This window comes from Myiozetetes cayanensis, unplaced genomic scaffold (genome assembly GCF_022539395.1).
Source record: "Myiozetetes cayanensis isolate MyiCay16 unplaced genomic scaffold, myiCay2020 scf9, whole genome shotgun sequence".
NCBI lineage: Eukaryota > Metazoa > Chordata > Aves > Passeriformes > Tyrannidae > Myiozetetes > Myiozetetes cayanensis.
In genome coordinates, this window is record NW_026088185.1 from 13,465,115 (window position 1) to 13,587,191 (window position 122,077).

Here is a 122,077-nt window from a genome sequence, read left to right on the forward strand (position 1 = left end):
TATATCTGCTCTTCTTGACAGTTATAGATATAGCTCAGGGGAAGGAAAGACACTTTGAATAAAAATACCTATATATAGAGAAAGGCTTTGTCCTTGTGTCTCCAAGGTCTTACCTAGTTAGGATCCATGAAGAAGCATTCCACTGGATAACAGAGGCACTCCTACCCAGCTCTGGCTGCTATTGGAAAGGGGCCGGCTTAACCAGAGGTCCGGTCTTTTGACTAGCTGATACCAACAGTTCATACTTACACCACTGCAAGGTTTTGTTGCTTCCTCTGCAATGACTTGGCCAGAAATCCAAAAGCAAACGTAAAAAAGGCATACAGATTAAATCTACTTTAATATGACTACTGGTTGAGTTAGAAAAGGCACCCGAGATAGGCATGTGGTTAAGAACGTGGAAGGTAAAAAAAAATGGATGTAAAATTCCTTGGCTGAGTCAACATGGTGCCAGCACAGTTCTCCTTAAGACCCTTGCTCAGAACTTCACTACTGGCACTTTTAAACCCTTGTTTTGCTTCCTCTTAGCTTCTCTTAGACACCGTTATCCAGGCTTCCTCCTTCGGTGAGGTTACCAGTTCATATTTTGTCTCCATGACTTGTCCTTTCACAGGGTGGAGATACAGTTTCCTTACCAGGACACTCAGAAGGACTGTAGTCACCATATAGGCAAACCTGAGGGAAGAATTGGGAGAAAAGAATAAAAACCCTGCTATGATGTACATGTGCCAAAGGACAACAGCTAGCTTGGACAGGTTGTTCCAGCAGTAATAGGAAGATGCTGAAAGCACCTCCCCTGCTGTCTGCCAGAGAGACTCCCAAAGACCCCCTTCACTATGCTCACCTCAGCTCAGGGCACTCCTGGCTTCCTGAAAAACCCAGCAAGGACAGGTTTTTCATGGCTGATTCCTCATTGAATCTCTCTGGGTCAAACCTATAAAAAACAAAACACACTAAGGCTTTCTGCTCAGGCACAGCATCCCTTCCCCATAAACATGGGCACACATGAGTAAGAAGCTAGCAACAAAATACTGAATCTCACTAATTTGCTCTCTTTAAATCATGCTGCGTAATTCCACACAAATATATGAAGCCAATTGTGCATCCGCTCCATTAATGTTCCCAGCTGGTCAGCTTTGTCCCATCTTGGTCAAAATGCTGATAAACTCCGTTAATGCGAGACAGGGCTGGGACTAACATGCATTACCCCTCAGCAGTGGGTATTTAGCTTGAGTACACAGCTGAGCTAATGCTGCTACCTGCCCTCTATTCCCCTCCAGGGCACACACAGTCTCATTTGCCTCCCTCCCTCTCTCCCTCTGAGTCCCTTCCTTCTTCACTTCCAAAAATATTTCCCATTCTTCCTTGCCCCTCACCCTTCTCCTCAAGCATCTGGTGTGTGTATGTGTATGTGCTGGGGGAGGGAAGCCAGTGACTCATTCAAGTGAGAAAAGTAGTTTCCAGCTTTAGGATGGTAGAGGCTGTAAGAAAACTATTATCCAGGGCTGGCATGAGTTAAAACAAGGGAGACTAACAACATATAATTCAATTTAAATATTACAAAAAACCCCACCTCTAAACATAGAATTTGATGGGTAGATGGAAGACAGTTCTTTCCCTTTCTGCTAAACTTTTCTGCTTAATTCTTCAAGCCTTCATTTCCCTGCCTAAACATCCAAGCTCTGCTTCTAACAAAGTGAAAGGGCATGTGGGTGCTGACCCTCAGGAAAAGCAGCATCAAACTTACATTCCTCCTAAAGTGGCAAATTACAGATATTGTAATAGGAGAGAATATGCAGCTGCCTAGCAAAAAAATAGGGAGGGCAAACAGCTGTGCACAGTGTTTTTGTACAGTAGGTAGGTGAAAGCATCACACAGAGCTGATCTCCTGTCTCTGTCACAGAAATGCACATCTACTTCAGGCTCAACCCCAGCCTTCCTGGAATAAACACACACTGCTTACAGCAGTCCTCACTGTCTCTCCCACGAGGCCTCAGCAAACCTAAACACATTCATGTCCTATGCTAGTAGGCAATGCCAGCCAAGGTGCTTGTAGAGTGGTGCATCACTGCCTGAGCCTTTTTTAAGAGCTACACTTACAGGACCAGACAAATGCTCTTCTAAAGGCTCTGTTCTTTCTCCTAAATCTCATCTGTCTTTTCTCTCTGTCTAGAGTAACTGACCCACATTTTTTCCCAGCCCAAGTGAAGTAACTCAGATGCACATTAATATTTGCCACCTGGAGGCCCCAGGAAGCTACAGCAATTTTTTTCCTTAACCTCCAAAACACTGGCCTGGATCCAGTTCTGTTTTCACAGACAGAAATAATGAGACAGCATTTCCCTTCCCCCTGAAAAAACAAAACTTCAGACTGACATTTCCTCTCTTGTATCATTGTTTCATGATGACAAGCAGTGATTCCAAAGCCATTCAAGTCACTGTTTCACATAAAAGCTTTAACAGAATTTACCAGCATTTTCCAGGGAAGCTCTTTGTGTGTGCACAAAAAAAGTTTTTATTAAACTCTAACACACGCACAGGCAGACTGGAGCATGGGAGGATCATGACTTTAATTGCCCCAAAAGCATATCCATGGAGAAAAACAACCCAAAACCTTAATAAACTGATTTTCTAACAGACTCGCTTTCATCTCCAAAATCTGCTTAAGGCAGGCCCTGCAGCCTAAAAGGCTGTGCTTTAAGATCTAATTTAAAAAAGGAAAGGAATTAGTTGCAATAAGTCGATTCTACATACTTGTATGGTGATGGCCAAGATGAACTATCCTGCAGCATCACACCAAGAGCATAAAGCACAAGTGTCTGCAAAGAAAATTACAACATTTATGTCAAAGCAGAAAGAAATGCACAATTAAAGACACCTCTGGACAGCTCTGCTGGATGGTGATTATTTTGTAGACTACTCATATTTAGGTGGATTAAGAAGACAATTACACTATATTCATCTACAGATTTCCATAATCCATGCCCAGATGTTAGGATTTCAACTTCTAAGAATCATGCTGTGACTGTTAGTGGTTACAGAGGGTCTGACCCCATTTCTCTGCTCTTGCTGGCATGTAGGAATGGGGTACTTTATTCTCTGCAGTGGAAGGTGATGCGATGACTGATACGATCAGGCCTGAAACAATGTTCTTTCATGCACAACTCAGCCCCTAAGCCCCTTCAAAAGATTATTCATCCCTGGTGGACCCAGAACTGGAAGCAAATCTGCTCAACAAGAGACTATGAATTTCCAGAGCCTCTCCTGCAGAGGGACTGCAGGCAAACTTTGAGCTAAACTGTACTTTCAGATGACAAAACAGCTACTCAGGTTGAACAGTGTCAGAAGAAACAGTCTTCACCCCTAGCAGCCTCACCCCTAGTCAGGAAAAAGAGGAGACAGCAAACTCCCCTACAGGAAAGGAGTGGCCTAGTGCTCCCAGCAGGGCCCTACCTCTTTGGGGATAGTGTGTTGGTCGACTCTGCCCTCCAGCTCCTGCAGCTGTGCAGCAATGGGAGTCAGCTTTGCTGTTCGCACCGTCTCACACAGGACTTGCCGACAGTATCTGCAACCAGTAACACTCGGTTAGTTTAACCCTCCCAGAGAAGCTTGTCCACATCTTTGTGGCAGCAAGGAGAGCTGAGTCACCTGCTGCATTTGGAGGCACTTCATTTTTTTTCCAGCCAGGAGTCCCAGCTTTCCAAGAAGCACTAAATCCCATTAACAGCTTTTATGGAAGGTTACTGAAATCTCTTTGAGATTTTAAACCAAACCAAAACTGCTAAAAAGCATAGACACACCAGCCCTTTTCCTGGATCTCTCACCCATATAAGAAGCAGCAGGAAACCCACACACCTCTAACACTAGTCCAAAAACCAAAATGGACCCAGTTAAGCCAACAGATTCACAAAAAATAAAGGCACACTGTTGACCAGTCATCATCCTGTAGTCCTCTGAAAAGAAGATTGGTCCTTGTTTTCTCTCTAAAGACGTCTAACATGAATCCAACCAGGAAAATGACTGATTACTTCTACTTTTGGAAAACTAGAACAGAAACCAAACAAGACAGTTAAGCAAACAAATTTTGGCCTGGCAGTCGGGGTACTGATTCTGTGCTTTCCTCTACCAATGAACCTAAAGGGTTTTCAAAAGACACTCTGAAATGAGCACCTTGGCCCCTGTGTCTGGAGTCCTACAGCAGATTCTCTCTGTGTTGCAAGTCATCCTGTGGTTTGATCACTTCCAGAAAAAAAAAAAAGGGAGTAGCTTTTGGATGCTTTCTCCTGGCCCAGAGTAGACTAGGCATCAGGTTCCATGTGAAACCCCTGGCCCACACCAAATGACACAGCCTTGGTCTGCAGTTCCTCCTATAGGACCCACCTGAGCTGCTCAATTTTCTCAAGTGTAATTGGTCCCTTCCCCAGAACACGGTCCACCTCCCTGTAGAGATTCTGCTGGACATCTTCTGAGGTTGTCAGGAAATAGACTGCCCAGGTACACACTGGGGAAGAAATCAAGACAAGAATGGACCGAGAATATTCAATCCTTTACAAGCTGCATTCAGTTTTCTTACTTCCTGTATTTTCAGCATTACTTTTTGACCTAAAAAAGGGTGACTTCTGTTCACAGCAGGCTGTGCTGATTCTCTGTTCAGTGGCAGCAAAAGAGACTGAACTCCTGTGTAGTACGAGACCCTGCAAGCTAAAACTCTCTTTCTGATGCTGTGAGGAGCTTAGGGATCTGTGCAGGAGACAAAGTCATTCAGTCTCACAGCTCTGGCAAAGGGACCATACAGACCAACAAGTCCTGGGGAATCAGCGTTATTAGACCAACCATGGAAACGAAAGGCTGGTTTGTCCAAAGCATCAGAAAATTCCCTTATTTGGGGGCTTCCCCAGCACAGCTCAGGCAAGTGCTTCAGCCAGCCAACGCCTGGGGCCCCTGACAAGGAACTCTCTGCAGCAGGTTGGCCAGCACTTGTCTCCGCTACATCTATTTTATGAAGTACTCAAGGTATCTTCAATAGCAGAAAGAAAAAGAAACCTTGCATAAGAAGTAAGTGTGTAGGATGTAAAGCTACAAAGAAATGTTTCTAGCACTCAGAAATGTCTGTTTGTGAGAACTATCTGGAATCCATGTGTATTCAAGCCCCTTAAAATGACAGTCTTCCTAGAGTACTTGGAGAGGATATTCCCTGAGGAAGAGTATTATTATAGTTGCCTAATTTATTTTCCACATTGTTTAACACCTAGATGCACCTTAGAGGTTTTCTTTGGAGTCCCAGCCCCATTGGCTGAGACACAGGGCCAGATAACCACCCCCCGATCATAAGGTATTTTACATCGCTTCAATTTGTATTTTCATTTGTATCTTTTTGCCATAATCTTTGCACAAATCCCTGAGTACTCCTTTAAACATCCTCCATACATGAAACATACCCATCCTCCAGAAATTCAAAGTGACCAGGCAGATTCCAACATTCTCCTATAATTTCTTTCCCATGTGCCAGAACCTATTTTACTATGTGAACTTTGTGGGTTATACATTTTGGTGCTTTTTCATCAAATGGAGCATCAGTTCTCTGGGGTTAAGAGTGCAAGCAAAAAAGCAATGGGAAGAAATTCTGAGGTTCACCAAAAGACTGCAAAGACTGTCAAACACAGCTTGGTTTCAGTTCAATAGCTGTGAGGCTGTGTCAAGAGCCTGATGGAAAAATAAGCTTCTTCTGTATGTTTGTAGTTCAGGAGAAAGAGAATGATGAATACAATTTTTCATTAGCCCAGGATAAGTCTCATGTCCTCACACAGAGTTTTAGGCAGCTGAGTGTAGGGATGGGAAGTTAACTACAGTCTGTACTTACAGTTAGCAGTGATTATGCATCCTGCCAGGGAGAAAATCATTGTATCTTCCAGAATCTAGGAAACAAAATCTACTTCAGAGAATGAACACTGTAAGACTGTAAAGCTAAAAAAGAAGTGGCACGTTCTCCACTCAAGCACATGAAATCCCTTTAGTGCAAAGAGCAGGATATAAATCTAGAAGACATGGACTGAACTCTCTATAGAACTTCCACAGGAATTGCACATGAGACATGCTTAATATTAACATACTTCTGGTTTATAAAAATAGCTATGAAGCAGTGGCAAGGAAAGCTACCAAAATCTAATGCAATTAAACATTGTAGGAGTGGAAAAAAGAACTAGAAATGCTGCTTTAGTGAAGAATCTGAGCTAAGATGCAAAAACTTACATAAATCAAAGGCTACAATGTAATAACTTGCCCTTTTATCAAAACTCCATTACTGTGTAATGACATAACAGCTGCACAGACCTGCTGGTCACTCAGGCTCCCTTGCAGCAAGGTGTCTACAAACACATGCCTGTTGAATGATCTGCCTCGGCGCTCTTTTGTAACTTTCCTTAAGATGGATTCCATCTCCACCAGAGCTTTGGAACAAAAAAGAAATGTTTATTTTAAAATCTGGTCATACTGGTGCTGCAGAGAAGCAAATCCTTCTCTTCAAGCAGATTTTCAGACCAGCTGTCCCTGCTGGGCTCAGTTACAGAAGCAGCCTCTGTTACATGTTACTGTCAATTCGGAAGGCAGCATCTCCAATTTAGTTGAAAATGTAGGAATCAAATAGCACAGGTTGCCTGTAAAAAGCCATCCTTACAGGTATAACCAAGATGTGCACTCTGTGAGCTGAAATCACTTAAGGGGAAGTCAAATTAGAGTGTTGAACCATCAGAGAACATGTTTAATCAGCCTCCATAAAAACACATATGAGCCACATAACACTGGTTACCTGACCTGGAGGGCTACAATTACTACAGTTCCACAGCACCTCCAGTCACTGATGGTGCCCCTTTTGCCAGAGGTTCTACAGGCATGGAGCAAGAGGATGGCTCTGTGCTGAAGAGTCTGCATAGGCAGAGAGAGGGAGGTGGGGAAAATGTGGGAGGGTTTTGTCACAAAGAGTCCACACCTCTGAAGTTGTCTGAGTGCCCAACTCCTGGTGACTGTTGTGAGAACCAGGGGGAGTTAAGGACCTAGATGCCATTGGCTGCCTGATTTAAATGACCATCTGAAGACTATCCAAGAAAAGGATAGTCTCCATGAAGGAGAACATGGATTTGAAACTCCATTTACCAAGGCCCAGTTCAGCCCCTTTGTCTTAGAACTACCCTTCTTTCATCCTCTCTGCATAGGAAGGCCAGCAACACTTAACACCAAGCCTCACTGTCTGGTGTATGTGAAATTGTGTCCTAATGCATCATCATCCCACATCTCAGGAACGGAGTGACCACGGGAGGAATCCATTTCAATGGGGCAGTAGTTGTCCTCAGGTTCTGAAACCCACAGAACCAGCAGTATAAGCAAGGAAACACTGAGTCTGGAGGATTTACAAGCAAATCCTTAGTTCCAGATCTAAGCTACTTTTGTTTAATATCTTATTAATACTGAAAGGGTTTAATTATTAAGAACAAAAAAGACAGGACAACCAAAAAATAAAATAACTTACTATAAAATAAAGGAGAAACAAAAGTACTGCCATAACAGACCTGAAAATCATGTTACCTTGTAAGAGCACATGAGAGGCTGTCCCATGGAACGTATCCCTCATAGCAGCACCTCTGTACTTGTGTCATCCAGCCTGTGAGTGACTGTCTGGCAGCACATTCCCCAAAAGATGCATCATATGGATGCCCACACAGGCCAAATCAAGCGGCTCCATCTCTCTCCACCTAGCACAGTTGCTTGCCTCCAAGGGAGGTCAAAAGTGGACACTAAGGAACAGAAGAGGAAGGGAGCAAGCATGCCCTGATACTTCAACTCTATCACTCTTCAGACTGGACAGACCCTAGAACTAGGCCTGGAACTAGAGTTGTAGTCCTACAGACTTCTCAAGTAATGGCAGGCTTGTCACTCAACTCCAAAACAATGATCTTATGTGAGAGTAAGCACAACACATCTGGTAGCTTATGGCATGATGACCAACTCTGAAGAAACGCCAAGACAGCTGGGCAAATTAAGTGGTTCCATAGACCAGATAACTCCTAAGTTATTAATCAGAGTGGGAAGAAACCGTGACTTCGGGAGGAACCTACCATCTTCATAGTGCTTCTTCCTAGTCATGTTTTTGTCAAGAGACCCATCCAAGAAACCTTTCCCAATCTCTGACCAGATCTGAAATGACAGAGAGAACAGTACCATCATTCACCACAGGCTGAGACTGCTGGGACTATTCCATTCTTCCCTACTCAGGAAAATGAAAACACCAAATAAAATTAAGACTTCCCGTGAATATGGAACTGGTCTCCTCTTTAGGACACCACATCCCATTTCAGATACTATGTCTATTATAGCTTAAATTAAGTGGAAATGAAACAACTGTAATCACAACAGTAGGGGAAAAAGGCATGGGAATCTGAAACGGGAGATGGAACTGTTTCTTTCCTGCCCTACCACCAGCAGATTTAACATCCTCACATGTGGATACAGCTTGAGATCTCAGATTTTCTCTTCTCCACAATGTCACAGAGCATTCAGAAGATCTTCAAAAAGAAGTTCCACTGGCACTTCAAAGAGAGTTTAACTGACTTAGGTACCAAAAATCTCCCAACTGCCATTGGCTCCAGGTTTCTGATAGCCATGGATCCTTTAGAAACACTTCAGACTAATGACAGCGGGACCAGCAGTAGGATCTTCCTAACTGTTTTAGCTTGAGACAGTTAAGGCAGAGCCCTTAAAGTCTCAGCCATAGCTTGTACTAAACTGCACACAGACACAAGCTCTGTGCTCTTATTTTGGAAATACATAATAGGAGATTTCCTGGCTCTTCGTGACACTTACTGCATCATGGTGCCTGCGGAATCGGATGACTTCTCGGTCATCTTCAAAGCTGCTGCCCATCGCTGTCTGTGTGACAGACTTCATGGCAAAGCCCAGCATGTGCTGGCAGAGCGGCACATGTTGTGCCTCGGGCAGGGAGAGCCATTTGGCTAGCAGCTCTTCTGACAGCTTGAGAGGGAATGAACCATTAGTTAGAAGTAATATCAGCAGTCTATTTACCAAACATCCCCTGGAGACATTCCCACCCTAAGGCAGTTCCTAAGGCAGACCACACTTTCATGGCTATGGCATGAAGCTACACCCTTTTCAGGTTTTCTTTCCATTGTTAACCTAAACAGTAACATTTTAGCCTCCAATCTTCTGCCTCTTTCAAGGTTTTCTCCCAACAAGGCAGCCCTACCCTCCTCTGTTGTTCACTCTGTCACAAAACAAACCTTAAACCCTTTAACACTAATAGCTCCAGATTGGGAAAACACATCATGTTCTGGCTGCTGGACTAAATCAACAGAACAGTTCTTCACCTGTTTGTGGTCCCAATAGCTGGTTCCTTGCTCCTTCCTCCTGTCCTGTGAAAATGTATCTAGAATCCAGGTGCTGCAGTATCTTTAACTGCATCTGGTATGTTGGCATGAAAAATAACCAAGCTCAGCCCTTCCCCCTGACCCACTGGAGCTAAGAGAAACCAAATATTCACACTGTGCTTGAATAGGTAGAGGCTGTTTGCTGTCTTAGATGCTTACAGTTCCAGCACTAATTGAAATGCAGTGATCATTCTCACTAAACTTTCCCCTGTGAGCCACACAGGGCTTCTCTGCTGTACAAAGGCAGTGACGCACCTTCTGGATGAGAGCAATGTTACTTTGCAAGGACTTGGTCACACCATTTTCATACAGTTTTCTCCTCATGTGGCTCTCTCCTGTATCCCCATTCAGGCTGGACTGGTACCTCAAGAGGGACTTCAGCATTGTCTCAAAGGGATCCACTGAAAGCAAATAGAGGAAACACCATTCAAAAGTCACACTACACAGGGCTGATGAAAAAAGCAACCTCTTTAACTGGGTGCTGCTACTTCTGGGCAGTGAGCAAGGCACAGCTCCTTCCCCTAGGAACAGTCTCTTTGGGGTGCTGAGCTTCTCTTGCTCAGTGTGGGCTGGGACCTCATCAGGTCTCTTTTCTGGGGCAGGGTGCCATCCTGTGATCAGCTCTCCCAGCAGAGCTTGCCTGCTGGCTCTGCCAAGTAACCCTTTCAGTAACAATGCCTTCAGAGCTTGTTCCCAGTTTGCCAGTTCCCAGGTGGCTGTGCCATTGACTTGGTGACAAGATTGAGTACGGCACGGTCCTTCTCCTTCTCCAGCCTGGCCTGCAGCCCCTTTAGCACATTACTCCTTCACACCTGGTGTGCCCTTCTGCCATGATCAAGGCTAAGCACTCAGGAATATCAGCTCACATGAGAGATGTAGCCAGAGGCTGCTCTCTGCACTCCTTCCCTTGCTTCACAGCCCCAGCAACCTTACTTGATATCCTACTCTCCTTGCATGATTTCTCTTGCAAGCGCCAAGTTCCCTGCTGATGAGTTCTTCCCAAACCAGCACCTACCTCTCTGCCAGGGCTGCCTCCAGCAGAGAAGCTCTGAAGCTCTTACAGAAAACAGTACCCCAGTAAGCTATAGATGATTGCTTTCTACTGCTAATTGTCTTCTTTCCATCTTTCTTCCACACAGACACTTGCAACAGTGTACAAACTAGACAAAAACACATAACTTCCATATCCATGACTCACTTCAGTTAGATTTTTAACTCTGCATTTCACTACCAGGGACCTCTATTTAATATATTTGCTAAAGTATATTAGGTGTCAATGCAAAACGGTGCAAAAAAGCATGGCATGTTTTTCCCTTTCTGTAAACCTTTCAGTGGGTCTTGCAGAACTGGCAGAATCTTTAAGGAACTATTTGGAAGCAGCAATCAGGGTTTTCAGGAGGGAAAATCACACTCTGTTATTTCTCCCAGATGGAGAGTGAAACCTCTGAGGCATCAGAAAACACTGAGGCTGGGCAAGACACATATGACTCTACCAGCTGTGGATGTATCTAGGATTCCCTGCAGAGATCATTATGCCACTAGAAAAACACACAAGAAGAGATAATTCCACCTGCACAGGACTTACTACCTAATGGCATAAAAGCAGCTAACAAGGCCAGAGGCGTGAATATGGTAATCTTTCCTAAATGTTTTTCTCTCACATCTTTTCCCTTTCAATGTTTTTAAGCTCTGGATCTCACCCTCTTTCCCACTTAGAATTACAAGGAGTATGAGCATGTGTCTTTTGGCACAGCAGATGGTACCTGTGGCTCTCCACGTGGAGCAGGCTGTTATGTGACTCTAGCTGCTGCTGACAATTCCTCCTCCAAGCTACTTTGTCATGGAGTGGCTGCTGCTATTCATGCCACAGTTCCCTGCTGACTGGCCTTAGCAGAGCTTGGCACAATACTGGGTAGCCAGAAAGACACACGGCAGGTGGTAAAGCCCACACAGCAAATCCAGAAAGCAGAAGCATCTAGAGAAGCCAGAGGATGCTTAACACCAACACCTGCTGGGACTGCAAAGTTTTCCTGGTGCATATGAGAGCAAGGTGCTGGATCAGCCAAGGGCTCCATTCTTAACTCCCCTTGTCCCTAGTCCAAATTGGCAGTCCCACACCACTGATATACTCACTGCTGTGCTCTCAGGGCTGCAGCACCCAGGCTGCCCTTTGCTGAGGGCTGGCTCTGCACCATTTGGGAAATGGCCATTTCTCCACAGCTGCAGGAGGCCAGTGACTCCACAAGGCACAAACTGCCTCTGAAGAGAGCTCTGTTCTGCCAGCACTTTCACAGACTTCTTCCTTTGTCCTTGTCTTGAAAGTATCTCCAGGGTTACATTTTCAGTGCTCTTAGTGAAACACATCAAAATTTCGATTGATCCATTCATTTATAAGGAAATCTCCTCCCTCATCCCAAGAACCTCAGAGTGGTCCTGGACACCACTTCAAGTAACTATGGAGAAAAGATCTAACTGGACAGTCAAGCCAGATGCCAAGCAGAACTGGACATCAGAGATGGAAAGGACCTTTGAAGCCACACAGTACAAATGGTTCCAGAACAGCAGTGAAGCTGTCCTTCTCAGACAGGTCAGGACCCATAGTTCCATCTCCAGCATTCAGTGTGCTTCAGATTCATTGTCCCCACTCAAAATGCAACATCGACTCATGGGAGTTTTCCAAGTGGGTCTCTGAATGCTCCTGGCAATCTTGCATTAGTCCACCCTCTTCACATCCACACTCTTTGCAGGCCTGGACTGCTTCCCCAGAGCCACTCAGGGGAATCACCAGTATCAGCAGCAAAGTTTTACTTCCTTTGAATTCTCCTGGCAAATTAATCACAACCAAGTTTTAAGAGGCCATGAAAACACACCAATTTCAAACACTATTTCAAGCATAAGGGAAAAAGTCTCCTGACATTGGAAACATTAATAAGCATGAATGCAATTAGTTCAACTTCAAGGCTCTGATCTGAGATGCACTATCTGCACCTCTCTCTTTCTGTCTCCAAGAAGTTTGGTCATAACTGTGACACACACGTGAGCCCTGGCCTCAGCCACCCCAGCAGACTAAGGAAGAGTCAGATGGCAAGGGTGTTCCAGTGCGGCTGAAGAGTCAGGAGTTGGATATAACACAGTCCACTGTGGGCTGTCTCCTGTCCCACAGCACTGCCTGCACAGAACAGATACAGGTGAGACCATGTCTCCAACAAAACTGCAAGCTACCCAGAACCAGTTCATGGCTTAGAACTACCACAACCCCTATTCCCACTCTGCAAGAAATGGTACAGGAAGGGTTTTGCTACAGCTACTCAGCTATGTTTGTTTATACCTCAACACTTCAGGAAATACAATTAGTAAAAATCATCACCTCTAATAAAATTTGAGCACTTCTGATAAGCACCCATGCTAAAAAGAAAAAACTGATACAACTAATATTGCTGCTTTTTCAGGTCTGAGATTATGAGAACCCTCCTTCTCAAGCCTGCTGCTGCTGCCTTTATGAGGACCCCCCATAAACTCTTCCTTCTGCTGGGCTGAACATACTTTCCCTGGCTTCTCCTGCACGACTGGCTTCCCACTTCTCTGAGAACACTGGCAGCCTTTATTTGCACTTGTTTTATTCAACATCATGCTGGAGTACAGAGGTTAGAGCCACACGCAGGATTCCACGTCTGGCTCACATTGATCTTGTGCAACAGTCTAGATGTTTTCCTCTCTTTACAGAAAACACATGACTCAATGTACCCTTTCCTTTTTCATCCATGGCCATGCGATGATTGAACTGAGGGCAACTGATGGAGCCTGCTTTTTCCCTTCCCCTTCTTGTTCCTGCTACCCCAGCTCTCAGGGATAACCATCTCACTCTGCTTCCCTGCGGTGACAGAGGATTACCACATAATGCCATCAGGACAGGATGCTAACGTTAAAAGGGAGTACATCACCTCATTTTACCAAGACAATCCACCTTTCCTTCCTTGATCATTTCTCTTATGCCATTTTGATGACCCACATAGCGTCCAAGCAAATTCTGAACTGAAACCCTAACAGAAACACAGTTCTATCACTTTCCTTGTCTAGAAGTCTAATTATCAAGGTACAACATACATCCTATTCATCCTCATGCTTGAAAATATATGTTTAGCCCTTGGCATAGCAGGATGCTGGGCTAGTCTGTAGCTGCCTGGGTCACTTAATTTCCTGCATGTAAGTCCAGGTGCTGTATTTATCTTTCTTTGGTATTCAGAGACTCCCAAATTCAGAACACTTCTGAGAATTTGCCTGCTCAGGGGCCTGTCATCACTTCTCTGAGCTTTGAGAAAGTGACTGTCTGCTTAATTTCCCCCAAACACACTTGAGAACATCTAGATCTTTCAGGGTGGTTTCCCACCTTCTGGAGTGTCATCCTTATCCACTGTGTCTTGCTGATCCTCGTTAACTCCCACTCCTTTCCCAGATTGTAACCATATTTTTTTTGAGTCTGTCATGCAACTGTATATGAAGCTTACCCATCCTGACCCCAGCATAACATCATCTGAGATATCTGCCTGTGCCTAAAGACAGCCTACAGGATCAGGTCAGAGGTGTGCACCCAGCACCTCATTCAACCTTTTAAGATAAAAACCACAAAAGCAAGAGGTTAAACCCAAACATCAACTGAGTTAACTCACTGACTGTGATCACCTTAGGAAGCAAAACACCCACCTAAGAGACTTACACCATAAATGAAAATACCCTCCCAGGACTAAGATGATCAACCAGCACCACCAACCACCTGCAAGACTGGAAGATCACTAAAAGGTTTTCAGCACAAAATTCTACACACCAAAGAAAAAAAAGAAAAGTTAAAAAACTTCTTCCAATAATAGTTTAAAAAACCTCTACGCTGAACTACACAATGCAGTTATTGTGAACTAGCCCACTTGTTTTCAGACTTAATTTAGCAAAGTTTCCCCTCTTGTATTTCAAAGTGCCTTTAAAAGGTGTGCCAAGGGGCTACAGGATCTTCACCTTGCTCTCTTAAGTGACTAATGAGCATGATACTTTCCATAAACATTTGCCTATAGAGAGATGGTAAAAGACAAAAGTGCACTGATTTCTTGATGGCCATTGGACAGCAGCAACTCTTGGTCACTGATATTCAAGTCCAGTAAGCAGGAGCAAAGCCATACCTGAACCACCTTGTCAACTGCTAACATACTCTCATTTTCTTTCAACTTAGAATGAAACCTCAACTTCCTTTGACATAGAATGCCCAGCAAGGCCAGAACAAATGGACTCCAAGACAATGCAAAGGGCACTTACGCAAACGGTTGGGGTTAATATGTTGTTTCAGGAGATCAATGGAGCCGAGGCTGACAACAAGACGCCTTCCAAACCAGAAAGAGACCAGTGGGCCATATTTCTCATGAAGGTTCACCAGAAACTCATGTAAACTGCTGCTGGCAATGATATCTGGCAGATTGCCATCCCTGAGGAACAGAGAGGATATCTGGTTATGAACAGCATCCTCTGCCAATGCTGAACTTGATCAATGTGGAAATGGAAGTGACTTACTTTTCATCAGTTGGAGCCAGCCCAGGGATACCTGATGCTTGCCTAGATGCCTAGAGTAAAAGGAAATGCATCAATCTATAGGAACTTCAGATTTTAAACAAGCCCCACAGCTTTTCAGCAAGAAAAACGGATTTTTCACACACATACTGCTGCACTACTTAGAAACATTAAACAAAAGCTGGATATGCTGTATCTGCAGGCCTCAGACCTGCTAAGCCGATAAACTGCAAGCGTGTGCCTGGTCCCACAGGCTAAACCAGGATTATTCATCTGGTTAGATGAAAGATGTCTGTGTAAAGATTTAAAAGGTCAGGTTTGCAGTGTGGGATCTTACACACAGATTTTGCCCTGGAGAACTGGAAAACTGCACAGTGAGCAGACAACGCCTTTGTTAAGCGGGATTCACTCCCGGAGCGCGGAAAGCAGGAGCAGAGCCGCAGGGTGCGGTGCCCCGGGAACGCCCCGCACGGCAGGGAAAGCTCCGATGGCCTTGCCACGTCCCCGCGGGGTACGGGCACGGGGTACCGCCCAAGCCCGGGGCCGTGGGATGTGGGATGGAGCCGGGGCCGGCTGGGCCGCTCGCTCCCCGCCCGCTGCACCAGGGGCCAGGCCGTGCGCCCCCCGCCCCGCCGCCGGCAGCATTACCGGGTACAGGTAGAGCACGGCGCCCACCAGGATGAGCAGGAAAGTGACGGCGAAGATGGCGAAGTCCAGCATGGCCGGGCCGGGGCGGCGGGAGCGGCAGCGCCTCAGCCCCACCCCGGGTCTGCCGGCGGGGCAGGAAGGGGCGGACCGGGCTGGGCTGGGCTGGGCACGGAGCACTGCTCGGCTCGGCTCGGGCGGCATGGGGGGCCCGCGGCGCCTGCTGCTGGTGTCTAACTCCACCCTGCACGGAGGGGGGTACCTGGGCCACTGCCAGCAGCACATCCAGAGCTTCCTCGGGCAGTAAGCGCTGTGGGGGCTGCGGGAGCCCTCCCGGACCCCGCCCCGGTCGCGCCGACCGCTCTCTCCCCTCTTTTCTGCCAGGAAGGTGAAGCGGGTGCTGTTCATTCCCTACGCCCTGCACGACCGCGACGCCTACGCCCGGACCGCCAGGGAGAAGTTTGAGAGCCTGGGTAAGGCCGGCCCGGCTGCTGCGGACACGCCAGCCGTGTGCGGGACTCCCGCAGCCGCGGCCGGGTGCGGGGATGGGGCGCTGGGACCCCCGGGCCGCCCGCGCTGCGGGGTCGGTGCTGCTGGGCACGAACGGGCGCGGCGCTGCAGAGGGGCTGGCTCGGCTGCTGCGTTCCAATGGGTCAGCAATGGAAGCGAGAGCAGCGGGACCGTCTCCAGACTTCTGCCTAGAAGTAGATCCTTTAGAGGCCTCCAGAAGAAATCCTGCTGCTAACACTTCTACCCACTTCAGGGAGGAATATTTTATTCCTAAATACTAAGTTCAATCACATGAGGGAACATTTCTTGCCGTATATGCTCAAGGCGTGCAACCACTGGTGTGAAGACCATTATTGTAAAAACTTCAACCAGCCAGATAGTTCCTCAATGAACAGCAAGATAGTTTTGCTTGGAGCAAAGATCTTTGCAGAGCAGCCTACAGCAACATCCCCACACAATATCTATCACTGTTGAGGATAACTTTGGACCTGTTATTGTAGTAATAATTGGTACTCGCTTCCCTAGGCAGCACACTTTGCTCTTTGACTTGCAGAAAGGTTGCTGCTCTCAAATGTCCATGTTCTTCTAACTCACCTGACACTTCTTGTACTCAGTGAACCCCAACAAGGCAAATCTGTGAAAGCTACACATTTTAACAGAAACAAGACTCAGATTAGATATTTGCACAAGTAATGATAGACCAATGATGGCACATCTTATCAGACTTCAGCACAGCCAAGTTCAAGACTGACAGCTTTTTCCTTATTTTCTAGTTACCTGGTAATGTTGTGTCTCAGCCTGCACCTGCTGAGTGAAACACTCTGCTCTTAGACGCTGAACACATATATCCACAAAACAAACATTTCCTTTGGTACAGCTGGATGCAGAAGCTCTGCACTAATGTAGGACATACACTCTGTTTTATGTTGTAGAGTTCTCTGAAATTTCCCTCATTGTCTGGCAAAAAATTTGGCTTAGGGTGGGGGGCAGGGGGTGGGCAGGGAGAGACTGAACATACCACATTCTTCCATCAGATTGAAGTGGCAGAGGCAAATACTTTTTCATTTAAGGTTATGGGCTGGACAGCATTCACGAATCTTGTGATCCAGTGGAAGCTGTAAGGAAATCTGAAGCAATATTTATTGGTAAGTTTTACTTCTCGCTTCCCATTGATGGTTTATGTAGGGCACTTGAATAGTCCTGCAATAGACCAACAATTAAAAAGTTGGGCCTAGAAATTATTAGAAACTACAGAAAACAGTACTTTAATTGGGAGACTGAAGACCCTAAATTTAGTGGTAGGCAGGGAAGTACGAGAGATTTATTAATGGATCTTCCCTTAGTTTCAAATTATTAATTTGAACAGTACTTCAATGTAAAAGCATGATCATCACAGCTGTATCATCACTTTATCAAACCTAAGAAGATCTATTCCAAATACCATGCTCCTGGGTATTAGAAAAGAGCTAAACAGCCAGTGTCAGCCTTACAAGAAGGACTAAGGGTATGAGCCCATAGCCCGCCCAATAACCGTTCTTGCAAAGCTTCTGGTTTTACTGCTGCTCAAAGCAGGATAGTACCATGAATAGAGCACAGAACTCATTGAGCCTGCCAGGTTTGTAAAGGCTTCAATTAAAACTGGTGGTGAAACATGTTAAGTAAGCTGGACTTTCTTTCTGCAGGAGGTGGGAACACATTCCGTCTTCTGAAAGCTCTTTACGACAACAGTCTGATACATGAGATCAGGAAAAGAGTTCTTGAGGTAAAACTACAGGACTCTGGGCAAATCTGAATGGCAGGATTTAATGCATAAGCTCTTGTTTAGACAAATCCAAGTTGATTCTACATCTTTGTTTCTAATATACTTGAAAAGTTGAGCCATCTCAGGCAATCTGATGAACTCAAAACTGTGGCCATATAAAACTGTCATTAAGTCATTGAAATGACTAAGGTCAGCAGTCTGCCTTTCTAGAACAGTTTCCTAGATGTAGGACTGCAAGACCTTGAGATGTACAATGCTGTGAATCTTAGAAATAAGTCCCTCAACTTGAAATATCAATGAGGAGCAGTGCAGGATTTAGTCTATGTCAGTTTGAGATGTCTACTTTGTGTCTTTTTGAAGATATAGATGTGTTCATGTTATAGCTTGTCTGCTAATAAACTAAAGATAAAGTTGGATCCACACATGCCTTTTAGACAGTGTTCTGTTGATGCTGAAAATTACATTGCATTACTTTGCATATCTCCCTGGATTTGAGAGATGGGAGTGCCATTGAGCCCTGCTCAGCAGCCGCATTCCGGCTTGTGAATCTTGTAAGGCACAGTAAAGATACACCATCTCTGGAGGAGAACAGAAGAAAGGTGTTCCACTAGCAATGTGGAACTGTAAATTACTTTAGGCAGATTTATGTAAGCCCAGCTGCCAAGAAGAAAGGTTAGCTAGGCTTGTCTTAACATATAGAAATGTAATGCTTGCTGTGGGCAGAAAATCTGGAAAGTGTTCAAATATCAGTGAAGCCTGGATAACTATTTGGTTATATTAGCACCAATTCTCTCAAGATAGGTTATTTTTACAAATTTTTATTACCTGTGAACTTGCACACTTCAGTGGCATTCTTCCATGTATAGCTTAGTGCTCAGTACTAATACCGAAACAGCGCTAAGCTGGTCACGGAACTGCTAAGCTGATGCTGTGATAACATTACATTAACTTCAGATAGACTACTCTCTTTAGAAACTAGTTAAAAGCTAGGTCAGGTAAATCCTGTGACTGCAGTGTAGACAAGTCTCACCTCTCTCAATAGTGAAGTCCAGTATATGCACTGACAACCTTCTAAATTCTCTCTTGTGATGGGGTCGCAGAGCTGTGAGTACAGGACGTGCAGCAGCTAATTCTCTGACACAGATAAACTAATGTCCGCCTCAGAACCTCAATTCTTATTCTTCTGCTCTTCACCTGTAAAGTTAGCAGTGAGATTAGCTAAATGAACTAAGTCTGATCTGACTGATGAGTCTCTGATGATTGATAGAAAATGCTATAAAATGGAGTTCCTAGTTGTGATACAGCATACTAATCATTGCTTTTGTCTTGCAGGATGGGATTCCTTACATGGGATCCAGTGCGGGAACTAACGTTGCTACCATCAGCATCAACACCACCAATGACATGCCAATTGTTTATCCACCTTCCCTGCAGGCCCTAGGTTTAGTTCCTTTTAATATTAACCCCCACTACCTGGACCCAGATGTTAAAAGCACTCACATGGGTGTAAGTAAAGCAAGCCAGAGCTAACACAGTAACCAGGGTGCGAGATGTAACCATAGCCTGCCTTTGTGAGGCCTTACAAAGCTACAGAATATCAAACAGCTGCTCCCTAGAAAAACTGGAAATGCCAGTGAGGCAGTAACACTTTACTTCCTTCTAAAACTTTTCTTTGCGTGGGAAGAGAAGTTGGCAACAGTATTACTGAGGGGGAACGAAGTGCTTTTCACAAACAGAACCTTTGCAATGCCTGAAATACTGTGGCGTGATACCTGGCATGGAGTGGGGAAATTAAAAAAGAAAAACCTAAAATGTTAAGATGCAATGCACTGTGGTTCTGGAGGGTCTGAAGGAACCATCAGAAGAGGGAGATCTTGAGACAGCAGGCAGTCTGTGGTGTAAGAAAATGCCTAGGTACTGGTGTCCTTGCAGGGAGCACACCCTCCAATGTCCAGTCCTGCGCAGGCACACGCACTAATACAGCTGAAAGAAAAACACTTAAGCCATCAAGCACAAAGAGACACGTATGGAGGAGCTGCTTTTTGAATAGCACGTCAGCTACTTCCTCAGAGAACAGTTTTTGTGGTGCATCTTTTATCAACCCCAGTACTTTCCTCCTTGTAATCAAAATTTCATGGTTAGAGGAAGCATTAAGACTTAGGGAACAATGTAGAGAGTGCGGACATGGGTGTGCTTTTAGAGTTTAGCTGAAGTTGTAGGTATTCATTTAATCAGCCAGTATTAGATAAGCAGGCAGTCTTCTCCCTATAAATAACTTTTGCTATTTTTCTGAGAGGAGGCTGGAAGCTCTGTGCTGTACCAAGTCCCTGCTGTGTTCCTGTGTTTTCTTACCCATAAATCCTTCTGGTTTGATTTCTTTAACTACTGTTGCTCAGTTCAGCAGCAAACCTCAGGAAACATGGTAGAAGGAAAATTCTTCAATGTAATACCTACTTGAAGACAAGCAAATATTTAATATCACTGGAAATCGATGATTCACTACCCTTTTTCATGAAGGTGGCACCTCAGGTATCTGCTTCCCCAACTTTTCCCAGTGCACACAGAGATAGTAATAAAAAAACAACAAACAAAGAAACAAACAAAAAGGATTAATTGAGTGGAAATACGTTTTAAGGCTTTTCTGGTTTGAGATTGTGTGAGTTCTGTCTGATCAACCTGCTGTAAATTGCCACTGGAGATGAAGGATAAAATACATATCGGTTAGAGTCAATCTGCCACTCCATTCTGCTTGAGGAGAAGTGCCTGCTTTGTTTAATGTTATGAAATTGCTTGGTGTCATGCTCCTTGGATAACTCCAAGTCCTAACTTACGGCCTGGGAAGCTAAATCTACAATCGTTATTGCAGGAGACAAGAGAGGAAAGAATCCGCCAATACCATGAAGAACCAAACACCCCTCCAGTTCTGGTGAGTAGCAGTTCTCAGTCAGGAAGCTCATGGCTGTAGCATGATATAAACACTTTAAATGCATTCATGCCAGCCTTCAGTGTGGGTTCCCCTGCCTGACAAGCCTTACAGAGCAGGGGCGTGGAAGGCTAATTATATTCTTGCTAAGAGCTTCAACCTTGGGTTTTGCTTGCTTGCAGAAAATGGGTTAGAGTAAATGAAATGCATACTGCATGTTATGTTGCTAAACACTGTATTTCAGGCAGCTCTGATCTTCCCAGTCACTATCCACCAGTCATATATTGTACACTGGGGTAGTGTGCATGCAGATGGTACAATACCTTCATCTTTTTGCAGATGTTCTTAACTGTAATCTCTAATACAGTTTCAGAATTTGTACATTCAGTGGAATATATGTCATTTCATTATGTTTGTCTAGGGAAGTGGGACCTCTGTGTTTCCTGTCCCTGTGCTTGATCGTGGAGTAAAAAGTTTGTGCTCTAAGAAACCCAGGTGGCTTGTTGCTTGGCCCAAACTGGATATAAGAATGGTGGGGTAGTAGAAGTAACTGAGGGAAAAAACACACTTTCCTCTTCTCCTTAATGGGTTCTCCTTTAAAAGTGAAAACTGAAATAAACAAGAAAATCAGCTTCTAAAACAAGATAACTCACCAAATTTTGTCTTTGCATCTTTGTAAGGTAAGCGAGGAAGTGTGGGGTGTAGTGATGGTGAGATGCACTAAGACTGGCCTGTTTGTGACAAGCATTCTACCCTCTCAAATAGCTTGAAAATCATGTTAAATGTTTCTACCTACATTAGGGCTTGCGGGAAGGTGCGATGCTGCTAGTGGAAGGAGACAAAGCCACGCTGCAAGGAGTGACAGGAGCACGTCTGTTTTTGAGGTAAATGCTTCATTTGAATGATCATCCTTCAGACAGAAAGGAAGAGAAGCTTCTGTTAGGCTCCTGGCACATGCTGCCTGTCCCCCACATCAGAAGTTACTTAATCCCTTGGTTCCATTTTTCTTTGGGGAAAACATGAGTAGTTTTATGTTCCAAAGGAGCAGACACTATGACAACACTCTAAAGGAAGTCTAACTCACACAGTAAGTGCTATGGCATTACATCCATTGATGCTTATGGTTCCTAATTCTAGTTACCCTTCACAGAAAGAGTCCCTGAAGTCAGCTCTGTTATTGAAGTCAGGGGAACGCCAGTTTGGTCCTAATGCATGGAACTCCAGAACAAGGAAACCCATGTCTTTATTCATGTGAACATTAGGAATGTTCAAGTCTAATATGTATGTGCTATAATGCAGGCAAGGGAGTCCAAACTCTGCTTGTTAAGAATAAGTGTGCCTGGTTCTATCCCCAGTAACAGATGGAAGCACAGTAGTCCCAGCTCTTGTTAAAGCTCACAGCATGGTCTGTCTTGTTTACAGGGGTAAGAAACCAACTGAACACGAGCCTGGAACAGATTTCAGTTTCCTCCTGACTGACAGTAATCCCCTGAATCTGTAGCCTTCCATTTCCTGCAGCAAAAGTTACTGTATGGAGAAGACAATGAGGAGGAAGGAAAGAGATGCTTCTAAGTCCCTGGGTGGGTGGGAAACCTTATCTTTATTTTTAAATATGTATAGTGGGCTTTTATCCTCACCCTGATTCATGTCCCGGACATCTCCTTCCCAGCAAAAAGACATTTTTTATTGCAATACTTGAGTAATCAGAGCTATTTGAAGTCTGAAAGGGCCTGTACATTCATGTATCCAGTTTGATTCCTTCCCCACAGAAAAAAAAGTTAAGCAATTAAGACAGGATACCGAGTCAGCTGTTCCTGCTGCATAGCTTTACCTGCTAAATGAAAGAATTGTTCCTTCAGTGTACTTCCACACTTCATTTTTGTGCTATTAATAAATGGAGAAGTTATGCATTCAATTACTTTTATTTGCTTCAGACTCATGTTAAATATATACAATGCCAATTATGTACAAAAGTGTGCATGTTAAAAATTGTCAGGTTACAAACTTGCAAATCCTAGAAAAGTGCAAAATTTTAAAACATCTTCCACCATGCTGTACAGGAAAAAAATCCATCATTAGCCAATATACACACTCTTAAAACAAACTGATCAAAACAAAATAAGACATACAGGATACGCTTAAAGCACCCAGAGGGAAAAAGATATTGCACAGAAGACTGACAGCAAGTTCATTACAGTGCCTGAAGGCTCAATTTTGAAAGTGGCTATTTCCAACACTCCTCAGACCTAACATTAACTCTATAGAAAGGCATTTTTTTGGCATTTAAAAATCCATTTGTAATCACATAATTGCACAATCTGTAAGAATTATCAGAAGATATGGTTAACTGTTGCTGTAAGGCCTTTGCTTCCACTCCCTCATTAGCTTTAGTAAAAATTCATCAAGCAAACTGAGTAGCATCACAGTTTCCATCAAAACACTGACCAAAGGGAGGTAAGTCTTACATGTACCATTTCTCTAATCTTACATTAAGATGCTCGTGCATAGTAAAGGTTTGAATCAGAATACTTATTGCAAGTTTTTCTTCAATTCTTTTTTTCCCCTCATGGCTTTCTTTAGGCAACAGCTCACAGCTGTGCATGAGTAAAGCAGTACTGTCAGGTGCAAGACTTAAATTTATTTTAAAATGTTATTTCAAGGCAAAAAATACGGCTCCCTTGAGAGGAAAATACTGACTCGATAGGAAGCTAAATAAACAAGTGGCCTCTTAGGTTCAGTTAGATCTATGATGTATATGGCTGGAAGTTTTATTTTCTAATCTCAAAACATCTTAGCAGCTTTAAACCATAATCTACACTGATAATCTTGCTTCTGGGACAGAAGACATATTATGAAATTGTAGCTGTGCTGAGTATAACCACAGACAAAGTCTGGAAATACCTGCCAAATTTTCCAAGTCTAATGAACAAAACTAGGGATAACCCGACAACTGAAGGAATTCTACTGAAAAGAAGCGAAACATATCTGGACCATTTAGGTAAATGGCTACTAAAAGAAAGACATACCAGTCTTCTTCCACAGATGCACAGCAAAAAGGTGAATTAAAACCAAACAAAGGGCAGTTCCTCCCATGGGGGGTGTTCAAGACTGCAGTAAGGTCAATGGCGCTCAACTGAAACTGTAGAGCATGTTATGGTGCCACTCAGAGGCGTTTCTGCATTCAGGCATCTGATGACTATAATAGTGAAGAAGGGGACAATAGCATTTTATCATTTTTTAAGTTTTTTTTTAATTGCAGTAGCTTTTTAGAAAACCCTTGTGTTAACAAGGGTAATTAGTAATAAGATTGGCTCCTTGGGATAGAGGCAAAGACATTGCAAACACTTCAGTTGACTCTAACACTGGCATACACTGAGCCCACATGCATGAGATTCCACAAAAACTTACTCTCCCCAAAAGGAGACTACTAACGAGTGTCATTTTTACAACTGAAACTGACATAGCTTTTAAGGCAAAAAGCATAAAAAGATGTAGAAGCACATGCTTGAATTTCCACCCAGTTAAATACAACCCTATGTAATGCTTTATTATTACAGTATTAGATCAGGCCTTAGGTTCACATTAGGAGATGCATTTATATGTGTGTGCTTTTTTTTTTTTAAATTCTTTGAAAGGAAGAAAAGGAAAATAGTCACAGCACTTAAGCTCGGCATTTAACGTAGCCAGCAAGGTGCCTTTAGCAGTGGAAGACAGGAATGCTTTCAGGTGACAACACAGAGCATGTGTCTACACACACTCTCAATGTAGGAGCAGAAGGACATCAACATTTCTACACCCCTTCTAGCTCTAAAGCTCTCTACCACCCAATAATCTGTATATAGTTACACGTTTTCCGCTAAGTACATGTACACAGTAAAAGCTTTGTGCAGCATTTGACTTATATTTTCTAATGGTTTTGTTAATTAAGATTGGGAAAGACCTGCAGAGGAAACAGGGAGGAGGGAGACATGATTTAGGGAAGTGAGGTATACAGCTCCCATTGACTAAGGCAAGAGTTAAAGGAACTACCTAATATTGTGCACTAAAGATAAAAATAAATTTATCATTCCTGCAGGACTATCTTAAACCAGACCAATGTTACTAGTCCCATATAGAATTTTTCCAGTGCAGAAACTTAGTTCTTTGCATTCATTTAAAGGACAGAGAAATACAACTCTCAAGAGGATCCTTATAAAACAGCCAATTGACCAGGCTATTTAAAGCCTGTGAAGACTTAGATAAATCTATTTTGTGATAATATTCATGATCTAAAATATACCAGAGGGGCAAAAAAGCTTCTTTATATCAATGTTGCAGATTAGCAAAATAATTGTAATGTGGGTATAAGTTGATTTGGGTTTTTTGGGGGGAGAAGTTGTGGGTGTTTTGTTGCTTTGGGTTATTTTTCTTTTTTTTTTTTTTTTTTTTTTTAAATTTTTAAATCAAACAGGCTTCCTAAGCCCTAATTTCCACAACATGTATTAACTATCAGGAGAAATAAGGTTAGTTTAAGATTGGTATTATTATATTGTGCTGGTAAGGTACATGGATGATAGAGGACATGGTTTCTAGATATCCTGTGAGCAATTAATAGATAACAATTACATTGATACAGAAAAACTTGCATAAGTCAAATGCTAACTTGAAGAGCAAGAACTTAATTCTCTGTATGCTTATATAGTACAAAATCAGCAAAGACTAGATGGGATTCTTCACTATATATAAAAAGACAACTAAAAATACTACCAAGAATTCTAAATAAATCGGTAAAGAGAAGTTCAGCAAACATTTTACTTGAAATAAAGGAGACATGTCTTCTAAAAATACCCTTTGGTATCCAAGCTCAAAACTGCCATGGAGAAGTTACTCAATACTGCTAACTACTTGATCTCATTTATGTACAGGTGTGAAAAGTGTGTCAGTTTTCAGTTGCTTTTAGATATATATATTTACACTCCTACTTACTCGTCTTCAAAGGTAAGCACATCTTAATCATTGATAAATAATTCGAGTTTCTCCAAAAATTAAAAATAACATCACCAAGAAGATGGTGACAAATGTAGTGCTATGAAATAAATGTCACTTAAGACTTTTTTACTCTAAATTCTTAATTGGAATTCTCTCATCTCACAGCTTTACTTTTTACAGTTAAATAAAACTTTGTTCAAAACCAAAGAATAATCCTATTTTACCAATACTACATGAAAAACAAAACGGGATCCTAAACTTTAATGACTTGAAGAAACTGAAGAACTATGGAAGTCAGTTCACTAATTCACAGTGCACTGTGTAACAGACTGCAAATCAACCGATCTAAACAACTGATCAGAAAAATTATATTCTATTTTTTAAAAATTATTTTCTAAGTTTTATACAAATAAGTTAAAACCAAAAGAAACAACATGCCAGCTAACGCTCACACTTACGACTTTTATCATTTATTTAAAGCTGGTTTTAGATAAAGGCAAAGTGCAGACCTTCAAACCTATGGAGGTCTCTCCAGGAGGCCTCTGGCACCGACACCAAGCGTGTGATGGTGTGCACCTCCCATCCCTCAAGGACCAGAGAAGAGATCAAAAGGCAATGGATGTTGCAATTCTTCCTGGAGCATAAAGCAGCTCAGCTCACCTGTCCCCCTCCTCACTCTGCAGCTGCTGCTTTGTGCTGAGCCTCGAGTTTGAGAGCCCAAGAACTGTCCACATTGAAACCTGTCCCAGGTATTTGTGAAGATCACCCAATGCTTGTGATGCACTGCAATGATGGTATTGAAACGTCAAAGGTCTTCATCATAAACTATTTCCTCCCCAATTACTGCAACATATTTTACTTAAACTGACACACTGTATTCAGTATTCTTTAATATTAAACTACTAAAAATGTTCATTAAACTATTGTATAAACATACCTAACCCACAGTAGGATGTTTTCCAACCCTTATGCAAACCTCTCTATGCAAGTGCCAAAAAGAAAACTATGCTCTCACCAAACACTAGGAAAGACCCATCTCCACCATTTTTCCACTTCATTCTGCTAGCCCAAAACATCATAATTTCCTGACCCCTTCCCCTGCAAATAAACACTTAGCCTCATATATGCATTTAAACACAACATATATGCATACTTAAAAAACCCATCATCTCAGTGCCTCAACTGAGTTTTTTCAATTTCCCATAACACAGAAAAATGTCACATTCTGAGCTGAAAGTCCTCTAAACTACTCCCTAAAGAGCTCCCCTGAAATCCCTTCTTCATGAAATTATAATGGACAAACATACTTCACATTCTCATGTACAAACTTAATACTTCCATAGTATCCTCTGTATTCTTACTGGATAGGTAACTGATTAAACATAGTATTTTTCACTTCTCTTATTGCTTATTTGAAAATATGGCATGTGGGTTTATTTTTTTTTTTTTTTTTTACCTACAGGGAGTATGAAAAGAAACCACATCACTCTACTTTTGGAAATGTAATCCTCTCTTGGCAAGTGACTCAGGAATATTTCTTACTTCCTCCTAACTTTCCCGACAATCCAGTCTGTCACAGTGATAGAATATCGCAACTATGCATAGACCCACTTGTTCACTAGTCTGATTTATTCTTTCATTTACAAAAGTTAAGAAAAAAGCAACACAACTTTCTTTACACAGTACACTAATCAGTCATTAAGAGGGATTTTTTTTTTCCAGTAAAGAAATTGAGGAGGAGAAACGAGTTTTAATGAGACTAATAGAAATTGTGAAGATTATCCTTTAGCAGGGTAAGGAGGTATTACTATTTCTACAAAGTTAATAAATATTGTGCTTAAAGTTAGTGAAATGAGATTATACATTATGCAGTTCTCAGGTAGTTCAACAACTCCCCAGCCACAGGGAATATCTGATAACATTTATAAGAGATACAACACACATCCATTTCAATAAATAAATAAAAAATAACAAGAAAAGTGATGGTAGAGGGAAGAAAGGGGTAGCCAAAAGGGAACATACTATCTAACAATCACCTATAGTTCAGCCTTGTATCTATACTCCCCTTATCCCGTGGCATTTTCTCTTTCAATAGACATACATACATGAATATACATATATATACATACACACATATATACACATACACACACCTTCACACACTGATCCAAAAATTCGATTTTTCCCTCAGCACCAGGCTTTTCTAACAGTATGGGGTTATCATTTAAATCAGTAACATTATAAAAATGTCAGAATGATAGGAAAAGGCACACCCTTCTATCATCATGTATTGGTAAACCAAGAAAAAAATTAAAAAAAAAATCAGTAATGCTTTCTCCAAAACATAGCATCCAATTGGATACAGCACACATAAGGATCTAGTATTTTCTTTTATCAGGTCTTAAATGCATCTTCGAAGTGTTCATGTGTTTTTCCCTGCTTGTTTTTACAGGAAAATAATATGGCTAACAACTGGTTTGGGGAACACCAAGCCAAGAAACAAACAGGTGCTATTTTTAATTAAATTGTGCTGCAATGTTGCATAATGATTCTGCAGTGGAAATTTATCTTCTGTTTGCAGGAGTTGCCTTACTAATGAAGCAGATTGATCTTGGACCACTATAAGATAATGATTCTTCCCCTGTATTTCTACAAGATATTAAATATAGCATGGGATTTCTTGGTGTGTATCTTAGTCTACTTGACAATATAAATAATTTTCAGCAGCAAGTATTTCCTACCTCCTTCAGCTCCTTCACCAGCTTCAACTTCTTTTAAATTATTCATGTCTGTACTTTAAACAATTTCTGATAATCAAGTAGTGCAACACAGATGTTCCTTGCAGAACAGCCTAAAACTGGAACTACACAAAAGAAGACAGCAATAGCCATTTACATGAACAAATTGCAATAAAATGTTCACTGGGCTAAAAAACATATCGAGAAGGTCATAACTGTCAGTTATCCCAATTCTGAATCCAACCATTGCAACTGCCAGAATTTTAATTTACTGGGGAATAACAATGCTGTCAAAGCAAAGCCAAATACCTTTGTGATCAAGGAGCATCTGGCCCTACTCAGCTTTAAATCAAATGCTACTTATCTTAAATTCAATTAGTAAGCTTGGGTTTGGAAACTTGAGGGTTTTTTTTTCCCCCTCCCAAAACACAGTTTTAGCAGCTGCTGAGAGGGATTCTGCTGTGACCAAGTCAACACAGTTAGGGAAAAATATGCAAGCAAGCTAACTTGCACAAATACATGTGCTTACTACTGTACCTCTAACATAGGTTCTTCGTCAATAGACTTAAGAATCGAGCCCCTGATTACATATTTATACATTTAAAGTGACAAAAAGCTTAAACATGTTTCTGGAATCCGTGAGAGAAGGTAGAAGCAGCAATCACTTGGAATCTTGAGTGTTATATTCAGTCTCTCCTGATGAAATCTGGCTGAGCCGTTTGCTTGATCCCCACAGCTTTCGGGAAAGCTGACCTGAGCGCATCTGTTTAAAAGTAATTCAGAGAAACAAAAGGAGGGGGAAGGGATAAGGTGGATAAATTAAAAAGGAATTCAGACACTGATTCTGGTGAAATGCAGACACTACAATGTACTGCATAAACAAAACTATACCAACAAAAATTGTTTGAAAACAAACCAAAAGTAACACTTAGGGATGATTCTCAGGACTGACAAAAAACAACACACAGAACACTAACCACAGTCTTCTCTGATTTCGAACAGCTAAAGGGATATTGCCAAGTAATGTGTACTTCTATGCTTAACCTACTTCAAATGGCCTAGAAACTGTGTTTAGATTGCTATTTTGATAGGAAGGGAAAAAAGAAGTGGATGTCAAGCAAGAATGAATCAAATTAGAAGAAAGGATATTTTATTTTAGAGATTTCAAATAGAAATTGCTAGAAGTGAAAAAGAAAAGATAACTAAGATGCGAGACAGTGATGACAGAATGAAGGAAAAAGAGAAAGGTTGTCTCCTGGTGTCAAATTTATAGTCTTCCAAAGGTCCTGTGTGAAGTGTTCAGAGTAAAATTTAAACCAGAAATAAGTCACACTGAGTACTCCATAAATTAAGACAGATAACAAGTAACCAGAAGCCATACTAAATCCAGCATCTGGTAGGTCTGCAATCTGACAACAATTTGTAAGAAACTATTTTACTCCTAAAGTACAAGGTCAATGACTGGCCAGTAGTGTTCAGCCTGGCAGCTGATTAGGTTATGCAATTCCTTGCAGTTCAGTAAACAAGATGCATGCCTTAACAACACAGGTCAGGGAACAGTTCCCCCCAGTTACTACTACAAATTTAACAAGCTTAAGAACTGTATCATTACAGCAGCAGTGTTCTAGAAAAGGCACAGTGCTGACCAGGATTAACACTAACAGGTGATAATTGCCCAAACTTCTGGAACATCCAAACCAGCTAAGTAATTGTTAAAAATACAAAAAACCGTTTATTATACTTCATACTAAATACTGCCAATGAGAAACACTAAAGGCCAATCTTAACACCAAGCAGCATTTCCCTTTATGCACATTAGAGAAGGTCAGTCCTAAGGATCCAGTTCTCTGTCCTAAGGATCAGTATCACCACTGAAAGCCAGAACTACAACACTGTCTTCTGTATACAGATACAAGTCTAGTAATTAATTCCTTCCAAATGAAAAATAACTCACTCAACAAATAAACACCCCACATACATACACTTTTCAAATATATTGATTGATGCCATTATAGAAAACTAGAAAATCTGGGACATAATGTCGTTCCTTATATTTTTGTGTTTAAAAAAAAAAATCTATTTACATGGATATTAAACTTGAAGATCATCTTAATTATAAACAGAAAATCCTGAAAAAGAATCATTGGAAAGCCTCTACAGTCATAAAAGGAATTCAGTCTTTGAAACAACACTTTCTGCATAGTTAGAAAAATAGATATGATTAAGAACTGAAAATAAGAAAACAAAAAGCCTTCAGTCTAATGATAGACACAAATTTCAGCCTACAAAAGATCTTTCTATGGAATAGGAAGCTTAGAAATGACAGTGACTTTAAAACTGCTGTTACAAACATATGTTTAACCACATCATAATCAGCTCTTTGTCAATTCTACAATAGGATAAAAGTTGTTCAACTGCAAGTCAGTGAAAACCAACCCCACCGCATCTGCTGCAAGCAAAATCAGACTACCATTGTGTGAAGCCTATTTCCAGTATTAAACTATGTATCTCCTAGTTAAACATATTGAAATGCTGACAAATAAGTTCTCTTTTTTCATATTTAAAATATAAAATTAAATTAAGACACTTTTCTCGCATGTACTAAAGGTCATGCAAAAGTGATAATCACATTTTCAAATAAATACATTGCAGAACAACAGAGATCGAGTTATAAAGAGAAGCAGGTTTAAGCTAACTCAAGTACTTTGAAAGTCATGACAAGAAGTACTTAAAGCAAAACCTATGTTTTGCACAAGAAAAACTGGGCATGTCTTTTTGACAGATGGATGCTCTGTATTTGCTATTGCATATGCAGTACCAACAAGTTTATATTCACCATATGGAGCACTGAGCATACTGGGAACCTACAGAAGTGACTCTCTGTGCATTGCAATTAGAGACTTTTAACAGAAAGAAGTAATATTTTTTCCCCCCAATGTCAGTCAATGCATATTAAAAGGTATCTGACAGAAACCATGAAAATAAACAAAGTAGCTTGCTCTCTTTTTTTCCAACTTTCTTCTGGAAAATTATTTCATCAAGAAGTGGCTGACAATACTATCCCATTCAGAAAAGATTAGCTATTATGACTTTGCTTATTCAGATGTGAGTGATAAAGTCTGGAAGTTAGTCCAGCTGAGCTTCCCATCTGCGATCCCTATATACCTCTGATTCTTAATGAGAACTTTCAGTAGAGCAGTCTCAACAGTTATTTGTTTCCCACTGAAAACTGAAACTTGCTCTTAAATTTACCCTGCCATAGAGGAGACCTCTTGCTCAACTGGAAAGCAGAAATAAGTGAACTTCCCACTGTTCGGTAGAAAAAGTTCTTGATGGTAGGTTTTACCTCTGCTGGCTTGCCAACACCAACGATAATCAACTTGCCGTCCTCCAAGCCAACAAGGATGTGGCTGTACTCTTTGGTGACAGAAATGCAGTGAATTGGCAGTCGCATGGCTAAGGGGGAGATGCTCAGACTCAGGCTGAAATGAACCAAAAAACCACAGAGAGAAAGTACATCATGTATTTGTTTGCACATACTGCAAAGAATCACACTGCAGTTAAAATGGCTGTCCACAGGATGCACTAGAAAACAGTTTCTCCAGGATCCAGTTTGCAATTTCCATTAAACTCCTATGGAACAATGTAATCATATCCCACAACAGAGCCACAATAACAAGTAAAGGCATTGCTGGGTAAGTCAGTAAGCTAAGACTATTCCACTGAAATACAGTAACATTAGTACCACAGCTGCCCAAGTGACAAAGATCACTCCTGTTCTGAGAAATAATAGAGCTCCACAGAGAGTAGCATAGAACTCAGTGCAGAACTACATGAGACTTGATCCTGCAGTTGCTGAGCTCCCTGTCACTAATCAGGGGAAAATCACAGTTTGCAAATGTCAGACACAGCTCCTCCTGAATTCTGTCAGTTCTAGGTGTCTAATTGGGATAAATGTCTGGAAAGAAAGAGGTCTGTTAAAACCTCTCATTTTCACAGGAATTGCCCATAGCACCACGCAAAGTCCATATCATACAGTCATTTTTCAATAAGCCCTGTATCTGTACCTCAATAACAAACTACTGACGGTGGTACATTACCTGTAGAGATCCCGTATAGAGAGAAATCCCTGTAAGCTTCCCATCACGATATACTCGCCAGTCACACACATATCTGACACTTCCTCCTTCAGAGTCTCAGAACCCAGATACTTTCCATTGACAGAGTAGAGATGTAATGCATTCTTATCCTGAATAGATTAAAAATAAGTATGTCACAGAGGACTGACAGGATAAAGAGTGTAGTATTTGTATCTTCAGCTCACTAACAGGAGCAAACTTGGGCAATAACCCACAAACAATGCTGAAAACAGTCTCCTTGTTGAATGATACAAGAGTAGCGATTCAACACTCAATGAGTAGGGATGCAACGTCCTGTAGGGAAATTTCTGAAGTTACCTCTTGATGTAACATCTTGCCTATCCATTTAATCAATTCCAAACCCAGAAATGGATTTAATAGACAGGTCCCTATTTTATAAGGATTTTTCTTAAGGAAGAAGAAATGAAGACAGCACTCATCTTCAGCCTTGCTACCACCCTCCTCCCTCCCTTCCCTTCCCAAAATGAAAAGCAGAAGGAAACAAGTATATTTCTAGAGCGCTAGATCTAAAAGCATTTTCTGGACAAGGCAACAAATTCTTGATTCAAAAACTAACAAAAGTGTCTTAAGTTCTTCCAGCCTGACAATACCTTGGGTCTCTTCTCTTCCTATCTTCCCAATGTAGCTATGTAAAAAAAATTTGTCTTCCAAGAAATTTCCTATGCTCCTAGAAATCACAACAGCTTTACCCTTTATTAAAGTAACTACACAGTTCCTCCACAGGCAGAATAAGCTACACGATGAACCTTATAGCTATGTCTCCAATCCAAAACTAAGAAACTGTAGTCACTGTGCATCTTGCACACAGGACTTACTGCTCCCCTTATAAGCCTCTGTTTCTGTGCACAGTGGAACTTGTTTCCCCCAGTTTTCCAGTTCAAAGCAGCTTTCCCAGGTAGATTTGTTAGCCTATGCTTGAGCATCTTTCTTGCACGTGTTCGGAGATGTTCGTGAAACTCACAGGAGCACAATATGCCTGTGATTTATCTTTTAATCAAATTTCATTGAAACTGGCTAGAAAAAGTTCAAAAATATGGAAACAGACACTGTGCTCAAAAGATCTTTCCCTTAGGAAAATAAATTAGATGTATTTACAATTAAAGTCTTCAGTGACAGAAACAAAGGCATTCCATGAACCTGAGTACCTTAAGAGTAGTCTTTCCTTCTACGCTGGTGTGGACAACTATATGTCCTTCCCAGGACACAGCCAGATTGGGAACAGTCAGCAGGAGAGAACTCTCACAAGGTGGTCGCAAAGTCCTCACGTACTGACCTTTCCGAATGGTGCGGACAATAACAGTGCCATCCTGCAGCAACCACATGGAGGCAAACTGTTACTCAGCAGGTAAATTACCACAACACTCACAGAGAGGATACAGGGAATATTTTGAAACAACTTAAATCCTTAATGGGAGAAACGGATGAAGAAGCCTCCCCCTCAACACCATGCACCACAGGCAAATGAAAAAAACAAATGCAAGCAGGGCAAGAGGGAAAGGGCAGGCAGCAAATCAGCCATTTCATGCGTCACATTTACGAGCAGGCATTATGTGCACTACAGAGTTCAGCAGCCTGCCAGTGTAGTAGAGTAATGGGCAGACCATGAGTAAGCTGCACAGGGTTAACAGAGCAGGGCAGAAACTGTCCCAGAATTATTGCTATGAGAAGCTTAAAATCTCCAAGGAAGTCCACACGTGTTAAAGTTCATCTGCACAAAGTAACACCACATAATAGGTGAGGTCTATGCTGTGTACAGCAGTTTGAAACAGCCCAATGTAAGCAGGCAGCAAAGAAGATGGCACATATCTTCTTAATGTGCAAGGCTGAAGAAAAAAATTATGCAATAGTGACACTTTTTGTATTTTTCTTAATCAACTTCAAGTGTGCTCTATGGTTTGATTAAAGAGGTAAAAAAGGGAAAAGAAGGAAGATGCTTACCCTGGATCCTGACACTGCCATGTCGAGTTCAGTGCTGATGCCAACACTCGAAACTTCATCAGTATGCCCATAAAGGATCTGTAATGGCTTAGGTGCCAGGCCTACAGGCACTCCTCCCTGAGAGTAACAAAAAGTGCAATGACACATTCTCTTGCAGCTGAGGACAAACAAAAAATGAATTTCTGGTATCTTCAGTTGTGAGAGGTGTGTATTTGGCATAGGCCAAAACCAAAGGCATAAGTCACCCATTCCAATTTCAATTTACTGTCTTTTATGTCAGCAGCCCTATTTACTGAAATAACTAGAATGAACAAACATGCAGTTACTGTGTGGGTGTGAGAGAAAGAGTGTTACTTAGCTGTCTTGTTTCTATCCCTTCAGGTGTCCAGGAGTGCAAGGACCACAGTGAGCAGTCCTAACAGGAGTTGTTCACCCACCCATCCACACATTTATTCTTTGCCTGTGTAGCTGGGCTTGTGCAGTTGTTACAGTTTACCCTGGAATCAAGCACTATCTTCACAGCTAAGCTTAAAGAAGCTGAAGGCTATTTTGCTTAAAATAACAGTAACCCTTTAATTTTTTAAGGCAAAGTAAGGAAATAATCCTTCTCAGTGACCACCAGTAGTGTGATATGCAAAGGAAATCTTGCAATAATGCTCATTAAGAATAGTAATTTTCCCACATAACTGCAGGGTATCACAACTTTTCTTCCAGCGCATGTACTGTCAGCACTCACAGACACTCTCAAACTAATTCTAAGGCAAGACCTGTACTTAGAGAGAAGGTACAGTAAATAGATCTACAGAGAACTATTTGTTCTCATTTCTGTGATAAAAATTTGACTGCCAACCAAGCCCTGAAAGCCTGAAGCATGCAGGAATACAGAACAAGTGTCAAAATGCAGGGCTGGGAAAGGTGACAGTGCAGAGAAGACAGGTAGAATGGAGCTGCCAGTATGCAGTCCACTGCTGCCACTCTGTAAAGACCAAGATAAAACTCTCACAAGAAGAATTTTTAACACACAAAACAGAATAAAAAATACATTAAAATCTTAAGAAAAAGTAATTCTAAACAAAGATAATCTCTAGAGGATGACTGTCTAACTCACACAAACTAAAAAATTTCCAACATTTATCCCCTCTTGAGACAAAAAAACACTGGTATGAGCACTAAGGTCTCACTTCTTTTTGACCATGCACCGTTAATACGAAGTACTCTTGGAAGAATTGTAAATAGTCCCACGATAAAGACATCTTCCACAAAAACACATGTAGTTATGCACCACTCTGCTGCTTTAATGTGCTGACTTCAGTTCAATGATAAGAACAAGGTGACCTGACCAAAACCTACTGGCCAAAACATGACAGCTCCCCTCTGGCAGTTAATTCTACTTGTATATCTGGAATGCAGCAATCAGAAATGAATACTTTAAATGCATAACATTGGAAATGGCTTCACATTTTTAGTGTAAGTACACATCTGGATCACACAACCACCTTCATTGTGTGAAAGCACAAGACCAATATTAAAGAACTCTCAAGTGCCAGTGTAAATGCAGGTAAACAGACTAGTTCCTACTGTAGTCATCAATACTCTCCAAAGAGAAAAGGTAGTGCTAAAATACAACCACTGGAGTGAACAACTGCCTAGAAATGTAAAATTCTTATTTTCCTACCATGAAAAAGATCTAAGAAATCTTTAAAAGAGCCTCTAAAATAGTGTTCTTCAGCTATACAGCAACTAACACGGATAGTTTTTCAAACAGAAAAGACAATGGGAGTAATATTAGTAAGCTAATCAATTTTAGTGGACTATCTTCCCTCAAACCCAAAAGGAAATCAACAAAATATCATAGAAAAACAGAGAAGGACAAAAATACATTCAGAAACTGCTTCTCAGAGTACACCTACGTAACATACCTGCTGAACTATTTGCCATATCATACAGGTAGTATCTCTGGAGCCTGAAATTAAATGAACTCCACAGTAGTCTATTGCCAAGCAGGTCACAATATCTAGATAAAGGAAAGAAAACAGGAAGTTATCACATGGGTATTTAAGACTAATTTCCCACAGACCGATGATGTAGATACAATTTGTCAATAACATATCCTGATTTGCATCAGCATGAAATCCTCTGCTGTGATAGGTGCTAATGAGACTCTTTTAAACAATGAAGTTGTGGTACAGCCAAGTGTACCAACCTGACCTATTCAGCTTTGGTATCTAAAAAATAGCAGGCAAGTCTTATTTTGAAACTGCATTAAACCACCACTCCAGGGGCTAAAAAGCCATGCTCAAGTATTTATGTATAATCATGGTTCAAGCATTCTTTCACTCTGATGCTGCCATTCCTTTATAATTGCTACCCTTGTTTGCCCAAGCCTATAATTCTTTCCAAGACCACCAAATAACAAGCTACACACATAAACCCTTTTTATTTCACAATACAAAGAGTTACTGACCCATGTGCCTGATGTGCTGTCCGATCAGCTTGCCCTTCGTAAGAGATGTCACCCTGATGCTGTTGTCCCAGTGTCCTCCACTGAAGAGCAGCTTTGCATCATGGGACACTGCAAACAGCTTTGAGGTGATCTCCAGCCCTGGTGCAAAAGGACCACTCATGCTGCGTTGGGTTCTGCAGGCAAATGATGGGCAGTTAGGAGTAACCTTAGTTCAAATCCATGTATTTTGCACTTCCTCTGTCCTTGAAAATCCATTACAAATTCCATCTACAGAAGAAGTTATACCTATGGCAAAACTCTCACTGCCACCAGCAGAGTGGAAGCAAGTTACATTAGATATTTTCAGTCTTTTATGCAATTTGATAACTCATGTCCTTACCAAGTATTGTAACATCAAAGAGAAAAAGGAATATTCTAAAACCAAAAAACCCAAACCACCAGATATACTTGCACTGTTGTGTAAGAATGTATGAAGACTGCCCATCTTGGATTCCAAGATGAGTTTTTATAACTGATAATTAGAAAAAAAATTGGAAGTAGCTCTAAGAACAAAGAAGTTTGAAACTACATATAACTCTTTACTAGAATGCTGTTACAGATTAGGTGTAGTATTAATGAACATCAGAAGATGAACTCCTAGCTGAAAACTCAGACAATGGAAACAGAACAATCCACTGATGGTTGAACAATTGCTGTATTCCATTAGTTTAGATGTACTCATCTGCACCCCTCTTCATAATTTGCTTACTTGGGATTCGTCACTGTGGTGTCTCTGATGAACGTAAAATAGTTGGAGATATTTTTGTCATAAGGTAGCCAACCATGAGTTCCAATAATGCAGTTCAGACTTGCTGTTACCTATAAAAGGTTGATTTAAAAAAAAAAAATGGTGAAAGCAAGAGGTGTATTTTCTAGTTGCTTTCGTGGTAGTAGAGCTTGCACAAAATCCAGTAGAGGATTCTTGAAAATCTACCACGAAGGAAAAATCACATGTGACTCTCCCCCAACAAACAAACAAGTAAAAACTCCAGCTCAGATGAGTTAATCCACATGTGGTACATAGTACCAAGTTAGAATAGTGTATGTTCTAGACAGGTCAGAGAAGCTGGGGTGGAGGGACAGGTAGGAGACAAAAGGAAAAACCTCACTTGGCCAACCCCTCTCAAACATTTAATTACAATCCCGTCATTTAGTTTAAGCTGCTGTTTCTTCTCTTCTTTTAATAGTAATCATCAGCAGTTAATACATTAACAAAGCAAGTTTTAAGAACATTATACTACAGTTCCATTTCTGAGGAAGTAACAAAAGAATCTAAATATGCAAGGTATTTGCATCAGATATTTATAAAAACCACAATGATAATTTTAGATGTGTTCAAATTCCAAATAACATTATGCATGTATCACATTAAGCCAGGACAATAGTTATGACCTACAAAATAGGAATACTGGAAAAGAATATTCCTTCCTGCAAAACATAACATTATTGCACTGGGGCCAATATCTAGGCCATATATATACACAGATGTAAATACAAAACCACTGTCCTCATTATTTGGTCATCTGCCATAGTACCAGAACCTGTATTAGTGCAAAAGTAAGTTTTAGCAACAGTGCAGGTCTTTGGAGTGTGTGTGCAACACACATGGTGTGTTATATATATGGGTTGGAAAGCAATGGTAAATATAATGACACCATTAATCACTCAATCCTGTAGTTTTAAATCTGAGCCGCATTGCACTAGGAAATTGGTTGCTACATGGAAGTGGGCAATTTACAATATGCCTTGCTACAATTTACAGTCATATCTCATCAACTCTTAAAATGTCATTCAAGAAATCAGCCTCACTTCTCCTTCGGAAAAAAAATGTTTAACTTGTAGCTGGCATTCATTACAGATTAAAGGAACATATTTGAACAGGAACAGTTAGGAAGTGTTTCTCTATACGTTGTATGGAAAACAAACAAACAAACAAAAAAACCCACCCATTTGACTGTCTGCAGTATAATAACAGTACTGACACATGCAACTCACCAAGATCTCTGGGCTTCCCTGAGAAATAAAGGAACGTGACTGATTCCTGGGAACAACAGCTTTGACAATAGGCACACCATCACTAATTCCCTAAAAGAAAAGACATGGTTTTGATCTGACTATATCCAAGAGCAAAAGGACAAACTTAGAAACTGTGAAGAGTCAGACTCAAAGCCTCTGGATTCTGTGTCAGACCTGTCCAGTACTCTAAGGCACTGCTACACACACATTCAGTTGATGTAGGTATGCTTTGTCCCAAACACTGGAAATGAAACTCTGGCTCTGCCCCAGATCACTGAGTTCAGCTACCAAGTTCAGTGAGTCCTCTGACACCACCAATGACGTCCTGAGCTTTCTTGGCGTGGTGATTAATTTAATATTTAAACAACACCCACACAAGCACCCAGCAGATACACATTTAGGGCATTAAACCTCTATGAAGCTAACCAAAAAGACAGAGCTCATTTTATACACATTGCATTGTAAAATATTTTCTTTACATAGGAAGAAAGTTTATTTTCATCTAGGTTGTGACCTTTAGAGTACATCAACTAGACTTGAAACAATTTCAAGTATCACATCTACCTCTATGAAGAATGACTTCAGTTCAGTGAGGTGTTGGAAGAGATTCAGAGTAGAGGTATCACTTTTAGTTAGTCTTTGCACTACCTCTTCTGCTGACAGCCTTTGTGGATGCGGTTCCTAGGAAGCAATATTTGAAGGAGTGACAAATTAGACTAATTTATTAATTTGTTCAATACACCAGATACTCAAAATCTTAATGGGAAAAACGGTCTTTTACGTACCTAATTTCCCTTCTTTAAGTAAATTTATTTTGACAATGGGTTCTTTACAAATGTTAATGTGACTTAATATTCCTAAAATTACAAGCAATTATCTTACAAACCATTATATTTTGAGAAGTCCTTTGTAACTCAGTTGTATTTTAACCACAAAGGTCTGGTTGAGTGGGAACAAGAAAAGCATTACCTTCAACAGCTGACAGGGAGTTTGCCCAAAATTGTTTATCATCCCTTCTAAAGCTTTCCTTTCTTTTTCATCTGTCAAAGCATCCAAATCCACAGCCCCTGTGTCACAACCAGAATAATAAAGAGTAGAAAGATGGAAAAAGAACACATTTCAGACAACTCATTGATAACCAATATGGTCAACTAATGTTCCAAAACTTAAATTTATTTGCAGCATTATCACCCTTTACCCCAGAAAAGCCATTTAAAATACAAGTGTATCTCTAAGTACAAGAATTCCAGGTTTTTTTCTAATGAATTTAATATATTTCAGGTAAGCAACAAATAGCACAGAAAAGCCACCCAAAATTTAGCTTTGAAATTAACAGATTAACATTTGTCTTCAATACTACTTCTTTATAAGGAACTTGCCTTAACTCCTAAACCACAAGAAACCTCTTCCCATCAATGCTTTTAAGCAAGCAAATAAGAAACTAACAAAAAACACCAATAACTCTTATAAAAAAAAAAAAAAAAAAAAAAGACAAGGAACTGTAACAGCCCTCCTTTAAAAAAAACTGTACTGGTTATCTGATGGTAAATTACAAGTTATGCTGCCATATTTCACCTCTAAATCTGTTGCCTTATCGTATGCTACTGCATGGTACACTCACAAATCTAATACTTTGCTGTCTAATGCTGAAAACTCCCAAGTCTGATGACAATGACAAGAGAGCACACTGCTTTGTACCTTCATAAGTACAATAATAGAAGACATTAAGCGCCTCCACTGCAGCTGGTCCCCTCTGCTTGTAGCCAAAAATCAAATCTATCCATTCATGAAGATGAGCAGAAACATACTCAGATTCCTAGAAGGAAAAGATGCTCTTGTAAGAATAAAAGAAGTACTGCTCCTGTTTTGAAGTATTTACTGTTTCCTGTGGAGGAGATTTAATTACTAAACTAAGAGTATTCACACATTAGGTATTTATCAGTATAGGGCAGAAATATATGAATGTTCATGTGTGTTATGGGCAGTAGGTGCCAGGGTAAGAGGGAAAATTAACACAGTCATGCAGCAGATCTGCACTACTGAGATGCAGCTTTGCAAGGGAAGGTAACCTGTTAGCTTCCCAATACCATACCCAATAACCTTTAAATAGCAAGGGAAGCCTAATCACCTAAAATCACCTCTTTCTGCATTTTATCTCCTAGGGCAGCAAATGCCCAAATGATTAGTGCCTAAAATGCCCGAAAGATTAAATGCTCTTCTGAGGATTTTACCAACATACACAGTGCTTTTAACAGGATGTTGTAATGATACTTTTAATGTCGAATGCAACCACAAGACTGGTTTGAATGTTTTCCCAGTCATTTTACATTTAAGCCACAGTAACAATGTGCAGATGTACTTTCTTTACAATTACAGCACACAAAACATCATCTTACCAAAGCCTTCCTGTGTTTATAAATGAAGTCTTCTGGAGAGTGGGCCCATTTGGGGAGAACAACATCATTTACCATCTCTTTTGATATTTGAAGCTGGCCTAAGTTAAAACCTAGTGAATAATTCAGAGAATTTTAGGAGTTACTACAAAATATTTCCAATATCTTGATTTCTCAATAAAGATTAAAAATTGTTCTTTTCTCAATATAAGGGAAGAATATTGAAAAATTCTTAGTGTAAATCTCCAATAACCCTATCACTGACATAGGAGGTTAAGTTCTGCTCTGAATTTAAAATTTTAAATGATATAGGATAACAAAAATCTGAAGTATCTAAGTGATTCTGAAACTGAAGTCCTACCCATAAAAGTAGCATTCATCTTTTACACACTCATCTGTCAATGTATCTGCATTTGCTTTACTAGGATTAAGAGTCCAAAACATTTCAATGAGGTTATTCATAAGAAGGAAGTTACTTACAGGTTTAAGTGCTTATAAAATCAAGGCTTTCAAGAAGTCTTAAATCCTACCAGCTATCATTGAAATAACTCTAAATACTTAAATGACTTGAAAGTGGGACTTGGGTGTTTCCAATTTTCCTAATTTAGAATTCTAGTAGATTGTACCTCGCAGACCAAATTAGCAGCAGCACAGAGAAATTTATTTTTATACGTAAGTAGAGAAACAATTCTTTATACAATAAGTGTGAATTAAAAATGGCTAGGAGCCTCATGTCAGAATGCAGAATGTTGTCTTTTCAATCAGCATCCTGTATGAGTGAAACAGCCTTTCCCCCCCACTTCTTCTCATGGGTGCTGAAACCTTACATGGCTCTGGAATCAGCTGACATCATACTGCACTGGAATATTAGAGTGACAAGCAGAAAAAATGCTGGTTGCCTAGAACAAGTAAAAGACCCGAAATGTTTGAAGATGTCCCTACTCTATCACCCAACAAACCTAGTAAAAAGAATACTAATTAATCTCTATTAACTTTTGCTGACTACTTAATCAATATTAGCTATTACTAAATTTTTCAAACACCCAAATAACAATCCCTGATACTTTATATCAGGTAAACAACACTATTCTTAACCATTCTTAAGCCCCTAGTTTGAATTTTAAACATTTAGGCTACTGCTTAACACAACTGGTGTCTTCACTAAACAGTTTGGACCTGGAATGATGATTAATATCTACAATCAAACTATAAAGTTTAAGTAGGAAGTGTTCCACAGCATTCACAAGTGGTTTTAACAATTCTTTTCTGAAGAATACAAGAACAGTTTTCTGTGAGAATATTCTGAGCAGTCAGTTTACCATTTTGATTCTCCAGGAACTCTGGAAAGTAGAAGAACTCTGGAATAAGTTCCTTGACATCATTGGGGTTGTCCATGAGCGCCTGCCAGGTAGCAGGAATAGAGTGGAATTGCCTGTCAGCACAGTCAAATCTGTGGATCAGAAAACTCAGGTTAGACTTAGGTCATTCCCTCAGTAAAATGACAAGGAAGAAACAGAAAGGTGCTGCTTATTTGCCCACAGCATACCTGCCACTCTGCAGTTGGATATGCAGTGTTGTGAAAGGTTCTACCCGAATGAGGTAATGCATGACACCAGCAGCATTTGAGTAATGTGTCCCATAGTGAAATTTGTCAATCATCCCAAGAGGATCCTCAAAATTCTCATATCTAAAAAAAAAAAAAAAATCTTTATAAATACAACTGAGCTCTACAGTTGATTTACACATGGATTATATTTATTATAGGCAAAGATTCAAAAGAAATGATCACAGCAATCTATAACAGAAGAATATATTGGGTTCTATCAAACATGAGGATCCCAAATCTGACTTAGAAAGTCCCTAATCAAAACGCTGAATTATAAAAACATAGACCAGATGAAGCCTTTGCATACTGTTACATTCTTCCCTAGGCATTTGCTATCAGCTGTCAGAATCTAGAGAAAGGACAAACAGGACTGATTCAGCATAACTTGATACAACAGACCACAAAGCCCCATATCACTAAGCTGAATATTTACTATTGAAGATACTTGTGACGATTTCCTGAAAGATTTTAGAAATGTGTGTGTCACTGTGTCAGGATGCAGAAGAAAGATTTATTTAATACTCATGCCCATTTCCAAACTCACTCTACCATGCCACCATCTGGCTGATATATTCCTCAGCATCACAAGGCTAGTAAGAGAAATGATAGTTAAACATACTGCTAGAGAACCAATTTCATTACAGTCATGATAGAGCCTAATAATTCAAAGAAAATTCTCCGGGTTCCAAGTTTTCAAAAAGATTTTGGAAGATACCTGACTGCAGTCTGGAATGATACCACACTCAAGACCCACCCTAGCAAAAAGGGAAACATCACAACACTGATGTGTGGGTGTAAGTACCTGTTATTCCTACCCATACAGGACTTATCAAAAGTCATCAAGATATATTTTATTTTTAAAGACAATTATCTATGCTTGAAAAAAAAAGCAGTTTTCAACCTGCTGGACCATTAAATTTATTCTACAGCCTTTTGTTCTTTTATCTTGACATCTGAGAAACAACTGAAGATTTATAACAGTAAGTTTTGTCCTTTCACTGCCATATAACTGAGTGCCATATAAAATAATCTGAACGCAGCAGGAAAAACAAATCAACCACCTTTGCAAATGCATCTGTGATGTTATAAAACCAGCCTTAAAAATTTTCCTGTCATAACAATAACTATGTTAATTAGCTTGCAGGCTCAGTAAAGACAGAGAAATATAACCGAGTCTTCAAATACGTACTTGTCTTTCACAGTCTTAGCATTCTTTTCATTTACCACACCTATGGGTTTGGATAGATCCCTAAAGACTGCAGGATTATTCAGGTCCAGTTCTTCTGAAGTGTAGTCTCGTAAAATCCAGGGAAACTAACAAAAAAATCAAGATCAAATTGAGATTAAAACTACAACTTTTGAACCAGAAAAAAATACATAGCTTTGGCAAAAATTTAAGAATTAACTTTTTAAATTACCACAGGATATTGAGCAAGGTCATTGTAAGTTCGTCCTGCCATTGTGTTCAACTGAATAAGGTAGTCAAAGTTGGATATTTCTCTATTCACCCATTTCTGAAAGATAAAGAAAGATAAAATGGAATTCACTCTAACAAAGATACCACTAATGCAAATTACATGTCCTGTCAGTATCTATCTGTCAGAGGACAGTACTGGCAAGTGAAAGGCACAAGACTACAGAAATGGTATGGAAGTCCAGATTCAATTCTCATAATAACATTTACTTTCCCTGTGATTCAGTGATTGTGCTACCTATATTTCATTGAAATCAGGTCTCTGATTGATGACAATACTGTCTTGAATACAGGGTAGCAGACGACTAGGAGCCTCAGAATAAAAAGGGAAATGAAAACCAGAAATGAACGAAACAAAAAGAAGGCAGGTAAATGAGTACTGAGAAAAAGAGGAAAAGAACTTTGAAGTTCATTAGAATTCTAAGGTGAAAATTTATTTATAAATTGTTCTCCCAATGGTTAATGGTACAGGAATTTGTAATCTAAATTGTCCTTGCACCTTTGCTTCACTATTATATTTTAAACCAAGGAACAAACATAGCTGTGTTCAGAAGGGCTCAATATTTGTCTGTAGTGGAGATGGAGACATTTCATTGGACATGATAATTTTTCTATGTAAATATATAACATGATAGCTTTTATCATTAGGAAAACAAATAAAACCCAAAGTGCTTCCAATATTTTAATGCTATTTGTAAAGCTTCCTCCCTCAGAGAAAACAATAATTGTGGCATAAAGAGATGGAAAATAAAAATACATTTACTACATTGAAAAATGTATCCATGTTTATGGTAATACAGACATTTTGACATTTTCCTTTTTTACTAATATTACTAATTCCCGCTTAATCTTCATGTGGGTTCTGTTGAAAGCTCCATCATGAAAAGGTAGCAGGGAAACCTATTTGCACATCTAGTGAAGGAAGTTCCAAAATGTGCACTCAAGATCATAGACTAAAAACAGAAGCAAGGCTGCTACATGTTCTCCATTCATGTTGGAATGCCCACCAATCACATCAACAGAGCCTGACTCTGTGGATTTACCTGACTGTAAACACAAAACACAACAATTCTAAGAATATGCATGTGCAAGTTAAGGGGCCAGACTGAGGGTACAGAAGTTGGCAGCTGCCATCTAAACGCTGGAGGATTCCTTAAAACATAGAGGAATGCTCTAGACAATTTATGCTAAAGTCTTGTACCTGCATCAGTCCCGAAGCTTTAAAAAGTTCCTGTGGAGATCTGGTCCCAGAAATATTTGGAGAACGCAGTGACAATATTCGACTGTATACTTTGTTTCGTACCTGTTAGAAAACAGCATTAATAAAAAGAATATTCTGGAGATCAAAGTTGACAATTAAGTAACTTATCTGCTAATTAAAATGTGAAATAACCAGAGCACAATTACACTTTCAAACACTTTGACCTCTTGTTGCCTACAATGTTTGGACATGCATGGATGTGACATGCTTCACACCAAAACACACAACATTTTATAAGAGCTGCTCAAAGTGATCTACTAGAATGTAACTGACCCTAAGTTCTGATATTTGTCTTAGTCCCATACACAAAGGATCACTGACATTGCCCAAACGGGAAAAACCCTTCAGTAATCCTAAACCATGGAATAGAGAAACAGCAGTAATTTAAAATATTGTGCTATAACAGGTGGTCTCCTTTGTTTTGTAATTAACTTGCTCAATATTAATAAAAGGTGGGCTTTAAGACATTTAGATTACCACTAACGTAATTTTAGTTCAATAATTGTTCTGTATGATAACAAGAGAGAGAGGGAAAAGAACAATCTTGTTCTATCCATCTTTGTACAGTTAATCAGTTTCTAGATGCCAGAGTGAGGTTTTCCATAATGGCTATATAAAGCAAACCTTTTGCTAATAGTCTTACAGTGTTATGAAAGACACCAAGCTCAAATACAATCAGTGAACTTAAACTTGATCCTTGTGTTAATTACATAAATCCAGGACATTCAGGAAGCCCATACCTCCTTATTGAAGTTGAGGAAGTAGTTGGTTTGGTCTGTAAGGAAGATCTCCAAAGCTGACCTCCTCAGGTTGTACCGACGCAAATGTATCTCTCGAATTTGAGAAAGGTGCCATTTGAAATCAAAACCTACCCCTAGGAAGAACACTTCTATTATTAACTCGGAATATACGTAAAAACCTTTTCAGATAGACATAGGGCAGTACCACTTCCAATCATCCCAGAGCTATTCCTGGAAAAGGTAAATTTTATACCTGGCTTGATTAACCATTTTTCTAAGAAAATACTAACTTCAGCTATTGTTGTGCTGAAAGAAAGGAAGCAAGAAATATCTGATGGAGTGTAGAATTTGTTTCTGCTTTCTGATTAAAAACACATTATAAATATATTCTGTTGACAAATATATTTTGTTGACAAAAAGTATGAACCAAATGTCTTTGCTTTTTTGAACAGGTTCAAATAGAAGTTTTTATGTTTAAGTTTCCCCAAAGGCAGACATTTTAGTTTGGAAAATTTTACTATTATTGGTCAAACATTTCACTTCATTGTTTTCACGCTCAACTGTGTCTAACATACATACATATATATGTTCTATATTTAATGTGTATATTCTCTTTAAGGTCACTAGATGATTAATGCTTACATACCACTACTTTTTAATCAATTCATGAGTGAAACATTATTTGTCAGGGAGAACAGAGAGGTGTACTTTATGGAGAAAACGAGAGATAATAACTATTTCTTAGTCAGTAATTTTTTACTATAAAATTAAAAATAAATTTAAAAATTTATAGAAGCAAATTTTTTTTTAAGAAATACTAGGAATAGTGAATCACTTTAAGAGTTTTTAAGCAAGTATTGTTCCAGATTCTTGATTCTGAAGGGATGAGCCAGTTCCTGATCATCAAATGCAATATGAAAGTACAGAAAAACTTGTCTCTACAATTAGTTTGACACTCATTCTCTAAAGATCAAACTCAGTCTACTAAAAGCAGAATCTGAACTGCACTGAAGAGGATATATTGATCATGCTTACCTTCCTCTTTTTCAATGCTACCATCAAAGAAATAGATGTGCTGTGTAGTGATCTCCAGCCTGCCAGGTATCACATCAATTACTGTAATGAGTTCACAGTCTTCAGACAATATTAGCTTTTCTTTCTGACTTTCCTCATCCTTGTCATCCCTGCAAAAATACCACGAAGTGTTACAGGGTTGTATAGATTATACAGTTGTTTGGTTACTTAGTAAGACTACAGTGCAGAAAAGAATCAAATTTGAGTGGCATTAAAAGTACAACATAAATGATTAGATAAAGCTACTTTCATCAGCAGTCTTGGTTCTTTCAGACCCTACCACAAACATTTCATAGATCACTCTTCAGGTTTAATATTTCAGCCTCAGGTACAATGGACTTAAACATCTTTGAAGTATGAAAATGTCAGGCTGCATTTCCCTTACTTAGTTGTTAGGTGCTTAAATTCTCTGGCCCAGAGCACAGCTGAGTTCCAGTTCACATGTCCAAAGTTATCTTCCAAGTTATTTTGCTACAGTCTATAGCAAGCATTTAGTAGACTTTGAAGTACAAGAAGATCAGTATCACTGAAAGAATCACATCTCTACTGGACTTCAACAGCACAGACACACAGAGATGCATGCACATCACCACATGTCCAGGTACGGAAAAAAACCATTTGCTATCCTCCCTCAACCCCCCTTTCCTCCGCATTCCTTTTTTGTTACAGTCACACAAATATCATGAAGGAAGCACAGGAGGCCTTCTCTCTGGAATGCTCAAATTCACCATATTCCCTAGCAGATTACTGTCAACCAACCAAACGTTCACACTCTGCAACTGATGGTAGAGTGAATGGCCACAGCAACTATGGACAAGAGCCAGTTCAAGTCTGGTCTATGTCCTTATAGGCAGACTGCCTCTTGAGAACTACAGCCAATGTACACAGAAAAGCCTCAGCAATTCTGCAGCTTCAGCCTCAGCTCAACCATGAGCAGTAAATCACTGATAGATCCTCACAAACCTCTGCTCTGCCTTCTTTTCCCTGAGGCTTTTCATTGCCGACAAAGATAAATCCAACAGCAACTTTTCTGCTGATCAAAACTGCCCTAGATTGGATTGTTAAGGTCAGACAGAGAGAAGCTCTGTATACTCACTAATTCCCAAATTTGTTTCTTGTTATTTATTCCTACCACAGAAACAAATTTTGACTGTTCTAGTCTGCTCTACTTACAAATTGGAACTGGCTGCTGTGTCTTCATCTGGTAGTTCAAGAACATCGTCTTCCAAGTCACTCACTTTGACCTGCTTCACCACCTCCAGGAGCAGAGACTCACTAGAGGGCTGTGTCTGGTGCACACCTATCATAAATAGACATTACAGCTCAGAACATTTTTTGCTACAGTACTTCTGGAAGTCTAAACTACTAAGTATCTTCTATGGTTGAATGTTGGTTTTAACCAAGTAAGAAGCAAATAGACTTCTTAAATATTTTTGGGGTTAGGTAGAAAACTAAAACAGTCCTTGAACTACACTGAAATACATACTGAATTGTAACAGTAGAAAGGCATGTCTAAACACCTAAGAAAAATTTAAATTGAATTCTGATGGGGACATTTCCAAGAAAATATGTTGCAATATTCTTTCAGACACTGTTAAAGCATGCAGATTTAATGGAAATACACTGCATTTATTTTTTGCTTATGTGGGCTTACAGGAAAGAGTGTTATTTATTTTTGTTTCGTTTAAGCTTTGATATCCAATGCACCCAGCTTCAGAGTTACAGCACTGACTCAGCTGTTTGGCATACTTCTGAATAAAAGAGCTTCATATCCCCACATTTTAGTCATAAACACTAAAAGGTTTTGAACAAATGCTGCCTGTTTACTCTGGTCTGATTGCTTCTTTTTCTTAAAAAAATAATCTTATACAAGAAAGTTTTTTGTTTTAAAATAAGTAGTCACAAGAGTTATTTTCTTTTGTTATTGCACAATAAAAACACACTTCAATGAAAAAGGGGAAATTAATTCTAATCAGTAGGAAGATGCTGTTTCAGGTCAAAACAGCACTATTATAGTTATTACTAAGGATGAAATAAAGAAAAATCAAGACTTAAGTATCTAGCATAAACTTCTTATTAAATACAAAGAGGAAAGTGTGTATCTTTCTTTGGTAAAGACAAATGAAATAGCAAATACAACTTTACCTAAATTATCTCTCAGGTCACTAGCATCTTGATGAGAGTTGAAGTTGTAATTCTGCACTAGTTTTAATCTCATACGTGAAAAGTTTTCCACGTTTGAAAGTTTCCAGTGAATAGGACGCTGTTTCCTAGGAAGACAAGAATATTCATAAAAACAGTTAAAATAAATCAAAGACTTAAATGAATTAACTGATTAAAAAGAACATGTATTTAGAAAAATACTGGTCATCCACTTGAACATTGTAAAACCTAAAATTAAAATGTAGTTTATTGCTTTTATTTTGTATTGCAGCTCCAATCATCAATCTTTACTTTGCAAGCAGTATTTATTTTCATAGATTCAACAGAGTTGGAAGAGGTGTTCAAGATCATGTAGTCCAACCACCAATCTGACACCACCATAATCACCCCTAAACTATAATCAAAAGTGCCACATCCAGATGCCTCTTCAACACTTTCAGAGTGAAGTGTGACCCTGGGGATGCACTACGGTGACTTCATCACTTCCCTGGCCAATGCCTAACCACTCTTTCAGTGAAAGATTTTTTTTCTAATATCTAATCTGACCCTTCCCTGACCCAACCTGAGGCCATGACACCTGAGATAAAGCAGAAGAAGCCAAACTGCACCTCAACTACAACCTCCTTTCAGGGAGCTCCAGAGAGGATTGAGGTCCCCCCTGAGCCTCCTCTTCTCCAGGCTAAACACCCTCAGCTCACCCAGCTGCTCCTCATAAGCCACCTTTTCTAGACCCTTCACCAACATTGTTGCTTTTCTTTGGACCACACTCCAGCACCTCCATGTCCTTTTTGAAGTAAGGGGCCCAGAACCAGACACAGCCCTGAAGGTGTCACCTCACCAGTGCTGAGTACAGGGGGACAATCACTTCCCTGGTCCTGCTGCCCACTCTGTTGCTGATACAGGCCAGGATGCCATTGGCCTTGGCCACCTGGGCCATGTTTAGCTGTCAACCAGCACCCTCAAGTCCTTTTCTGCCAAGCAGCTCTCAAAACACTCTTCCCCCAGGCCTGTGGTGCTTCTGTGACCTGGGGTTGTTGTGACCAAAGGGCAGGACCCAGCACTTCATCTTGTTGAACCTCGTGCAGTTGTCCTCAGCTCACTGATCCAGCCTACCCAGAGCCCTTCACAGAACCTTCCTGCCCTTCAGCAGATCGACACTCCCACTTATCTTGGTGTCATCTGTGAACTTACTGAGGGAGCAGTCAACCCTTTGTCCAAATCATTGATAAAGATGTTAAACTGGACCAGCCTTGTTTAACAGTATTTTCTACTGAAATACATCAAATTGTTTACACTTTCAGCTAACGACTAAAAAAAAAAAAAAACAACTTTTATCCAGAACTTGCCCAAAATCTAAACCATGCAAATTGTACTCTTCAATTGAAATTACTTCCGTGCATAAAAACTCAAAAGTTTTCATTTGTCACTTGGCAAGAAAATCTAGTATCCAGGTAACCAGCTCAGCACAACACTTCAGGCTTTGCATTATGATAATTAAATGCAGAAAACATTATAGAAGATCCATTCAGTATTCACTTCACATCTCACAGGCAATCTGATGTGGTTCTAACTATGTGAAACAGTCACGTGAGCAAATTCCTTGTAAGCATCATATCCAGAACTTCACTCTTACCTTTCAGACCAAGGACCACGTTCAGAGAACAAGTAAAGCTGGGCTGCTCTCCACTGCCTCAGGGTAGCTGTGTGTTGGTTACTAAGCTGCTTTAGCATACTGTTGTACCGCAGATTTTCCTGTCGAGCCTTTCTGCTGAATGGTTCCACAAAGTGTTCCTGAAAGACCATTCAAAATAACCTAGCACTGAAGCAACTCTGACCTTTGAAAACACAGTTTTGTGTCTTCCAAGAATTCCCATAAAATAAGAAGAAATAAAAAAAGTTTAGCGGTAAAAAAATTCTGAAATTTTAAGTTAATGCTTAGGAGAGAAATTTTAAAAAGCTTACTACTGGAAGAAATAGTGCCAGACTTTGATTTAAAGATGTGAAGAAAGCTTTATCAATGCTGAAACCATATGGAAGTAATTTTCATTGTCAGAAAAGTGGTCAGTATCTGAAATCCTACTGTAATAGATAGGATTTTTCTTTAAATTCTAGTATGTGATTCATATTGTATTTTTCCATTATCTACTTGAATAAAACAGACTTATTACAAGCTCCTTTATCAAGAAAACAGAAAACAAGAGATGTAACTTCACTATAATATTTCCTTGTAATTACCAGTTAATTCTTATGCTGAAACTGAGTCTGGACCTTATATGATAAGGTCAGATTAGAAGCAATTTTTCCACACATTAAATAGGAACTGTTCACTGTTTGAAATGTTTTAATTGCATTGAAGTAGGGTTAAGGGGAAAAAAAAAAATCAAACAACTGACTCAGTTCATAATGGAGAACAGGTTTTAACAATTCAGTACTCATATCAGAGTAAAAGAAGATGCAGCTTATAACTGAGCATAATTCTAGGTTGCTGTACTACAAGAAAGGCCTAAGGCACTGAAAAAACCTTGCTTAAGAGATAAGACTCTTAAATAGAGAGCAGAATTAAAAAGAATATCCTAGAAGTGTATATAGTCACACTTCCAATAAAATCTTAAAACAATTAATCTGTCCACAATCGCTTGAATTGGATCATCCTGGAATTCATTTTATCCATCTTTTAGAAGGCAACTCTTGAGACAGGTTCTTCTTAAGAGAACCTTGCACTCACTCAAAACCTTACCTGAAATTTAAGCTTACTTTCTCCTCTTTCCCGGTCTCGCTTGTGCATGTTCACCATAAATGCTTCATAACAAACTTTCCAATAAAGTGCCATCTGCTCATTATCATGCCTGAATGAGTTCTCTTCATATTGCTTCATATTTGGAATAATCTGGTTCCACCAAAGCAGAACAAAGAGCACACCATGATTTCTGAGTTGGTTCTTCTGCTTTCACAGTTAAAAAGAGGGGAGAAATGATAAAAGAATCTACTACTTACGTATTTGTCAATATAAACTTGCCACTCATCAGAGCTGCAGTATTCTTGAAAGTCCTCAAAGAAAGAAGGGCTGCCATTGGTAGGAGGCAATGAAGGAAGATGCAGGTTCATGAAAAGAAGCTCATAAATCTTGGATACCAATGTCCGAACAAGGGGAATCAGAAATGAGTACGTTTCTGTCTTCTCTTCAATTGATCTACTCAGAATGCCTTCCAGCTTCCCCAGGAGGTAGCATGCCTCAGGCTGGCTCTCAATTACTTTGGTCTGAAGGAGGGTGTTTAGTTTGGCTGCTGCCATAGCACAGACCTACAAAAAAAAAAAAAAAAAATACAACAACAAAAAATGAACTCAATCTTCAAAATAATACTTTTGAATACTCTGTCTTTTTACTGTCACTAGTGCCTACATAGTTCCAACTTCGGGCAGCTTGCCCTCTACTTCTTTGTCATGTGCCAGAGGTGCACACACTGACAAGACTGTAGAATAAACTTTCAAATAGTAAGAGACAGTAAAATATCTTCCCTATAGAAGGATAAAGGACTGTTGCCAGTCTCCTCCTGCTATGAGCAGCTCTCCCCACAACAGTTACATCAAACATGCCCTTAAAACTCAGTACCTCTTGCAGGAACATGGAACAAACCTGTAAGTTATCCTGTGCAATGAATCCAAGGAGCAACTGGACTTGCACCTGTGAAAGCCTAATTGCTTCTAGGCCAGCAGAGTACCAGACTGACAGGCTATCCATGAGAGTTACTAGTTCTTCCAAGAGCTATTGCAAAATCAGAAGATACATACAAAATTAAAATTAATAAAACACATTGTAATAAAATAAACAATAACCGCTCCACCTAGAGACAGTAATTTCAAAGACCTGAAGAAAAGCCTATGTTCACACTTCTAACTTAACCAAACTCAGAAAATTATCCCAGAACACTGCAGTTAAACCAGTAATTTCAAGAAATTCCTGACTTCAAAAATCCATCTAGCCCAGTATGTTAACTCAAGTATTTCCCTGAATAATGCCCAAATCAGCATATAGTATGTATGTTTATTATCTTTCCTATAATTTAATTCCAGTAAATGCCAATTTCTTAGAAAATTTATAGACTCCACTCTAGGAGGCACTTCTTTCTGAATTTAGACACCAGAAGGGATACAAACCTTGTGAAATGAAGTTATTCACAAGGCAAATGGCAGGGTTCACTATCCACGCATGTTTGCTTAAAACTAATGCATCTTGATACATTCTCTAATAAATTACTCAAAAGTAAAATCATTCTGATTGAAAGTTATCCTGTTTAGGATATGATGGGCTTTAAATTCTCCCCAGGCACAATGGGAGATCGTTTATGAAAGTATTGTAATTTTCAATTTGGAGTTGGCAAGAAACACAACTCTTGATTGCTCCAAAGTTCAGATCTCATTTCTAATGAGGTTTCACAACAGAGGGCAATGCTTTTACCAAGAAGAGAATTTTTTTAAATGAGCAATTTAAAGCTTTAAGATTAAGTTATGCTTACTCATAAGCAGGCATTTTGGAGAACAGCTTAGGAATTACTGTGTTGATGAGTATCATTACACCTTTTCTTTTTTCCCACAAAATGTAGCCTTAAAAAGCATTTTTGTGAGGATTTATCATGATATAATGATGCTTTGCATATAGCATCTCTCCCCTTTTGCATAGAAAAATGGAAAAGCAATGACAACTCAGACTGGGGAGGAAGCAAGACAAGTGCCCAAGATTACACAGATGCTGAGACAAATTATGGGTGTTGAAATTTCAATATAGGTCAAACCCCAGAAGTGACATTTCTCAGCCTGCAGCTGAGAGCAGAGTTTTGGTTGGTCTTTTATTCAGGACACATGATGAGTGTGGTGCAAATCTGCTTAGGCTACAACTGATACTGTTTTATTAGCTTCTACATTTTCCAAGTATTTCTCCAGTCTGTGAGACCTGAATTTTCAGTAAGGAGTACCACTTATAGGCCTATTTAATTTGAAAAGTTAAGCACATTCCCTGTGGTAAGTATTTACACTCATCATTCATTAAGGGGTACTCTAATCATTCCACAATAAATCTTTACTCTGTAATATCTATGATTTAAAAACATATGACTAGAAGGGATGACAGTATCCAAGCTGACAACTTTTTCCTTGCTATTTCAGCCTATATGTGGTACACCCCATTATTCAGTTACTGTACCTTTTCTGTCCATACACTTGAATTAACTACTCCTTCTGCCTGCAGGAAATCTTGTACAATTAGCAAGAGCTTGAAGGCATTTTCAGCATGTGTAGGGAGAGCTTTTGAATCTCTGTTATCAGTGACTGACCATTCTAACATCTTCTCCAGCAAGCTGCATAGAAAACAAAATCCCAAAGTAAGTATTATATGTTCTAAGTGTAAGTGGCTTTTAAAAAATCCAATTAAGTATTTAATTGAATCTCTTAGGCTGCAGTGACAGAACTGCCACCTTCTTGATAAGCCAATGAGGTAAAAGAGATTGAGAGGCTCATGAAAACAGCGATACAGTTTTAAAACCTTAAAGCCACACGACACTACTAAAGAGGTAGTGGAATATACTTCTGACAGTATGTGAAGAGAGAACAAAGAAAAGTACATCTTGTTAGGAAATGCCCACCCCTTCCCAGCTTCACTTGTGTCCCTCACTTTGTTTTTCCTTAAAAGGCATGGACTGTACACTCACCTGAGTTTTATTTCATCAGAAGGTCGAAGCAACTCATTAGACATCCCCAGTTTGGTCAGTGCAGAGAACACCTGTCCTCTCTCAATCCAAGCATCATCGTCAGATTTTTCAACACCTTTCCACATTATACACAGTAAGATGTCTGTAAGTAACTGTATGAGTTCATTATCACTCCCCTACAAAAGAAGAGAAAGATTTAAAGCCCTTTCAGTGTAGAAAACCTTCAAAACGTTTCTTGCTCATTACAGCCCCTGTGATTGCATGTTTCAACATTTTTTAGAACTCCACAGTCTAAAGTCTAATTGCCAAATTTGTGAAAACACAAATATAAGAGACTGTGGCTTGCTTGTATGTTCTAATACTGCCTTTAGCCACCCTTGATTTTTTTCCAGCAGGTCTGCTCCATGCATCTTCTGGAAGATAAAGGATGCTTAAATATAAAAGGCAGAGAGGCAGTTTGCAATTTTTTGTTTGTAGTTTCTTGTGTTTGGGGCAGAGCGTATTGGGTTTATTTTTTGTTTAACATCAAAGCTATCCCAACCAGATAATCAAAAAAGACATCACAGAAGGAAGTGCCCCTACTCACTATAAAAGAGCCACATTGTTCGCTTTTCTGTTGGAAGATGGGAGGGACAAAAAAAAAAGGACAATAATTATTCATTAGAGAGATTAAAAGAATAAAAAGAAATTGCCAACAGTTGGAGAAAGTAGCCACATAGGGAGGAATTACTTACTCCTTGGTTTTCAAATAAAGAAAGATCAGTTGTGAAGGCCACATCGTTTATAACACCCAGCTCTTTGTCAGGCTGCCCAGAGAATGGTTTTGTGCTCTCTGTAGGTGATGGTGTGCTGGGCTGACTGTCTGTCATCTGGTTCCCAGCATCAGCCAGTTCATAAGAGTCGACACTGGAGAGATCTAAACTCAAATGTGAAGGATTACTGTGCCACAATTCTTCTCGGTCCTCCGAACTAAAAGACATTTCTGCTGTGGATGCATCTTCCAGTGGCATGACAGAGAAATGAGCAGGGACATCCAGTGATTTGTTGTCTTCTAAACTCCACTGATCAAACAGACCATTAACAAAACTGCCAGCTTTTTCTCCCTCTGACTTACAGGGCTGATGTTTCTGAAGCTCTTCAGCAGAAGGTTTTTTTTCCTCTTCCCTGAAGAAATCAGTCCTGTTCTCTTTAAAGCCAACCCGGACTTCTGAGTTTTCTTTCTGGAATAGTCTAACCAAAGTGTCCTGCCAGCCCAGCTGCTGAGAAATCTGTTGTGCTGCATCCATTTGGGAATGCAAAAGGTGCAAAATCTAAGGATAGAAGATATCACATATCTACACGTTAATTTTAGATTCTAAGTGCATTCATCTAGCTTTTCAAGTACATATTTTATAAACTTACAGCCTTTTGGTTTTTTTTAAAACCTTGTAACAATTAGTTAATAATAATAATAAGCCACAAAATAAATTTTTCTCATTTCTTTGGGAAAAAAAAGAAAAACATTCTCAAGAGTAAGGGAGAAAAGAACCTATCAAAGCATACTGGTAAGTCCTCACATTTGTCCTGCAACAATTCTTGCAAAAGGCAGTTATCACAATAAATAATCCTCTTCAGTCACTAGTCTACAAAAAGATAAAACTCTGGAATAGTATATATGCTTGATTATTAATTAGATACAATTAAGGAAACCACAGTATTAATAGCTTACTGATACTGTACATTATAGTTTCACTTTTTTCACTTTTCGCAAAACCTAAGTAGACAATATAATGCCTCACAGCTACATTTAATACTATTAATTCCCCTGATACAATACTGAGAGCTCAGTTTAGGAAGAAGTCACTGCTTCTTCTCCGTCTCTTCCTTGTATCCACAACTACTTTTTTTTGATCTGTAGTATGCTCCATCAAAATAACATATTAAGAATTGTCGTGGTTTTGCCCACCAGCCCATCCCTGGGGCTGAGGATGGTTTTGTCCAGGTGATTTCCGGACAAAAAAAACAATCAAAAAGTTCAGTGACGCCTTTGCTAATTACATCTTTAAGAAAACGGAAGAGAAGGTTGGTGGCGCAGTTGAAATTAGAAACAGCAGCCATGTAGAAAGGTAGCGGGCCCGAGGAGGGCCAAGGCCCCCTCCTCCCCGGCTTGGGCCGGGTGGGGGCAGGTGTAACACTGAAGCTTCCCTTCTTTCTTGTGAGAGAATGAAGAAAAAAAAAAGGTTTAAAAAGACGAACTGCTTAGATGAGAAACCGCTGCAGAAGAATTCCAGCCATAAGATAACAGAATTTTCAAGGTCGAAGCTGGCAGCACAGGAGAGAGAGAAGAAAAGTTCGAAGGGGGGAGAACTGCTTTTTCTCCCTTTCGCTCTCCCTCCCTTCAGCAGGGTAAAGACTGAAAAATAAAACCCTGCCACCTGTAGAAGTTTGCTGGGGTGAAGAGACCCCCCATGCGGCTCACAGAGGAGCTTGTGGATGCACCAGAGATTTGTGACTTTAACAGAGAAAGCCTTATGCTGGAGTAAAAGCGGCTCAGATGAGGCAGAGTCCTGTTAAAGACTTTGTGACCCTCGAAGGGATCGATGCTTATGCTGGAGCGAGACGGCTCAGATAAGCTTGGGATCTCAGTGAGAGATCCATGCTGCTGCTGTTGAAGATTTATGACCCTGACGGGTATTAGAACCTACGCTGGAACACAAAACGGTTCAGGTAGGGATGTTGGGATCCATGTGTGGGATCCGTGCTGCTGGTGCTAGAGAGAACCTACGCTGGAGCAGAAAACGGCTCAGGTGGGATACTGGGATCCGAGTAAGGGATCCAGACTAGACCCATGCCGAGAAGTCAATCAAGGACTGTTCTCCCATGGGGAGGGACCTCCATAGGGAAACAGGGGTGAACTCTTAAACCATTATCCCCTGTAACCCTGTGGAAGAAGATCCATAGTAAGCAAGTGTCCCCTTGCAAACCTATGGAAGGAGACCCTTCAGGACCTGGGTAACCCTCAACCTTCGGTTTTAACCCAGGAGGGGGGTAGGCCCAGCCCTGGAAGCCAACACAGAATAAGAGAGAGATAAAGAAGTTCCAGCTACGACGAAAGTGCTGCAGAGTTACTAGAAAGAGAGAGAGAGAGCTGGAATTCTGAGAACAGAAAAGGACTGCTTCTCCTCCTTGGGCTGATATAAAAGGAGGTGGGGGGGAGAAGTATCTTCTGTAAATACATAATACCTTTTACTTAAGTAGAATTGTTATAAATATAATTCTTTAGTTTTAGTTTGTTAATAATAATAAATACTCATACTTTTTTTTAATTCAGTCTCTTTTTGTCTGCATAAACCTTCTCTCAACTAATAGTAATTGTATGTGGGGGTATAAAAGTAAATTGAGCCAGGACAAAACCACGACAAGAATATAAACAAAACTTTGATCATGGTTTTAAGCATCCTCTGAGAAAACTCAGTAATTCAAGGTGTCTTCTACTTCAAGCCTGTAGCAAATACAAGCTATTTGCAAGTCATGGTAGAGGCTTTGCTTTTTGCTTTGGTCTTTAAAAGGACTTGAATGTACAAAATTCAACAGAAAGTGGCAGATGGGTTTAGTTTTTAACAGGAATCATTGCTAAAGAAAACAGTAGCAACAAATAACATCACTGTGTTTTAAAGAAATAATTTAGCTACCACGCCGTGCAGTTTATGGGTTTCAAGGAAAATATTCCAGTTCTAAAGAAGACAACTAACCTTTCTACAGATAACCACTCTCACGTTTATATCTGATCTGTGAGCCAGGTGCACTACAGCTAGAAGATCTTTATAATTCACAGCAGGATCTGTAGGAGAGAAAGAAAAAAGTACCATAAGGAATATCACACAAGACAATGTAACAGCTAAATATTAAAAACTGCCTTGCAAATCACATCTAGATCCAGGGACAGTAAAAGGAAGAAACTTCAAGAAAACAAGGAAACATTAGCTGGGACTAACAGGAACTTTGAGTGGAACAGCTCTGGTTTTCCTGAACAAAACCAGGTATGTTTGCCTCTGAGCAGCAAGAGCACACTGATGTTAGACACCACACTTGCCAATTACCTGCATAAAGAACTTGGTTAAGAAGGTTTTTAATAAGAGAAACAGGAACTGGTGATTCATTCAGAAGGAGCCCCAGGCCAGAGTATCCCACTTCTCTGAGTCTCATACGGTGCTTACTACGTTCATAAACTTTGGTACATTTCAGCATCTCCTCCACAATCTGTGAGGAAAAAATAGACACAAATGCAAAATCAACACAAAGAAACATCCAGACCTCCTAAACTTGTGTGTGATATAATACACTGGTCTACAGCTTTTAATGTTTATTTTGTAGGCTAACTCAAACAACATGGACTCTTTTTTTTTTTTAACAGATCCCAATATTTTACTTCAAGAGAACACTAATTCCTTTGTGACAATACCATCCAGCTAACGTAAGAGATACGAAAAAAACTTAAAACTTGTATGATTTGTATCTTTGTAATTACATCCATTTCTGCAGTTAGACCATTTAAAAATTACAAATTTATGTTCAATTGATTAATTTAGGAACACATCATTCAATTCATTACCTTGAACACAAGCTCTCTAAGCCTGTCAGAGTATCTTTGATGCAATAACAGAGCATAAAGAATATCAGCATTCCCTGGTTCAAAAAGCAACAAAAAAAGCTGGTCTGGAGTTGGACTGGAATGAAGGAGGTTGAAGAGAACATCCAAAATTCCACAGAGCTACAAAATCAAGACAACTAAATTAATCCACAGTTCATTCAGACTTCATGTTCTGTTTTAGGAAAATTTTCTTGGTTTTTAAGCTTTACCCTTTGCTGGTTAATAAAATAGACATTTTGTTGCTCAATATTACTGCATTTGTACAATTTTTAATACATTTTTTCTCCATATAGAACCCCTTATCAAACACTAAGTAGAGCTATAAAGCAAGTTCAAGATCTGTTGATGTCTACAGAATAGAAATTATATCATTACAACTGATCAGGTCAAGTTGAGTTCATTTGGTTTTGTAAACTAACTTTTCTAATGGCATATCTTACCTCAGCTATATCTAAACAGAACTATTAATCATTTAACACCTTGCTTGTAGTCTTTTTCTTTGTTCCCCATTCTTTTAAACACACAAGACAAGATTTCTAAACACCAAGGAGCAAAACCAAAACGCGTACAATTTCAACTCTTAATTTATGCCATGCTGGGTACCTGCTCCTCGTCACTGGTGGCAGCTATGTATCCCACAATGCTCTGTATTTCTTCATGTGTTCCACCTTTGCTCAGGAAATATTTGATCAGCCCATACAGAGATGTCCTTATTGTTCTCAGGTCATCGGGAGCCAGATCACTGTCTTTACAACCACTCCTATGCACCAGCAGATCAGAAAGGCAACCTCAGGAAGTTCTTCATGACTCATTTAATGATCTAGTTTTGTAATTTTTCGTCTACCCTGGTATCATGCACGAGTTTTCAAATTTTACTGAATTCAAGCAACTGAATAAGCAGATCAGACTTAGCAAGTCCATAAAAGCCCTGAAATGGAGACTTGTATTGATCTGCACACAGGTCAGGATTTCAGGTCCCCCCCTTCTCCCCTCTAAAGGAAAAAGCAGAGTCTCTAGTCAATCTTCCTCACGGACATAACCATATTCACAAGCAGAAATAAATCATCAATACTGAAAGCTAAAATTTAAAATTCCTAAAGAAGTCCTACTTCAAATTCTACAAGTATATGAAAGAACTTAAAAGTGATAAACACCCTCACCTTTTTATAATGGCAACAATCTATGAATTAATTTGCATTGTTGAAAACAAGTTCTACAGCTTTGTAATTTTAATGACTCCTACATGCGCTTTTAGTGTCATTGACATAAATTTTCTATAATCTTAACATAAAAATTCAAGTCAAGGAAAAGTAGCAAGTCAAATGGGGAGAAAATTTAATGCAATTTTGTGAATTAAATCAACCACTAAAAGCCAACCAGCAGTTTTATGTATTAATTCTCACTAGGATGATGCAGAAAAAACCCCAACCACATACAATAAATGAGGAGGAGTCAGAAGCATTAAACCACTTACCCATAATAAATCCTGAGTGTGTCTAGAAGGAACTGCACACCATACTTCTTTCTGAAGAGCCTTCTACTGTCTTTGATGATTGTAGAAAGATATTGTATATGTCCTACAATATAAAGTTTTCTTTTAGAACCTAGATAAAGATTTGTGTCAAGTGAAGACTACCGTGTCTTTGCACAGTTGCCAAAGCCCAAGAGCTCACCAATTCTGAAGGGGAAGTCACCACTGTTCCAGATACTGAAGTCAAAAAGTAAGTGTTGATACATCTGTTGCAAAAGCTGCATATTCTTTTCTACTGAGACTTGTTCTATCAACAGCTGTACAGCCATCAGTACATTCACATCCATTAAGATGCTTGGCACCTTGCAAAATAACAACAGGTGTTAGCTCTCAAAATATTGAATGGCCTAATAAGATTTTCCTTAAAAAAAAAAATGAAGTTCATCTTCTACAGTAATGCCTGCTTCCGCTAAAGCAATACAAAATTAGCAAAATTAGTCTAGTTTGAATAACCATAAAATGCAGTATCTATATCAAGAAAACCAGAAGATGAAAAAAAGACGAAACTGGATTTCATTTTGCAGATCCAAGACCAACTTCTCACACCTTTTTTGTTTCAGAAACACAAGAAAGAAAAGCATTTGCTAAGGAAACCTTTGAAGACCCTCACATCCTGGTTATGTTTCAAAGTAATCTGGACATCATCCATAACATTCATTACTGAAGGATGTTTCAAGTTTTCTCACCTTCTGTAACAAGGCTCCTAGGGTGGCAACTCCATGGGAGTGAATGAGATTTTCTTGGTTAACATGATGTCTCTGAATAAAATGTTTTATCATCAAGATGAAAGTTGCAACTATGTTCTTCTCCAGACGTGCTTCTGCAAAAGAGAACAACGGTATTAGAAATCTTAAGGATTATCATTGGATCACTGCATAAAAAGTAGAGGGGGAAAAAGTAAAATCTAATGTTTATGTTCCTCACTATTTCCTGAACTTCTCAACTCCTTCTCTGTTTGTTCCTTAGCTGTGGTCTGTCTTTAGATTTTTCCTGTGCAGAATCACAGTCATTCCATGCCTCTCCAGAACAAACTGATCCCAGTACTGATTTCAGTCGCTTCATCCATGGCTGCAGGCTACAAACTTCTTTGTTACAATCTTTTACATATGCTGAAGTTATTTTCCCTCTGTAGTTGCAAACTGACACTTACTAGCCATGGTATGCAAAAAAATTAGAGACAGAGAGGAAAAGAGCTAGTTTTTTTACTCTACTCCACCATATCATATTTGAAACAACAAAAACAACTACAAAAAAAGCTATTTTCCCTTGCCAAGTCTGATTGCACCCTGGTTTCTGTTTAGGTCAAAGTTAAGTCTCAATATTAGCAAAGTTTAAAAAGAATCTATTGTTAAGGCTTCCTTTCAATTTCTTTTAATTTTAATACTAAAATTTGACTGTGTCAAATGGAAGAGGAAGGAGTCCTGAACATTTTACTAAGAAATAAGTTTGGCTAAAGGCTAAATAGTACTGTTCTGATGCTGCTATCTTCATGTGGCTGTGTGATGCAGCACTTAAGTTGTAGGAAAGCTTCTCCTAGTGATTTTAGTAGGTTTTACATCACACATAATTTCTCAAAATAATCAGAACAGAAATTAAAAAGCTGCATAGTTTTACTGCAATGTAATAGTAAATCATGACAAGAAAAATAATGCTATTAAATATAGCCAAACTTGAAATATATTACATTAGTTTTACATAGCACTGAATTCTTGGTATTCAGTATCCATGTCAGACATCTAGGAACACAAAGAGCCTTTCAGCTTTACATAGATACTCTGGAAAAATCCAGCACATAATAAACAGCTTTCTGTCATTCACAAAAAGACTTTTAAAATCAAGCTTAAAAATTATTTCAGCTCAACTGCACTTTCCTACCTGATGCCTTTGTGGATGACAACACCACCCAGTCTCCCTCTACAGGAGTTACTAGTTCTGGAGGTAAAGTTTCCCCTTCAGATTTCTCAGGCACCTGTCCACCAAGAAAGCTGATCTGCTCCAGCAATGGAAACAGCACATTTATTCCACCAATACAGTTGATCATATCCTAAATCAAGAAAAAAGGGAGAAAAAACATCACCAAAATGAAATCTCCTAAGCTACATAAGTAAAAATTTACTCCAAATACAGGAAACCTTACACAGTCACAAATCAATCAGAATGTCTCACAGGTTAGCAACAGAGCTGCCCAGGTTTTAGATCAGGTTTTTTATCACAATTACACATGGGCCTTCCTGTCAGTTCTTGTTTTGAAAGTCCTTCCTCCTCCCCCCTAATATAAACATGGGAAACTGAAGGATACAAATCTTAGAAAGAATCTTCTGCTAAATATGTTTGAAAACCAGAAAAAACATATTTTCTGATTTCTAAGTTACTTGCAGTAAGCAATTAGAAAACCCTGTAGGATTATGCACATCTGTTTTAATCATATTCCTGCAAGATTTCAACTTCAAGCAGTTAAAAAATAATAAAATTTAATTTTGTTTTTTTTAAAATAAGTTTACAAATATGTCAATTCTAAGCCTCTCCTTAAAATTCAAGTCTCCTAGGCCCCCCTTTTCTCCCTCCTCCTCACAAGCAGGTAGAGCACAAAACTGTCCCTGAAGGTGTTTGAGCAAAGACTGGACCGCTTTGTGCCATGGTCTAGTTGGCGTGGTGGTGTTTGGTCATAGGCTGGAGTTGTCTCAGATGTTTTTTCCAACCTAACTGATTCTGTGATTCAAACAATGCTTCTTGTGGTAAGGTGTAATACACTCAAATCACAAGATTTCTAGAAGTGATTCACCACCACTTCAAATCAATTCAAAATGCAGGTCTCAGCAAGCTAGTCAGAGACACCTACTCCTTTAGTCCCAGCTTAGTCCAATGAAAACTACTGCAGAGTAAAATTTTAATAGCCAAAAAACCCCAACATCCTGTAAGCCAGTTTAGTAATATGGGAGGGATTTCATTCTCCCTTCCCAGTCAGAAATGTTGGAGACAAGTGGAGAAAACCACCCCTTTCTTCCTCATTGTTATCTGTTTTTTCAGTTGTAACTCTGCTCCATGTGTCTTTATTATGTCCCTTCTCCAGTCCATATTTATTACGGTGAGATTAGACAAATTAAACAGTGAAATTAAGATGATGTTTTTAAATCTGCAAAATTTATCTCATGGATGAAAATCTTTGTGTTTGTTGTGCAAAAGAAAAGGCACTGCTGACCTGCAGATTTTGGAAAAAGAAATCAAAGTTGAAAAACAGAAATCTGCCTGCACCACAGGACAGCAGTAGCTGTAGCTCCTTCTAGGTTGTACCTATCTCCTCATGAGCTCATGATCAGCTCTTGTGGTTTTTCGTCTCTTGTCCACAACCCCACCATGTTTGTTATTGAATGATTCCTGTAAGACTTGTTCTCATAATATACTTTTCCATAAAGCCAGAGATATAAACACTTCTCATCCCTCATTCCTCCCACTACCGCGTGAAGAGGACAAAATGCAGTATTTTCAAACTATTCACATCACAGCAAAATTAACTACCAAGTGTTAGAATTTTCTTAACATTAGTCTCCATAAGTGATTGTGAAGACATTCATAGTGCATATGCATAGTGTAGCTCTAAGAATATTTCCTTATTACTCAGTTTTCTTGTACAATTGATTGTTCAAAGTCAAAAATATCCCCAGCTTGTATTTATTTGTTCGTAAATTATTCCTCAGATAAAAAAAATGTAGTATTCTACTGACAAGTCACAAGTGTTAACTTAACCCTACTAATCTTAATCTGAGTTTAAGACTACAAGAAAATGATCACAGAATTCCCTAGAGATGACAAAATGCTTTCAATACACTACATGCATTCATCATGGTTATGAAGACTAAGCTATCACAAAACATCTTCACACACTATGACAGTAAAAGTAGTAACCCTCATAAGTTCTCAATAAATGCAATGTAAATGCAGTACTACTCCAGCTACAGCATTAGCTCATTAATTCTCATTACAAAGACATGCTGTATCTCCTAAATAGAATTTGCATTATGCTAATGACTTCCAGCATTCCAAAACTTAGGTGTATGCACACAACCACTGTCTTGTTGACATCAGGTTCTGCTTCTTCAGAATGCATTTACCTTGATGTCCCAGTTCACTACTTTGTTTCCAGTCAGTCTTCCATGTAAAAGATTTGCAGACAGATCAAGACAAATTGGGCTTCTGCAGGCCTGTTAAACAAACAAAGCACTATGGTATCTTTTAGGAAACAAGTTACAGATCCTTGAACACATGACATTTAAGAATGACGTTCAATGTGCTTCAGGAAGTTAGTGCCAATGTACTGATATTAAAGTATTTAAACAACGTGAAATCCTTAGAACATCACATATGTCATCTTAGACTTGACATTCACTGCTGTACAAGATAATTCTGTCCTTTTGTCAAACATGGACAAAACCTACTATGTCTGCACAACGTTACAGTCTAAGAAAGCTCTCACTGCTCCTTATCTTGCCATAATAAATAACCACAGCGTAAAAACTCACCTGTTCTGTGAAACAGCAATAGCAAAACAAAGACCATCTAGAACACATTCTGAAAGGAATCCACACTGTGAAATCAAGGAGAAGTTATGTACTGTTTCATACCTTTGGTGTGTAATGAAGCAGCACCTTACTGGGGAGATCTGCTACTTCAGCGTCTTGAGACTTCCATGGAGTTAAACAGTTTGGACCTATGAAAAATTATATATACAATTATATATTTATAACATATATATTCAAGAGTCCACTGGATATTAATGTTGTTCTTTACAAATCTTATACTGCTACAATTTGTTGCAACAACAAATAGGACAGTCTGAACCATACCTATTTGAGACATGTTTTGAAGAAGTCCCTATGACTTAAATCATTCATTTCATAGGGTCTACTTAAAAAGAAATACATTCTTCATGAAAAGCTAAACTATACAATGAAAAAGAGGGGGTGTTATACATTCAAATAGATGTTTGTTTTTACAATTATCTCATATTTGTCACTAATCTCTGTCATCAAGCCCAGATGCCCAAAAATGAGTAACCCTCAAGACAGTTTTGTTTAGCACTACAGAATATTTCCTTGATATGACAGAAATGTTTTAGTGCTAATCTCTAACAATCTCAAGTCATTATGGAACTTATTATGAAAAAATCCTCAAGCATAAATCATTTTTAAGTGGCCTATCATAGCAAGGGGAATACTTTAAAAAAGAGTCTCAACTGTAAATTTACATGTAGGCAAACAGCAGCAAAAATTAAGAACTTACAAGTAAAAATACTACCTAACATTCTCATTCTGGCAGGTTTATACATATGATAAAGAGATGAGTTTATGCAAATATAATATTTTCAAACCAAACTTCATACAAAACTTATCATTAAATTAGTTGAATTTTTATAAGGCCTCTTACTTAGGTCAGCTCTGCAGTTCTTCTGGACTGTAAATTCTTCATTATGTGTCTGTGTAAAGCAAAGCTCAATGGGTCTTGTTCATAACTCATTCCTCTTATTCCACTAAACAGTTCAATCACCACTCACCTGCTAAATATAATGCTTTCACCTGAGAAGGTTGCAGTGCTTCGTGAAAGATGATAACTGACCCAAGCTGGCCCTCCAGAGATGTTGGACACCCCCATTCACTGTCCTGAGTGCCTGCTGAGATCATCTTGGTGATGAGCTCTGGTTTTCCAAGCACCCCACCCCAACTTCCTGCCGAGAGAATGCCCCCAAGTGACGTCCGATGGGGCATAACTGGGGAGGAAAAAGGCGGATCTGGGATCTGAGATGGAGGAGGAGTTGTTGTTCTTTGCCCAGCAGAACCAATGCAGCAAGAAGTAAAAGACTGAGGAGTCACACATGGAAGAAAGAAAATGAAACACATACTGTAAATCTACACTTGAAATCTGAAGACTGTATCGAGCAATTCTGAACTAAATAAATTAAACCAAGAGCAACAAGTTATGGCAAGACCTGAAAAATGTTAGGGAAAAAAAAATCCACTTTTCACAACAGCAGAGAATGCCCTTTCTCCAAGTAAGAGTAATTTGATTACTCCAACTGTTGTGTGACCTCTGGCAGGAGCACAGACAGGAAGGATGGTGTTCCAGATATCCTGGTAAACGCTCCTTTTCTGGATTATATTCCAAAACACTAGCCCAGTATATCTGATACTCTGCGTTTCTCCTATCAGCTATTCCACTCAAGTAGATGCTCTCATGGTAAGCTTAATTGCCCCACTTTTAGTTACCTTGATGTTTACAGTGATTATTCAACAGATGGGCCAAAATCCAGAGTTTTATCTTCCAATGAAAACTACATTTGCTCTCATTTTTAAGTTTTATACTGATTTTACTATTATGGCATCCAATTAACCTGTTTGCTCAACATACTTAACAAATATCAAATTAGAACTTACAAAAGAGGGAAGAATGTTCAGTGTTATAACCCAGTTTAAAATAAATTTGTTCCACAAAAAGAATGAGCAATGCTTATAAAGGAAACTAAACATGACATACACTCCTCCTGATGGCTAGTCTATTTTTTAGGCTAAATGTGTGCACATTCAAAATGGTTAGACTGACTGCCTATAAACTGCTTATGCAGTTAGTCAAAGCAGGTATAAGACTAGTATATAGTTAAGGAAATATTCAAAAATGCAAGTAAAAAAGTTACTGCTGAAAACAACAGGGAATATTCCTCACTGAGTGCTGTCACATCAATCTTATTGGCAGAGCTCTGATTTTTTATGACTTAACCATAATGTCAATATGGTCAGGCAGTTATTTTGAGGAAAACCCCACAATTTAATCCAATGTCATCTAGTGGGGCTTTTTGTTTTTAAACTGAGATGACTAAACAAGTGTTAGTTACACTCCAAAGTGATAGACTGGACAGTGTCTAAAGTTGAACAGAAGTTTATTAGCAATAGGCTAAGCTATTAAACTCTTACACTATTTCCAAATTAAAAATGGCAGCTGTATTTTCATTGATCTGTGAGAGCTCATCCCAACAGGGTATGACTCAGAAGGGAACTTACTTCATTCATAGCAGGGAATCGAAGTGGGGCAGAGACCTTCTGCTGTCCATTGACGTAGATATACACAAGGCTCTGACCAAAAGGCCTCTTTCCAGGCACATGAACAATAGTTATGTTGTGCTGGTTAAGCAATATAAAATAATTAAGTCATTATTAAAACAGTGAAATGACTATATGGAACTATTTAACTTCATCTCTACTAGGTTGGTGAGGAAAACTATTTAAGAAAATAAATCCAAAGCATCAGCTAGAAGACAGGACATCTATTGGCTGCTTCCATTTAAAAACAGCAAACATGTAAGGGAAGAGTGAGTTTTTGAAGGGAAAAGAGATACAGTTCTTCCATATTCATGTACATCAGTCTTTAAGTATGGGAATAGAAAAGGGTAAGGCAGAAACACAGCAGGACAGTTTATTTATTCACACAGCACCACAGCCACCTGTGCTTGTTATAATTTAATACAAAAAACTCTCTAATGCTGTAACAGCTTAATAATAAAAAATGTCTAATAACATAGGCAAAAGTTAGCTCTGTCAACAACTCACCTACATGAAAATTACTTGCATTATTTGAGATTAAATCTGTTCTTATGCAATGAATTATTGAGATATTATTAAATAGAATATTTGTAAAATAACACAAAAATTGAACTTGGACTTCTGAGTTAACAGTACTTTACTAAACACAGTGTTTGTCAGTATCAAATCTTACCCAGAGAGAGTCAAAAAAACAATGGTCAGGCAGCATCACTGTTGCATATTCCCTCTTTGTGCAAACTGCAACCGCCAACACCCCAGAGCATGTAATAAAGGCTTCAAACCCCATACCACTTCCTGTAAAAAAGCTGTAGAAAGAGAAAACAACACACGATCAAGGACTTGCTTCATCAAAGCTACCAGTACATTTATTAAGGAGAGAACCAACTTAGGTCATTTGTTGCTGGTCCAGTATTTACAATGTGACTGGCTATTACTCTTGTTACCAAAAAACAAAACAAAACAAAACAAACACCAGAAGACATTCCATCTTCTGCTGAATGTTAGTACCCAGAGAGTTAAATTATATCAAGAACCATTCATGTCAACAGCCACTATTAAGCACTACGAAGCTGTCCCTTTCATTGTGCTCTTATACAAAAAATAGTTCATTGGAGTGGGGTTTTTGAGGGGTTGGTTTTTGGTTTTTAATGTTGTTTTGTTTAAGCAACAAACCTTAACACAATTTGGAGTTACGGATATTGAACAATAGACAATAAAACATTATCATTATAACAGAGAAACCGCACGTTTATTTCTGTAACATAACCTGGCTCTGGTGACAGATGAAACCGCTCCCTTTCACAGACTAAGCATTATGTATTGCACTTTATGAAGATAAGCAGAAGCGCCACATGTCACAGGGTACCATATGCCACGGGGAACAGATGACCTAGATTTGTGCTGCTGAAGTAATTATAGTAACTATACCTATAGAGCTGCTTCCTCTTGCCACTTTTGCCGGTCGTGCTGGGGTCCACCCGGTCCTGGTCAAGGCAGAGCCACGCGTTGAAGGAAAACGCAGAGCCCGGCCACCTGTGGATTGCCGGCACAGCGATCCCGGCCATGCTGTGGTGCAGGTTGAAGTACTGCAAGGCACTGGCCATGCCCTGCTTCTGGGCCATCGCCAGCATGGCTCGCATCACTGCAACCACGTAAGGGTGAGCTCCTTTGGGCTCCTCAGTCCTCAGGAGCCGTATCAGCTGGAGCAGTTCTTCTGAGCTCATGGACTGGCTCCCCAGAGAGCCCAGAAGGGCAATCAGGTTCTCTGCACAAGTACAATGGAGCGCAGAGTGGGAGCTGAGTGTCTCAATGATCCGGATGACCATGTTTGCATTGACACATGTGGCACGACTCTGTCTGTTAATACAGCAGATTCGCCTCAACCAATTTGAGATGAAAATCTGCAGCTCGTGTGATTCGAGTTCTGGAAGCCACTGGATAAGCAGCAATAAGGGCTGGACGTTACTAATGCCTAGCATCCCAACAGCCATGTGGTCACCTTCAACAGCCTGAAAAACAGCAGACAACTCAGATATGAAATAACAATAAGATAGGGTTAGAAGCAATGTTGAAAGATGTAAACGTTTTTGCATTCAAAGCAAGGACATCTCACCATATTCATGAGTTCTTCCAGCAATTCCCGTGAGGGTTGACCCAGTGATTTTAGTACCTCATATATGTGTGCATAGCCAATCCTCTCCTTGAAGACCTCCTGAGGATAAAAATCCCAGTCTCACTAACAAATAAAATGGACAAAAATTGCTCGTCTACTGCAGCAGGTTCTAATTTAACAAAATATTAGACACATAATAATTAGAATGCTATAAAAATATTTTACAGATTAGAAACCTTGTTTTGATAACATATCCATTGTACTGTCTCTAGAATGCTGCAGATGAGAAGGAACTCACTGCAGCACAGATAAACAAAAGGTCAAAGTAATATTTTAATAATTACCTATACAAGAATTTAATTGCTTTGGTATAATCCAAATGTTAATACTATCACAAAGAACTAATAGCTTTCGTTTTTTAGTGCAAACTATAGCATGAAATGTTTATGTTAAGAATTAGAAGTATTCAACTATTAATCTTTCAGTGAAAGAGTTTCCTAGACCTGTTGATTAAAAACCGCCCATCCTAAAAACTTTAAAAAAATTTAAAAACTGTTCCAAGGAAGTTCTTCTGAAAACTAATTGATTTTACATCAAGAAAAAAAAAATTAGATAATCAACCAGTGAAGTTTAAGCATCCATTTATGGTTTAATTAATAAAGAGTCAACACATCATATGGAATGGATACTCTTCTCCTGGTTGTATTCCGCACTGAAATTAATGTTATTTTTTTAAAAGAATAAATCTGTCATCAGAAGTGAGGTGATTGCTTAGGTAACTACGGAAAGAAAAGAAATACGTACGTTGCAACAGAAGTACCACTGAAAATTCTACTGACCCTCTGTGAATCCCAGTCAGTTCTCACCTCCAACATAGAACCTCTTCCCAGGCTTTCCAGAGTCAGTGGAGAAATAAGCACCCTGAGTAATGCTCTGGAGGAGCATAACTGACCCTGCTGTTTTTCCCCCAGGCTATACTGCAAGTAGCAATGAAATCAGATGACTCCCACTCTTCCTTTAGACTCTTGTGTGCAGCCACATCCCTCTGCTGTGCCAAGACCAGGGAATCATTTAACCAAGGCTAGAATCTAGCGAACTCAGCAATCCAGGAATAAATACACTATTTTTCCATGGGCTTAGCTTCCAGTCAGAATCACAAGCTAACCACAACCTATCCATTTATCAAACCACCAGAGTAACTACCAAGGAAGGACAGGGGAATGGCAAGACCACCATTTGGACAGCAATACTGTCCTGGGTTAGTTTAAAGCCATGATAAAACTACAACGTGAACTCCTGCCTGAAAATTCCTGCAAATACCCACTAAGTCTACCCCACACAATCACAGGACAAGTAACAATGTACTTCCTTTACAAAGTTCCAACTGCTATTATACTCTGATCTTCCAATTTTGAAAGGGAGATGACTCAGTGTCAAATCATTAGGCACATATAAAGGGATAAGGAATTCTAATCAGTTATCTGTCATGAACGTGTGACCACAATCTGCTCATCTTCATTATGAAGATCCATCAAGATACTGTGATAAAACCACTAACCGGAAAAAAGATCAAGAAGCCAATTGCAAACAGACCTCTGCATATACACTGTTACCTTTGCAGCTGGAGACTTGTGCATTACTGCTGTAAGGGCTTGAATGGTTGATACTGCCAAGGAGTCCAAGTGTCCCTGAAACACCTGAAAGTAGCAGGCACAGAAGTCATAAACAAATGTCCAAAGACGGTCGAGTTCCAAAATGTGAACTGTGCCCTCCTGCCAGGAGGAAACCAAGAGTTTGGCAACATGCTTCAAAAATCATCTCCCCACCAGTCAAGATTTCATACCCCCACAGCCTACAAGGAATTACACCACAGTAGACAACTAGCCACACACTTCAAGAGGAGAGAAGCATTCACAACACACGCCGCACTTCAAATATTCTGATGGACAAACAAGTTTTCCTCATGCGCCTAATGGACAACCTCAAGAGGGAGGGAGGAAAACAATTCAGAAATCTCTTGCAGTATGTGTGTGTGTGTGCTGCTGGACAATCAGGCACCTGCAGTTCATAGAAAGTGTCTTCTTTTCCATTCAAGGTCCTACACACCAATGCAGCACACACACACACAAATTATAAGAGATAAGTCACCCAAGCATAGTAAGGTGGTGGCCTCACCCAGAGTCTCATTGCATTGATCGACACCTCTCTCTCTCCAATTTAAGCAATCCTTTGAAGTTTTTTTTTCTGTAATTCTTGTCTATATTGATATTTCTACAGTGGTTTTAAGAACAAAAACGTTGGAGCACTATTTTGCATCCATCTGGAAACCTAATTAGCAACACTACTGTGCAAACAAATGTACTGTTTTCATCACCTCTGAAATATTATATACATCTCAGACATATTTTGAAAATGAAATGTCAGGAATTAGAAGACCATGTTAGATGTGAAGAAACATTTAGATGCAGTTAGAGCGTTGTGCAGCGTCCAAAAAAGCCAAAACTATTCGTTAAAAAAAAATCACAATTTGTAGATTACCATCCCCTGTATTTAGTATTTCTTTACATTTTTAATCAGAACAAATAATTCTACTAAAAAATTAGTACAACAATTTGCATTTGAATATTTCCATAATATTTGTGAAAAGTAAAACAACAGGCTATTCCTACCTCCCTAATTCAGCCTGTCCATTGTTTTGTGAACATTTGTTCTTAATGACAAGCAAAGAATCAGGACACCAAACACAACCATTGAGATTCACAAACAAGGCCCCAGAATCCAAAACACCACAGTGCTGAGACAAAGAAGCAAAAAAGAGGAAAATGAGGGGGGAAAAAAATCACCACCAGATTGAGAGAATTTATTTGGATTCCATTCATGTACTTCACCTTTTCCTTAAAAGAAACATAACTGAGGCTCAGTCTATTGCAAATATCTGCAGTTTGAAGTAGATGAATAAAACATAGATTGAATTCAATCTGTTATTCCGAAAAATCATTTTCCAGAGACAGGAAATACTGATGTGTGCAGCAACACAAGTGCATCTTGCTGCAGAAGGCTTAAAGATGATGGTTAAGGTGAAGCACAGGAATCAATTTTCCTGTGATTGTGTCTTGACTTTGATTGAAGCAAAATACAGTTTAGGTAGGTACCTGGTCCTCATTCATTTCTGTCAGTAATTTGTTGGTAAGGTCTTTCTCACTCTTGTCTGTGACTTTATTGTTAGCATTTAAAAATAGCTGTTAGAGACAAGAATAATGGAAATAATTGCACATTAAACAGTTACCTACAGCCAAGCCTGTGGAGGCTGCCTTGGATTTGTATTTCACATACCAAAAAAAACTAAAAAAAGAAAAAAAAAAAGGGAAAAAAAAAGAAAGTGTTCTCACACTGGTGAGACAAAATCCTCTATTATTATTAGCCTTCTGTTAATTCCTAATACTGAAAATTACATTGTATTTTTGCTCAAGAGTAATTATTTTTTTCCCCAAAAAATAAATGAAAATATGTAATTGCTGAGACAAGGAAAAAGATCTATCTCGAATTTATATTGGTCTCTGGTTTAGCATCTCTAATTTCATTTACAACATGCAACATGACAAGAGATTCTCAAAAATTTGCTTGTAAGAAATAAAGACAAGAGTGGGGCATTAGCAAAGAAATGGATACAGATATTTCACCATTTCCTACTCATGTTTCATTCTAGGTGAAGGCTGAAGATACCTAGGCAGAATATTTTAATCTTCCAACAGCACAGTAGCAGAATTTCTAGGGTACACAGTCTTTAGGTCAGGAAGAAGGGCAAAATATCTGACATCATCCTAAGAATCAGGTAGGTTGTAAATAGCTTTAAATCAAACATACACCAATACCACATCTTCAGCTAAGGAATGCTCTGGTTTTAGTACTTACATTCCTAACCAGTTCCTGAATTTGTAAAGTTAACACTCACCCAAATTCATAATTGATTGCAGTCAACTTGTGTGCAAAGTTTAGCTGTAACCTAATCAGGACTTAAATTTACCTCCTTCTGTTTCAAGATTCTACTGAGGTGATAAAAAATTTCCTGATCAAAATATTTTAAAAGTCCCTTAAGAAAAAAGGGAAATACCACTTTCTTTTAGTGTTTCTTAGTGGTAAAAACTAAGCATTTGTCTTTCCTCACCCTCCACACACACATTTTGTGCCATTATCTGCTAGGCAGTCTCTCTGAAGAACAACCACCTGAGAAATCAACTTCCATAAATTAGGGCAAAACAAAGGACAACACTTAAGATACTGCTTTGACTTACACAGGTGTGAAAGCATAGAGTTAGAAACAAAAATCACTTTGAAAGCTACATCACATTTAAGAGCACTTAACAATGCAGAATAACTGTAAATGCCTCAGAGAGCTCTAACATCACAAGTAAGAATAAAAACATTAAACAGAAGTAAATGTGGACGTATAAAAAATACACCAAATTTTTCATTAGTTATTTCATTTCTCATATTTTATATTGTGAAAAGGAAAAAGATTATTACAATGTCCATATGGTTTTAATCCTTCCACTTAAAAGCTGTTCCAAATTAATTTTTTTAACCAGGCATACTGCTAGAGGTTGTTGTGCTTTACTCAAAGTCTGACCTCAGAGAGTTTATTGGATGAGAGAAGACTGAGCATTGACAAACCAGTTTGTTAAATGACTCTCTGAACAGAATAAGCACCTTATGATACCTTTAAGTTACAGATCATCAAAACTTAACCAAGCAGTTTTGAAAGCTTTTGTGCATATGTCTAACCCCAGAGCATAGTTAAGGAAAGACAGTTTGCACAAAAGCCTTAAAACCAGTAAATATGAAGAGATTTAAATTTTAGAAGACTGTTCTACTGCAAATGACTAGAAATACAGCCTTGAACACTCCAAGTTCTTTGGAAGATCTACAGCATAAATAGTGGTATGGATTTTGTTTACCCTTCCTTTCCATGACATTTTCTTGCACTTCCAATTTGGTGAAGATCCAATATATTCCCAAGTTTCAGATGTGTGTGGACTCACACTATCTGCGGAGATGCAGAACCTGCTTTTCACACACAGCTTGCTACAGAACCCAGTAGCAATTTTCACAAATTAAGAAAACAAAAATCTAGAAAAAAGGATTTCCACCCCCAGCTAATTTAGCTGAGAAATCTTAAGATTTCCACATCTTGATTAATCTTTGCTATTTGGCTTTGAAAAAGAACTAAGATATAGAACCTTTGTATTTCCAAATATACTGTAACACCTGCCTTACCTCTATCCTCTCCCTACTTCTCATCCTTGGGGGTATTTTGACTGTGAAAGGTTAAAAAAAGGTGCACTAGGCAGCAAACTGGCAGCACTGATACCCAACCACTCCCAGTGATATGTGAGACAGGAAAAAACTAAAAGTGCCTATCTTCTGACACACCTACAGGCAGAATAAAAATAAAAACAGCAAGCTGCAAAAACAGAGTAGCTGTTCCTGCTTTCTTAAATTCCACCACTTATTTACAAGAGCAGGATCACAGGTGGACTCTCCATGAACGGATAAACTGTTGATAACTTCAGAAGAAACTACAAAAGAAGTTTCTTGAAGTTTCTTATAGAGTACAAGGTTAGCACAAAAACAGGCAGAGATTCCCAAACAGAGGAGGAAAATGGAAAGGTCAAACAATGTATTTTCAGAAGATAATAAAACTACAAAACACTATTCAAAACACTGCAAGTCAATTGGCATTCTGCCACTGAACGTAATTACACTTAAGGCATAATCCAAACACATTTATTTTTAATATATCACTGCACTGAAATATGTTCTAATCCAAAATCTAAATGGATTAAGAAACAAATTGCATACTGTAGCTAGCATTAAATTATCTAGCATCAAAAGAGCTCAAAACAGCTCTGTCACCAACATAGCACAAAAGAGAAACAAAATATTCCAGAGAGTTACATTGTATCTATGTTCTTTTACAGGCTGAAAAAAGAAATCTACAAAGCTATCAGTGAAAGACATTAGTTTGCCAATTATGACCATCTGGGATTGAGACAAAAAACACTAAATCCTATGTAGGAAAAGAACAATGAAAGAACATTTTTAACAGCTTGATCTCATGTTTTATGTCAGCTACACACAAGACTCATATTTTGAAACACAATGGCACACCAGCAAGATTTTTTTTTTTAATGGAAAAATATGCCTCTGAAATTAGAGTTCAGACCTCCATCTGGCAGCAGTTGTGACTTCCTAGCAATCCAGTGACAGAATATAAAAGAAACAAACAAATGAAAAAAAACCCTCACAACATAAACCAAAACAAAAAAGCAAAGGGGATTGTTTCCAATAACTATCATAATAGATTCCAGAGACTGAATGGGGTCTGTAAAGGTATTTTGCTCAGGACTCAAAATAAGGATTCACTGCTTTAACCACAAGACAGACAAAAACACCTCTACTTCATTAGCAATGACAAACAGATTTTAGAGCAACTTGGATCTTTGAGATCTTTCATGGCATCAGTGGCTCTAACTGATCTAAAGTTTTACTTTCAGTGTGCAGACGCTTCAAAATTGCTCCTATTTCAGAAGGAAGATGAAAAGATAATTAATATACTTGTAATATCACAAGATAGGTTTTGTTAAACATACTCTGAAAAGGGACAACCTACCTTGCAGTTCTGCAACAGGCGAATGAGATGCTCAAAGCAGTTACTGTTAAGGAAAATGGCCTGAAGAACAGGCCTATCTGTGCAGTCTAACATGGCTGTGATGGTATCTACAAAATGAAAACAGAATGGCATCAAATACAAAACATTTGCCCAATTCCATCAAGCATTTTTTTCTGCACGTTACATAATAAATATAGGGAAAAAATTACACAACAACCTGTACTCTTTGCATTCTTTGATCAAGAATAACATGTTTTAAGCATTGATCAGTAGGCCAGGAGTTGAACATTTTGATGCAGTAAAAATTACCACAGAACCTACTGCATCTGGAGAAAAATTCAGCTAATGAATCTCTTCGATTGCTTTGGGGCTCTGTTTGAAGTCATTGCCAGTTTTGAGTACATAAGCAGCATTACTTTTTTTTTCAAAGCACACGAAGACTTGCTTTACTCTGCCTTCTACAGCAGCCTTATACTGCAGCATTCACCACAGCCTCAGTACTATTCTTCAGTATTTGAGGAAGTATGGGAGAAGAAGTACTTCTATTTCCCATTCTCAGCATCAAAGTGGAAAAAACAAACCTCTGAATTCTTATCCAAAAATTTAAACCCAATTGTTCCAGACCATTACTTTTGGCCAATGTTTAAAACAATGCCATTTGAAAAGCAAACTATCACAAAACAGCCACCACATGGGTATTTTATTACAGAACAGTCTTATTCTGCCATTACTAAGGTGTTGATGAGTGTCAGTTGTTGCCTGTCAACACTGTTCTTTTTTCATGGAGACTGGCAGTCTAGAAACCTTGACAATGGTAGCAATATGATATAATTTCTTCTGGGGTTTTTTGGGGGTGTTTTTTGTTTGTTTTGGTTTTTGGTAGTAAATTAAACTCGATTAAACTAGAATATATGGAAAGTAACATCAAAGAAGAAATGTTAGAAAATTTTCAATTGCTTAGCCAAGTGAACACTTTTTTGGTAGAACATTCAGTTATATTATTATCATGGCTCAATCATTACTTGCTGCAGAGTTATTGTCAAGGAATATTTCAAGAAACTGGACAATTGGGTACTCACTCAGCATTTGGATCTGCAGGGCTATGAATCTGCTCTCCCACTGCCTGCACCGCCTCGCATTCGGTAAAGCGGAATGGTCTGAATTAAGCAACTTGAAATAGTTCTCCAATATTGTACTTGTCTCCACCTGACGCTGGTCAGAACTGCTGGTTAGAAGGATATGGACAACTTCTGTCAGGCACTTCAGAGTCAGCTCTGCCTTCCTGCTCACTTCCTCAGGGTTTCTGTCATCCCAGTTGTCACAGTCTGCTAAAACACGCATCAAGACTTCCATGGTGGCAGGAGATACTGCTTGAAGAGCATTCCTCTGAAACCCATCAGGTAAAAAGTTTATTAAGGAAAAAATAATAATAAATACATTTTTAAAAAAGTGAAACCTCTTCAAACCAGCAGTGTCCACCCAAGTTATCTGAATCATGAAACGTTCCTTATTATGTTTATTAATGCCCTGTAGTTGTTAAATAAACATGAAACATTACAATTGGATTATGTTGATGGCTACAGATGAAATGCATCCCATCTCGTTCACTTAAAGAGGCTTTCTTTTTTCAAAGAGAATGCTAATATGGAAAAGGAAATATAATTTAAATACATGTTACAAAATTCATATAAAGTAGCCTCAATAAACCACTAATTCTAGGTGAACTTTAAATTGAATTTTCATTTCAGATCATGGGATTCACGATAGTTTAGAATTAGCAATAAAAACACTATAAGAACATAATAATTAGCAAACATTTGTCTGGGCCCTGAGTGTACTCCTCTCACCTTTCTTCCTGGGGGCCTGACTGCATAGGCTCAGGGGCATCTTAAACCTAGGACAGGAGCCCAGGTTTGTAGAGACCTTTGAGAAGCCCTGTTAGGGTCTCCTTGTCCTCTTTTTGATGATGATGGTGAATACCCTCTTTTCTTCATATTGTTTCAAAGATTTTAAATAGCTTCCAAGCTATAAGGGCCCCACTCCTCTTGCTGAAACAGTTTACTTTCAACCTTGGAAGTAAGCTCGATCAATTTCATGTATTAATACAAAACTTTCATCTTCACAGGTGGAACTTTCTAATCCAGTTACCCGCTTTAAAATACTACAGTAAGTTCACATGAACATGTTGTTATTGTAAAAGGTAAACTTCTACTGTTATTTGAAAGCAGGGCTCAGCTTTTAGCATTTAGATATTGCACAGAATGATCCCAGAATTCGCAAGATAGAAACAATTCATAATCAAAAATAAATTCTTCTTATTTATGGGTTATGGGGTATTTAAAAGCCTTAAGCAAGGAACAGACATTTGGAGGCTTCGGCAGCTGAAACGACTTTAGAACATCCTTACCTGACCACCAGCCACAATAGCTCCAAAGAGATGCAGCAAGCAACATTTCAGGCTTTCCTTGAGATGTTCACTTTCTTGAAAGCATTCTGATTGCAGTAAATAAAAAGTAGAAGAATTCCATAGTCTGGTTGCATAAATTTTATCAAAATTTACCTCTCAAAAAACCCCACCAACAAATGAAATAATAAAAAACCCCTCCTATATTCCCTGTCATCACACAAATTAAAAAAAAAAATTCAACTATATAATCTCCACTTTTTTCTACATAAGTTAGACATAAACACATCAATTCCAGTATTATCAAAGTAACACAACATGACCACATTTACCAGGAATTCACAGGGCCAGACTTTCAGCTTGCATAAAACTTTCAATGCAGGTTGACAGAACTATAGACACAACAACTGTTGGTCTTGGTAATAATAAACAACTGAGATTTTAAACAAACCTCAGAAACTGAAAGTGAAAGATTTTTATATGCATTAAAATACTAATATGACCTTTAAGACAAGTACCAGTTATTGGCAAGTAAGATTTCTGACTAAATACTGAATGTATAAGCCTGTTTAAAAAGAAAATTGCAGAGCTAGTTTTTAAATCTGTTCTTCAAAGTAAACAAAGCTTAGCTGATCATGTTGTTACGGTGTTAGTACCACCACTCCCTTAACTTACAGCCTCTGAATCTTTTGGAGAAGGTCAGACAAACAGCAGTACCTAGCAGATTGTGAGTAAATCATTAGGCTGGGTAAGAATAAAGCCTTCAAATTAGTCCTGTCATGGCAGAATGTTTAAAGCACATGCTCAGCAAATTCTGTCTTATCTGTCAGCTGGCCAACAAGCAGATGAGCATTTGCCTGCTAATCAGCACAACTTTGGCTCAGTCACATTCTATAATATTTAAGAGATTTAGGAGGAACCACAATGCACTGCACTGAATGGAGAGACCCTGCAGATGACATTGCTCAGTAGCAGTCTTTGGAGTGGGTTTCCAGTGCTCTGGCACAAGGTAATGGCATTTTACTGGCATCAGCAACTCGGTCTTTTTGGCAACTATCCTATTTTATGTACATAGTGATGGAATCTCAAGGAACAGGAGCTGTGACTCAAACCTAGAAAAGTCAAATTCATAAATGCTACCACTTTAGGTATAGAATCTTCCTTTTTTATTTTCAATTAAAAAGACATAGTTGCAAAAAGGGTTGATTTCACTCCATTCTCCATCTCTCCACCTTGTTCCTGCTGCTTCAATTCTGTTGGCACTATTACTTCAGTATGCTGAGTCAGCAAACTAGTGGGGCATCCCACTGTGCTGAGATTTAAGTACAGAGTATGGACATGTAAGTCCTTCTTTTCCACACAAACAATCTATAATGGTAAGAACACATGAATCCCAAAGCAGTCATCACGATATTTAATGACTTAACCAGAGAGAAAACAGAGGAGTTTCCCAAACTGAAGCCCAAGGAGCATTTGCTAGTTGAATGGCATAGAGTTCCATTCTTTCTGGTTGTTAAATCATATTATAGAGTCAAAAATGCAGGAACAAGATTATTTTTCCATGAGAGTTATCAGCACAGTTGCTACAGGGATCTTATGTGCACTATTATTTTCACTAGTAAATTGAAAAGTTGGCAATTCACAGAACCAACCTTTATTAAACCATGTTAGGCTCTGAAGTAAAGTCTGGGAAAAAAAAGAAAAAGGCTTTCAAGGATGAGAGGGGGAATGGCAAGATATTGATGCTCCGAGCAAAAAACAAGCAAACAAAGTAACCCACTTCACTCAACCTCAGAAAGCGAGGGGCTTTTACATTATCAGGCATTGTTGAGGAGAAAGTTACTTAGGATCTGTAAGTTCACTCTTCTGAAGATGACTATTTTTAAAGAGGCTGTTAGAGATACTTACGGTAAAAGAAAGGGACAAACTCGACAGTGAGGGAAGCTGGTTTATACTTCTGTCTGCTCCTTTCAACTGTACTAAGGAAATGCCTGCAATTACATTAAAAAACATACATCAAAGAAATTAGATATGATACTTTGTTTATGACATACTTTTTAATTTATGACTCATATTATTAAATTATAATATGACTTAGAGTAGAAAACTGCCAAAAAACAGGAGTTATCTTTTGCCTACAGGATAACAAAGAAGAGTGAAGTAGTATTTCACCCTGAAAACATGAATCACAGCTAATTCTGTATTCACTGTTGTGTACCTAGAAATAGCTTAACATTTTACAAAATGATTTTGTTTTTTATAAAAAATAAAGAAGCCAGCAATCTCCTATTTATTCCACACTTATTGTAACTAAGCCACCAGCTAGACTACAAAATGATTTAACCATGCAATTTGAAATGAGCACAACACATTATTACGGGTTCACTGGGTGGGAAGGAACCATCAAATTAAAGGGTTATAATTCTATTGATACATTTATAAACTTATTTTCAAAGATGCAACACATCTATCCTGTGAGCTTCAATAACTTCTTTTGCCCTAATTCAACCAGGTCTGCATACTCCTTTCCTCTTGGTTTCTTTGTTCCACTCCTTTAGAAAAATGGGCCAATTTTTGAAAGGAGAAAGCAACAGAAGGACTTTCCTGATGGAGTTACAACCAAACACCACTTAGTATACCCTCAAATTTAATTTTCTTTTAACTTCTAGACTGCCAGTGAACATATTATAATTTTTAAAAGTTATTTAAACTCTATCCGATTCCAGAAAGCATAACACTTTTCTGTGGTGTGATTCTATTGATTCATGGTTTAAGTTATCATAAACCACAGTATTTACAATCCTGTCCCAGTCCATGCATACCCTGCAATTCGCTGCCTCCAGTTTCGATATGGATCGTAGAGACTTTCACAAAAAGCCAATGCATGCCTCACAAATTCTTCTATGGGGGTCTGATCTGCCACTTCTTTTTCTTTTGTTTTGCTTTTTAACTGGAAAAAAAAGAGAGCTGTGGTCAGAAAAATTTCTGGACGTTGAAAATTAACTCAATCACCTCCAGAACAGTTCAGACCCACAAACTGTTCTCCACAGAACATTATGACTGAAAAAGCAGATCAGATAAGCAGGAACAGGAAGTATCAGATGGCAAAAATAACTGATGGGAATCGTTAACCACGTACCTGTTGAATGTATAACGTAGTCATGGTGATAACATGGTTAATGTATGAACACATCCCAATCTCCTCCACATTAGCCAGATTCCTATGAAGACAACATAAAAACCACAGACTTGTACACAGTGTAACCATTTGAAGCTAGTTCAAACAATGTTTGATTATAGACAGAATGCTAAAGCACACAAAAATATACCAGCATTTAAAACATACTCTCCAAAAGATTGCACGTACTTGAAGTGTTTATTTCTGTCACAGTAACAAAGCTCACAAGTTTTCATCTAACAGGAAGAAAGGCTCAAGTCACTCTGCTGTAGGTCAGTTCTATCTGGAATTTGGGGTTTCAGAGGTTAAGCAGATTCCCAGGACACTCTAAATAGAAAGCTCAGAAATGGCATCTGATAAAAGACAATAACTTCCACTTCTCCCACATTACTAGTGCATACACTTTCTAAAACTTTAGCAAACATATACCTAGAAATATTTATTCACTTTAAATTCTCCTGAGGAAAGAAAACACCTAATAAATTATTTTAGAACATAAATAAAGCAACAACAAAGAATTTCTCAGATGACAAGTCACAAAGATCAGATACCAAAGTGATGTTGTAAGGAGAACTATTCAGCAAGTAAGGTCGACAACAGTTTTTAATTCAGAAACACACAGCCACCATGTACCCAGCTTATATTTAATATCCCAGGATATTTAAACACTGCCATACACAGTTCTTTGTACTGTTTCAGAGGTAAGGAGAGCCAAAGGACTCAAAAATGCTGCTTCAAATACTCCTGAGAAAAGGGAGTTCCTTATTATATTTTATCCCCTTTTTCTCTCAATGCACTTTACAATAGAAGACTGAAGAAATAGTGAGGAATAGATCCCTAAAAGCAGTTTATTCATTGCTTCAATGCAGAAGTTTCAGGAAATCAGCTGCATTAATAGTGTAATAGAAAGTTTCACAAGTTGTTTATGGAATGCTAAGCATGTTAAAAATGTGAAACAGTTTTTCCTGTACAATTCTCTCAAGTTATTTCATATCTAACACTTGTTAGAGTGTACTTTTTCTTTTAAAAGTATTTATTATACCAGTACCTTATATCTTGAATTCCCATAGATTTATCTTCAGTAATTTACAGAGAATCTAGCACCTAATCCCCTTCTATTCCCTTTCTCATAGAAAATATTATTGCTAAAACTATTGCATTGCTCCCTTTGTCATTTAATCCCTATTCCTTTATTTTGAATATTGTGAGAAGTGATATTTCTCTGTTTCCACTGGAAAACACCAAATCACATTCGTATGTGTCATTAGAATCTATATTTACAGGCTGTGTCAAGATTTCTTAAACAAAACAACAGCACTGCTGAGGTAACAATCAGAACAAATACCTGCAAAGGATGATAAAGAATTTCACAAGTAGAAGTGACAGAGCCTGCTGCTGCTCTTCTAGGCCATCTGACATTTTCTGGACACACTGTAGCAGCTGGAGCCTGAGGACCTGAAGAATGTTATCAGGAAGCAGCGATATTCCTGGAGGAATGTCATCCACTCTAATGAGAAAACACAGACACAAAATTGTTAATACAAATGACATGGCAGGAATCAATTTTCATGTACTCATGTAGTGTTCCAATAAAGTTCCACAGGAAAGGCCACCAAACTGACAGCTCATGAACACTTTCTAATGAACCACAAGAAAATGTCTGGTGGCAATACAACAGCTTGAGCTTTCTTTTCCCCAGCAATGGACTGCATTTTAAAAAAGTGTTGAAATTCATTAAGTGGATTCCTAAATGCTCCTCCATGCAAAGAGCTGCCTTAATTGCCACAAAGAAGGAGATTTTTCAGATGAGGCTGGATGTGGCACTGAGTGCCATGATCTAGTAATCACAGTGGGGTTGGATCAAGGGTTGGACTTGATGATCTCAGAGGTCTCTTCCAACCCAGTTAATTCTGTGATTCTGTGAAATCACATGATCTTCAGCAGGTAAACAGGTAGCCTAGGAAATCCCTAAGTAAAGAAAAGGATAGCCACAATTAAATGAAACAACAAAACACATGTGGGGAACGTTTTCAAATGTCTACTGAAGACTAAAAGTGTCCAAATAAATAAGATGTCAATTATTACATAGTTATTGAAGCTCACTTCGTATTCACCCACAGTGAACCTCATGTCTTTCTTACATAAATTTCAAAAAGCTGTACAAACTTATCTTGCCTATTGGTTTTTTGCTGAACTAAACCATTTTTAGAAATACACCAGTGAGAACCAAAACATGAAGAAAATAATGGGGAAACCCCCCCACAAATACAACCAAATACACCAACAATCCAGGAACAACAATACGGAAACACATTTTTGCAACAGTACAGAAATGTACAGATCTGTTAGAACGTTCTTTGGGATGAAGACTGTTTATCTGCTGTAGCACATGCAAAAAAAAGTTAGCCTTTGGCAGCAGCTATTTACCCTGACACATCTCCTATGAACTCTACACAGGAAAAGGAAGACACAAGCAAGAGCTTTACAGTTTACAAAAGCCTTTAACATGAAGGCAGAGGGAAAATAACCATAAAAATTCAGCTAGCACAAAAACTCACTAATATGATACTTGCATACACACATCTGTGCAAGAATAAGCACCAAAAAGTGTGGAGAATGCAATGACTGACACTCTACACTGTGAGAGCTGGTATTTGAAGGAAATGGGGTAGGTACAATACACTGTTCAGCTTCTAACATCAAAAAGGGAAAAATGGAGACCTAATTTAGAAAAACATCTAGACAGGTGTGACAGCAAGCTCCCATATCCCAGAAAACAAGTGTTACCTACACCTACACAAAGGACCACATACTGTTCATTCCCTTGCCTCTTCACAGAGTTGTGCAATATGCTTTTCAGATCCTGGGATTCAGAATTTCAAGAGATTCAGAAAGTTGTGGCACAAATTTTATAGCACCTGTAGGCTCTAAAGTGGTAGTGACACTACGCGCAAAACTGAGAGCAAGTGCTTTTTTCCAACACAAATACCAAGAAAGAAATTTTAATTTCCCTGATAGCAACTTCACCCCTCAAGATGGAGGAGAGCCACACTCTCTGGAACTACAACCACTGGAAGTACAACCATGGTTCCTTGTAATCTGATAACTCAAGTTTTATATTTCAGATTCTGAAGGCCGTAGTTTTTGGCAGCTGAAATCACATATCCAAAAGTTATTCCCCTAAAATGGCCAACAAGTCTTTTTCAGTAGGATCATAAAATGCTTTACAAGATAGCAAACAGCATACCCTTCATGCCTCACATCCCAAAGAATGTTTTCTCTGCAGTAGCTGCCTGTCTGTGCTATTGCACAACCCATGACAATTTAGTGCCTCGTGCAAGACCAGCATGAGAAATCTTAATTGGGATTACTCAAACTGAATATACTATAGAGTACGTAAAAGAAATAGTAGTAATCAAACCTTTTTTCAACCCAGAGCAAATTACTACTATACCTCCAGGAAAATCTAAAAGTTAAATTTGTTGACATGTAGTACCAATTCTCCTCAAAAAGACTGGCTGTTTGAGTATTCAAAAAAAAAAAAAAAAAAAAAAAGGAAGGAAAAAAATAAATGTAAAAAATCATGCCTTAAGTGACATTGTTATTTGACTGTTGGTATCCTACCTCAAAAATAGGAGAAAGAAGAAAAGCAGCAATACAAACTGCTCTCTCAGGTGCCTGAAAGGAAGTTAAATTATCCCTAAATTGTATGCACCTATTACACCTCTAACTCACACTGAGACCACTCCCTCACCAGTGGTAAACACTTGGGAACAAAGTGCTGCAGAAAACCAGGCTTTACTTTTCAACGACTATGAAAGCATGTAATCAGCATTACTACCAGGTTTTTTGCATCATTTTTATGTGGGTTTGAAGTCAATAAGTTAAGAAAATATGGTTTCTATGGTACTTTGCATGAGCTTCCTTTAAGCTCCTTTGCTGAAGATCGTGTAAACCAAAAACAGAAAAAGAACACAGCAACACTCTGGAGGCCTTTGCTGTTTCTCAGAGTATTAAACTGAGTGAAAATTCCTCTCTTTCAATCAGGAGAAAAAATCCTCCCACCAGGTGATAAGGGTTTTATCCTTTACACGTTAAGTACGTATGACACAAGTACATGTTTTTAGGGAAAGAACAGACAGGTGCACTGGTTTTTGTGCTCAATGCCATCAGCATAGCTATATTCACCTTCTCAGTAAAATCATTAACAGCACCATCAAGGAGCCATTTCACTGAAAAATATAGAGTAGATGCACAAAGATACAGGTAGACTTGTAGCTGTATAAGCCTATAAGCTGCATAATTGTATAAGCTCTACTTACACAGTCAAATCATACCACTGGATACACTCTTCCACTGTATTTAGAGGTTTCCTAATTCTGCACTGCCATAGCATCTTTCAGATTTCCAAAGTAGATCTTGGGATATTATATATTCTACTTTATAGAAGAAATACTCTTATGAGTTAAATCAGCAAGTGACTGTGCCAATTAAGAGTCCTTCTTTCATCAAAAAAATCCTAAAACCAAACCTCTAATAGAATCTTTACATTTTTGAAGTGGTATTTTCTTGGATGCTAAAAAATCCCTCGTGTTTCAAACTGACACAAAACTTTATGCCTGTCTTCCAAAAGGTTACTTTAGTGCAGCAATCTGTACAAGCTTTCTACTCTCTGCAGAGTTTCTCATTATTTCCTGGCATTAGCTCTTTGGTGCACAAGGTCTTGCAGGCATGTAGCTGTAAAATATACCAAGATTTATAGAAGGAAAAGAAAAAAAAGAAAGAAAGGAGAGAAAGTATTGGTTCAGTCACTTTCTCATTTTAGCTGGCATCATGTATTTTTTCAAGACCAAAAGACAGAATTAGTTGTCTAATAAGCAATCCAGTAAAAAAAAGTGAGTCCACAGGGTCTGATGGCCCTACAAGTCACTGGAAATAAGCATTTGGTGATTCCTCACTGACCTACTTTTCTTTTTAAAGGGCCCAGTATTATCAGTGTCACAGTGTAAATGCCTGCAGTACAAACTCACAAACCCTAGAAAGATGCCACTTTTCACATGCCTAATTGTATCACAAATGTAAATAAGGGCAGAAACTGCAATTCTTTATTAATTCTAATATCTGCTCTCAGTGTATTTTTTTAATCCAGCCACAAAAGCACAGGAATGATTTGCCTTCACCCCTATGTCGTTTTGATGCTTTTCCATTACATCTGTTACACAAATGAGTCTAAATCCACATGGTTCTATTCTTTCAGACTAGATCACTAATCCTGTCATTAACCTCAGAAAAATACATTATTTTTACACTCACTAAATAATCATTTATCACAAGGAAGATGCTGCTATTGTTCTGAACAACTAAGCTGCATGTTAGTTACGTTGCTGAAAAGAAACCCAACCCAAGACCCACGAACATATAAACTAAAACACCCTCAAAACTACAAATAAACTGAAAAGCACCTATAGTTGAAATACCAAGACATTCTTCTCTTCCTCTCTTTATATTTAATATTAAATAGCATAAAAATAACCTGTGTTAAAGGATAAACTCTTTTCCTCAACTAAATATTGTAAGATGCATTTTTGACACTTCAACGAAAACATCTTCTGAAAGATTACACAATTTTAAGCTCTTGCTTATTGGTAATTGCATCACGCTATTTTGCATTCATACAGGCATGATGAGGAAAATTTTAATACAGAGAGCTGAGAAGCCCATGTTTTATCCACCAAGATCCAGTTGCAGCATTCTTCATTTCCTTGTAACAGTAGAAGCTATCACTTACACTTCAAACAGGATCTGATCCAAAGCCCATTAAAGAATTTCCATTGATTTCAACAGGGTTTGGACTGCAGCCATCATGCAGGGAACACCATTCTTTGCTTTCAAACATCATTGGTGGTATCAGCTGTAATACTGACACCAGTTCTCATGAGTTCTGAATCCTATAGCCTTTGTTTTTTCCTAAAACCCCTAGTTCATCCAAGCATCTCAAAAGCGAGAGAAAACATCCAGTGCTTAAGTTTCTATTCCTCATTTGCAAAGTTAGACACGAAAACACAATCATGATAACACAGGATACAAATTTAAAATATTAAATATAAACCTCTGAAATTAGACTTCAATAGCATCTCATGATGTGAGAACGTTTGGTCAGCAACATGAGTGAAGTCATCAACACTCTAACCCTGAACTGAAGTCTTCATGGATGCAAAGAAATCACTTTAAAGTCTATAATTGGCGTATATTTTAAAAGCTTTCCAGCTAAGATAAGCAAATCTTTCATTAAGCATTTAATCTCATCCTTAATCTTAAAGCAAACCCTGAAATAAAATTACAAAACTCTTTACTTACATCTTGATTCTGTTCAGTCACTGATGATACAGATAACAAGCACTAATACTATTTCATAATGCAACATTTAATAAATGCTTATTCAAAAAAATGCACCAGCAATAACAATTATATTTCTACAAACAAGAACAAGGCACACTCATGCCACCTCCCAACATAATGCAAATCCCAGTATTTGCCTTGTTTCATCATTCCCAACCCAACTTGACCTTCAGATGAACAGGAGTGCCACCCACAACTAAAAACCTTTCCTTTCTTTCAAGGCAGCATTGTCCTTGAACAAGACTGGGCTCTCAGCCAGCTCTGTTTCAGATATCAAGGACAGATGAACAGGTCTGTAATTCTACATACCTAGTTGGCAGCTTCTCAAAGTCCACATCCAGAAACTGTTCATAGCTAGAAACAAAACTATCCAACCAGAGCTTCAGGTAGTCTGGATCTTTCTGTAAAGAAAGAAGAGAAGAAACATTAGGCAAGACTGCACTCAAGGTCATCCATCAACAACTCTGTAGTACTACCTCAAATGAAGAGCTTGTATTTAATGCATTTCAATGGGAAAAGGGAAGGAATACACTTTTAGAACTAAAATAAAAAATTACCACCTGTGTCCTTTGAAATTTTTAGCCACATTGTGCTGACCTGACATTCTTGCTCTATTGATTAGTTTGTGTCTCCTCTTCCTGATACCAGTGTCAACCAAAGCATTTTAGCTTCTCCCCTCAGCAACAATCTTCACTTGCTCTCCAATGTAATCAATACCAGCTTTACAACCTTACTACTACATGTTCTAGTCTTGATACCATAGACATTAGTACACAATGCTCCTTATGGCTCATTAAATTAAATAAAGAACTTGAACAGCAATATTAATCAAGAAATAAATTGGTTTTTGCTTCATTCATAGGTCAATATGGCAGCTAGCAGCACACTAGAGACAGATGGTGTTCGAAAAGACAGTGCAGAACTGGTGACTTGTATACCAGATATCTATAAAACAGACTGCTTAAATTTAAATTCCTTTCTAGTTGAGCACACAGACTCTGTGACCGGCAGTCCCTGGCACAGTATCAGCCCTGAGGAGGGAGGACAGAGAGATCACCATAAACCTCACACAAAAATTCTGTCAATATGCATTTGAGGTACTCTCCCCTTAAAAGTCAAGCTGCTTAATTTTCAAAAACAAGCTGCTAGACCACAGCTAACATATTCCTCCACAAGGACTGTACCTGCATGCAGGCCTACAATCTATATTACGAATCTTTTACAAAAAAGCTTTAAAATATTTGCCAAAAGTATTGAAGATTATAAATGATTTCTGTCTACTTCATAATTTGTAAAATTTTGCAAGAAGTTGAAACCTTTTTTATTAATCCTTCTCTTTTCCCTTTTCTGTATCATCTCCCTTTTGCTTATTACCTTTATATTACCCCAGATGTTCCCAAATAACAGATTATTTCCCTGCAGAGTTAAGACCAAAGACTGAATGACTCTAAGACACACAGTATTCTGGGGCAATGTCAATGCAAAAAAAAGACCCACCAAGAGTGACACAGAGTCCTGTCAGTGTAAAACAGCTGAAAGAACCCTCCACTGGAAACAAAACAAATAATAATAATAATAAATAAAAAACCCAAAGCAAAACACAAAACAAAGCAAACAATCTCAGAACAAAATAAACATGCAAATCCAGAACTGAAGTGGTGCAAAGCTCTTCTCACAGCACCTTTCCACAGCAAGTACAGGAGTTACGAAGCACAAGAACCCCCTTCCCACTCTAGACTTAACCCTTCTCTGTGCCCCCAAAGACCACTCTTAACTCCAACAAGAAGTGGTAGAAACACCCAGACACAATTTACTTCAGAATCGTTATTGATTGTTTATGAAACATGTTCAGATATTGTAACAACAGGTGCCAAATAAAACCCTCAGCTAGATACAGCTCGTCTGATTATTTGCTTCCACTGCCTTTACTGCATTTTCTTGTTCATTTTTCTTTATTGTCTTATTTCCCCTTCTTCAACTTAATTCCTAATCCTTCCTTTCTTCATAATATTTCTTCATATTTTATTCACGTTTCAATGATTTAAGTAATCACTCCCTTTCTTTTTCTGCTAAAAATTGGTCAAAAAAGCATTATGTCCTGAAGTGTAATGTAGCCTTGCTCTCATGTTTGATATGCACTGAACCACCAAACAGCTCAGTTATCTTAAACACACCTATTAATTGTCCTCATTGTGAAATTGCAAAACACAGAACGAAGGAAGCTGCTGAGGTAAAGAACAATTTCAAGGTTTCCAAGATACTGGTTTAAGATACAGAGGATGACCGATTATCACAAGCAGGTGAGCACAGAACACATATTTTTCAGGTTCAGAGATCAAACACACTGAAAATCAAACCAAAAGTTAGGTAAGAAGTAAAACTTTCCTAAAATAATTATTTAAAAGTAGTAGAAGATGCTGTCTTCAGACTTCATAGCTTTTTAAAAATGTTCACATATTTAAAGCTTGAACTTTCTTGTATTTCACAGCAAGTTATTTTAGCCACAAGAAAGCTATTTCACAGGGCCATAAAGACAAGGAAAACAATTTTAGTAATTAAAATACAGCTCAGGCTACAAAGGACAAAGCAATAGCAAGCATGAGGCAGTAACAAACAAACACTACCATGTGTTTGTAGCTGTGCCTCTAATGATAATGCCCATGCATGTACAAAACCTCAACTTATTTGACTTTTTTTCCTGTGGGATGAGTATCTTTGTTTTTGCTTGGTATGAGGAACTTATCCTTGAAATACAACATGAAATACTTAATTGATTCTATTCATAGTCCCAAATTAAAATTAATTGTTGACACAGCCGAGGCTCATTGCTAATTGCTGACAGTAAACTTTGTGTAAGAAAACTTTGTTTTTCCTGGTCAGGTACCATGAAGGATGATGTGCAAATAACATCATTATCTGACTTGAAACTGCTTTAAAAAAAAGAAAGTTAAGGATGAGAAGAGGGAATGGGTAGGGCAAAACACAAAATCAGGTTCAATGCCTGCTTGCTCCTTTTTACTGGTATAGCCTAAATCACAGAACACGCCAAGCTGGAAGGGACCCACAAGGGTCATGAATCCAAATCAGTTTCAAGCTTCCTTATCTCTAAACTACAATTGCCTACCCTTTGCAAGGCTATCAGTGCAGACTAGGAATAGGAAAACATTGGCAGAAAAAACATGCGAGAAAAAGCAATTACATAGATGGCAAAAGTAAGTGTCACACGTTATTAAAAAGTCAGAAGTTTTTGCCTACCTGTAGTGGGCACATTGCTCAATTTACTTTGCCACTAGAAGTCCTCCCAGTTCTGGTAAAAACCAAGAACTGCAGCACTGCTTGATCATTCCCTGCAGGCACTATTTAAGCCAACTCCCACCTACTTCAATCCCCTGCCAGCCAATTAATTATGCAATATTCCAAGTTATTAAAATAATCAGTTTTGATATCAAAACACCAGGTAACACTACTGGTCTATGCCAGTAGAAAACAGCTTAGGCAATAGTTGGCTCTCAGAGTCAAATCTAGAGATTTCCATCCAAGCAATAGCACTAACTCAACAGCACTTGGAGAGAAATTTTTTAAAAATCATGAAGGCAATAAAGTAAACAGTATCACTTAGCAACATAAGAAACACCAAGAAAAAAAGTGTCCATTATAAGCCAGCTAATAGAAGTATGCCACCTTGCCAGAAACGAACAAAAACGAAGACTTATGATCGAGGAGTACATCATTCCAGGAAAAAGTGACCCAATATTTAAGAGTTTGGCTACAATTAAGATATATAAGTGATTTCAAAAATGTTAGAAAACAGCTTTCAAACTTTTAATCTGGCCCAACTTTTCCTTTTTCTTTATTAGCAGCAATCAGGCCAGATCCCACACACCAGTCACCTGTTGAAAGCTGCAAGAAATGTAAATTTCACTAAAGCAGTTCTAAGAAAGAAAATGGCAAATGTTATCCTGGGCAAAGTACATAAAAATGTCCAGTCCTAAAACACTGCTAAATACATACAACCTCTCTTCAGACTTGCTTATGTGCATCAAATGCATCTTATATTTTCCCAAACCAAAAGAATGAGGGCTTAGGAGAAAAACAACCTTTTTACCGTGGTCTAAAATTCTAATTTCATAATAAAAACAAACAACTGATGCACGTTATTACTGCTTTCTTGCACCATGATTCTATGTACAATGCAATTATCCTACATCCAGCATGTTTATCTTGAACTGAATTAGTGTTTGAGGTCAGCTGCTGCCATTTAATCTGGAGTTTAAATTGAGTGGATTTTAGATTGTTTCTGTTAAGTTCTCTTCCCACCCACCTTTTCAACTCTCCTCTATTTTCTCATGACAGAAGTGGTAAACCACTCGAACAGCAAAATGCGAAGTGACTTAACTCTGGCATGAATAGCATTGTGTCCTTCAATGCCAGAACAACTTTCCAAGCCAGTAAATGTTGCAGTATGACAAATATCTGTGGTACCACGTGGCAGAAGACTGCATCCCATGGGTATGGCAATACTTGTATCTGTGCTGCTACTGAGGGCAACAAATCACTGAACTGCAACCCCAGCTCCAACTGAGCCACTATAAACTGTTGGCTACTCCATTATATCTCAGTCCTCTTAAGGCAGTAGTGTATCTTAGCCACACCAGAGTAAAGCATCTTAAATACTCAGAATCCTTACTACCAGTAGAAGCAGCAAAAACTGTGCAGCATATTTCTTATTCTCCACTTTGATAATTACCCTTTTGTTATCATTCTGCAGACAGGTAGCTGGAGGCTGTGTGTCAGAAAACAGCTCCACATTGTTTTCCGTGGTGCTGGTTGAAGATGCTTTTAAAAGCAGGACTTACAAAGCAATGCATGTTGTGATGGTACACCACAAGGCTAAAATGTGATAAACCCATTTGAGATTGGTATTCTCTCCCAGCCCCACCACACACACTGTGCAGACGTGCCTTATGAGATCAGCAAGAAATCAAGAAGGAAATTTTTAATTTGTACAACAGCAGTAAAAGCAGAAAGCTGTGTGGGCTAATAAAACCTTTCACCCGTTACAGCTTTCCAATCACTAAAAGAAGATGTTGATCTCTGAAACCTTGAAGCTTTTTAAGTCACAAGCCTAAGCTTTTCATTTATTTACCTGAAACTCGCCTAGCTTTCGTGCAAGACAAATTTCTGTAACTTATCTGAATAATAATTTATATAGAAACTTCATGCCTTAAAACTTCTGGAAGGTAATTTCTCCATGGCTTGAAATCTAAGAAGATAAAACTCACGTCAGCCATTTCTCTTCATAGTGATAAATGGAAACAACTAGAGTTTTAACAAGGCTATCTTAAGGGTGTCATTGTGAGAGAAGTGCAAATAAAAAAAAAATACTTCCTTGTTCCTTCCCTTCCTTAAATACCTCCAGTTTTCTTTAAAAAGAAAAACAAATACAAAAAAACCCAAAACAAAACAAAAACAATCCAGCGAAATGACACATCACCCTTCAGGCCTCTTTTTTTTTTTAAGATACGTTCGGCATAGTAATAATTGTTACAGTTCTTGATATTTAAAAAAAAAAGTCTGCCAGGCCTGAGCAGCATAGTGTTTCTAACAGGTACCAAAAATAACCTCAAAACACACTCAAAACCGTAACACACTAAACCTGCCTCCCACAAAACATCCAGAAGAGTGTTTTTCCCTTTTTTATTCCTTTCCCAACAGAGTGCAATGTTAGAAAGAACAAAACACTTGCTAAGTAAACACAGTGTACAGGTCTACAGAATGCACAGCAATACTGTGACTAAACAGTGCCAAACAATTAGTTTCCCATGGAATCAAAGATTTTAACACTTGCAATATAGATGTATAAACTCTAGCAAGGCCTTCCTTAGACTCAGCAAGCTAGAAAACAAACTCTCAATGCTAACACAAACTTTAGCGTTTGACAGCACAAACAAAGCAAATAGCAGAGATGGATCTACTCTGAAACCCTTCTGACAGACAGGACATTCCCTAAGGCAATGAAAAGAAACTATAACCAAAATCTACACTAATTTGGGACAGGTTCTTGTCTTTGATATACTAAATTATCTAGAAATTACAATAGTTTTCTCTAGTCTTTATGAAGACTCATTAAATGGACAGTAAAAATCCAAACCTATTTTTTGTCAGTAATTAATTTGCCCAACAAGAAGGTCACAAGAAATGTTTGAACCACTATAACATTTTTTAAATTCATTAACAAGCTAAGTAGTATTGAAGTCTTAGAGCCTACTCTAAATTAAATGAGAATATTTAACACAAAACTGAAAGTCTTCAGCCCTCTGCTTATAGAATATTGGTACATTTATTCAAGGTTTCAAATCAACACTGTTTATGTACTTATATAAAGTGTTGCTTTTAGATTTAGCAGTAACTTCCATTTCTACCAAGGCTTCAGGCAAAGAGACACAACTGGAAGGGCAAAGCTCAGTCCAATTTTATAGCTATGTTCAGGAAGTGTTAGTTGCTAAAAACAAAAGCTGGATCCACCCGAGGCTATTTGCAGTGTCACATTCCATGCTCTAAAGGCAAAAATTCCCTGCAGGGCAGTTCAGAGTCCGACCGTCAAACAAGCCCGACTTGTTTGACAAGACAGTTGTTTGAAGTCGTTAAATTTAACATGCAGGCATCAAACAGCCAGCCCGGTCTGACTCCTGTGCAGAGCAGTCCATCAACCTTCAAAGTGGATTTCAGCTTAGAAGCACAACCATAAAATCTCACTGGCACTGGTATTATCGTAACTAATCCCCCGTCCCCAAGCATTTTATTTAAAATAAGAACAATCCCTTGGTGTCAAGGCTGAACTAGACCTACAAAATGTAATGTTAGAAAATTAAACATGAAACACTGCCTTTGGATCACTCGCGAATTTACCACTCTTAAAATCAATTGAAGTAGTCTTCATAAATGCAGAATTGAAGAACATTTCTTAACACTGTTTGAAATAAACTATCCATTGGGGACTTACAAGGTTTGGTTTAAGGGAGGTTTTTCTCTTCATGTTTTCAGGTATAAAAGACTACACTTCCAGCATGAGCAGTCCTAACAGCCCTTACTTTGAAAGTGCTTATACTTTTTTTGAACCTTGCATATCTGTAAAACGCCAAAATAAAACATGAAAAGCTTTGTTACAGCAGCAATACTACAGTTAGAATTAGTGAAAGACTTCACGATAAACCATTTTAAACTGGCTAAATTGCCTTGATAAATGCAATCAATCAATTCTAGTTATCAAGGGAATCACCTTCAGGAACAACTTTTCATTTTTAATCAAAACACTCATTTTTGAACCAGCTGATCCAAAGCTAGAAAAGCTCCTGACAAGTAATTATAAAACTCCTTTTTCAAAATTCACACAAGCATAATTCTGTTCCATTTCCAGAATTAAAAGAAAAAAGGGATGGGGTGGTTTTATAATTGGAAATTGCAGTGAATCATGATAGAAACAACTACATGGGGACAAGTTAAAAAAATCTGTTTAGCATAGAGATTTATACCAAAATAAAACCTATGGCTGCCAATCATGATAAAATTTAGCTCACAAACATTAAAGTTAAATTGATTTCTTCTCTTTTCAAAACAAACAAAAAATATTTGTAATCTTCCACTGTTGCCTTAAGTTAAAGAGAATCATCTGAGCACTGTTACTCATTTTCCTTTTTACGTCAAATCTCCAACAAAACTAGAAAAACAAAATGAAAGAATTTTCTTATTAAAATGGAAGTAAAGCTATTTTTTCTTTCTCTTGCCCTTTTTTGTTGTTGTTGTTTTTGTTATTGTTTTTGAATGACAATACAATTACAGCCTTGGAGCTTGGAACTGGCATGTGACTGATGCCATCCATGGGATGAATCTACTTAATCTGAACTCAGACTTTAATGTCTTTACATTGCACTGGACAGAAAGTACCACTGGGCAAGTTCCATGTACAAGCTGGCATATGCTATGTCAGCCTTCTGGAGTCCACTACACAGGGCACTTCTCAGGAATTTACCATACTATGACATATTACATTCAATTAACATTCACTTTTCCCATTAAAGTTGACACAGGGAACCAACTGGAAGCTGTATTTTAAGCCTAAGGAAACAAGAAGCATTGTAAATAATTCAAAGGCAACTAAAATAACATGATGTCAAAAACCTATAGTGTCAAGATTAGCCTAAATTTAATGAAAATCCAAAACTATAGCTTAGGAAAGGTTTAGACTTTAACTCTTTATAGCTTTGAAACTCCAAGTTATGCCACTGTTTTACATGAGAAAAAGGCTGAGTTTTAGTCACAACAGTGGCTAAAAAGACACACAAAGGCAGCTTTTGTCTCAAGTTTTTACTTTAAGTGAGAGACAATACAAGTTTAACTCTGACAGAAAGGAAGCAGGATGGTGCTCCAACAGTAAAACACCAGCCTGCTATTTCACTACATCAACAGCTAAATATTGCTATTTCTTTCAGCACATAAAGGCTGAGAACTTGTGTACAGCTTATCAAAAAAGGTCTGTATTTGTTTCAAAGTGTCATGGGATTACTTCACCCCAAATTTAACTAAAAAAAGTTTTCTGTATCTTTAGCTAGGATTTAAATGTTTAGTTTTGTCTTCTCAGTCTCATCAGCCTTACATTAACATTGTACTGCAGCTGAACTACACACTGAATGTATATAATTTAGAACCCCCAAATCTACTTTTTAGAAGCACACTTAAAAAAACCCTAAAAAACTATGGCATAACAGAATATGCATTACTTGTGCAACTGCTGTTTGGCATCCATTGCATTTCTGCTGCTTCGGTTTTTAAATGATTAGCACGAGTAAATAATAAGATCAGATTCCTTCAAATAACACCCCTGTCCTCTATACCCTGGTTCATTCCTAAGAGCTTTCCCCATCCACTGCTGTGAATGCTGCATGGTCCTGTGGAGAAAAAACTGTATGTAGTCATACCTGAGCCCACTGGACTCCTTGCATTTTTGAGATTTCTTTTTGTAATTTGGGTTATTAGACACAGCAAATACTAAAAGAGCGTCCTTCTCATAATTTTCTTTCCCAAATTTCAAGTTTGCCCTTTAAAAAACATGACCACTACAGATCTAACCAAAATTGTTACTTAATACAAAAAACCAGCAACATCAAATAAAACCTTTTTCCTCCTTGTTTTTCAGTACATGATAAACCATTTAGCCTACAGTTCCCACGAAGCTCCAGTCATTTATCAGGAAAACTGTTCATTCCAGCTAATCCTTAATTCAGTCAAAGCACAGGTAAACAAATACCAGGGTTTATATAATTGAGTGCATTAGCCAAACATTTGACAGAGTCAGCAGAGCAACTCGCAAGCAGCCTGCAACTACCAGAACCATCTTCTACACAACTTGCGAGGATTACATCACTGGAAACTCTGGGCTGATGCCCAACATATACTGTCAGTGAACATTTCCATCACTTCCACAGAAACCAAGCATTTTCTCATTTTACATGATGCTTTATGAATAAGTTTCAGTAACTTTTAAAACTCTGTTCAGTTCCTAAATTCTATTTCCACATTGTAAGTGAAGTTTGGCAGTAAACCAGACGAAGGTATATTTTCCTAAAATTATTATTATTGTTAAGAGAATAATCTTGCTATCTTATTCGAGAAGTCAAACTCAAACTGCTTCATTTTCATTTGGCTTTTTACAGACTTTTCTGGCATTTGCCAAATTCTACTTTCCAGTGTGAGTGCTACTTTTTCAACCTCAGCCTTTACTTCCTTAACAGTTTTTAAATGTCTTAAGGGATCCTATAGGTTCTTAGACAGATTCTGGTGAATGGTAATTGGCAATAAAAAGAGTACAGTTCTCCCTACATTAACAGTTTAAGGCAAACTCATTCACTATTTTCATCTGGACTTAGGAAATATGTCCTCAAAGGTCCTCAAAGATTTGTCCTCATCCCTATCTGCTCCTCCCTGCCCCCACCCCTTTCAGTCTAAAAGCTGGAATTACTAGGACAGGTTATTTAAATAAAAGCGTATTTTCTATGTTAAATTGCTATCTTTATATAATTAAAGGTTTGCCATTTGATTTGATTTTATGCTTTCTTTGTGTTATGCATGAGTAGTATTTAACCATTAATTTTTTTTGAGGTTTTGTTTGTGCCTCCCTCAGATATCCTTCAAATAAAGCATTCAAAAGCCTTTAAAGCCTCTGGAATTTAGCATCTTAAATATCTTCTCTGTTTTAAAATATGCTCTGCATTTACATATTAGTATAATTAGCCGTTCTTAAATTTAATTCCTGGTTTTACATAGCCATAGTTAGCAGTGTTACTCAATGGTCAAACAACTATTTAATGTCACTTATTTCCATTGCTTGCTAGAGGCAAATGCAATCCTCAATCATAAATTAGACACACAGATTATCGTAAATGCTTTGAACATCAGAGAATGCATCAACACACAAATATTTCACCAGCACAGAAATCTAACAGCTAATGTTTAGATTTGCAGGTGCCTGGAGAAGCCCTAGTGAGATGTCAAACTTAACACAGTGTTTATGAGGAGAATAATCAAGAACAGTTTTAATTTCTCAGTGTTTCCTATTGCATCACCCATCATCCTTCACAGCAGCCTCCCCATATAGTAGAAGATAAATACGAAAAGCTGGGCCTGAACAAACTGCTTTTAAGGAAAAAAAGATGCTTATCTGTACTGCTGAGATATGCACGTTTTGGTGTTTTTTTCCCTACTTACATATATATCTTTCAGTAAGAAAAGTTCAGTAATTAGGGAAGCTCTTCTCTCTTCTATGACAGCTGTTTAACCTTTCTGAAGCCTGTAAATATTTTAACAGTATCTATTGACAGCTTTTGGACTCAGGCATTAAGCTACAACGCTGTTCCATGGGCAGCTGGCAAGCCTTTCTGCCATTTCCTTGCTCAGCACAAACATGCTGCACCTTCGAGTCAATTCTGCAATATTCCTTTATCAGGACACAGGCCACCCCCACAGCTGCCAAACTGACCAAGGTCAAAGTGCCATAACTCAGATACCATTCAACAGCCCAGGTTTGTTAAATTCACTCTGATATTGGAACATCAACACACAGACCCACAAGGTTGTGTTTCTAGCATTGTGATAAATCATTCTATTTAAGAGACACTTGATCTGAAATACATTTATTGGCATGTTCAGAAATAGATATTTCTCATTGATTCCATAAAGCACTAATCCACAAACCCATTGACATGAGGGAATTCTAATCTCATGCTGCACACCAGAAAAGCCCTAAATCTGACAAGAAAAGCACGGAAAAACCACACACTCCTCTTCATCTGGAAGTAGCAGCTACATATATATATTACAGAATGATAAACAAAAATAATTTCTTCATAGCTTGTAAAATGTTATGGTTTTCTTACTTCTATGTCTGCTTAGGTTTATCTTCTGCCTCATCTCAGCCTGCATCCTCTGTGTCAGAGTACCTCTTCTGTGTCTGAACAACTACCAGCACAAGGTCACCTAGGCCCATAATTAAAGAAGGAAATAGCTACTCAAGAGACTAGTGTCTCATATAATCACGTCAATTATTTGTATGAAAAGTTCTATATTTGTAAATGTCAGAATTATGTTAGTTCTTGGACTAGGAGACATCTCTTTAAATAGCAGACTAAATTCAGAATTGAAGACCAACTGTTCTTGTTTATCTATACCCACCCTCAGTTCAGCCTCTCATACATAAAGACAGAACAATGATAATTTCACCAAGACAGGGCCACAAGTGACTTGTGATATGATCTTCTACAAGTAACACTCCCTAAGAATGCAGAGGTTTATTTAAAACTTATCTACGGAAAAGGTATCTTGCACAGCAACTGTTTAATAAAACTTCACTTGCCAGTTTTAGCAGAGGCATGAATTTACATGACAGGGACTTACGAAAAACTTATACTGACCATTTGGTTTGCTCAAGCATTCATCACGCTGCAAACTGAATACTTCTTTATATACCATAACAAAGGCGATATATTGCAGTGAGATATGCAACAATGCCAAATCAGCAATTGCACAAGGAAGTCCAGATGAGATCATGTTTGGGATGCAAAGGTCAGTGTTCCACACAGGGCTTACAGTTTAACGTCAAAGATTATATTCTTGTTGAATTACACGCGTCTCACCACAACCAAACATAACTTTGCTAAACCCACAGTTCTGTGAGAAACAACTACAACACAACTTGGGTGAACAAATTCAGTTCAATTATACTACTTCATGCAGCCCTACAACAGTCTGATCTACAAAAGGCTGATCTGATAAACTTTTTTAGTTTATTTACAAATACTCTCCAATTTTATACAGGGAGAGAGTTTAAGAACTCTTAGAACACATTACTTGAAATAAACTGATGAACCATCCCTTGTAATTTCATTATAGTCTTTATACATTTGCTGCCACTGGCTGAACATGACATTAAATGCCCCAAACTCTTGATGCTAAGTGAGGGATTCAGTTGAACTCTAAAATATTGTCTGGCAGGGAATACCTTGTAAGACAGTAGTGAATGGACCATGATAATACAGCAGGATGTTTTTTGTCAGTAACAGCCAGCTAGTGGGTCAGCTTAGCACCATCATAACACCACAGAGAACACTAGTTCGTTCTTGCTCCCAGACAACCTTTTTCACTAGCAAGATTGCCCTCTTTTTATGTTAGTTTTGGCCCAGCACAAGGTGGCTGATGGTAATGAAAGTCCTCCAAAGGAGCACACCCTTGAAAGGCACATAAATTTATAATTCAAGGGCAAATTTATCTCAGTTCTATGCAGTATGTTAGGATTAAGACACATTAAAAGGAAAGTAATTGAAATTATTCTCTTTCAAAGACTCTTCACTTAGGGCATAGAGTAAACATTAATTTAAATGACCTGTCTACTTCTCAGAATGCAAATGCAAGTTTAACTCAAATCAATTAAATACTTATATGATACTTCATATAAGTAGTTACTTCAAACAGTTACTTCAGCTTCTAAGTATTTACATTACAGTGGTCTTCCCGATGGCAGAGACAGCCCTGTGATGACAGCAAAGCACTGCTGACACCCCACAGTGGGCAGCAATCCACTCATCACAGTGGCCTGAACCTAACAGAAATCATGGTTTCTCCCAAGACCACTTCATTTCTCATTCAAGTCTTCTTATTCCTGTACAGCAGTCTACAAGGACCCCAGATGGGGAAAAAAATAACTCAAAGTAACAGGAGTTTAACTATTTCAGGACATTTTTAGCCTAATGCATATAGTCATTTAACATTTGTTTGGGGTTTTTTTCTATCCAGCTTTTGATGTAGTACTGACAAAAATGCTCTCCTACAAAAAAGTACCACATTTCTTTCTATGCTACAATATTAAATTAGAAGGTATTTATAGTATATAGATATCCTCACTATGCCAGAGAGAAAACTATAACACTTATCTCAATACAATAAATTCTGTAAAAACAAATAAGAGACACATCACAAGGTAAGAAAGCACATTTAAGATGACAGCTTATGCACAAGTCAGCTGCTCTTTGCACAGTAAGGGATGTGACTGCCTCAACTCTCTGCACTAGTGAAGACCAGAACATTAGGATTAGCTTTATGACTGCTAACACACAGAGTCCTGACTGTATCAGCGACATTACAGTTGAATGTTCCTTCTTTGCCATGGGAAGCACAGGCTACAGGCTGGCTGGAGAACAGACTCAGAGGTTTCCTTTCAAAACATTATATCACCTACACGAAAAGACAGTGTTTAAATGAAATCAGGGCTGTACTGAAGACCAGAGTGTAAGAGAAAGCTCAGAACCATTGTAATACGACGAAAACTGAAGACCTTCTGATGTGCATATGGCAGCTAAGTGCCTGCATTTATGCCTTTGAAACCCCTTCTGAAGGCAACTGGGATTTCTTTTGATAGGTGAGAAAAATCTCTTTCAATATGAAAGGGTATCTGGCTACTTTCTGAATAAAATGAAAAATATCAGAAATCCTGACATGCTTTGTCTGAAATACCTACCGGGTATTTTGGTTTGTTGGTGTTTTTTTATTTTGTTTTGGTTTTTGTTTGGTTGTTTGTTTTCAAACATAGTTAAATTCTTACAGATAAGACAGAGGTTGAATCTCTTTCATTTGTATCTGAAGTAATAGTTACTTCAGATGATTATAAAACAGAAATACATTTTCTATACTGATATATAATATGTAATAAAAGATTAATCAACCAATATTACAATAGCAATATTACAACAGTAATATTATTACAGTCATAATGGTCTAAGGCAAAACTGGTGGATTACCTCAGTCACATCAACATGAAAAAGTCAGAGACGTGTGAAAGCAAGTCCTTTCCTGAGACTGCTTCAATTCACCTAACAGAGCTCTTCTCCTGCTGTACACTTACATTGGTAAAGCATTTTCAGATATCTGCTCTGCATGCACCTAAATAAGAAGTGTTCCATGCTCCTCGGGAGGTTATTGAAGGCTTTGAATTGACAATCGACTGGAAAAAATTTTTCTTAGTGACTTCTATGGAAATGACTAAAATTAACTAAATTCAATGAAGTTTTAAACTGCTACCATGAAACATCAGAAGCATCATACATCAAGTGTGGCTACTACTTCCATCTTACACAGTAGACTGTAGTCTGTAGCTTTTAGGGGAACAGAAGCAGGAAAAAAAATCCAAAACCAAATCCCAGCCTTAGATTAGAAACTGCCAGATGAAAAACAACTGAATACCAACTGAAAACAAACTCTTACAGCCACTCAGACATTTATCTTGAAAAGAAAGAAAACAACAGAAAAATTAAACCACCCTGTACATAGTGTCTTCCAAAGATGCTTCTGCAGAGAGCCTTGTTACACGCTGCTGTCTGCCCAAATATCCAATTGCTCAACTGCACAAGAGGCAATGAAAATGGAGAAACGCCTTCCTAATGTTACTTTGCACAAAAGTTAAGTGTTGCAACTGACACCTAACGCTGCCAGAGATGTCAAGTGATCACAAAGAACAAGAGTCGTGACCCAGGATAGATGGCAAGATGGTAACACAGCATTATCCAGCACTTTAAAGCTGTTAAAAGCCTTGTGCTCTATGACAGGGTGCTATATTTAACAGACTATCATGAGGGACCTCGATTATCAAAAGACACATAGGGCTATTTATTAGCAACAATTTGAAGCATCACAAAGGAGGAGCTTGGATTTCACTGTTTCTTTAGTTAACAAGGCTGCAAAAGCTAAAACCAAGATTTGGGATTTGTGGCACAATAAATTCCCACTTTACTCAACTGTAACTCTCCCAGCAGTTTCTCTAGTTTGAAGAAATGGCCTAGCTTTCTTTCCCAGGATGTCACCAACAACAAAATCACCACAGTGCAACACACAAGGCATGGTATTACACTTCACTGGGCCATCCCAGGTATAAAGAGACTTTTCCCTAAACCACTGTATCCTGTCACTGGTAGTTATTTATTGCTGCATCTTCCCGTTGTGCAAGACGCTCTGAGGAGAACAAAGCATAATATACAGATGTTACTAAAACATGACTAAACAAACTAATTTACGTTAAGGCTTCACATCATTTTGCATCCCAAGACCCAGCTTCATCAGCTGCTCTTAACTTCACAAGCTTAATGCAATACTCATGCTGGATGCTTGCCTCAAGCAGAGTAAGACAATTTTAACCTGAAAGAGTTGAGAGAGAAAAAGAGAGAGCAAAAGTAGGGAAAAACCAGCTTTGTGCCTAGCACTTCTTGAAAAAGTGAAGGCTCCTTTTTTTGGAATCACTCCAGTTGCCTTCATATTTTGAAGACAAGCTCTTTTATTTTTAAAGTAGGAACACATCCTTATCAACATACAAATCCACCTAATCATGCCCACATTGTATGGGTTTGGAAGAAAAAAAAGGCCAAAAAAAGTCACTGATAGCTAATGAGGAGACTGCATATATGAAAAGATTTTTTTTAATTGACCATCTTCCATCACCTGAGATTAGACTAGACTGGAGGAACCATTCCCATAGAGAAAATCAACACCCTCTAAGTGATCTAAACCACACATTTTAACCAGCAAACTTGCTGCTAGCATGCAAACAACATGGAGATGGAAAGCATACAATGAATGAAAGGTTCCAGCCAAGGGGGAGAAGGTCCAAGACAGACAAAAGAACTGTATAAAGAATAAGGGAGGAAAGAGCCAAAGAAAGGCTGAGCAAAGAAATTGAGAGCTTGGCTCATCTCAGCAGCCTTAGTATCTCCCAAAGCTGAGTAAAGCTTGGATTCTTGGGAGTCTGTTCCAAGTGTCTTTGTTCCTCTCACATCGATGAACTCACTGGCAAAACATCCATCTTCTCCAGTGCTATTCCACTTCTTAATGCCAGTATCATTATTACATTGGTTTAAAAGGCCTACACAAACATGTTTCAGTCCAACAGATCACCCACACGAGGAGCAGTAAGAACTGATACCATGCTGTTTTGTTTCCACTAGTTCTATTTTAACTACATATGGAGCATGAAGCTTGCAAACTCTCACAAAAATTCGGAAAAGCTACAATTAAGACTGCTTTGTGCACTTGTGTGAACATGGTCTGTACTTAACATCTCACATTTTAAGCTCTTGAGATGGGCATTCTCTAGAAATGAACTGGGAAGAACAAGAGAAGGATTGTTATACCATTAATCTCCTACTGGCTTGGAGACTTAAAGAAACTGAGGTACAAATGAGACTGCAAAAAGGCAAAACAAAACCAGAAAATAAGGCCACCAAAAGCTACTCCTGCCACTGACACTGAGCTCCTATATGACAGTAGACCAACCCTTTCCTCTGCCTTTACAGCTATTTTCTGTATGTTTCTTATTTTACAGTTATCTATTTAGATAACCTGCAATCCAATTTGTGTATATACTCAGCACACCCGGTGACAATTAGGACATGTGCTTTAAATACATGAATTGCTTTACACTGTAAAATGCAAATGGAGACAAGACAGCATTTTAATAACATTCCTGCCAGGTGAAGGAAATCCATTACTAATGGAATACTTATATGTTAGAGCAATAACCGGCAAAGGCAGACTCTGGAGTAACTGCTCTTTGGGAATGCTTTTACTAATAAAGTTTAGATGAAACTGGAACTGATCAGAATACAGAAAGTATAAAGCTAAATACTAGAGAGCAGTGAATTAAATGAACACAATACATCTTAAGTGAATACAATACATCTCAATAAGCTACAAAACAAAGAATTACGTGAATGTATGCATTCACATAGTTAAATTATATTGCTACAGTAACTGCTTAAGCTGAGCCATGAACACTGTACAATTTATACCTCAGACCAAAAAAAGACCAACCTGAACAGCAAATCATGAGATGAGGTTGTAAATAGCTTGTGAAGTGCAGTTAAATCCTTACAGAAGCTAGCCAAGTCCAAGCAACTTCTAAGAAAAAAAATGTGCTCAAAAGATGCTACATTTTTAAATACCCAACTTCCAAACGAAAGAGGATGAAAACACACAAACAACCCTCCCCCCAGTATTTACCTTACTGCAGTAAAGCATCCAAAGCTCATACAGCCTCTCTCGGGATGCCATTCCTTCCTTTCCTCTTTCCGTCGATACCAGCTACTTTAGTTCAAGATCCTACCATGCTCAGATCCCAGGTGCTCTTTCCACAGTTTTATTTATTCTTACAGTTATATCATAACCCGAGAAGAAGTCAAGGATGAAGACAAGCGGGTCTCAGTCTCTCCTTTTCGAGTAAATAATGAAGCACAACATAGGCAGCTGTAGATAAATGTCAAGCATGTCCGTTCTTCACCAGCGCCGCTTCGGTTTTAATCTCTGAAAGTGAAAACATACCCTTCAGGCCTTTGGTGGAGGGAGGAAAAAACAAATCCGCACTCCAAGCCCGCAGACAGCGGCGGGAATGGGGCGGTGGCAGGTCACAGCGCTTTCCTCTCCGGCACTATCACCCCAGGACGGAGAGCTCTGACTTTCGCTGCTCCCGGCGCTTCCTCGTCTTTGCGGGGAGGCGGAGGGGGAACCGCAGGGCTGCCGAGCGGAGCCGCGGGCAGAGGCAGCGAGTACGGCCGCTCCCGGCCCCGGCAGTGACAGCCGCCGCCGCCGCCGCCCTTCTGCCGCCGCCCCCGGGCTCCGCGGCCGCCCCGCACCCCGGCGGGCCCCGCAGAGCAGCGGCTGCCCCGGCACAGCCGCCGGCCCGGCCCTTCCCGGCCCCCGCGCTGCTCTGTCGTCTGCTCCCGGACCGGACCGGCCGCCCCGCGCCGTCACCTACCGCGCCCCCGGCCTCCCGCAGCTGCCCCCGCAGTACCGCGGCCTCTCCCGCAGCCTCCCCGGGCCGCGGCGAGTGGCGGCCGGGCAGGAGGGGCCGGACCTCGCCACATCGCCCGCCCCGCCCGCGCTCCCGAACACGCCCCGAGCCCCCACCGAGGGGCGGGCAGGCCGCGGGCGCCATCTTGGCTGCGGGCGGGGCAGCGCCCGGCCGGGGCGGGGAGCGGAGCTGCGGTGGCGGAGCCGGGGCCGGCCCGCGGCACCTCACCCGAGGAGCGGGCGGGTCCTGCCGGGCGGCGCGGCCCTCTGCCACAACGCCAGTGTGCCCGTCAAAGAATCGGCATTCGCAGTCCTTGTGGGACTGCATTGCTTCACAAGGGAGGGGCCTTCATTAATGTGTATAAATATCTTAAGGGGCGGGGCCAAGAGGACGGAGCCAGGCTCTGCTCAGCGGTGCCAAGCACAGGAGGCAATCAATGGGCGCAAACTGATGCGCAGGAAGTTCCACCTGAACATGAGTGCGGGTGACCGAGCACTGGAACAGATTGCCCAGAGAGGATTTAGTGTCTCCATCTCTGGAGATAATCAAGAACCGCCTGGGTGCGATCCTGTGCCATGGACAATCTTGCTTGAGCAGGGAAGTGGGACCAGAGCCCCCACTGTGACCCCTTCCAACCTGACCCATTCTGTGATTCTCAGGAAGGTTACCAAGCTCATACAGGTGTTTTACACGTGTGCCAGAGGGACCCGCCGGCACAGCCTCCAGGGCTTGGATACATCCGTGCATCCAATTTGCTACCGCTGTAAAGCAGCCTCATACCTCATATGCAGAGTTTCCACAGGACTAAGGAAAGATTCTTAAAATAAGTTAGATTTCCAGAGGAGAAATGTGAAAAGATATTCATCAGCTTACCAGTGTGGCCCTGCCTGAGCACACTGGCACGCACTGACCCTGCTGAGGCACTGGGCTCCAGAGAACTCTCCTCCTGCTTGTTCAATAACAGCATCATTTTAGAGTGACACGCAGGGGAGTGGGCTTCCCTCCGTGTCCCTCTGTGCCCTTAGAAAGTGAGGCTGGAAATTACTGTTGTGTCAGACTCCAAATCAGGGAGGAGAAGATTTAACGAGACCTGGACCATCTCCCTAGTTTGCTGGGAGAATCACAGTTCTGCAACCTCTGGCCACAGCCCTGGTCTTTCTGCCACTGGGTTGTCTCCTCACCTAGATGAGTCTCGTACAGTCTCTGAGACAGTCTGAGATATGGTCCTGCAATAGGCCTTTGCATATTTGTCTTGTTTTTAAAAAATCAGTGAAGTTTCCCTGGAAAAAATTAAGAGCTAATCTGTGCTCAATGTTATATCACGTGGATCAGCAGTGTGGGAGTGGGAGAAGTATCTTTTACTGCAATATCTAAACATAGTTCCTAGCACAGTTGGAGGGACACTGACAAAAATGAGACTGTAAAATTATTTTTAGTTGTGTGATACATGTGCTCTGGTACTTGCTGCTAGCCACAATATTCTCCTGCCTTAAGGCTGTAACATAATTTTTTCCATCCAGAAAAAAAGTAAGAATTCAGAGTCTAGCTCTGTCCCCAGGGCAGGATCTGCTGTGCTTAAACCACCCTAGACGCCTCTGGTGAAAAGCATCCAGGAAAAAAAAGAGAGCCTGCCTCCTCCCTGACCGTCTTATCTCAGGGCTTGAGTTACTGCTGGGAGTTCCTCCCTAGGAGCCAACCTGCATCAACTTTCAAGCAAATGTAAACCATTATTGTTTGCCCCTTCCACAGTAATGTGGCAAAAAGCAGCTCTTTGTAGCATGTCTTTTGAGTTACACACTTTTATCACATCTTTTTACAGACTTTTCTAGACTAAACAACAGCCTATTTCAAACTTCTCTAAAAACTTGCTCCCTTTGAAGAAGTCAGGCCCAAGCAAACCCACATACAACACCAGTCCTTCCTTCAGATACTGCTCTGCTTTTTTTGCATTGCTGATTCTTGCAAGTGACAGCAGCTGCTCCTACACATATAAGTCCTGCAACAGGCTTCAATGAAGCAGCACAAAAACGTCCATTGATAGAAATGGGAGACTCCTCCCTTGTGAAATGCTGCTGCCCCCGTAATTAGGGTGCTCCCGGACTATAAAGCAGTCGTTTTCCCCTCTGCCGGAGCTGCAGTGAAGCAGTTATTTCAGTGAGCCTAAGCAATCACTGCTGCCTGTGTAGGCAGTTATTGCCTTTTATAGGTGCTCTAGAGGGAAAGTAAAGCATTTGTGTTTTGCAGCAGGACAGTCTGTTCCATAGGTGTCATACAGAGCGGGTGGTCTCCTGGTCTGACCTTCTAGAGGTTTTCCCAAGCCAGGGTAGTTCACTGTGAGGTTGTTAGGGTGGCTTTGGATGTCTGCATTGCTGGCTGTAGGTCAAGTTTATTTTCTCCCTGTCTGTACAGACATTAGTATTCACTATGAGGTTTTTTCTCACATAGAAATATGATCAATAATTAGAGATGTCAGTGGAAAAAGGCGGGTTACAGCTTTGTCTCTGCAGGTGTAGTATAATTCTAGATGAGTTTATATTTCTGTGTACTTACCTTCAAGGAGACTCAGCTAAGGATATGAAAAATCAAAGAATGGAGGAAGATGTAAAGAGAAGCATTGCCAGCTAGGTATGGGTACTTTAGAATGTGACTGTATGTGGATTGGTTAGGCTATGAAAGTTAATTGTTAAACTTTCCATCAACTTCTCTTCCATAATTAAGTATCAATTGTTTCATGGACTTAAACTATCAGATAGTCAGTGTTCATTTTGATTTCATCATTCCTTAGCTGCTCTCCTGTGGTCTGTTTACAACAGTGGTTATTTCTCATTCTTTGTTTATTATTAGTGGAGTTTTTAATTTCTTTCTTCAGTAGCTGAGTAGTAACTCGGTCATCTTACAAGGGACTGAACTTACCAGTCAGCAAGTTCAGGTAACAGAATGGGTAGAAAGAAGGGTGTGAATAAGGAGAAAGCATGAAATTTGGATTAAGGAAAGGTTTAACAAAGGAATGGACCGCATTGGATTTCAACTTTGAGACCAGGAACCTCTGAGGTGGCAGGAAAAACTACATACCTTTTAGTACCGCTTTTGTTAAGCTATACTTAATTTCTGTAGAAGCAGAAGACAAAAAATCTGTATTTGACTTTTAGATATTCTCAAACCTGTTGTTTGGCCCTAATGCTTCTACTGAGACCATGCTCCAGATCAATATAAATGATCCTGAGATAAGGCAAAGCTTTCAGCTGAGGTTTTTCTTTATGTCTCAGAGCTAGTGCTTTGTCTACCAACAGTGGAGACCCAAAATAGAAATGAACCTACCCCTCAATTCTTCCATCTTTCTTTACAGCCAGACCCTTGCACAGAATCAAGGAGTAATCTTTACGGTCTAAGTAAACAAATGGTCTCGTGGCTGTGTATAAAGCTTCCACTATCAAAATACCTTGTGCTGGATGTAAGGAATTAGGACTTTGTGGATCCTACTTTATAGACATTCAAGACAAATTACCTTGAGATTGGATTTGGTGTGGCTATTGGAAAGGGGCAAGCTGGCCCTTGCAAGATGCCAGGGCCTCTGTGATGGTGTTTTACTGAGGGTAGCACAGGGTCAGCTGCCTTAAATTTCTCTGGCTATGATTGCCAGATGAGCGTGCAATCATTCTGTTAGCTGAATCACCAAACTTAGTGTTTAATTTTCCTTCTGTCACTATATTCATATTGTACCCCAGGTAGTTCAGGGCTTGTTATTTTTTTGTAAAATTTGAAAATGGAAAGGAATTTGTTTGCCCCTTGACATATAAGCTGATATCTAGGGATTGTAGTTGCTTTCATTCAAAGTGTTGGAGACTGGCCACAGCTAAAGCTGGGAGGTGATGGTTTGCCTAATAGCATTAAGTCCCTCTGGCCCCTGGCTGCCCTGCTTTCATATATGCAGTGTTAAACCATTCTCCAGACTTAAATTCATGAAGGAATTAACCCCAGGGTAGCCTGGGACTGTGGTGAGTGTTTTTGTCCTTCTCTGTCCTTTCAGCTTGTTTCCACAGGGGGCCTTCAATATAATGACTCCCTGTTGTAAAAGGCCCAGGCAATGACTTGATCCCTTCTGCTCCCTTTTTTGTAGCATGGGCTCCCTTATTACAAGCCTTAAGTTTGCAGCTGTGCTGGGAATGTTCTTGTGTAGGGTACCTCTTAAAGACTCTTTTGTCCTAAATATACAGTATGTGTTCATATGCTTTGATCTGCCTAGGTTCTTAAAAGCTCTAACAGCTAGCAAAAATTTGTGGATAGGAGTTCAGTCTGGGAACTGCCCCCTCCTCTGCTGGCTGGTTAGCTATGTCTTTTGTTTGAAGATGCCTGAAGACACCAGTTTTTACTGCCCAAGATTGCATCATAAAAGAGTTTGTCTTCCTTCTGAAGGAGAACTTCCTTCTGAAAAACCAGACTTTTCACTCAAAGTAATCCATCCTTTACAGTCTCACTGGCAGTGATCAATGAAATTACCATACTTGCACTTCAAATCATTCTGCTTTAGTTAAGAAGTTAGTTAAGAAGTTGTTTAATGAATTATTTCATTATGTTGTAGTGCTCAGCAATCTGGATCTGCAGCATGATTCCCGAAAGCAATCTGTGTGTCGGGAAATAAAACCAAACCCACAAAACATCATGGCAGCAAACAAGGATGCGTAGGGGTTAGTATTCTCTGGTGATCTGCCTGAACTTAATTTCTTCTCAGCTGACAAGGTAAGGTTGTCCCAAGAATGCCTGCTGTAGCAACTTGGGGCCTAACTTCTGTTGGTTTGGGGAAGAAGGCAAATGAAGGGTAGTAACTAAGGGGAAATGGTCTTAGGAAAGCTCCAACTGCTGCTAGAGGTGGAATTCTTGTAAAATATTAGCACCACAGCTTCCCAGGCGTTAGGTGTTGGCTGCAGCACACTGCCTGCATCTGAGTGGGATGTGAAACCAAAGGTGTGCCCTTGTGAATACTGCAGGGACTCAGCTAGCCCAACTGCTGAGCACAGAAAGGGTACAGAGATCTGAATGACGGCTAGTCTTGTAAAACTTGAAACGGAGTTTTAAAGATTCTGCAGGGTTATGTAAACAGTGTGCTAGGGAGTATGTGAGAGACTTGTGGGGGCCCACTTGCACACTGAACTGGCTGTAGAATCTTTAACATAATGAGTCTCTCTTTTGGTTCCTAACCCTGGACGCCCAGAGAAAGCTGCTACTTCTCTGTGCTGTGGAAGGTCAACATGAGTTCATGTCTACAAATGGTGTGAGGTCCTGGCTAAACAAAAGAGCATAGTGTAGGCCTTGAGCTGGAAATGGGAGCAATTCAATCCTGTGCAGAAATCTGGACTTAATGCCAAATGGCACCAGGAACTATTGGGCACCAGGACTGTTTTTTTGTTTTGGTTTGGGTTTTTTTATCATGAAGTGAATAAGAAAGTCAAAGATTTATTTTCATACCTGTAGCATTACAAATAGTCTTTGTCAGAAATAATTCTTATTAATAAACTTGGTAAATACTATAAATGCTTTACTCTGTCTTAAGTCATTTAGTGTCATAGCTGGAGGCTTGGTATGCAGTATTTCCATGATGATACTGTTGTTGTGAACTTGCTCACAGCAGAAACACTTCTGTGAAGGCCATTGCTTTTATGGGGCTGTTCAAAATCAAAGGTACATCCTATAATCAATTCAAGCATGGAGTTAGTCCGTGGACTCAGTTACAGGTGCAATTCTGGATTTTCATTATCATAAATGAAGAACATATTTAATTTTTCCCCCTAAGGTCTGAAATAATGGGTTTTTTTAACAAAGGTACTATTTTTAAACATATGCTTGGGAAAGTGCTGGTTAGAAAAATATTCACTCTTGGTTGGAAGGATTCAACTTCGGCAGTCGAGGCACCCCATTTGGTGAATTGCCTGTATTTGTCAGACCTCAGGAGGTACTTCTGTCTTTGGAAGTGTGGCTGTTCATATAAAACACAGCTTCCTTCAAGTATGTTATGAGACTGGATGTCCCTGGAGTGAAAGTCCCATTGGAGATCTGTGAACTTCAACATCCTGCCTCTGAAGTCATTCCTCAGAGATATGTAGCTGCTGTGCTTCTGGGCATGCACAGGCAAATCCAGATGTGGAAAACAGGAGGTCAAGTGGCCCTTCTAGGTGACTGCAGCTTGCTAGATGTGATACTGATTCAATGTAAGAGTGAGCAGCCACTAGTATGTGTAGAAAAGTCAGTTTAGCAGGAATAAATCCAACTGGGTCCTTATTTAAAGTAGTGGTGCTGTGAATCCTTTCTGCTCCAGTGAGAGCAGAGCTGCACTTGCTAGGGCAGGAAGCAGAAGAGGGGTCCAGCCAAGTTCTCCACACTTCAACTCTACATGCAGGTAAGACATAAACTCAGTGATGTATATGGATTGCTACAGCAGTCATGTGCCCTCAGTCTTCCTAGATGTTGATGTAGTATCAGGATAAGGTTCTGGCTGAGACAGGGGAGGTGTTTCTGATCCTAATTTTCTTGCACGGTGGTAAGTGGGCAGAGTTTTGCTTTTCATTTACTAAGATGATAAACTTTTTTGAAACTGTCTCTGACTTATATCTAACACAGGAAAGATTTGCTACAGAAAAATACTTTCTGCTTTTGCATCAGTGCCAATACAATTTTTGCAGATGCTCAAGTGCAATTGGATAGACACAAGAGTATTGCTGCTGTGTGATGTCCAACACCTCAGTTAAAAAAACCCAAACAAAACAAACAAACAAACAAACAAAACCAAACAAACAGAAACACAAACCACAATGAAACCCAACAGAACTTTAGTATCTTCATTTGTAGCCCTGAACTTTCTGAACACTCTTTTTAATCTAGAAAGCATGCAGAAATGTGTCCTAATTTTAGGATTTTTTTCTACCCCTATATTAATTCTTAGTTTCTTTGCTCCTTCTCAGATACTTGCCATCAGTCTTCCAAGTCAAACTCCCTTCAGTCCATCTTGTTCCCATCCTCCTTATCTGTGACTTCTTTCACTTTACAGCTTGTGAGGACACAAGGGTGCAGGAGCTTTCAGCACTTGGACGCAGAACTAGTCTGAGCTAAGTGAAGCCCAGAACTGCATGTCAGTTAAAAATATGCACGTCAGAAAAAATAGCTGCATTATCCTATGCAGTTGGAATGTATCTGGAAACTTGCTGTGGTGGTCTATGTAGATCCTACTGGACAGGGAAACTGAATTGTACATAAAGCTTACAGTACTCATGAACTTAATTTTTCATGAGCATTGGAGGAACATATTCCAGCATCAAGGCTATTCCTGGGCCAAATCTCAAATCCTTAGTCTTTTGTTTGAGTATTGAAATATTTCACATCTTGGCAACATCTCTCCTCTGAGTAAAATCCTTCCAGAGAATGAGTCTAGAAAGGAAAAGCACAGATCTATTCTGGCCTGAAGTATTCAGAAAAAAAAATCTATCATGAGGCAAATATGCCTTTGTTTTTGGCTCAAGCACCTGGTGGTGTCTCTACAATGGGATGTGTCAGGTTGCCTCTGCAGATGTCTAGTCACCGACTTTGCCTGTAATGAAGTAAGAGCATTCACTGGGGCATAAGAGATGTGGTTTGGTTTTCAGCTCTGTACTAAAAACATCCTTATATAGCCAGAGTGGCTTTAGAAGACTGGTGAAGTGCTTTATATATATATATATCTGAAATAATAAACATATTATTAAAATAAAAGTTAATACAATTAATGCACTATGAGTCTTGTATTTCATGAAGTTATAAATCCTCAGGGACAAATCTTTAGCTATCCTGTTTTTACACAGCTCTAGTTGTGCTTCTGATGGGTGTTGTAAGTGCTATCACTCCTGTCAGCCTCTCTCCTGGAGGTGCTTCCTCAGCCAGGAAACTGTAGCCTTTAACACTGAAAGCAGACTGAGAGAGCATGAATTGGAGTCTAGCAGTTTCTTCTGAATACCTGTATGCTTTCTGTGGATCAAAATTAACTTCTTCCTGATGGTTAATGCTAAGCAAATTGAATTCACTTACAGGAACAACTTATACATGCAGGCCTGTGCTTGGATTTCTCAAACATCTTTGAGGGTCTCAAAAGTGTTACCCTTTTTTTTGTTCTTTCTGTGATTATGCTTGCTTTGTTCTGTCTTGATCGTGCACGTGAAGCCAGCTTGTCTTTTGCATCCCACGTGATCCTTCATGGTTTAATACAGTGGGCACTGGACTGGTAATGAAATTTGGAACTTGAAAGATCAGAGTAGGGGCAGCGATACATGAATTCCTTATTGCAGCTACAAATATAGAGCAGCCACCATGGGGCAGACCGGCAGTCCAGGCAGTCAAGAAACTTGGCAGCAACTGCAACCATGAATTGGCACTGAGGGAATGGTAGATATGAAGCAAATATATATGATATTTCCTTCAAACTTCAAGTCCCCAAGCCCTTTTAGCTCAACAGGTTTTCTGATCAGGAGGTTTCTTCTCTCTGGTTAATAATGCTCAGTGGATTTGTCTTCCAAGAACTCATCCAGCTTCTTCTTGAATCCTGTAGACTTTCACCTCCCAGGACCCTGTGCCACAGTGAACTGTGCAATGCAGGAAGGGCTGTGGTTGATCTTAAACTCTGGAGCTAAAATATCTTGTTAGACAAATGGTATCCATGGCCTGAGAAGTCTGGTTATTTACATCTGTTCCAAGTGCTCTCAACTAGTATGCTGTTATGACAGCTGCTTTTACGGGGAGGTTGACTGCTTTTGCACCCCAGAAAAACTCAAGCATAGGAGTAGTCTGAAAATAGCCCTGTTTGTGTAGAGAAACATAGCCTGCATGCCAGCAACTGTAGTGCCTGCTACCAACCATAAAGCAAGCTGCGGGAAGCTAGAAGACTTGTTAGTGAAAACTTGGATACTATCTGTGAATTCCCCATGTTCCTCTCCTTTAGCACCACTGTTCTTAATGTCTGCTTGAGATTCTCTGAGCATTTGCAAACAAAAGCAAGAGCAGTCCCTCAGCAGTCCTTGAAAACTAGGAATTGCCATCATTCCTGTCTCAGGTGGAGAAATTTTGAGAGGTTTAGCCACCCCCAAACCCTAGGATGCAGCAAAGTCTAGAATCCAGACATCCTAGCTATCGCCCTGATCTCTGAATAGTTATTGTTGTTCATTCTTGCCTTTGACCACAGGAATGCCAGCATGTAATCTGTACATCATTGCATAGCCCTAGTTCTCAATTGCACTAATTGGTATTTTGTTGCAGTATGTAGGCATGTGTTAATTGCTGTCTGGGGAACTGGTCTTTCTCTCTTTTATTCCTGCTGAAGACAAATTAAATTTTTTTGTTCCCTGTTGTAAGCAAACAAGTAGATACTGCACCTGACTTGCTGTGTTCTTTTGCAAACCTGGGTTAGCACACTAACCTAAGGATGCCAACACACATATTGCTTACACTCTGCAGTTCCCATAAATGCACAATATTAGGAATTTGGGAGCAAGAGGAAACGTGCTTTTTCACACCTCTGTCCTGAGAGCTGAGTTGTTCATGCTCCATTGCCCTCTGGCTAAAGCATGGTGTCCTTATGTACACCAAACCTCTGCAGCAGCTGGACAGCCAACCTCATGCATGAAGGACAGGCAGGAGGGTAGAGATAGTGTCCCATGTACAAAAGAAAGGATGAGAAGGTCAAAGAATAGTTCTATTTTCCTCTCCAATGTTGTCAGGGAAAGGCTGGAGAGGATCACTAACTGGCTATAACTGAGGGGTCATGTGAGCTTGAAATAATGGCTAAATGAGGTCTCTGACATTAGCAAGTAGAGATGTGAGTTTTAAGCAGTCTACCTCACTGCTGTAAAAGTTGCTTGGTTCTATTCAAGGACTCCATTATCAGAATGTTTACTAGGCAAAACAAAATCAAAGCCTACCATTTAAAGCCAAGATGAAACGATTTAAAATAAACATATACTAGATAAGGTTGCAGAAAGTCCTAGTAGTTCTGTGCTCTCTGTACTGCTTTTTCTCTCCAAAAGTCTCTGGAACCTTGCTGAAGAACAGTAGTATATTTGCCTAGAGGAGCTATGTTGAGATGTGAGATCCCCTACCTGTGTTTTGTTTTATTATAGCTCTTATTCATAACTGCACAGGGTGCCTGCTGGCACAGGATTTGGTGATGAATAGTAGGCATATACATAATTGAATGATAATTAAGTCTGCAATAGACTTTTTCAAGCATAAGATGTTGTCATGTTTCTAATCCACACTGGTATGCTTATTTAATTCCTTTTGCCTGCAGAATGGCCTGGCAATTGAGAGATTTGGCTCAATCTTCTATTGCAACAGATCAGTGCAGCTCTGAAGTTAGTAGAAGCAGGGTGATTGACACCAGCTAAATATCTAGTTCATGAAGTCACAGGTTCACTAAAACATGCTGTATGTAAAGGTGGTGTGATTTAAGGATCTAGAATAATTAACTTCTGAGGAATCAGCTGGAATAAGACTAGAAAGCTTTGCTAGACTGGTAGTAGCATTGGTGGAGCCACTTGTTTGCATGAAGAATTTGATGTCAAATACAGTGTTCACCTTGTTCTGAGTTCCTCTGCACACTTCTGCCCTTTTCTTCCTCAATCAGTAATTTACTGGATATAACTATTAATGGAATTTATTTTCTGTTCCTCAGTACATGATAATTTAAATAACTGTTAAAGGTCCAATTCCATATTGTTATCTCTGGTAAGTATAGAGCTGGAATCTATTGCTAGATCAAAATTTGTAAAACTAGAGAAAACTTAGATGAAAGAATCAGACCTTTCCCAACACCTTCCCCAGGGTTAGCAATATACAGTTAGACCTTTAACAGTTATTTAACTTATCATGTACCATGGAACAGCTGGCTAACTGTGAATATTTTTTAAAGTATTCCCCCTCTCCCCTTAAAATGTGAAAGAAATAGTATTTCCCTTGGGACTTTAAAACTTGAATTTGTTTGTAGTACTGAAGAAAGATTTGTTTGAACCAGGATTTTGGAATGCATTCACTGTTTACTTAGTATGTGAGCAATAACTCAGTGCAAGTCAGCCAGCCTCTGCAAAGAGACAGTTTTGGGCATTTACTGCACTGCAATCAAGGGTACCTCTGTATTCCCTAGGTTTCGGTAAATACCATCTGCCCTGAAGTTATGCATTTCATAAAACACCCAGGAGCCACCTAAGACATTGAAGGAGGAGATCTCAAGGAGATGGATGTAGCCTGGGACAAATATCAGCAAACTGATTTAACATGTTCTGGTGTCACTGAATCATAACATAGTATGGACATAAGCAGGTTGCATACACCAGCCCACAGCAGAAGTTTATGTCAGCCGGTCCTGCTGGCCCTTCCCTAGGTGATGTGAAGATATTCTCTACCTAGGAATAGAGACACAACCTTTTTTTGCATATTCAAGTTATAAAAGGCCCTGGAAATAGCATTGATCTTAAACAGATTATTTCCTCCATCTCCAGTGAAACTTTGCATTGCGTTACTGAACTTTTCCTGACTCTTGAGTTGCTTGAAGAGACTGTAACTGTATTCCTAAAGGATAAACTATACCCACTTTCTTAAACTGTGATTCTCTGCCAATAGATGTAATGTAGAATTACATGGCAAGACCCAATGGGATTGCAGAACCACTTCTGGAAGTCAGGATTGCCTCCCTTTTCAAAAAGTAGTGATGTCCTGAGTTACTGGGGCTCTTGTAAATAATCTAGCTGCCTTTTTTCACCTGGATGGAATTGCTTTTTTTCACAGAGGGCTGCAGGTCGGTGGTCACTGCTACATTCACAGCAGCGGCCCCAGAAGCTCTTGTCTTCATAAAGAAAATGATCTGCAATATAAATATTTGCAAAGACTTATAGTCTATCCCAGTGTCTGTGTCAGAGCAGGGCACTGACATACTGGGGTTTCCACTTATCTTTCCCATTTCTGACGGTTTGCTGAGATGAAAGTTGAGAGCTGTGAGCAGACGTAGACACTGTGGTTGCTTTTATACACCATAGTCCTAATGCTGCATCTGCAAAAAGTAACACAGAAGAGACTATTCTAAGCTGTGGAGAGATCTCATGTTTTGGTTTTTTTGTAGTTATGGCATTTATTACATTTACTGTGGGAGACTGTTATTTTTTCTAGGGTTTGGGCTGCATTTACTGATGCTGTGTGCAAGTGAATTATCGTGTAACTGTGAGGTAGACTACACTTTCAGCTATCAGCTGTTGCATGTGGTGCACTTGACCCAATGTGGGATAGGTACCAGAATATATGTAAGTGTGTAAGAATGATTCTTTACAGAACCTGCTTTGCCTGAAAGCCATTGAGCTCATAAGACCTGAGCAGTTTTGGGTGTGGGTCTGTTCCTCTCCTTCCCCACCCCCTGTTGATTACTTCTTGCCTAAGTTTGTCCCAGTCTTTCCTTTTTTGAGAGCAATGAATTTTGCTTCAGTTTCAATACTTTGTCACATGTTTTATCCTGGAGACAGGAAAAGTTTCCATCTCACGTGGTGTTGTTACCCTTTGCCTACTAATCCCTTCTACTGTGTACAGATTTAACATAGGCATGTTAGGAGGAAATAGCAATTAAAACTTTCAGCCTCTTTCTAGTGTGTGATTAACTGCTGCATCCCTGAACACTATAAAGACTGAAATCAAATGGTTCTTACTAGGTGTTTGTCACTTATCTGAATTACTAGCTAACACTGTAAATCAGTTTGGGTCAGTTGGTTCAGTTTTTTCTCTTCGAAAGCCTGTTTAAAAATTCAAAGGGAGGAAATGGCATTAAACTCAAGTTGCTTTTTATCTGGAATCCAGAAGGATTGTTGTTTAATGCTGAAGCACAGTGCTTTAATGCTAAATCAAAGCTAGTAGGTTACAGAAAACTGTATTTCTCTGTTTTGGAACTTTTCATCTATTTTCTTCTTGTGTGGTGAGAGCTGGAACAAATCTTGACTTGTTCTTTTCTGATTATCGTTTTCTTGCACCTAAATCTTAGACTCTTAAAAAACAAACTCCTTCATGGAATATGCAAAGCTGGTTATACAAATGTCTTATATCACCTGTAGGTGAGGCTTCAGATCAAAACTACTGCACTCCAAAACCACATTTATAATCTTATGTATTTGGGGGAACTCATTCAAGCATATGAAGATCTTGTCAACATGATTCATCAGGAACTTGGCATGCAGCTAAACACCTTTGCAGATCTAATTTATTTAAAGAGCTCTGTTTTCAACTACATAGTCTCCACCTCCAGTGGAACAAATGAGTGTTTGTGGCTGTAAGGAGGGAGGGCAGGGTAAAGTTTGGGAGACTTAGTGGAGCGCAGCTCTGTTTACAAGATCTCAGGCCAAAGAAACGGGCTTTCAGTGCTGAGCAAGAAATGAGACAGAGAAGGGTGTATTCTGGGGAAATGGATGGGGGGGTATCAAACCTCCAACTTCACAGCCTTCCATCACAAACCACTTCACTGATATTGTTTTGAACTGTATCCATATTAAATGACAGGAGCTAATGTGCACTCACCATTTCCAAACAGTTCTGCTTAGTATATTCAGCCCTGTTCTCCCAGACTTTCTGTGTTACCTCAGACCACATGCCCTCATTCTGCTGGATTTCCTTGTCATGATGTTTGATTGTCTGTTGTAGTTGACTTTACATATTGCTGATATTACTGTAAGTACACTGTTGAGGGCTTGATATTTATCTGCTGGCAAGTCCCCATGAAAGGCCATGAAGTCTAGCCCTAGATGCCTTTGGGAACCACACCATACACTTTTTTCACTTAAATGAACTATGTGTTTAGCACTGGCAGTGGAAATACCTGTGTGCAAGTACCTGGCAGATCACTTCCATAACAGCAGGTGACCTGGTGACAGTGCAGAATTTGGCAGTTGGTGTTCCCTCTGACTCTGCTTTGCTGCAAACAAACTCCTTTTTGGAGGCAGCCTGAGCTAGTTTCTGTTTTAAGCACCTCTAACCATTCTTAGGTCTTTCAACCATTACTCCCCTCGTGAGGCCAGCATCTTTTACAGTGTTTTACAGGATGGAGTGTATCTGATTTTCTCACAGATTTCACTCTGGTATTTGCTGTTGCTCC

General features: G+C 39.3%; 3 protein-coding genes across 12 annotated transcripts; 1 reads left to right on the plus strand and 2 right to left on the minus strand.

Moving 5' to 3' along the window:
- Window positions 1-321: 321 nt before the first annotated feature.
- LOC126653070 (cytochrome P450 20A1) lies at window positions 322-15,787 on the minus strand. 3 transcript variants are annotated; one of them, XM_050340601.1, is made up of 13 exons: window positions 15,633-15,787; window positions 14,988-15,037; window positions 14,736-14,902; window positions 9,690-9,835; window positions 8,854-9,021; window positions 8,109-8,187; window positions 6,331-6,446; window positions 5,861-5,915; window positions 4,381-4,501; window positions 3,454-3,565; window positions 2,755-2,819; window positions 845-934; window positions 322-675 (listed from the first exon to the last, which is right to left on the minus strand). In XM_050340601.1, exons 1-13 carry the CDS (start codon window positions 15,702-15,704, stop codon window positions 525-527), a joined length of 1,392 nt encoding a protein of 463 aa, XP_050196558.1. In that variant the 5' UTR covers window positions 15,705-15,787; the 3' UTR covers window positions 322-524. The 3 variants fall into 3 exon arrangements, with proteins under 3 accessions (XP_050196558.1, XP_050196559.1, XP_050196560.1); XM_050340602.1 differs by having other exon boundaries at window positions 15,660-15,719; XM_050340603.1 differs by lacking the exon at window positions 15,633-15,787 and adding an exon at window positions 15,135-15,343.
- Window positions 15,784-25,249, plus strand: LOC126653071 (alpha-aspartyl dipeptidase-like). The gene is made up of 8 exons (XM_050340605.1): window positions 15,784-15,932; window positions 16,014-16,102; window positions 17,210-17,284; window positions 17,822-17,901; window positions 19,234-19,407; window positions 20,768-20,827; window positions 21,626-21,708; window positions 22,247-25,249. Exons 1-8 carry the CDS (start codon window positions 15,832-15,834, stop codon window positions 22,323-22,325), a joined length of 741 nt encoding a protein of 246 aa, XP_050196562.1. The 5' UTR covers window positions 15,784-15,831; the 3' UTR covers window positions 22,326-25,249.
- On the minus strand, window positions 22,728-108,028 carry NBEAL1 (neurobeachin like 1). 8 transcript variants are annotated; one of them, XR_007632111.1, is made up of 57 exons: window positions 107,911-108,028; window positions 107,160-107,459; window positions 89,880-89,971; window positions 84,517-84,678; window positions 83,133-83,214; window positions 82,816-82,943; window positions 81,902-81,984; window positions 79,997-80,082; window positions 78,669-78,975; window positions 77,590-77,696; window positions 74,072-74,158; window positions 72,533-72,616; window positions 70,920-71,018; window positions 70,235-70,815; window positions 69,480-69,612; window positions 68,768-68,887; window positions 67,270-67,573; window positions 66,341-66,426; window positions 65,831-65,920; window positions 63,597-63,765; window positions 62,408-62,541; window positions 61,864-62,023; window positions 61,665-61,767; window positions 60,794-60,950; window positions 60,152-60,310; window positions 59,640-59,799; window positions 59,292-59,380; window positions 56,295-56,870; window positions 56,147-56,173; window positions 55,561-55,736; window positions 55,056-55,209; window positions 53,493-53,621; window positions 52,853-53,158; window positions 52,596-52,745; window positions 51,492-51,649; window positions 49,841-49,965; window positions 48,869-48,995; window positions 47,657-47,805; window positions 46,622-46,755; window positions 45,822-45,923; window positions 44,565-44,660; window positions 44,336-44,460; window positions 43,087-43,227; window positions 42,860-42,990; window positions 41,544-41,653; window positions 40,846-40,963; window positions 40,117-40,214; window positions 39,712-39,828; window positions 39,127-39,216; window positions 37,841-37,950; window positions 37,093-37,265; window positions 36,548-36,642; window positions 34,629-34,745; window positions 33,836-33,997; window positions 32,631-32,779; window positions 28,534-32,012; window positions 22,728-24,020 (listed from the first exon to the last, which is right to left on the minus strand). XR_007632111.1 is itself a non-coding variant. In XM_050340597.1 (57 exons), the coding sequence occupies exons 2-57, from the start codon at window positions 107,208-107,210 to the stop codon at window positions 29,192-29,194; spliced, it is 8,196 nt and encodes a 2,731-aa protein (XP_050196554.1). In that variant the 5' UTR covers window positions 107,211-107,459; window positions 107,911-108,028; the 3' UTR covers window positions 22,728-29,191. The 8 variants fall into 8 exon arrangements, 6 of the variants coding, with proteins under 6 accessions (XP_050196554.1, XP_050196555.1, XP_050196552.1 ...); XM_050340597.1 differs by having other exon boundaries at window positions 22,728-29,293; window positions 31,877-32,012; XM_050340598.1 differs by lacking the exon at window positions 56,147-56,173 and having other exon boundaries at window positions 22,728-29,293; window positions 31,877-32,012.
- Between the last annotated feature and the right edge of the window lie 14,049 nt (window positions 108,029-122,077).

Bases quoted from the DNA above. Each gene is read 5' to 3' on its own strand.
- LOC126653070 (XM_050340603.1), bottom strand. From the start codon at position 15,257: ATGAATAATCCTGGTTTAGCCTGTGGGACCAGGCACACGCTTGCAGTT. The intron at 14,903-14,987 runs GTAAGTCACTTC...TCTGTTCCTCAG, and splicing joins CTGGCTCCAACTGATGAAAA to GGATGGCAATCTGCCAGATA. The intron at 935-2,754 runs GTATGTAGAATC...TGTTTTTTATAG, and splicing joins TCTTGGCCATCACCATACAA to GTTTGACCCAGAGAGATTCA.
- LOC126653071 (XM_050340605.1), top strand. From the start codon at position 15,832: ATGGGGGGCCCGCGGCGCCTGCTGCTGGTGTCTAACTCCACCCTGCAC. The intron at 15,933-16,013 runs GTAAGCGCTGTG...CTTTTCTGCCAG, and splicing joins ATCCAGAGCTTCCTCGGGCA to GAAGGTGAAGCGGGTGCTGT. The intron at 21,709-22,246 runs GTAAATGCTTCA...TCTTGTTTACAG, and splicing joins GGAGCACGTCTGTTTTTGAG to GGGTAAGAAACCAACTGAAC.
- NBEAL1 (XM_050340595.1), bottom strand. From the start codon at position 107,210: ATGGCATCCCGAGAGAGGCTGTATGAGCTTTGGATGCTTTACTGCAGT. The intron at 44,461-44,564 runs GTAATTTAAAAA...TTTTTTTGTTAG, and splicing joins ACCTTGCTCAATATCCTGTG to TTTCCCTGGATTTTACGAGA. The intron at 41,654-42,859 runs GTAAACTGACTG...ATTATTCACTAG, and splicing joins GTTCCTGGAGAATCAAAATG to GTTTTAACTTAGGCCAGCTT.